The 129,305-nt window shown below is 37.0% G+C and overlaps 1 protein-coding gene across 5 annotated transcripts; it reads right to left on the minus strand.

Moving 5' to 3' along the window:
• Positions 1 to 383: 383 nt before the first annotated feature.
• Positions 384 to 103,036, minus strand: PTBP3 (polypyrimidine tract binding protein 3). 5 transcript variants are annotated; one of them, XM_081237171.1, is made up of 15 exons: positions 102,838 to 102,922; positions 99,878 to 99,911; positions 68,528 to 68,603; positions 52,660 to 52,829; positions 50,128 to 50,274; positions 42,135 to 42,299; positions 30,767 to 30,877; positions 29,103 to 29,271; positions 14,387 to 14,464; positions 11,823 to 11,968; positions 11,567 to 11,600; positions 10,337 to 10,429; positions 9,122 to 9,338; positions 5,995 to 6,072; positions 384 to 5,843 (listed from the first exon to the last, which is right to left on the minus strand). In XM_081237171.1, the coding sequence occupies exons 1-15, from the start codon at positions 102,843 to 102,845 to the stop codon at positions 5,711 to 5,713; spliced, it is 1,659 nt and encodes a 552-aa protein (XP_081093297.1). In that variant the 5' UTR covers positions 102,846 to 102,922; the 3' UTR covers positions 384 to 5,710. The 5 variants fall into 5 exon arrangements, with proteins under 5 accessions (XP_081093297.1, XP_081093296.1, XP_081093300.1 ...); XM_081237170.1 differs by having other exon boundaries at positions 68,519 to 68,603; XM_081237174.1 differs by lacking the exon at positions 99,878 to 99,911 and having other exon boundaries at positions 68,519 to 68,603; positions 102,838 to 103,036.
• Between the last annotated feature and the right edge of the window lie 26,269 nt (positions 103,037 to 129,305).

A 129,305-nucleotide genomic window follows, 5' to 3' on the forward strand; every position in this document is an offset into this window, starting at 1 on the left:
ATATATATTGTGTGTGTGTGTGTGTGTGTGTGAGAAAGAGAGAGAGAGAGAGAGAGAGAGAGATGCATAGAAAGAGAGTGAAAGACATCACTCATGCAAATGTGCCAACGTGTACTTGTACAAAGGGGGCGTGCCACTGAAGAAGCTATTTGTAGGACGGTTAGAAAAGCATTGTTTCTCAAAATGAGAACTGTCCCTTAAGTAAAAGAGAGGTGATTAGTAGACTTAAGGTTTTTCAGTTTTTAAAGTGGTATGAATATGTGCTTACTATGCTCTCACTATAACAAGTTTAGATGGATGGCTATGACAAAGAAAATATGACATCATTAGAATTACAGGTAAGACAAGGGGAAACCCAAAGTACAGACAAGAACACAGAAATATTTTTAAGAGAGTACAGATGTCATGACATTTATTAAAAGGCATGCTACAATGCTATACTTGTTAGGAAAGAGATTAGAGATATCAAGTAATAGTCAGCAAATATACAAACTGAACAAAAATGGAATATACTGTAGTGTACAGAAGCTTGAATTAAACATGCACTACGCACTCAGAAAATATGTTTTTTAATATTTTATCTTCTCTTCGCATTTATAACATAATTCACTTCAATAATCACAGAATCCTTTTCTTCCAATGCCACAAACTGTGTTACAAATGAAAGCTGGTACTGCTGCTTATCAAAATATACAAGACAACTGATGTTTTATATAAAACCACTTTATATGTTAACTTGTTCCCAAAAACCGTTTTTTTTTTCTTTTTCGGCCTGGTTTTAAAAAAAATGTTGTTACAAATATTTACAGCATTTTCTTCTGTTAGATGAACATTCTTATAAACTGAAAAAGGGAATTTTATGAACAGACCACATAAAACACGAGACAATGTCAGAGGCTCCTAGCTGTGCTATTTTTTTTTTTTTTCTTAAATACAGTACTGAAAATGCCCATGAAACCCATGTTGTCCTAATCCATTCTGTTCACATTTAAACTCCCATTTTCTCTAAGTAGTCTATTCGCTGATAGGAAATAGAAAGTAAAGGCCGCTTTGCACTGGATCTTCTTTCAGAAAGGAGCTTGGGAAAAGAAATGCTTAACAGAAAGGAGTCAAAACCAGAACAGTCAGTCTTTGGTCAGAGCAATGAGGTGACATTTTGATGCAAAACTTTGCTTGGTCAGCAATCTTTATAATTAGTACTTTTTGGATGTGGGATGAATTTTTTAAAGATCTGGGTAACAATGGTAAGGGGAAAAAAAGGCTAGAGTATGATTTTTTTTAATGACATCAAAAATAGCTATTTGAATATTTGTTATTACAACTACTACATAGATTCAAGAACTAAAAATAATGTAACAACAACAACAAAAATCTGTTTACAGTGCTGATTTAAGCTTGCTACGAGCAGCTTTCAATCATGACTATTATCACCAAGGTCACTGGCCCAGAAAAATATCCCTGTTCTCTGGAACATATGCCTCAGGTTACAGAAACTAAGATGACTACCACAAAGATTAAGAGCAGCTCTGTTCTTGGACCTGCACAACGCTATATAATGAATATTATGTGATGAAGGCAAAAAGTGTAACTAAGACTTCATTTTACAGTTACAACTGTTTGCTTGAACGGATGGTGTGTGGGACAACATTCTTTTAAAACTATAGTATATATTTCCTGAAAACCAGAATACTGATACTACCTTAGTCTCAAATAGGAAGAAAAGATCAATTAAGACTACTGAAGAAGGCACATAACCTTTGGTCCTGTTTTGTTTTTCTCCCTCTATAAAACCCCTAAAACTAATATTTTAGTAATTTTCTATTTTTTAAATCATTCACAACTAGCTGTTAAAATTTGCTCTGAAAAAAGACTGCAAATAGTCTTGTAGACAATAACACAGCTCTTAAAAGACAGCTGAGTTATATTTTCTTTAAAGAAAAAGTTCTGTGCAATCTAAATTGTATTTCTTTTAGCACAATAGTAGAATATTTTAAGTCTGGCAGTTTTATTCTTGTTAACAACAGATCAAAACAAAGGAAAAGTTAAGAAAAATGCTTTTACGCAGAGTCATGCTGTCTTTTTGGTTTTAAAAATAGCAGTACACACTAGGTTTTCTAAGAGATAGGCTGATAGTTTGGCAAACAGGGCTTTTAAGTGACTCACTGGGGGGAAAACACATACTTCTGAGCTTGTCATCTTTTGTCCAAAAATACTTAGTGGAAACAGAAGAGGAATTACATGTTAATATAAATGTATAACCTTTGCTGCCTAATGACACGGAAGCTTTCAAAAGTTTATATAAAATTGATCAGAGACATTCATGAGAATTACTTTTTTTTTTGCGGTATGCGGGCCTCTCACTGCTGTGGCCTCCCCCGCCGCAGAGCACAGGCTCCGGATGCGCAGGCCCAGCGGCCACGGCTCACGGGCCCAGCCGCTCCGCGGCATGTGGGATCTTCCCAGACCGGGGCACGAACCCGTGTCCCTTGCAGCGGCAGGTGGACCCCCAACCACTGCGCCACCAGGGAAGCCCCCATGAGAATTACTTTTAATCAACTGAAGCAGAACCTATAATCACCATCTTAGGTGGAGCCAAAAAAGGGCACTGCTTACGTAAGGAATAGGCAGGCAAAAATTGTGTCTCTAAAAACTGTGAGATTTGCAACTTTCAACAAAATCAGAAACATTACTACAAATTAACATTACAATATTTAGCCTTAAATAACGAATTTATGGCATTCTGCAGGAGCTATTGGGTAATTCTGATACTCTCCTGTAAGATATCAAATTATTAAGGTTATTTTTCTATTTGTATCTCACAGGAAACACAATTTACTGCTATGCAAGTTATTTAAATCTCAAAGTAGAACTTTTTGGGATAAATTGCTGTTAAACGTGTACTGCTATTTTTTAATCAAGTCCTGAATATACATACTTTGTGTCAAAGTCAGACACCTCCAAAAATAAGACAATACTCCTTAAAATTAAGTAAATAAACTTAAAAATAGGATACTATGACAGCTCAACAGCAAAAACAAACATTGCTCAGAAGATATCAACTAAATGCATGCCAAAACAAAAAAACCAAAGATCTAGTTTTTCCACTGACCTGATATTTTAAAATCTTTTTACAGAAACTATAGCAACACAAATACTGTAGACCTCTATAATTCAAAGAGCAAATAGCCCAATATGGACAACATCCATGTGCTACAGCTAATTTTAGACACAAATTGATGGTTGCAAACACACTATTTTAAACAAGAATATCTCACCTTTTCCAAATCTTAATTTGATTAATGTTCTTTGTCAATAAATTAAGATGTATGTAATGTGCATATGTATGTACAACACTAGAAAAGTGTACGTATGTATATACACTTATCTATACACACACACACATACGCGCATGCAAATCCCTGAAAAGGATTCAAATGTTCTCTCAAATATAAAGGCCATTCCCTATTTCAAAATTACATTCAATACCATTGTGATCTCCCTTCTGCTACACTTCTGCTACACTTCCACTGACTGTTATAGGAATCATGAATTAAACTACACAATAATTCCCAACTAAAAAAAAACCAATTTAACATTCCACTGAAAATTATAATAGTGCCTGTATGGAAGGAAAAAAATGAAGCAATTTGGGGAGATTTCTTAAAGAAATTGTTTTTCTCCCCTTCCCTCTTACTCAGTGTTTTGGTAAAAATATATTTCATAAGTGAAAAAATAAAAATTAGATAAATGATTATACCTATCAGCCAATATTAAAACTGATCCATTTGCAAGATCTCAATATAGTGTCCTCCTTTGTATTCTACCAACTAATTGTTGCTCAGCGTTGAGTGAATTCTGCTTTTTAACAATTACCTTTTGTAGTCTCCAATTTTTTATAAAATTTCCTCCTGTGTTCAAATTAATGGCTGGAATATAGCAAAGAAATTGAGATATTCTTTTAAAAGGTGAGATGAGCCACTCTGAGAATCTGAGAAGTGTAAAAGGGGTGGACAAAAATGACCCTTTTAACAAATTCTGCTTTAAAAAACTCCGATCAAGCACTGAAGGAATAATTAACAAAAGCAAAGTATCTAACTAAAAAGAAACAATTTTACATTATACAATCATTGAAGCAACATTAAAATGTACTCTCACATTCAACTAAAAAGAGGGACAGAGTATGAGAAAGAATCTACCTTCTCATACTCCATATATGTGGGCACTCAGTAATGAAGTTACATTAACAAAGAAAAGCAAGTTCTCACGAGTATATGACAAAAACCAAGTAATCCTGAGACAAATTCTAATGGGTGATAAAGATCAGACAAGATCCAGAACTGAGACTGCATGTTATAGCCCCAAATTGGTATGCTATAACTGGCAATGACCACTATTGGTCACAATATGAAGAGGCCTACAGGTGTGCATTGAGTTATTCCCAAAACCGTTTAACCCTTCCTCACCCCATCTCTATACCAAAGCACCAAAAAATTTGAATAGAAACTACTAGTTATTGAAAATCACTTAAAATTGCAATGAAAAAAACCTTAAAATCCTTACCAAAACAGGGAAAGAAAAAAACAAATGCTCACCAAGCCCACGGTATAGCTTTCAAGATACTTAGATAAAAGTCTAACCTATTATATCATAAGCACATAATAAGGCACATAATAGGAAATTAAGTAAATACACAGTAATTCTGAATAAGTATTAGAGATTATAGTGGTACAAAAAACCCTTGAGATTGATTTTTTTCTAAAAGAAGACTTTACCAAAAATAACTTTTAAAAAATCTGTCAAACCATATGATAGACCTGAATATTTTCCTTAAGACTGTAAACTTTTTTCTGAAAACAACTATAAAAAAGTAGTTTATAAGTAGGATTATTTTTCTTTTTAAATTTTCCAAGATCATATTATATTATTCGGCAAGTGTCATTTTGAAATTTAAAACATGACTTTTCCTAATAAAATTATTAATTATTCTGACATCTTAATAGATCCTGGTTGGATTCCACTTAATTTCCCTGGAGACAGTTGAGACACTTCATTCTCCAAATAGTCTTAAAAAGTTAAAGATATGCAAAGGAGTGTCTTATAGTGGAAAAAAAAATTGAAAGAAAACACGCAGATTTATAAATTTGCTTCCAATACAACCCAATTTGTTTATGTATAGTAAGTATCAGTGTATGCCAAATAACTGATGTAACTTACAAGGGAACAGTTTTCTAGAGGAGTCAAACTTCTGAATCATACAGTTAAAAACTTGGTTGTAGGTAATTTAAATTACTTATGTCAAGTAATTTTAAAAGTCTATATGTTTAAATTTTTCAAAGTACAAAGGAGTTTAGAAATGTTGTATAAGGCTGATCTGGACCCAAACACAAAGAAAGACCGTCCTCTTGAAATCCAATTTAATATAGGGAATTAAATTATTGAAAAAAAATTTTTTCCTGATTCTTTTTTCCTGAAGATTATTTTCATTTTAGAAACTATGGTACACAGGAAAAACACGCCTCTGAGGACGTATTGGCAGAGGGTTTAAGGAAAAAGAGAACATCCCATGATTTTTTGAATATACTTGAATATCAAAACTCAGGAAGAGTTATTTTTGTGAAAGAGGCAGAATTGGTCTTGAGCTGCTTCAGTCTATGTCTGAAGGTTTTACTGAAATTATGGTCCAGTTTTAGGAGAAAAATTCACAGAAAAGTTAGATTGTAGATTTTGAGAAAGAAACTCTGAGGTGGTGATTTTCTCCAAGGTCATGGTTATGAAGTTCAATGAGAGCCTGGATTGCTTCTTCCACAGAACCCAACTGAATGAGTGCCATTTTGCGATCTTTCCTGAAAATGGTAGAAGAAATAGAAAAAGCAAATAGAATTAATTTTGCCTACAAACCTCTTCCCCAGACCTAGAAGACTTCATTAAACTACCTTAAACATTTGCAGATCATATTAAATAATGTTAATGTATTTCTTAAAAGCATGGACTTACTGAAAGAATTTAAAAGCCTTCACTGAACATCCGGCTTCTGTGAAAAGGTTCTTCAGATCATCTACTGTAACAGAGGGGCTGTGAAAACATTACAGAGAGAGTCAACTATTTTATCCCTAATTTTTAAGTGATGCAAAGATTAACTCCTGAAATCATCAAGTCTCCAGAATTTTCACATTTCAAAGAGCATAAAGCCACGCAATGAAGATATGATTTGCAAGTGCCCTGAAAGATGTTCAAGGTTGATGATGCATACATGTTCTCAAACGATGGAATTTTGTCTCAAATCTTTTGCACAGGACATGGGCAGTATATAAAGAACAAGAAAATCTTTCTATATTTATTCTTTCAATGGGATTATTACCCACAATTAACTCTAGGACTTCCAAAGATACTTCCCTAGCTCTGACTTGTCTTCTATGGTCCAGCGTTTTCCACTACTAGGCCAGTAGATTTTCAATTACTTTCAGGGTAACTATGAACATGTGTATGTGGTAACCAGGTTCTAAGATAGCCCCCAACTACTCCTGCCTCCTAGTATTCACACTTTTGGTACTCCCCTCCCACATCTAATAAGGATGTCCTCTGTAACGCTCAGGGTATTGTAGATATGACACATGTGACTTCTGAGGCTGAGAGACACTGCGATTTCCACCTTGCCATCTCTTGAATCACTAGCTTTGGAAGAAACCAGCTGCTATTTCACGTGGACAATCAGCAGCCCTATGGAGAGCTCCTTGTGGCAAGGAACTGAGGCCTCCTGTCAACAACTAAGTATATGGTGAGCCACTTTGGAAGTGGATTCTCTAGCCCCAGTTAAGCCTTCAGATGCAACCTTATGAGAGATTCAGCCAAAACCACCCAGCTAAGCCACTTCTGGATTCCTGACTTACAGTAACAGTTTGAGATAATGAACATCTACTATTGTGTTAAGCTGTTAAGTTTGGGGTGATCTATTACGCAGCAGTAGATAACTAATACAGTGGTCTATCACATGAGAGTCAACTGACTAAAAGTAGACTCTTCCTCATCTCACAACTCCCAGCAAGGAGGGTGTTATAGAACAATAATTGGCTCTGCAAGGAGACAGATATAAGTTCACATTCTATTTTTCATTCACCTGGTATGTCACTCTTGAGTAAGTTACTTAATCTGAGCCTCTCACTTTCATTGTTAAAATGAAACTAATGACCTTTACTCCAAATGTTATGATGGATAAATTGCTAGAGACAGAATGTAGAATAGTGGTTACCAGGGACTGGGGGTAGAGAGAAACAGGGAGATATTGTTTAATGGGTACAGAGCTTCAGTTTGAGATGATGACAAGGATCTGCAGATGGATATAATTGATGGTTGCACACTATGAATGTACTTAATGTGAATGTACACTCAAAAACGGTTAAAATGGTAAAACAACTTAGGTTATATATTTAACCACAATTTTAAAAGAAGGTTATTATGGAGATTAAATGAGGTAACACACGTAAAACACCAGCACATGCCCAGACTAGGCAGATGGTTAAAAAAAGTATTAACGTCCTTTCTCTCTTCTACCTACATGTCCAATGCAGGTTGCAACTTGAGACCAGCTCCTGGATAAATGTATTTAAGAGGGAGCCTGCTTTAGTATTTAAATATGTTGCCTCTCTCCCTAACTCTGTAGTGATGAGGTGCTAAATTTCTAGATTTTTTTCTCAAGTGACTCTTCCAGTTGCCTGGCTGGCATGAGGTTTGAGCCATTGCCCAATTCGGATTCAAGGTTTCTCCATATAGCCTAACTGGAGACTAGCTAGGAGCCTGGGCATTCAACAGCATTTTGAATAATTATTTTCTCTTCCTATTCAAATCCCATTCTCATTCTCAGAAATATTCCAGCACTGTAACCTTCTCCATTCCCTCAGTCTTTAACTTTTCATATACGTGCTCACACACAACTATACCCCACAGCTTTTACCCTTCCTTCCCAAAGCTTATCCCTCTTCATGTATTAGATTAAGTTATATAAAATTGCCAACTTGGGACTTCCCTGGTGGCGCAGTGGTTAAGAATCCGCCTGCCAATGCAGGGGATACAGGTTCGAGCCCTGGTCTGGGAAGATCCCACATGCCACAGAGCAACTAAGCCCATGAACCACAACTACTGGGCCCGCACTCCGCAACAAACAGAAGCCACTGCAATGAGAAGCCCGCACACTGCAACAAAGAGTAGCCCCCCCTGCTCGCCACAACTAGAGAAAGCCCGTGCACAGCAATGAAGACCCAACACAGCCCCCTTTGTACGTCAAGGATTTCAAGAATTAAAACTGGGGTTGCCAGGTGCTTTCTATAAAGGGCCATGTAGTAAATTTCTTAGGCTCTGATGGCCATACAGCCTCTGTTGTAACTATTCAGCTTTGCTGTTATAGCTCAAAAGCAGCTATAGCTAATACATAAATGAATAAATGTGGTTGTGTTCCATAAAACTTTATTTATGGAAGGTGAAATTTTAATTTTATGTAATTTTCTCTAATCACAAAAGTTTTTTGTTTTTCCATAACCACTTGAAAATGTAAAAACCAATCTTAGCTCATGGGCCTTACAAAAACAGATGGATTTGGACCATAGGCTATAGTTTGTCGATCTCTAAGTTAGATGATGACTAAAGAACAAGTCTGCTACAACACTGGTTAAATACAGAGTGGTTACAAGAAAATTTTTAGCTTTTAGATATACATGTGGCTTTGCAGCTTACAGGTAAAAAATAGAGAATTCAGTTTTACCAAGTTCTTAGATACATAAATTATTTGATTTTGCTATGCTGGTCACTAAAGGGTCTTTACTTATACAAAAGGATGAACAAGTATACACCAGTGGAATAGTTCTGCACAGATTTTTGCCATTCTATAACTGGAAGGTAACAGTTGCTAATTCTCTGTTTGGAAAGAAAAATTTAAAACATTGCTATCTTTCACTTTCATAGTGTACGGTTAGATATAAACTTCTTAAGACATGATGGCAAATAAATCATCTTATGAGAAATTAGTGAATAGGACAACTGCTACATTAGAATAATTTCAGTTTTTACCCCCCAAACCATATACTGTAGATTATTAATCATCTAAATGAATAGTAACTAATCAGATACATACGGGATGTTGGAAAGATGCAGAGTAGCCGATGGTGGGAAAATATTCTGGAAGTTTTTAGAGCCAGGCTTTTTAAAGCGATGCAAAGGACTATTGCTAAAATCCTTAGTCAGACCTTGGTCTTCTTGTCCCTCTCGAGGAAGCTGAACTGCTTGATGTTTGGACAGTGTAGCACGAAGCACTTTCCCATAAAGTCTCTGACCACTCAGATGGTTCATTGCTGGTACATAAGAAGAAAATAAGGAAAGTCTGGGTACTAAGATAGAGTCTCTGTAAAACTGTCTATCATAATTCTTTTTACTTGTCATTTAAAAAATTATACTGTCAGTTTGAGGGCTTAAATGGTTTTAAATTTAAAAACTCTCATATACGAAAATGTATTAAATGACTCTTTTTCTGTAATGAAAGAAAAGCAATACAACAAAAAGTAACTATTTTCCTAGCAGAGTTCTAGAAGTTCCAGAATGCCTGAAACATACCACATATTCAGGAAATGATTATTGAATAAATTAGTTTAATCTCAAGTAAATTTTTTTTAAACATCTTTACTGGAGTATAACTGCTTTACAACGGTGTGTTAGTTTCTGCTGTATAACAAAGTGAATCAGCTATACATATACATATATCCCCATGTCTCCTCCCTCTTGCGTCTCGCTCCCACCATCCCTATCCCACCCCTCTAGGTGGTCACAAAGCACCAAGCTGATCTCCCTGTGCTATGTGGCTGCTTCCCACTAGCTATCTATTTTTAATCCCAAGTAAAGCTTTTTTTAATAAAAAATCTGAGTAGTAATATTTCAACAGCCACTATAATAATAAACGGTGAGATTGTAGAATGACACTTTCTTGCACCATCATTATGAAGTATTCCCAAACTGTTATGCCATGCAACAGTTCTAGAAAACTTAATTTGAAAGGAAAATAAATAAACAAGCAAACAAACAAATAAAATGAAAGAAAACAAGTCATGTTTATTAGTTTAAAGCTAATGGAAAAACCCTAGAGTCAAAGCTCTAAACATCAACAATATATTCAAATAGATAAAATGAACTTCAAAGAATAATAAATATTTTAAAATCTTAAAATATAAGCAGATCCAAATAATAATGGAGATATTAACATAAGGAGGTACTCTTCCTACTAGCCATAAGTTTATTTTATAGGAAAATTCACATACAAAAGGGGCAGGTTATCATTATTATTATTAATCATTAGTACCTAGCTGAGCTTGATTTGCATCTGCCATCTGAACCAATGCATTTTCTTTCTTATTAAACATTATCTTCACTCGATGTACATCACCATATACTCCTAATTGAAAAGACAAAACAATTTTTTAATGCTGATTGTGTAATGTTCAATTAATGCAACAATGAAACACTTCCATTCAAATCGCCTATCTTTTTTTTTTTTTTGGCCGTGCCCACACAGCTTGCGGGATTCTCAGTTCCCAGACCAGGGACTGAACTCGGGACCTGGCAGTGAAAGCACTGAGTCCTAACCACTGGACTGCCAGAGGATTCCCTCGCATATCTTTATGAGGTATCTTTTTCATTTATGACAACCATTAAGATCAAGTACTAAAATAAAGTGAATTTAGAATCAGTTCTTGGGATACTGAACCAAAATGAAAAAGGTTTTTGAAAATAATGAAGCATATTAAATCATACTTCTCACTAAATGTTAATAGATTTTTATTTTTAAAAGTGTCATAAGAAAAATCTTTAAAATATCAAATATCACTTTATTGCTCTTATATTTGTTTGTACATATTATACTAAAGAGTATAGTAAAAGATGGATGAAATTTATGAATAATTAATCATATATAGATTAGGAGTACATGCTAAATATTTTTTTAACTGAGAGAGGCACACTATTGGAAAGTTAGGGGGTTATTTTTATAATCAACATCTCATTATGCCTCTCTCCTGTTTAAAACTAGTCAATGGATTCCCACTGTCTTAAGTTAAAAACGAAGCTCTTTAATATAGCTTACAAAGCTCTTAATGACCTTGCCCCTATCCATCTGCCCAGCTTCAACATGTTTCTCCCTTACACTCTCCATTGAGCTTCCTTCATTTCTATGTTCCACGAGTTCTGTCTCTCACTGCTACTATCTGTGAAAGGACATTTGCCCTCCCTTTCTGCCTGGCTAATGTGTCCTCACTTTTCACAAGTCAGCTTAACTATCATTTCTACTGGTACCTCATCTTTGATTCCCTCAGCTAGGTTAGGTCTCCCAGCTGTATGTTCCTATTACAATCTCTATTTCCCTTTTTATAAAACTTTGTTGTAACTGTAATCACTTACTAAGTCTTCCTTGCTATTCTATCCTCAGTATCAAACACACTAGTAGGCACACAGCAGTAATAAATATTACTGAATGATGCAATATGCTCAATTCACATCATAGATAATATAAAAAACAACAACAAAAATTACTTACCAAATAGGATAAAAAGTCCATGTGGTGTAATAAGCTGTTTGAAAAGGATAACACAAAATATCAGTGTCTAAGTAAAAATTTTAAGTAAGTTTACTTGTTCAAAGCACTGACTTTTTACATGCTGCTTCTATATATACTAGTGATGAATTTTAATAAAAATTCTTAAAATAAACATTTTCATTGAATTTAACTCTAGGTCAGAAGCTACAATACGTCCTCCTGAAAGACTTTTTACATATAATACTTTTCAACTCACATCAGGATTAAGATTGGTGACAAGTAGAACAGAATTTCCCGGTATACCACCAGCCCCAGGAATGGCCATCCTTCCAGTGACAGCAGAGGAGGTGATTGCGAGAGGACCAAGAGCTCCGGGACCTAGTCCAGCTGGGACTGACAGACCTTTTCAAAACATCAAAAGCATTTCATATTCTAGTTATCTGGAGAATTATAACACTTAATACAACTTAAGTAAATAAATGAAGACAAAAGCAAAAATAGAGAAGAAAATGTTTCAAAGCTACCATAAGGATAACAAAGGTCAGTTTTCTGCCCTCCAGAGTCTGTCTGGAAGTAGAGCTCTTTATTCGTTGATACTATCATACTTAGTACTTTATTATTTATACAGTGCTTTGCATAGCAACCAAATTCACTGGTCTTAAAAGCCATTAGGTTTTTCAAAGGGTCTATAACTACAAGTACTCCTTCTATTTCTTGAAACAAATATATTCCAGCACATTTCTCTAAAGTATATGTTATTTTCATATTGACTTCTACCATAAAACCAGATACATATTTTTGTAAAAAGTCCTTCGGCAGAAGTCACATATATGCGTGCTAGGTAGTAATGCATGTTTTAAAACTGGAGTGTGGTAATGGCTGCACAACTCTGTAAATTCATTAAAAATCACTGAGTTGTATATCTAAAACAGGTGAATTGTATACATACATTCTGCATGGGGAAAAAACATTTTGTAACCTTGTAAAATGTTATTACCATCAAGAACAAATTTATAGAATTCAAGATTCTTTTGCAGCAAGAATTTTCAGAGCTCACTACTCCCCCAGATATTTCAGAACTACTGAAAGTTCTACAATACTGGAATATTGACACTATATACTATACCTAAAACACTACACTTCCTCAGAAGGTCCCACTATTTGTATTCTCAGCTTAAAAATTATCTAAGATAAAATCTCTAGTTGATATAAACCAGTTCTTTATTGATTCTTTAAGCTCCAAATTCCTTATAATAGACAGAGTCTGACCAGTTTATCACAAATCATGTAATTACATTGCTATATAGTTTACAATCATACTATTCTGCTTGACAATCTAGGGAAAGTTATTACTACCATCATCTTGCTGAATTTTAAAACTGTGCAGATCACCTTCTTAGGGTGGATGCTTTTCCATGAAATCTATACTCAATAGTCTTTTGCATGACCTCTTCCCATGCTCCTGCAACTTTTGAATAACTTCCTTAAGTCTATTATATACCGCCAACACTACACCTTAGCTACACTGTAGGGTATATACATGTGTGTATGTGTATATGTACATCCTCCTGCTACACCTTAGAAGTCTTATCAACTCAGGAGCCCTCTTTACACATTTTTTCTCTTTCTTAACATCTACTACAGTGTTTTATACATACAGTGTGTAGAAAGAAATAACTAAAATGAGGGAAACCATGTATCACTACCTCCAAATGTATAAAAATTAAACGTTTGGGAGCTTCAAACACATAAAAACAACGTATAATGCCTTCATTTTAATGGGATAGGTAGAATTACTCACTTAATTAAAACATACGTTAGGATGTCTTAAAACCACCAAAAACCTAAAACTTAAATGAACCTCAACCTTTTAAATCACTCTTTTCTTTTTAGTGAACTTCATCCTCTCCAGTGAAGAGAGTAGTTAAAATTCCCAGAATTAGAAAGGTAGGATACAAAGATTATTGCCAGAAAGCAACTATGTTACAATTTAAAAGTTATATTCATAAATCAGCTGGAAGCTGTAAAAAGGTACTGTGTAGACTAGGCTTAACACTAAGCCACTCTTCTTTCTAATCACCAACCTCAAGTGTATTCTTTAAGCACCAGCAATAAAACCATAAAGTATTTTTTTCTTCTCCTTAAGTTATGATCAAATTCATTTTGTTTACTATTTGGAAAAGAGTCAGAGAGTCATTATCAAAGTATTAACCGATTGCTATCTCTTAATTATTTCTATTACTTAAAGAAAAAAAATTTTTTTTTTCTGAAATAAAAACAGCATGCATATCCTCTACGGTAATCTTCTAAACCCATTAATCAAAAAGACAAAAAAAGAGGATTTACAAATAAGTTTAACAGTAAATGTTTATTAATTCAAATGTTTGCTGACTGCATACTATGTATTAAATGCCATCAAAGGCATTTAAGGACACAAAGATAAATAACACACAAGTCTATTTAACATGTAATTGATAAGCTTATAAGCAAGCAGTTCATATATTTTGTATAATAACCAAAGAGGCAAATCAGAGATTATTAATATAGTCAACCTATAGTTATCTGTGCCAATGGCAAGTATAAATGATGCAGAATATACAAGGGAATTTTGGAGTTGAGAATGGAACCAGAGAGAATTATTTATAAACACAAGGAAGCTGTGCGTCATATATTGTACATGAGCCACTTCCGTGATTGAAACACCTAATGCTTTTATTATAAATCCTTCAAATATGGTAATATTTTTCATTTTGATAAGTTCCTGGAAAATACAGACCATCATTAAGAAATCAATTCAAATTCAACTTTAGAGTTAGTCACCTGTAGCTTGAGGAAATCCAATGGCTGGGGCAAATCCAGCAGCCCCTGCATATGGTGAGGAAATTATTCCTGGTGCACCTAACGGGGAAGAGAAGCTAAAATAAATATACTACCTTCTATAAATATGGTTATAGCAATATAAAATGGCTATATGAAGGTGTATTACTGATAAAGAGATTCTGTTACAGAGTAAAGATTTGTTCAACAGGTGATCCTTAATGGTAAGTAAAGAGCCTCTGCCACTTTCAGAGGCTAATCCCTTTCAACTGGGTTCAAGGTTCAAGAGTACAGCTAAAATATTATTTAATTTTGAGTTATTAGTTTGCTACTTAGTTTTAGTTTATTTAGTTTTGTTATTTAAGTTGATATTCTTGTCCTTATTTAGAGCATTGTTTCTATGCAAAAATCATCAAATACTTATTAAATTGTACTGTACCTGGGGGGTACTGTGCTGACAAAAAGAAATATGAAATAAAAATCCTTGCCTTTGAGAGGCTTTACAAACTAAAAGTATGAATTACAGGAGATTCACAGGCTGAGGATCTAGGGGTTTAAATACAAATATACTGCAAGTGGTCTAAGAAGAAGGGACTGCAAAGGATCACTGTGATTGTCTGAAGGTCTCTCAGGAGGTAAAACTTGAGCTGGACATTCAGTAAGTGAAAAGCAGTGCTTAGTGTGCACTGGATGCTAAACAGAGGCTGGTATTCCCTCTCCTTTTAGAAGCCTGGTGACTGTGAACCATCAATAAAAACAAGAGTTAGTTCCAATGGAGGAGTCAGTACTAGTAGGAAAACCATTTGGTTTGGGACAAGTTAAGGTTGAGGTGACAGTAAGACACTCAAATGGGAATGCCGCAAGTGGCAACGAGGGGGCAAACTCAGAATTTCTAACTATTACAAGACACAGATTTGTAAATCATCTATATAGAAATAAATGTGAAAGCCACATGAATGAAAGCTCCGCTAAAAAGGGCACAAGGCAAGAAATGAAGAAAGCTAAAAATAGAACCTGGGAGTATTAGTACACTTAAGTGGTAGAGGAAGGAAGAGGAACATTCTAAGGAAAAGAGAAAAAGAGAACCTTAGAAAGCAAAACAAAACAGTGAATTATAATGAATTATAATCCCTCAGGATCTAGAGACATAGAGTTTTAGGGGAGGGCGCCTTCCATAAAAGTCAAAGAGAGTGAGAAATGTAAAAGGTAAACAATAGTTTTAGAGCAACAGTGAGAAGCTAGACTGTAAGAGTCCAAGGGAAGGTTTTGATGTTTTTTACCCTAATGATAGGCTGATATGCATATTTATAAGAAGAAGTATGTAGGCTACATTTTCCAGAGCAGTTAAAAGATCATATAAGTTTATTCTCTTCATTAAAGATAATTATTTAACAGAATTTATTAAATATGTAGCTGTGATTAAAATAATTCAAGAAAATATAGTCATTGAGAGACTTCAGGGACAGAGCTAGCAGAGAGAACCAACAATAAATGAAGACACAGAAAATGAGAATAACTGACAGTGTGATGAAAGAAGAAGGGAAACATATATTTATTGAAAGCACATTAGGAGGCAAGCATTCTTCTAGTGCTGAGGAAGCAATGAATAAAGCAGACAAGGATCTCTGCCCTTGCTAAACGTACATTCAAGTAGGCTCAAGATCATAGGTAAAATGAAAACAGAAACAGACTCACAGACTTAGAGAATGAACTTATGGTTACCAGTGGGGAAGGGTGGGGGGGAGGGATAATTAGTGAATTTGGGATTGACATGTACACATTGGTATATTTAAAATGGATAACCAACATGGACCTATTGTATAGCACAGGGAACTCTGCTCAGTATTATGTAACAATCTAAATGGGAAAAGAGGGACTTCCCTAGTGGCACAGTGGTGGTGGTTAAGAATCCGCCTGCCAATGCAGGGGTCACAGGTTTGAGCCCTGGCCCAGGAAGATGCCACATGCTGCTGAGCAACTAAGCCCGAGCACCACAACTACTGAAGCCTGCGCGCCTAGAGGCTGTGCTCCGCAACAAGAGAAGCCACAGCAATGAGAAGCCCATGCACGGCAGCAAAGAGTAGCCCTGCTCTCCGCAACTAGAGGAAGCCCGTACTCGGCAACAAAGACCCAACGCAGCTAAAAATAAATAAATAAAATAAAATAAAATAAATGGGAAAAGAATTTGAAAAAGAATAGATATATGTATATGTATAACTGAATCACTTTGCTGTACACCGGAAACTAACAAAACATTGTTAATCAACTATACTCCAATATAAAGTAAAAAGTTAAAAAAGAAGATGATAGGTAAAATGATTCTTTCATAACAGAAATAACTACATTTAAGGCATAAAGGAAGACTTATCAAAGAGGCTTCAGTACAGGTATGAGTTATTGCGAAAGTTTACACTAGAAAATTAAACATAGGAAGAGATATGGTAGGGATTCCCTGGTGGTGCAGTGGTTAAGAATCCACCCGCCAATGCAGGGGACACGGGTTCGAGCCCTGGTCCAGGAAGATCTCACATGCTGCGGAGCAACTAAGCCCATGTGCCACGACTACTGAGCCTGCGCTCTAGAGCCTCCAAACCACAACTACTGAAGCCCAAGCACCCAGAGCTCGTGCTCCACAACAAGAGAAGCCACCGCAATGAGAAGCCCATGGACTGCAACGAAGAGTAGCCTCTGCTCACCGCAACTAGAGAAAGCCCGCGCGCAGCAACGAAGACCCAGTACAGCCATAAATAAATAAATAAAATTAAAAAAAAATATATATATATATATAAAGAAGAGATACTGTAGATTGTATTACTGTTGCCAAGTATTCACTTGACCCTTCCATGTAACGCTGGTCAGTCATGTGACTTGCAGTGTCTCCTGTGGGAGGAGCATACATTTCTATGCAACACCCACTGCACTCAATCATGTGATAGGAACACACGGACAGACAGGACATAAACTGCCTCTATGCAGAAGCTTTAAGAGGCATTATGGGTTTACACCAGCTCTCTTATTTTTTTACTCTCTGCCACAAGAATGCCGTGTCTTAAATGTAGTGACACCTTCAGCCTGGGCCCTCCATCAAAAGGACATGTGAAGGATGTTTGCAAAAGCTGATTCGTAGCTGTTTAAGTGTCAGTCATGTGACAGGAATAAATGTTAATTGCTGTAAACCACTGAGATTTGTGGGAAGGGCAAGGGACGTACTTTTAAAACAAAACAGGGGCTTCCCTGGTGGCGCAGTGGTTGAGAGTCCGCCTGCCGATGCAGGGGACACGGGTTCGTGCCCCGGTCTGGGAGGATCCCGCGTGCCGCGGAGCGGCTGGGCCCGTGAGCCATGGCCGCTGAGCCTGCGCGTCCAGAGCCTGTGCTCCGCAACGGGAGAGGCCACAGCGGTGAGAGGCCCGCGTACCGCAAAAAAAACAAAACAAAACAAAAAAACAAAGACAGTAATACAAATGGCTATGGGGTGGGGGGTATGAGGCAGAAGACTTGTAGTAGGTTTTAGAGAAATGAGGAAAATTCTTGAGATAACACTCACTGAACATTAAATAGCAATAAATGAAAGAATTGGCAAACAATTACCAGGGTCAAATTTTAAATAATTGTTTCCAAGTAAAATATGATTAACAAGAACGTTTGTTAATACTCGACAAAAGAATCATTTGTAAAGTTTCTGTAAATCTACATTCCCCAAATAAGCAGAAACAGAAACATTTTAGCAAAGTAACCAGTTAGGCAATGGTTTACACAAACTTTTAAGAAAAAGGTTTAAGATTTGCATAACTAAGAATACATATTTTACATTTGGAAAAGGTACTACCACAACAGCAATTAAGGTAATACAAATGAAGAGACAACATTTTTACCTACGAAATCAGTTTATCAGTGTTATTTATAATAGCAAAGCCCTAAAGAAACAAGCTTAATGTCTAAATTGGAGAATTATTATATAAATTATGATGAGTCACTAGACAAAATACAGAGCCATTTAAAATATTACAAAGAGTAATATATATATTTTTTTTACATATACTATGTAAAAAAAGCACAATTATTTTGTTTTTCAAAAATGCTGGTACAGTAGCAGACTAAACTTTTGGAGTAACTCAAAAAGAAAAAAAGAAAGTAGAAAAAGAAATATCTAATCGCAGAAGAATAACTGCAAAGATTTCAGACATTGGAATTATCAGATTTGATTTGATTTGATTTGAAATAGTATGTTTGAAGAAATAAAAGCCATGCTGAAAAATATCTATAGGGAAATACTTAAAAAAAAAACAAACCAAGTATCAATAAAATTTCTAGAAATAAAAAGCACAATTATTGAAATCTAAAATTATCAAATTTAACAACAGATTAGACAAAGGTGAAGAGACCATTAGTAAAATGAAAGTCCCTAAGGAATTATTTAGGATGCAGCTCAGAGAGATAAAGAAACAGAAAATATGAAAGAAAGTTTGAGATAATCAGAGTAAGAGAGTATAACAGGTCTAATCAAAATTCCAGAAAGTAAGAAAAGAAAGTGTGAAGGAGAAATATATGAGAAGATCATTTCTAGAACGAGTAAAAGACAACAATCCACCAAATCAAGAAGCTTTTTGAGCTCCAGGTAGAAAAAAATAAATCCTTAAACAGACACATCATACTGAAACTATAGGCATCAAAGATGAAAAAAAAAAAATCTAAAGAATAGCCAGAGAGAAAACAGCAGTAATTAGGTTGACAGCTGACCTTCCAAGAGCAACAATGAAAACCAGACTATTGTGTACTGATTTCTCTAATACACTGGAAAAAAAAAAAACCAAAAACCTGTCAACCTAGAACTCTATATATCTTTTAAAACTGACAACAAAATAAAGACATTTCTGGGGAAATGAACACTTCAAACATGTTAACACAGACCTTCTCCTTAAGTGAATAATAAAGGATATCCTTCCGGCAGAAGGTAAGCAATCCCAGATGGCATATCTGAGTTGCAAGAAGAAATGAAAGGCCTTAAGAGAGTTATATATGGCTTAATCTAAATGAATATTGATTGTATAAAATAATACTAACAAATTGAAATGTTAAAATCTAAAAAGTTTTAAACATAATAATATCTTGAGTTAGGAGGAGGTAAGAGAAGGTAAAAGGAGTTGAAGTGTCCTAAAGTTCTTGTATTATATAAGAAAAGATTACAGGTATCGATTAACTCTATATTTTGGTAAAATAAGTATGAAAGTTAAAAATCCTAGATGAAAATACAAAACAGTGTTAAACTTCGAAAACAGTAGTGGGAAAAACCAAAGCGTAAATAAACATTAATTCAACAAATATTTTTTGTGTCAGGCACAAATATCAGCAAACTAAGTAGAGAAGAATAAAAACTACCTTGGTGAAGCTTATTTCGACTGATGAAAACAGAATAAAACAATAAACACAGTAATTAAGTTAACTGCATACATAAGAAGGTGATAAATACTACTAAAAATATAGAACAGAAGAATCAGGAGTACTGAGGGAAGGTTGGTCAGGGTAGGTCATAGAAGGCAGCAGGAGCAAAATCTGAGGCTATCTGGGAGAAAAGCCCTCCAGGAAGAGGGAATAACTAGTGGAACAATCTGGAGGTGGGAACATACCTAACATGTTTTAGAGGGATGCCAGTTTGGTGGGCAAAAGGAGCAAGGGGAGAACATCAAAGGAGATATGTCGAAAGAGTAAAATTGGAGTGGATGGTATAGGGCTTGCAATCCAATGTAAGGATGTGGGCATTTAATACTCTGAAAAAAATGGGAGCCTTTGGAGGGTTGTCAGCATTAGACTGAAATGATATGACTTATTTCTCTTTTCTAATTTACATTCAATAAAATGTACAAGTACAAAAGGCAACTGATCTTTCTGTCACTAAAGATTAGTTTGCATTTTATAGAATTATATATAAACAGAATCATATACCAGGTGTTCTTTTTTATATGGTTTCTTTCATTCATAATAATGTTTGTTTTTTGTTTTTTGTTTTTGCGGTACGCGGGCCTCTCACTGCTGTGACCTCTCCTGTTGCGGAGCACAGGCTCCGGACGCGCAGGCTCAGTGGCCATGACTCACGGGCCTAGCCGCTCTGCGGCATATGAGATCTTCCCGGACTGGGGCACGAACCTATGTCCCCTGCATCGGCAGGCGGACTCTCAACCACTGGGCCACCAGGGAAGCCCCATAATAACGTTTTGTCTGGCTTCTTTCATTCAACATAATCCTGTTGTCCTTAACGATTTACTCCTTTTTATTGCTGAATAGTATTTCATAACATCGATAAACTACATTTTGTTTATCCATTCACCTGTAATAGAATATTTCCAGATTTTGGTCATTACAAATAGAATTGCTATGAACGTTTGCATACAGGTATTTGTGTGGACATTAACTTTTTCACTTCTCTTGGGTAAATGACTAGGTTATATTGTAGGTGCACATTTAACTTAAGTAACTGGCAAACTCTTTACCGAAGAGTTTCCTAAATTTTACATTGCCATCAACACAGTATGCTAGTAAAAGATGTTCCACATCCTTGGTACAGGAAACTTTAACTCTAGCTATTCTAATGGGTATGTAATAATATCTTACAGTAATTTAATTTCCATTTCCCTGATGACTAGAGATGTTGAGCACCTTTTCATGTGTTTACTGCCATTCATATACCATCTTTGTAAAATATCTTGTCAAATCTTTTGGCCATTTTTTAAGTTTGTTTTCTTATTACTGAGCTATAAGAGTTCTTTATATAACTTGATATAACGAATTTGTCTTATATATATGTGTTGCAAATATTTTCTTCAAGTCTATAGCTTACCTTTTGGTTTTCTTGATGGTACCTTTCAATCAGTGAAACTTGTAAATGTTGATGTACATACAATATATAAATTATTTCCTTTTATGGTTCGTGCTTTTTGCATTTTACCTAAGAAACTTTTGCATATCCCAAGGTTACAAAGATTTTCTAAGTTTTTTTTTTAATATAAGATTTATTTATTTGTTTTGTTTTGGCCATGCCACACAGCATGGCATGTGGGATCTTAGTTCCCTAAACAGGGATCGAACCCATGCCCCCTGCAGTGGAAGCTGGGAGTTTTAACCAGTGGACCACCAGGGAAGTCCCCTCTCCTATGTTTTATTCCAGGAGTTTTATAGGTTTAAGTTTTACATATAGGCCTAAGATGCATTTCAAGTCAATGTGTCAGTATGGTGTGAGATACGGATCAATGTTTATTTTCTTTCCAATATGGATATCCACCTGTCCAAAAACTACTTGTTGAAAGATTTTCCTTTCCCTTCTGAATTTTTACACTGGCAATTTTGCTCAAAATCAACTCACTACATACATGTGGGTTGATTTCTAGACTCTATATGCTGCTCCATTAATTTATCTAACCTTTCAACACTATCAAACTGGTTTGACTACTGCAGCTTTATATTAAGCCTTGCATTTATTTCCTTTCACTATTTTAGATACTTTTCCATTTCTATGCAAATTTTAGAAGTTCAGTGCATCTTATTAAAGTAAGAGGAAAAATTAATTAGAGTAGTTAGAGAAAGAAATAAGAGTTTATCAAAGTTGCTGAATATGAAATCAAGAAACAACAACACTGCATTTGTATATTAGCAACAGTTTAAAAACCAAATAACAGTGATGGCTAAAACTTACAGGGCACCATTCTAAGCTCTTTACGTATATTAGCACATTTAATATTCATCACAACTCTTACCTGTTAAGTACTATTATTATGTTAATTTCACATATAAAGAGACAAAAGTACAGAGCAGTTAAGCAATTTGCCCAAAGTTACATGGATCATAAAGATTGGTCTAGAATTAGAATCTAAAAAGTATGGCTCTTAGGAATAATTCTAACAAAACATATGCAAACCTTTATGGGGAAAAGTCACCAAACTTTACTCAAAGACACTAAAGAATATGAATGGAGATATGTACAATATTCAAAGACTGGAAGACTATTGTAAAGCTGTCAATTATCTTCTAAGTGATTTATAAAGTCAATATAATCCAATCAAAACCCTAATAGTGCTTTTTTTCCCCTTTGAGGACTTGAAAAGCTGATCCTAAAATTCCTAAGTGTAAATGGTCAAGAATTGCCAAGATACTCTTGAAGAATAAGTAGACTTAACTCTATCAGATTGAGACTTGTGGTAATGACAAAAAGAAAGACAAATAAATAGACCAATGGAACAATGCTCAGAAAACTACTCATGCATATATTAACCTCAAGTTAATGGTATGTGTTAATTCTGAACTTTTTGTGTATTATAGGATCGAGCAAATAAGTAAATATGTTGAGGCTAATGGAAACTAGATTTCTCATTCTTGAAGAAGGGAATCACCAATATGAAAAAAAGGGTGCTGGATTGGAATTGGAGTTAACAGTTAAAACTTGCGGTTTTTTAAAACACAAACACACACATGCACACACACAGAGAAATATACTTATGAAGTACACATATACATATATCCTAGTCATGTCCATTTAAAGTTCCTAGAAGCAGTGACACCCTATTAGCAATAAGCACATATATACCTTGATACTGATTTCCAAATACTATCTCCTACTAAAAGGAACCAGGGCTCATTGGAGTAATGGCTGACTGCAGTGTTAAGGCAGGGAAAGTAAAGAAGATCTGAAATATCTTCTGCCAGAAAGTAAGGAAGTGTTCAAACAATGATGAAGATATGTCAAAAGGCCACTGAAGCTAGTATGAAAGGACTCCCACTGGCCAAATCTGGGAGAGTTTGAACATAAAATGAAAAATGATACTATGAAATTATTACCCATAGAATAAAATAAGAACCTACAAGTTCATATTAACATGAAAAAATAAATACAATGAATAGTAAATAAGCCACAGAGAGCTAATGCACTGTATAATGAATACAGACAACAATATTATACTAAAACTGTGTAATGTGATAAATATCACTATATCTGAATCATACTACAATATATAAATACATCAAAGTAGCACATTATAAACCTTAAATTCACACGAATTTATGTAATAAAAATGAATGAATGAATGAATGGAGTGTTGGTAAGAAAAAAGTTCTTTATAATAAAATCCCAGCTAATAAATGAGAAGGAATGACAGAATTAGCAAATCACCAATACAGCAACAACTACCAAAGTAACAACTAATTAAAGCAATGGATGTTAAAACTAAAGGGTGAAAAGTCATAAGAAACAGGCTATTTTTATAGTCTCAACGTATCCTCCTTATAAGGATATGTTGCTAATTACAAAGAGAAAAACAGTAACTTCACAGGGAAGAAACTTGGCAGAAACCACCTTAAGTGATCAAGGTTAATATCACCAGGAATAGGATAAACTGGCATTATGTGTCTCCTGATGTAATGAAATGAGAAAGACACAACATTATTTCAGCCAAAAAACCAGACATGCATGTTGGGAGAAATGCTATTATATACCCAACCCTGAACTCTTCTAAAATTTTAAAGGTCATAAAAGACAAAGAATGAGGAAATGTTACAAATTAAAGGACTCCCAAGAGACATGACAAATAAATTAACCTGATACTGAGAAAAATTTTCGTATGAAGAACATTATTTTCACAACTGGCAAAAATTTTAAAAGGTCTATGGATTAGATAATAGTATTGTGTGAATGTTAATTTCCTGATTTTGATAACGGTATTTAGGTAAGAATGTCCTTGTTCCTAAAAAATATACAGTGAGTATTTAAAAGGGACACCATGCTTGCAACTTATTCTCCAATGACTCAGAGGAGAAAAAAAAACAACAGCACCACACACACACATATAAACAGAGAGATGATAAAGTAAATGTGGCATGATGTTAATAACTGGGGAATCTGAAGGATATAAGGGAATGCTTTGAACTATTCTTGCAACTTAAAGTATTTCAATAAAAAGTTACTAAAATACTATAAACTTTAAAATATAAGTATTTATCTTTATAATGTCAAAGTAATACAGGATTTCTTAAACATGACACAAAAACACAAATATAAAGGAAATGGCAAATAAATTTGACTACATAAAAATACCATGGAGAGAATGAACCAATAAGCCAAAACTGAGAGAAATTATTTGCAACACATAATACCAACAAAGGACTAGTGTCTAGGATATATAAAGAATTCCCACAAATAAACAAAAAAAGACAAGAAACCAAACACAAAAACAGGCAAAAGAATTAACAGAAAATTCATAGAGGAGAATGGCCAATAAATAAAGTAAGTTCAACCTCATTGGTAATCAAGAAAATTTCACAGCAGCACTGTTCATAATAGCCTCAAACTAAAGCAACCCAAATGTCTATCAACAGTAGAATAGATAAACAAACTGTAGTATATTCATACAATGGGAATCTATACACTTGACAGTATTAACAATGAATAAGTGATAGCCACATATGTGAACATGGATGAATCACAAAAGAAAACAAACAGTATGATTCCATTTAGATAAAGTTCTAAATATAGGAGAAAAGAATTTTTTAAATTAGCACTCAGGGCTGCATAATGAGTAGTAAAAAAAACCCAAACCAAACCACAGGGGAAAAGCAGAAAAGCAAAAGCATGACTATCATCAAAAATTTGAGACTATAGTTATCTTGGAGCAGGGAGAGTGGGAACACAATAAATGAGAGGGGTACAAATAGTGCTTCTTCAGTATGTGTAAACATTTTATTTCTTAATCTGGGTAGTAATCACATGGGTATTTAAAACTGTATTCACATGTTTTACAAGCTTTTCTATAGGTATAATATATTTCTCTAAAAAGAGGGACAGAATGCTCACAACTTAGCCCTAAGACCTTTAAACGGTAATCTTTTTTTTTTTTTTTTTTTTTTTTTTTTTTTTTTGCGGTACGCGGGCCTCTCACTGCTGTGGCCTCTCCCGTTGCGGAGCACAGGCTCCGGACACACAGGCTCCGCGGCCATGGCTCGCGGGCCCAGCCGCTCCGCGGCATGTGGGATCTTCCGGGATCGGGGCACGAACCCGTGTCCCCTGCATCGGCAGGCGGACTCTCAACCACTGCGCCACCAGGGAAGCCCCTAAACGGTAATCTTTGAAAGAAAAGAACAGCCAGTGAAGTAAGGAAAAAGTCATGGAAGTGTGGTGTTTCTGAAGCCAGGAGAAAAAAAAAGAGGGAATAGTGAACTGTTCAAATATTTGTGAGAGCCAGAGTAAACTTTCACACAACACATAAAAAAGTACTGTTCTCTGTTTGATGAATTATTTATCTTAGAATGTAGACACTACTCTGCAACGACAAAGGATTTATTAATACAATAAAAAAAGGATGGTAACATTCTGATTATTTTATATTCAGAAACCAAAATTTTTAATTGTATTTTAAAAATGTCCTCCTTCCACAATGCAGAACATTAATTATACCAACAGTATGTATTCAATTACTGAAATATGTGCAGTTCTGCATTTGATAGCCAAGTTTTGGCAAACTTGAGTGATAGCCCCAATTTCTATCATTTGTTATTAAAATGGTAATTACAAAGACCTTTGGCTCTCCCAAATTGTACATATTAGTAGGGGCTGATAACAAATACAGTCGTCCCTCAGTATCCACAAAGGATTGGTTCCAGCACACTCCCCAACCCACCACCCTGTAGACACCAAAATCCAAGGATGCTCAAGTCCCTTATATAAAATTGTATGGTATTTGCATATAATCTCTGCACATACTCCTGCATACTGTGAATCATCTCTAGATTGCTTATAATAACTACTGTGTTGTAAATGCTATGTAAATAGGTGTAAATACACTGTAATGCTATGTAAAATAGTTGCTGGTACAAGGCAAATTCAAGTTTTGCTTTTTGGAACATTATGGAATTTTTTTCCCCCAAATATTTTTGATCTGCAGTTGGTTGAATCCACAGATTCCAAACCTGTAGATATAGAAGCACAACTGTATAAAACACAAAAATTTGGTCAGACTAAAACAGAAACTTTAACAATTTAGGAACATGAACTGAACAATCCACTTGACATTTTCAGTTATAAATAACAAAAGGCTTTTACACTAAATTTACCATCTGTTTTCTAGAAAATTTTGGACAACAATTTGGCTAAGGATTCTTTTTTCTCACCTATAAAATGAAGATAAACTAAGTATCACTTAAAGTCTCAACTAATATTTTATGGTGTCATCTGGGAAAGAAAAATCAATCACAAAGGGTAATAAAATTAAAATACTTTATCTAAATAATAAACCACACTTCGAGAGCTGCAAAACCAAAAAGTATATTAACCTAATGATATACCCAAGTAGGCTCTCCACTACTTTTCCCTTTACATAAAGGTTTATTTTTAAAGTTTAAATTATTGAGAACTAATTTTAAATGAAAGAAGGAAGCTCTCCAAAGCAACATTTGCATGAGTAATGCAGAAGACTTATTTTATTAGTGCAAAAATGCAACTTCACACAAACTTAGGGTTAAGATGAAAAGTTCTGATGTTTAAAAAACAAAAACAGGGCTTCCCTGGTGGCGCAGTGGTTGAGAGTCCGCCTGCCGATGCAGGGGAAACGGGTTCGTGCCCCGGTCTGGGAGTATCCCACATGCCGCGGAGCGGCTGGGCCTGTGAGCCATGGCCGCTGGGCCTGTGTGTCCGGAGACTGTGCTCCGCAACGGGAGAGGCCACAACAGTGAGAGGCCCACATACCACAAAAACAAAAACAAAAACAAAAACAAAACAAAAACAAAAACAAAAAATTGTAAATCCTCTTCTTTGAATAAAGGAAAAACATACTACTCATTTAGGTCCTTGTTTTAAAGTATCACTACTTAAAAAAGGAAAAGTATTTCTCTCAAGACCACTTACACCAGTATTTTGCTGGTTATATTGGGCTGGCCAAAAGGTTTGCTCGGTTTTTTCTGTAAGATGCCTTTAGTAGCACTTAGTTGTCTTTAACTTCACTTGAAACAGTTTTGTTAGATTGTATTGTGACAGCTATCAGATCAGCATGCATTAAAAAAAAAAACTTATCAAAATTGGTGAATTTCTGTGTAGCCATTTTAATATTGAAGATGGAAGAAAAAAAGCAACATTTTCAGCATATTATACTTTATTATTTCAAGAAAGGTAAAAAGGCAACTGAAACACACAAAAAGATTTGTGCAGTGTATGGAGAAGGTCCTGTGACTGATCAAACATGTCAAAAGTGGTTTGCAAAGTTTCGTGCTGGAGATTTCTTGCTGGATGATGCTCCACAGTTGGGTAGACCAGTTGAGTTGACAGCGATCAAAGTGAGACATTAATTGAGAACAATCAACGTTATACCATGTGGGAGATAGCTGACATACTCAAAATATCCGAATCAAGCACTGAAAATCATTTGCACCAGCTTGGTTATGTTCATCGCTTTGATGTTAGGGTTCCACATAAGCGAAAAAAACCTTCTTGACCATATTTCCGCATGTGATTCTCTACTTAAACGTAATGAAAATGTTTTGTTTTCAAAACAAATTGTGACAGACGATGAAAAGTGGATATTGTACAATAATGTGAAACAGAAGAGACTGTGGGGCAAGCGAAATGAACCACCACCAACCACACCAAAGGCTAGTCTTCATCCAAAAAAGGGGATGTTGTGTATATGGTGGGATTGGAAGGGAGTCCTCTATTTTAATTAGCTCCTTCCGGAAAACCAAACGATTAATTCCAACAAGTACTGCTCCCAATTAGACCAACTGAAAGCAGCATTCGACAAAAAGAGTCCAGAATTAGTCAACAGAAAATGCGTAATCTTCCATCAGGATAACATAAGACCACATGTTTCTTTGATGACCAGACAAAAACTGTTACAGCTTGGCTGGGAAGTTCTGATTCACCTGCTGTATTCACCAGACATTACAACTTCGGATTTTCATTTATTTCAGTCTTTACAAAATTCTCTTAATGGAAAAAATTTCCATTTCCCGGAAGACTGTAAAAGGCACCTGGAACAGTTCTTTGCTCAAAAAGATAAAAAGTTTTGAGAAGATGGAATTATGAAGTTGCCTGAAAAATGGCAGAAGGTAGTGGAACGAAAGGGTGAATATGTTGTTCAATACAGTTCTTAGTGGGGCTTCCCTGGTGGCGCAGTGGTTGCGAGTCCACCTGCCGATGCAGGGGACATGGGTTCGTGCCCCGGTCTGGGAAGATCCCACATGCCGCGGAGCGGCTGGGCCTGTGAACCATGGCCGCTGGGCCTGCGTGTCCAGAGCCTGTGCTCCGCAACGGGAGAGGCCGCAACGGGAGAGGCCACAACAGTGAGAGGCCCACGTACCGCAAAAAAAGTTCTTGGTGAAAATGAAAAATGTGTCTTTTATTTGTACTTAGAAACCAAAGGAACTTTTTGGCCAACCTTATAAATCAACTTATTTAAACCAGTGGTAATATATGACTATTAATTTCAAGCAAATGGTTGTATGGTTTATAAAGAACGAGTAATATTAATGTTAGAAAATAAATTCAATTTCAGGTATCTACTTGTTTTTGCCAACTAATAGAATCTACTAATATCAAGATTCAATTAACGAACACGTTTTGGTTCCATGATTCTCGCTTTTCTTTAGAAATCCTGAGAGAATCCAAGAAGAAACCACCTGACATATATGGATTAATAAATGAAACTTTTAACTTCAGAAAGCTTGTTCTGTGACCCAAAATAGAACTACTCACCAAAAGCCATAGGGGGTTCAAGGGATGGCTGGCCATCACCAGTAGGAAGGTCTAAGCGAGTGAAGTCTCTGCTTTTGTCATTATTATATTTCACATTAAGGCTGGTAAGCTTGGAGAAGTCAATACGCAGAGTGCAGCATGCATTATAGATATTCTGGCCATCCAGAGCCTAAAGCATGTAAGAAAGGGACTGATGTTTTGCAAGGTAATAACAATAATAAATCAAGTAGCCTCTACTTTGACAGAGTGGCAGTCAGGCATAAAGCAAAGAGGACTAAACTAAAAGCCAAAGACCTGTGTTTACTTTTACCTCTGTCACTGTGTGAGCCTAAGAGAGAAAATGAAAATCTCTATTTCTCAGTTTTTTCATCTGTAAAGTAAGGATAATAATCCCTATCTTGTCTATGATAAGAGCAAATGGAAGAGGAGAAATGTATAAGCTTAGAAAACTATTATACATTATTGTACATTGTACTAATTATTATTATGATTATTTTTTAAATGTTTAAAGATATTTAAATTTTACATTTCATCTTAATTCATTTTAGTGTAATTTATATAGGCTAAGATGAAATAAAGCCTTTGTAAATGGTACCTGTCAGAACCACAATATGTGAAATATTATCTACCACTTACTGTTTTTCTTGTAAGTTTAATTTCTTTGAGTAATAAACTTGAGGGAAGTTTTGAGTCAGATCAGATACAAGACCAAAAATCAGCAATCCCTCCTTTGAAAATAATAAAGACTTACCAAAGGGATATTTATTGCTACTTATGACTTCCACAAACACTTCAATTTATAAAAATAAATACCAGAAACCAAAACATAAAAATATCAATAAAACAAAAAACATACAAATATACAAAAACCACTGACTTATCATAATAGTTATTGACCAGTATGCCATCATAAAGGTACAAAATAATATATGCGGGTAGAGGGTACAGCAAATATAAATGTTATTCCTAATCAAGAGCTAGATACCTTGTGATACACAAAAGTACTATAAACCTTAGTCCCTATCTTTGGAAAAAAATTAGAAATAATTCAGATACCAATACAAGATAGAATTAGAGTTAGGGATAGATCTCAATAGGAGATGGGTCAAACGTAACCAAACTGAATGTGAAGTTTTACATCTTGTCAAAAGTCAAGCACTCATGTACTAACAAGAAGACAATATGAATTGAATGCAGCATATTTCCTAAGATTTAATGTCTTTAGCAATTCAGAACTCAATGAAATTCAACAGTGAATATGGTTGCAAAAATATTGAAATCAATCAATCTTTGGCTCACTTAATATAAGAAAATGAGGCACTAGGGTAAAGATAATCCTACTTTATTAGTCAGATTATATCAGAAGTACTGTGCTCAACTCTAGACTTTAAATATGACAAACAGAAATGAGTCCCAGAAATCTGAGAAATGACAGGTGATTTGAAACCATTTCATATGAAGAAAGAAGTAATTTTTAGACTATAAGAAGAGCATATATGGAACAGTATTTTAAAAATGGTAAATTTCAGTATGTATATTTTATTACACTTTTCAAAAAAAAACCACATGGTAAACTACAGCAAAGGAGAAGACATGATGGCTTTCTTTGGTATCACTGAAGTGACTGATTAACAATTGAAAAATGAAAAAAAGATCATAATTACCATTTTGGCATAATGTGCATTCAATGGGTCAGCATACTGAAGCAAGGCTTGAAACTGATTATTCTTTGTAAAGGTGATAATCTTTAAGACTGTGCCAAATTTAGAAAATATCTGGAAAAAAGTTCACATTAGGTTAAATTTAAGGAAAAAATTTGCTAACATATCTTTATAAATACAACTTGATTCATGAATCCCAGGTTTTTTTTTGTTTTTGCTTTTTTGCGGTACGCGGGCCTCTCACTGTTGTGGCCTCTCCCGTTGCGGAGCACAGGCTCCGGACGCGCAGGTTCAGCGGCCATGGCTCACGGGCTCAGCCACTCCACGGCATGTGGGATCTTCCCGGACTGGGGCACGAACCCGTGTCCCCTGCATCGGCAGGTGGACTCTCAACCACTGCGCCACCAGGGAAGCCCCTGAATCCCAGTTTTAAATGAAAATAATTTCCTTTATTAAAACTATTGGTACCAGAATTACTTCAATCAAGCCTAAGATGTTCATGTTTCAATACTCATGCATGGCTTAAAACAGTGCCTGACAAATAACAGGCACTAAATATTTAACCTATTTTATAGCATGTCATAAATGGCACAATACTGAATCAGGAGGCTACAAGAGGAATTAATTAATGCTATGAGATGTTGGTGTTACAAAGCATATACCTGTATATACATACAGATCAATTATTTCAGCCTGAGAATCAGCATCTACTTCTTGAAATTTTTATAGACAGGAAAACTACAAAATATTCAACAAAATGAACAACAAAATGTTCAATGCTCTATGAATTCATCAAATACTCATAGACCACTGTTCTAAGCTCTAGAAAGTTAGCAGTGAACAAAACAGTAACAAGAGTCTCAATACGGGCTCATCAATTTTAAACAATAGTACCATACTAATGTTAATAATAGAGGGAAACTGTGTTTGTCTGTGGCGGTAAGGAGGTATATATATTCTGCTCAAGATTTTTGTGAACTAAAAATGCTCTAAAGAATTCTAGTAAAAAACAAAATGTGAAACAGGAAAAAAACCCTCAAAAAGGCAGAAAGAGAAGGGGGAAGAAACAACAAACAAGTAGGAAACAGTTACCAACCTAGTAGATTTAAGTCCAACTATATAAAAAATCACTTTAAATGTGAATGTTCTAAATATGCTAATTAAAATACATACTTGTCAGAGTGGGCTTTTTAAAAAGCACAAACAAAACCTACCTCCAGGTTATTCATGAGAAACCCACTTTAAATATAAAGACTTAAGCTAAAGGGAGAGAAAGATACACCATGCTAACACTAATTTTTAAGAAAAGCTGGTACAGCTATATTAAATCTAGACAAAGCTGACTTTTGAAGAAAAATTATCAGAGATAAAGAGGGAGGGTATATAATAATAATAGGGGTCATTTATCCAAGAAGACATAACAACCCTTAATATGTATGTGCTTAATGAAAAAGAATCAAAATACTTGAGAAAAAAAGCTGCTGGACTATAAAAACACTATTGTAGCTGGAGACTTTAACACCACTCTGTCACTAATTGACAGATCCAGAAGTCAGAAAATCAGTAAGGATATAGCTGAACTAAATAGCATCATCAATCAACTGGATCTAGTTGACATTTATAGAACAGTGCACCCAATAACAGAATACACATTCTGAATTTTGCATGAAACACTGACCAAGATAGACACATTCTGAGCCATAAAACACACTTTAACAAATTTAAAATAATAGAAATCATACAGTGTATATTCTCAAACAATTATAGATTTAAACTAAAAATCAATAACAGAAAAAAAATACCTGGAAAATCCTCAAAGAAAGAAAAAAAAAGAAAGAAACGAGTCTCTGCCCTCATAAGGAAAGACAGACGATAAACAAATAAGCCAATAAATACCAATGTCTGGTCATAAAAAAGTGTTTTGTTTTAAAAATAAAAGGGAAAGGGATGAGAGTGAACTGGAATGCAAGTTGGGAAGGTGCAAGGGTGCTCAAGGAAGGCGTCTCTAAAGAGTCTTTAGAGAAGCGGAATAAACAGAGTTGGGGGAAAGTTTCCTGACAGACCGCTGGTTACCAATGCTCTTACAACACTTGTTATACTTCCCCACCACAAGTTCAGGGCCAGGGTTACTACAATGCATTTTGCTTTCCTTTGACATTCCATTTTAAATCTGGATTTTAATGAGCCAGAAACTCGCCCTTCTGCTTCTAAGGATAAAAACATAAGTATTCCCTATGCTGGTAAGAATTTGTTGTTATCAAATACTATGTATGTGTCTCCTTAATAGGCAAATGGTTCTGCTTTTTAATTATCAGAAAGAATGATCAAGAATAACTATCCTAGGGATTTCCCTGGTGGTCCAGTGGTAAAGAATCCGCCTGCCAATGCAGGGGACATGGGTTTGAGCCCTGGTCTGGGAAGATCCCACATGCTGAGGAGCAACTAAGCCCGTGCGCCACAACTACTGAGCTTACACTCTAGAGCCCATGAGCCACAACTACTGAGCCCGTGAGCCACAACTACTGAGCCCGTGAGCCACAACTACTGAAGCCTGTGCACCTAGAGCTCATGCTCCGCAACAAGAGAAGCCGGTGTACCACAACAAAGAGTAGCCCCTGCTCGCCGCAAATAGAGAACGCCCATGCGCAGCAACAAAGACCCAAAGCAGCCAAAAATAAATAAATGTATTAAAAAAAAAAGAATCTGCCTTCCAATGCAGGGGACATGGGTTTGATCCCTGGTTGGGGAACTAAGATCCCAAATGCTGTGGGGCAACTAAGCCTGCGCGCCGCAACTACTGAGCTTGTCTGCCGCAACTACTGAGCTCGCGTGTCTCAACTAGAGAGCCCGCATGCCACGAACTACAGAGCCCTTGCGCTCTGGAACCCCTGCACCACAACCACAGAGCTCACACGTGCTGGAGCCTGTGCACCACAACTAGAGAAGAGAAAACCCACATGCCACAACTAGAGAGAAGCCTGCGTGCCGCAACGAAGATCCCGCACGCCGCAACGAAAGATCCCGCATGCCTCAATGAAGATCCCACATGCCGCAGCTAAGACCCAATGCAGCCAAAAATAAATAAGTAAATAATAAATAAATCTTAAAAAAAAAGAATAACTATCCTAGAGCATGGGCAACAAAAGAAAAAATAGATAAATTCAACTACATCAAAATGGACACTTATGTTCATCAAAAGACTATCAACAGACTTGAAAAGACAACCCACAAAATGGGAGACAATATTTGCAAATCATTTATCTGATAAGGGGTTAATATACAGAAATATAAAAAAAACTCCTACAACTCAACAACAACAAAAACCCAATTTTAAAAACAGGCAAAGGATTTGAATAGATCTTTCTCCAAAGAAGATAATCAATAGCAACAAGCACTTGAAAAGATGCTCAATGGGAACTCCCTGGCGGTCCAGTGGTTAGGACTGCCAAGGGCCCAGGTTCGACCTCTGGTCAGGGAACTAAGATCCTGCAAGCCACGTGGTGTGGCCAAAAAAAAAAAAAAAGAAAGAAAAGATGCTCAACATCACTAATCATCAAAATGCAAATAAAAACTACAACAAAATACCACTTCATGCCCCAATTAGGACAGGTGCAATTAAAAAATCCAAAACAAACAAACAAACAGAAAAGATTAAGTATTGGGGAAGAAGTGGAGGAAGTGGAACCCTTGTACACTGTTGGTGGAAATGTAAAATGGTGCAGTGGCTATGGAAAACTGTATGGGGATTCTTCAAAAAAAATTAAGAATAAAATTACCATATGATCCAACAATTCCATTTCTTGGTATATACTCAAAAGAATTGAAAGCAGAGACTCAAAGAGATATTTGAACACCTATGTTCATAGCAGCATTATTTGCAATAGCCAAAAGATGGAAGCAACTCAAGTATCCATCCACAGATCAATGAATAAACAAAATGTGGTATATCCGTACAATGAAATATTATTCAGCCTTAAAAACAAAGGAAATTCTGACACATGCTACAACATGGATGAACCCTGAAGACACTGTGTTAAGGGAAATAAGCCAGTCTCAAAACAACAAATGAGGGCTTCCCTGGTGGCGCAGTGGTTGAGAGTCCGCCTGCCGATGCAGGTGACGCGGGTTCGAGCCACGGTCCGGGAGGATCCCACATGCCGCAGAGCGGCTGGGCCCGTGAGCCATGGCCGCTGCGCGTCCGGAGCCTGTGCTCCGCAGCGGGAGAGGCCACAACAGTGAGAGGCCCGCGTACTGCAAAAAAAAAAAAAAAACCCAACAAATGACGCGTGATTCCACTTATATGAGGAACCTAGAGTAGGCAAATTCACAGACAGGAGGAAGAATGGTGGTTGCCACGGGCTGAGAAAAGGGAGGAATGGGGTAGGGAGTTACTGTTTAATAGGTACAGGAGTTTCAATGGGAAGATGAAAACATTTCTAGAGATACATGCTATTTGGTGATGGTTGCAAAAAAATATAAATGTACCTAATGCCACTGAACTGTACAATTTTAAAAAGTTAAAATGATAAAATTTATGTGTATTTTACCACCCTCCAAGATAAAATAACTATCCTAAAGTCCAAATACTCATTGTTGGCAAGATATGCTTTAACATATTATTAGCTTAGAGTTAAACATTTCTTATAAGAGATAAGAAGATCAACAAGATTTGTAGAATCAATTTGTCTTGGAAGGGATCACCAGAAAATGCCATTCCTTAAAAGTCAGATAGTCTGAAGGCTCTTTATTGAAATTTAAAACTTTTAATAAAATGTAGTTAATTTCATTATGGTCATATTTCAGGGTTTAGAACTTTGAGACCTTAACCCCTCATTATAACTGTATTTTGAAAAACACTAGGAAATTTTTTGTTTTGTTCTTTTGATGAAAACTTTGGTCTTGTAACAGGTTATTTCCTCAGTACACCCTCATGTCCTAGATAATATTCTTAAAGTTTATAGAAGAATACCAAATTTACTTTCTTCTCAGCTGTCAAAGATTTTATGTTGTACCTTTCTTTAAGATATAGGTATAAGCATTCTTGGGAAAAGGTATTATGTTTTCTTAATTTCCATCCTTGGTGATACTATGGTGTTACATGCATGCACACACATCAATCCATATATTGTAAGTGCATCAATTGAGGTTTTTTTTCACCTGATAAAGGAGTAGTAACAGACGTTAAAAATGTGTATGTAAAAAAAATGTGTATGTATATATATAAAAGGAGATATAGTAACTGCCTAACCTCCCTCCTTCACACTGCAGACACAAGTAATGCTCTAAAGTACAAGTCAGATTACACTGTTCCCTGCTTAAAATTCCTCACTATCTCCCCATTATCTACATGGTAAAATCCAAGCTCTTTGGTATAACATACACAATCTCTTCCTGGTGTACCTCTCCAACCTCATTTCCTGACACTTTTTATACCACACTATTTACATCAACAGTAGGGAATTGTCTATAGTAGTTCTCCAGATACACTAAGTGGTTTCAGACTTCCATGCCTATACATGTGGCTTTTCCCTTTTCCTGTAACTCTTTACCTAATACCTAGTAAATTTTCATTTATCTTTTTCAAAACTCAGCTCAGGGAATAATGCCACCAGAAAATCCTTAGCCTCACCCAAATCTCAATAGAGTTCATTCTCTAGTACCAAATATTAATATCCCCTCTTGGCCTCATACAAATATTTATCTAGCTGTTTTATTTACATTGGTCTATACACTTGTTTATATATGTCTCCTTTAGACTGAAAGCTCCTTGAAGGTATATACCTTGTCTTAATCATTTCTCTATCATTGAGTACAATTCCTGGCATATAAGAGGCACAGAGTAAATGCTTATTATTAATTGATAACAAATTATACTCTGAGACCTGACTGAAGAATTATGGCAATATACAATTTTTAAAATGATAAACATTTTTGATGTAAAATATCTTGTTAATGAAGTAACAAGAGCATATAATTTGCTCTAAAATTTGGGATTTTATACTGTATTATGCTATAGAACCTAGTTAATTTCCACTTAACCTTCAGATTTTGTTAATGGTTCCATTCCTTTCCCTCATTTAACTTGAACAACAACCTGAAGCATATCCTCCCTGACAGATGTGTTTGGCTGTGTAATTTTCATCTGAATGTGCCAAGAGAATATGAATTAACTCAACTGGCTAACCATGGATAGCTCTCTAGAGCCCCGTGGATTGTATTTACTGAAAGAGTAGCTGCAAAGATCAATCTGATACTTTTTTTTTTTTTTTAATTTATTTTTGGCTGCATTGGGTCTTCGTTGCTGTGCGCGGGCTTTCTCTAGTTGCGGTGAGCCGGGGCTACTCTTTGTTGTGGTGCACAGGCTTCTCATTGTGGTGGCTTCTCTTGTTGCAGAGCATGGGCTCTAGGCACGTGGGCTTTAGTAGTTGTGGCACGCGGGCTCAGTAGTTGTGGCTCACGGGCTCTAGAGCACAGGCTCAGTAGTTGTGGCGCATGGGCTTAGTTGCTCCACAGCCTGTGGGATCTTCCTGGCTCAGGGCCCGAACCCATGTCCCTTGCACTGGCAGGTGGATTCTTAACGACTGCGCCATCAGGGAAGTCCCCAATCTGATACTTTTGAATAAAGTAAGTGAGCACCAACATTGGGGAATTCAGGAATGCCTGAAGTGTGGTTTTTAACAACTTTTTTATAATTATCAAAATACTCAGTTTTAAATAGATTTGGTCTCAAAAGATCAATGTTTAGGAAAGTTTAATATATATTTTTATAGATTACAAGGTCTTCGACTATTTCCTAATATATTTACTTTGCTGTCATAAACATAAGAAACACATACTCAACTCTTGACATTTCTTGTGCATTTTAATCTTTTCAGACTTTAAAATGGGACTAATAAAATACTAAAGATCAAATTCTGATAAAATTAACCTTCAGGGTGATGTTTATAAAGAGGGCTTGCCAGAAACTGTTCACCAGTATTCACTTGTAAAAAGCATTATTAGAACTTTTTAAAATGGCAAGCACATTGGCCACAATTTGTTTATAATAGTTTTTGTAGCCAACAAAACAGCAAGATTTAAGAACTAGAATTTTGTATCACTAGTGTTGATTCTTTTATTTGATACCATAATAATTGGTTTTTGCAAACTATTTATCTTTATTTTGCAATTCAAAAAGATAAGTCCTTTATCCTGAAGAGATTCATCTTTTGGACATTCATAAAATAACCCCACATATAACAGTACTTGGAAGTAATGGATTCCACAAAAATACTGTTTTCACCTACTCCTTCAGTACACAAAGAAATTTTTTAGAATGCAGGGTTGAGTTTATGTAATGGAACAGTTGATGAATGCCTTCTTTATCTACAAATACTCTCTAAGTGATGCCATCCAATCCAATGGCCGTAATTACCACTCATATGCAAATGATTACCAATTCTCCAGCGTGAATTCTTATGCCCAATCCAGACTTATTTCCCAACTGTCTCTTCAACATCTCCCACTTGACTGTCTAACAGGTATCTCAAATTTAACATGTCCAAAACACACTCTTGATTCTTCCCCTTCCTCCCACCCAGTCCTAAATCTTTTTCGCCCTCAGTCTTTACTATCTTAGCATAAGATAGCTCTATTTTACCAGAGGCTCACATCCACAATCTCGGACGCGCAGGCTCAGCGGCCATGGCTCATGGGCCCAGCTGCTCTGCGGCATGTGGGATCCTCCCAGACCGGGGCACGAACCCGTGTCCCCTGCATCGGCAGGCGGACTCTCAACCACTGCGCCACCAGGGAAGCCCTGGAAGGCATTCTTGATTACTCTCTTTCTCTCCATAACCCACATCTACTAAACCCATCAGCAAATCATTCCAAATATATATGTAATCACCATGTGCAGTGCTCACGTCCCCACCTGGGTCACCACCATCTCTCATCTGGACTATGATAAGAGCCTCCACTTAAGCCTACAGTGTATTCTTAACATAGCAACAAGAACATTAAACCTATCATCTCCCTCCTCTACTCAAAATCCTCCATGGCTTCCTATTTTACTCAGTGTAAAGATTATAAAGGCTCTGCATCATCTAGTCTTAACACCTTCTCTGAGCCTATCATTTATGGCTTTCCTATTTTTTACACTCCAATGATATAGTCTTTTTTTCTGATATTTGAACACATTAAGCACACTTCCATTTTAGGGACTTTGCACTTGCTGTTCTTTCTGACTGGATCATTGTTCTACCATATATACACATAACTTACACCCTCACATCCTTCAAGCTTCTGTTCAAATGTCAACATACTGTAAACACTTCCCCTAACCTACCTCATCTGAAATAGCACCACTCCCATCTCAGTCATTATTAATCCCCTCACCATGAGCTAAAGGAAAAACACTAGCTTCCATAGATGTTAGAGAGCAGTTTAGCTAATGTCAACTCTACTTACTAATTAATTATAACATGTGCAACCAATGCCACACTTCCATGTATTTTTCCAATCACAATATTTATCACATTTTATGCTATTACTTATGAAATTACATCTTACCCACAAGACCAAGAATCAGTTTCTTACAATGTAATTTACTGGCATCTGATAAGTACAGCTAACATTTCTTGAGCACTTACTATGTAACAGGCACTGTTCTAAGTGCTTTAAATGCATTAACCCATGTGATCCACACAATGAAGGTATAAAATAGATACCATCTTCATCCCCATTATATAAATAAGAAAAAGACATAGAGGGAGTAAGTTACTTGTCCAAGGTTATAGAGGTAGTAAGTGGTAGAGCTAGGATTCAAACCAGCTCCAGATACTGTATCCTTAGTCATTATGCTATACTACATTTTAGTTGGCTAATGGAATAGAGCGTCAGGGGGAGAGGGCTTAATTAATGTAATTAGAGAAAGACTCTCTGAGGAGGTGAATTTGAGCTGCAAATGGAATGATGTAGATTCAGCTAAGTGGCTATCTCGGTAAAGAGTATTCCAGGCCTAAGAAATAGAAGACAGAAATGGACAAGGACAGGAGTAAGAGGGGGGGAGAGGGAGAGGGTCAAAGGGCCAGAAAAGCTAAGGTGCTAAATAAGCAGAAGAGTTAGGAATTGAGATTAAAGAGATGGGGAGAAGTCTGCGAATGGGGACTTAAGTGCCTCGCTAAGAAGTTTTGGTGTTTTCCTACAGCAATGTGAAGGAGGATTAAACAGGAGAGTGCCATAACTAAAGGGCTGAGAGTCCTATCCCAATGGTTACTATTGAAGACTCTTTCAATTACCTCTCTTCACCTGAAGGACCCATGATCTTTTGGGAGAGAAACAAGGTTTGTTACTGGTCTGAGGGAAATGATAAGTGGAATGACAAGACAGGCCCACACAACCTTGACTAAATTCACTGCTGACTGATGGCAACAGGTGCTATAACTTCTTTTGTAAAGCAGTAGAAGTTAGCAGTAGCTACAGTGCCACAGTAGCAAAAGCAAACAAAAAATGCTGATGGATCACAGAGGGTTCAATGCCACTTTGTGGGATAAACAGTAGAAAAGAAAATCCACCAGAACAAAGAAACCAATCACTTAAGTAACTGCTGAACACTTTTAGGAAACCAACGGTGGCTACGGATACCACTGCTAAAACCCTCCATAGGACATGCTTCACAAATGCACATATTTAGAAAATGGTACTCAGGAAACTATCACAGGGAATAAAGTAGGCATAATAAATGGTATATTTTGATATTTACATGCATAGCACATGAACCATATTAGGAAATATATCTGAGTTCTATCACCAATTGGTACAATGACTGTGGGGAAAGTAACAACTTCTAAGGTTCCCAGTACCCTTATTTGTAAAATGTGAGAATAGGATAGGATACATTTCAATTCTTAAATACACATGCACACACACACCCCTATGACTCTTCATTCAGTAGTACAAATCCAAAGGTTTGGAAAACAGTTAAATGAGTCTAGACTGGCCTGAGATCACATTGTTTAATATATAATGAGGGGGCTTCCCTGGTGGCGCAGTGGTTGAGAGTCCGCCTGCCGATGCAGGGGACACGGGTTCGTGCCCCGGTCTGGGAAGAGCCCACGTGCCGCGGAGTGGCTGGGCCCATGAGCCATGGCCGCTGAGCCTGCGCCTCTGGAGCCAGTGCTCCGCAACGGGAGAGGCCACAACAGCGAGAGGCCTGCGTTCCGCAAAAAAAAAAAATAATAATAATAATAATAATAATAATGAGACATAAATATGAAAATAGGGACTTCCCTGCTGGCACCGTGGTTAAGAATCCACCTGCCAATGCAGGGGACACAGGTTCAATCCCTGGTCCAGGAATATCCCACAAGCCGCAATGAGCAACTAAGCCCGTGTGCCACAACTACTGAGCCTGTGCTCTAAAGCCCACAAGCCACAACTACTGAAGCCTGCGTGCCACAACTACTAAAGCCCGTGTGCCTAGAGCCCGTGCTCCACAACAAGAAGCCACCGCAATGAGAAGCCCACGCACCACAACGAAGAGTAGCCCCCCCACTCGCCGCAATTAGAGAAAGCCCGCAAGCAGCAACGAAGACCCAACGCAGCCATAAATAAATAAATAAATAAATAAATAAGCATATAATATGTTTTAGTGTTTTAAAATAATTTTTATACTTAGGTTGTCAAGTATAATGAAATGGAATACTGGAGGTGACATTAGGGGACTTGAGTTCTAACTGGTTCTTAAATTACTCTTTACAATATTCAACTCATCAAGTATCTGAGCCTCAGTTTTATTCAATACAAAATTATGTAACTAGGTAGGTGGTCGATCTTCCAGTTCTTAAATTCTATATCTTCACAGTAGGCCATGATGTGATACACTGCCTCTTATCAAGACAGTTTAGACATAGTAATGGGTAGTCTATGAAAGCTATGTTGAGAATCAGTCAGTATTTAACATGATACTTTCTTATTTAAGTGACTCATATTTTCCTTTCAGAGTTTTTAAAATAAAAATACTCAAGTGTAGGGAGGAGTCAATAGAAACAGATTAGTTGTTTTCTATATTGATGTTACTTTCTGAGGAACAACTACTACCGGTGCTTTTTATAGGAGTCTGTGCTTTGTTCATTTTCATGCTTAGGTATAAAAAAACAGAATTCTTACATACCTTTTTAAATCAAGTATTTAAGTTAGAAAATGGAGGCTTTCAAGAAACTATCTCTAATTGATACTATTTCTTGCATGAAACAGGATGCTGAAGATTTTTTTTAATTATTTAAACAAATACATTAACCAAAATCAACAACCTGAAAAACTGAAGACATAAAACATCCAAAGTTACAGAGGTCATATTTGACTCTGCTTTCATAAGAGTGTTCCTCCTTACCTGATGAAGAACTTCCAGGGTAACAGGATAAAACAGGTTTTCAATAATTATTCGGAGCACAGGGCTCTGCCCAGGCAGGACTGTGCCTTCATTAGCAGGAACTCCAGGAAGGGCCAGACTTCCTGACTGGACAGTACTGACAGCCTGCAGTGCAGCTTGGGCTCTCTATTTAACAATACAAAATGAGAACTTGTGGTTACACAGAAGCATTATATAATCCTTAAAATTAGCTGATGTAAAGTAATATGAAGTAATATAGTTAAATAAAAATATACATATCTACTTTCTCTGGATGCATATATCCTAAAATTGTAATCAGTCAAGAATCAGAAGTCTTGCCTTCTTATCACAATGACACAATATTTAAGAAAGTTCTTAAATTTACTTGAAGAAATGAAAACAAAACCATGGCCAAAAAAGAAGAAAATTTGGATATTACTTTTATTTCCTAATTTTTAAATGACAATAGGAAAAAAGACAGTGTGAAAGTAACATTAAAGGCCACTTTAAAAAAATCACTGAAGTCCCCCTCTTCTTTTTTCCTCCCTGGACAACTGAGTTCTAAAGCCTTTGGGTGGCATATGATAGGTGTTAAATACGGAGGAAGAGAGGAGCTGTGGTGGTTCAGCATGGGGCAAGGACAGCATCCCTGTACAAAGGCATCCTGGCATGGAGCATCAGAGCCTGAGCAACGCAAGGAGTGCATCCATGTGATAGGTCCGCCTGGTAAGGGAAACCGGAGCCCAAACAAGGTAAGGAAGGTATCTGTGAGTGGGTGGCTCACTGCTGGCTGTCAGAACCTAGGGAGCATGAGATGGGTAAGAAAGGCATCCAGAGGAGAGTAGCCTAGCCAGGACTGTCAGAACCCAGGGAGAGTTAAGAAGGGGTCCACACGTAGTAAAAATAATCTAAGCAGGGTGAAGAGGAGGTCGGTCCATGGGGACCTGAATGGACTAAGGAAGTAATTCAATGGAGGGGCAGCCTGGCATGAGATGTTAGAATCCAAGCAGGGGCAGGCAGAAAAGTTTCTTAATATCATGCTCCACTAAAAGGAAGCAGGTGCTCTAAAAAATGCCTAACTCTAAAGCTGGAGCAAGGAAAGCACAAGATGAGTGTGTAACTTTTCTGGTTTTGTGGGGGTTTTGCTGTTGCTGTTTTGTACCAGAATGCAAAGAAGTTTTCAAAGAATGATGGGAACGAGCCAAAAGGACAAAGAAGACAGCTGGAAGGGGCTCCCACTGGCCAAATATAGGACAATTTGAGAACCAAAATAATGACTGTAACAAATAAAAACCCATCAAATGAAATGGGAAACATTAAGTCCATAGGCTGATATAGATTGACAGTTGATAAGGAACAGTATATTTACACTGCCTTAAAGTACCTTCCCCCAAACACTCTTCTTTCCCCCTTCGTAAGTCACAACTTTACAGTGGAGAAGCCAGGCAAACACCAGCCAAATCAAGTGATCAAAGAGCACACCATCAGTAATGCAACAAACTGAAGTTATGTGCTCCCTGATATGATGCAATGAGAAAAAAAGAGCATTACTTCTGTGACATTCCTGTCAAAGCTACATACACTGAATCTAATCACAAGGAAACATAAGACAAACTCAAATTGAGGGATGGCCTAAAAGATAAGTAGCCCATAATTTTCAAAAGCGTCAAGGTTACGAAAGTCAAAAAAACCCTGTAAACTGTTTCACATAAAAGGATACTAGAAGATGTGATTTCTAAATGGAACATGTGATTATGAATAATGCTTATTTTGCTGGAACAAACATTATTGGGACAACTGGAAAAACTTGAACGGGGACTGAGGATTGGAGGGAAGTAATGCACCAAATGTTAATTTCCAGATTTTGACCACTGTATTCTGGTTGTGTAGAATACTCTTCTTTGAAGGAAATGCACACTAAAAGTTTGGCCAATGAACACAGACCAGATTAACAATTTATTCCCAAATGCCTCAAGGAATCAACAGTTCTTTGTATTATATCTGTAACTCTTTTTAAATTTTGTGACTGTCTCAAAATTTAAAACAATTATTTAAAATATAAAGTAGGTAAAAGAGGAGAAAATCGAAGAGAAAAAAAGCACGGTTAATGGTTATTGAAATTAAATGCAAGTTTTCATCAGTCTTTTGTTCCGTACTTATAATTTCCTAAGAATGGTGATAATTAGTAAAATGTTTGTGCCACAAAATGAAAAAATCCTACCACTTTAATGCAGATTCTTTCATTTTTACATATTGTACTCACTTGCAATTTTAAAGAACACAGTAATTTGTCACAGTACTTTGTTTTTCATATGAACATTTGTTTTGTTTTCATGACTTTCATTTTTAATTTACTATTTATTATACCACCTTTCTAATGTGAGATTAGTAGCTTTCCAACATTTTGCTATGAAAAATAACATTAAAATAAGTATCTTTCTGGAAAAGTGGCAGTCTTTTACTTCTGTACACTTAAGAGTTGAACAACTTCCACTTTTATATACATTTTTTTTAACCTTTTAACAGCATTTTTATTTCATATACAGACTTTTATGTATCAAGCAAAACACAAACTACCAATGCTGTTTCCAAATCATATTTGAGAACAATATATGAATTATTTGAATATTTTATATCATTAGCTTTCAAAACTATGTTCTTGTAAAGCCAAGTGTGTGGAATACTGAGCATCCTAATTCTGCTTCAAACATGGCAGTTTATTTATTTTATAGTGGGCTCCCCAGTACGATTTTATTTGGAAAAAAGGGTTGTACTGCTTTCAAATTTGAAAACTGGCTCACATTTCCACTTTGAGCCTTTAAATAGGCAGTGATGATGTTGGGAGGTCATTCAAAAAAGACTCAGAATTAACACAGGGATTAGAGTCAGCAGAAAAGAACATTAAAGTAGTTATTAAAACTGTATTGCACGCACACACACACACAGAAAAAAAAAAGGTTAAGTAGAGACATGGAAGACCAACAGTGCTGTCCAACAGAATTTCCTGTGATAATGGAAATGTTCAACATCTACAGTATGCAATATGACAGTACTAACCACAAGTGGCTAGTGAGCACTCCAAATGTACCTAGTCCAACTGAGGAACTGAATTTTTTATTTTTAAATTTATTTAAATTTAGCCACATTTAGCTAGCAGCTACCATACTGGACATCACAACTTCATAATATCTAGGAAAAATCATCATAGTGAGGCTGTCAGTGGAATAATGGTGCCTTTTCTTCTATCAGGATGATTAAATCTTATCAAAACTAAGCCTGCATAACTGAAAGTAAACTTAACCTCACTAACTTTTTCTTGGCTGCGCTGCGCAGCTTGTGGGATCTTAGTTCGCCGACCAGGGAGGGATCAAACCTAGGCCCTCTGCAGTGAAAGTGCAGAGTCCTAACCACTGGACCGTCAGGGAATTCCCAACCTCACTGACTTTTACTTCATTACCCATCAATCATTCTATCAATCCTTTTTATTAAACAATTCTATATATATGCTTACTGCTGTTATATTACTGTTATTGTTGCTACTGTTGTTGTTTCTCTTCCTTCACTCTTTCCTCTTTGGCACAGAAGATACCACAGTGGAGAAACATGAGAAGCCATGGTGTATATCGTCCTTATCATTCTAGAGTTGTCAATATACTCTGCATTAGTACTTCACAGAGTACAAAAGTCTCTGCATAGCAGGCATGCAAAAAAATTTTTTTGACAATAAAAGTCTGAGAAAAAGATTTATTTAATAAGTAACTCTATAGTTTCAACTTTTAATTAGGCAAAAATATTTAAGTAAAAAAAAATGAAAGTGGAGGCATACTTTCCACTGAGGACAACAGAAAAGTGAGGGGGAAAAAAAGAAATGTCTTCTTAACATGAAGAGGTATTTCAGGTACACAGAAGACATATTTTCTGTGTATCTGATACTAAACATTTTGAGGCAGCAGAATTCTTATTATGGGATAGTTTTAAATGTTTCAGCAACAAACCCTCCGGAATGGTTACATTAACTAGTAGTAAAGGAAACAGCAGTAGTATGATGGAAAAATCAACAAATATTTTATTGAGGTGGGGGAGGTATATATACTTCATGTAAAATTTAAACATGCCTGGATAATGTGAAGAAGACATTTCTAAAATTAAGATGGAAATGAATATACAACACAAGTCACAGATCTTAAGTGTTCAGTTGGATGATTTTTTGGGAAATTTTTTAAGGGGAAGTCCTTCCATGGTCATCTCTTTGCAAATTTATAAACTTCTACCCACAAGGTCAAGAAAAACTGTCTATACAAAAATGAATCCTATTAATACAACCACTCCTCAAATGCTGTACCTCAAAATAGGATCTAAATTTTTTACCTATAATTTTAGCTTAAACCAAGGGACAAAGATACTTGATATTCACCTCACCCTCTGCCAAGTATGTCCATAAGCTGGAAAAGAAGTTATGTGCGTGTTTTGGGATATCTTGCTATTCAAAGAGAAGAGAATGAAACAGTAATTTATCAGTTTCTGAGGGCTGTAGAAACACATCTGGTACATTTTATATATGCAAACAGGACCTTCAATTTTGAGTTCAGCTTTGGTGTAGGACGCTGAATAAAAGAAAAATATTATTTTATCAAACACCAATGCAAAAAATGGACAAAAGTAACAAAATGGAAAGGGTACTGGGAAGAAATCAAGGCTATCTAAGAATAAACTAGGTCATTTGGGCTGGCTTTGGTTGCCAAGCAACTGGGATTTCTCACTGTTTCCCTTTGGAATAATCCAGTCTTTAAGAGTTTTATTAAATTGTTTACATCGTCTTCAGGACTTTAACATATTTAGGAATAACACTAATGAGAAAACTGCATGACTTACATGAAGGAGAATTAAAAATTCTTCTGAAAGATAGGAAATAAAATATAACTTCCTCCTCAAAAGGATCAGTTAGCAATATAGACATGTTAATTATCTACAAATAAATCTATAAAATCAACCCAATTCTAACTGTGTTTTTTGGGGTTAGGAGTTATCAAAATAATGCTAATATACCCTGAGAAATAAACAAAACATATTATCCATTTAATTTCAAAAAAGAGAAGGTAAAGAATAGGGCCTTGCCCTACAACATATTAAGCCTTAGGGACACTGAATTAGGAATGGAACAGAACAGAATCCAAAAGGTAGTCCATATTAGACATGGACTGCATACCATGTGAGCCACACACACATGAGGGTAGATGGGGGTCATGCAAGCAGAATGTGTAGTCGTGTCTAACAAGTGTATATATGCGGGTTGTAAGTACGCATAGTCTGTGTATGGAAAACTAGACCATGACAAAAGACAAGTTTCACAAGAGTGGATATATATATATATATATATATATATATTTAAAGATTTTTTTTAAAGATTTTTTTTGATGTGGATCATTTTTTAAAGAGTCTTCATTGAATTTGTTACAATAGTGCTTCTGTTTTATGTTTTTTGGCACGAGGCATGTGGGATCTTAGCTCCCCGACCAGGGATCGAACCCACACCCCTTGCCTTAGAAGGCAAAGTCTTAACCACTGGCCTGCCAGGGAAGTCCCATGAGTGGATAATATTGATAAATGGGTTATTCAACTACAACAAAAGAGAAACTGGTCACTGGGAGTAAGAGAAAGACCAAAGCCTCACTCTCCACCCACAAAATATTCTTAACAAAACAAAGATTTAAACTCTACAAATAAAAACCAAAACATGAAAGTATAAGAAAACATAGGTAAAAAAAATGTTTTTAACCTTGCTATCCTGGGTTTTTATGAGTATGGTACCCATGTCAGAGACCATAATACAACTTCAGAGATTTGACTATTATATAAAAATATTTTTAAAATTGCATTAGCAGACAAACTTTGAGACAGAAAGTGTATAGAATGGTGGCTGCCAGGGTGGGGGTAGGGGAAATGAGGAGTAAGTGTATAACAGGTATGGAGTTTCAGTTTGGGAAGATGAAAAAGTTCTGGAGATGGATGGTGGTGATGGGTTACACAATGAAAATGTACTTAATGCCACTCAACCATACACTTAAAAATGGTTAAAGTGGTAAATTTTACGTTATATATATTTTACCACAATTGAAAAAATTGGGGAAAAACTGCATTAACAGAAATCACTATAAATACTTCACAAGTTATTAAATAAAAGAGAGTAAACAGTAAGATACAATTTGTTAACTAACATATTAACACAGATGGACAGGAAAACTACTTACTCATATATTATCAGTGGCACCCTAAATCAGCAAATAAGCTTTAGAGAAAGCAATCATGCAACATATATTGAAACATAAAACACGCATAGGCTTAGTCCCAGCAATTTTGTTGCCAGAAACATAAATAAGATAATGCTGCATGTGTGCCAAGATATGTAAGAATGCTGCTATAGTACTATTTGTAAGAGCATAACATGGCAAACAATCTCAATCTAACAACAAGAAACTGGATAGCACAGGACAGGGAGATCAGCTTGGTGCTTTGTGACCACCTAGAGGGGTGGGATAGAGAGGGTGGGAGGGAGATGCAAGAGAGAGGGGATATGGGGATATGTGTATACATATATCTGATTCACTTTGTTATACAGCAGAAACTAACACAACATTGTAAAGCAATTATACTTCAATAAAGATGTTAAATTAAAAAAAGAAAAGAAACGGGATAAATTATGGCTGCCCTTTTGAAGAGAGTATTATGCAGTCATTTAAAAATTATGAAGTAAAAATAAATAAATAAAAGTATGAAGTAATTCTATATTTGTTGTCATAAAACAACATCCCTGACATATTGTAGAGAAAAAATAATTAGTTTTTAGTAGTTTTCAAACTATTAGGATTCCATTGGTATAAAGTTATATACATAGACAATAACCTGAATAGAGAAGGGGTACACAGTAAAATGTTAGTTATATATCTGGGTAACTGGATTGTTTTGTTTATTTTTTATTTTTCTGGATTGTTTGAATGTTTTACCATGAGCATGTATCCAATTTACAAGGCAATTTTTCATTAAAAAAAAATTATACTATTTAAAAATATCTAACATTTCATTTACTCTTAAGTTTAGACAGTTTATTACAGGCCATTAATATCTCTTAGATAAGTTAAGGATTGTGTGCAAGAAATGTCACTGTTTTTAAAAATGTAGAAAACTATAAATTCAGCAGCTTGCATTATAATGACTTTCAACACAGAGTCAAAGAGCTGAAGGAGTTCTTTTGCCTACAGCAAGAGTATCACGGCCAAACTGCTCTCAACGTAATTAAAAAAACCTCTTTCTTAAAATGTACTTGCTTTGTGGATAAATTTTTCCTACCCTGAAGTTACTTCAAATTACTATTTTAGCTACTTAAAAATCAACCTGGAGAGACACAGAAGTTTGAACATGAATTATATCAAAATAAAAACTGGAAAATGAGGTAAGAAATGTTCATATTCTATATTCCACATTCATCTTGGAGAGTCAAAATTCATTTAATGAACATATCTATACAAATTCTTATTAACATCTTAAGTTCAGTTAGTTAACATCACAATAGAAGTATCACTCAACTTCTCAATGCCTTTGTTACATATTCTGTAAAAAGAAGGGATTGACTTCTAAACAGACAAATGTTACACGTTCTGTAAAAAGAAAAGGATTGACTTCTATAGTTTCTTTCAGATCTGAGATTTTTAAGAGAGACATAACAACGTATGTTTTTTTCCACTCATGAAAACAGTTTCAAGGGAAAACTAAATATCTGCCATTACTAACACCATATCTTCAAACTTACTTCCAAATGGCAGTGCTTTCTTATTCTTAAGTCTTTGGGTAAGAACTTACATAAACAATCTTTACCAGTAGAGCATTCTAAGATGAAGAAAAACACATGATTTTTTTCCTCTGAAAAACAGAAAATTAAATTTAAGTTATTATATCACGTGTTCTTATAACTATTTTTAGAAATGCCTTTAATACTTACAGCTTGATTAGGTAGATTGTCAGTCTTAAGTTCTCTGTGATTGGAATACTGAATAAAAACAGGCTGGCTTCGAAGGTGAGGAGTAACAGGAGTGTAATAATTCACCATAGTAACAGCAGCTTCCTCAGAAGCCATTTCTAAGAAAGCCTGCAGTAAACACAAGAAAGTAAAGTGAAAGCTCATGTTTTTGAAAGGCAGCTAAGAACTACTTTGTCATTCCAGCTTGCTCTAAACTCACGTATTCTCAAGAGAAATCATATTGCCCCCAAGGGGATGAAAAGACTTGTTTCAAAGTGTATCACTGACAGTAACTGAAAACATATTTGAAAAAAGTTGGGTTCAATAAACGATTTGGGATTGGGAAATTGCCAGTTGATTAAATGATTTTAAGTGGTTTTTGATTTTCTTCTTATTTCTGTTTCTTCTAAAATCTAGAAATAATTAAAAAGGCAAAAATAAACCTGTGCATCACTACTATAAATAGATGCTTTCAGTTTCTTCCTAAAAAATTCTCAAACAGAGATGAGGCATAATGATTTGCTCTTCTCTACCTTTTTATGAAACAGCCATTTATGAATACAATTAGAGCATTCAGGTGCAAAGGCTCAATTGTACAAATTAGGGAAATGGGAGAACTTCTTACATTAAGTCAATATTGCTTTGGGTCATTCAAGTGACCTTTTTTGGATATTGGTAATCACTGTACTAATATTAGCTGTTTGAAGACTAACACAAGAAGAACTGAGATAGAAGAAGCTCCTTGGTATTTATGTCTTATTCTGTATAAAGCTTCTCCTAGCTGTCAGGACTCCCATTAACTTATGACAGGAATAGGATACTTACAGACCTTTAAGGTGGCAGGTTTTATCACCCTATCTTAATGGTTAAGAAGATAAAATATAGACATCTACTAAGCGTTCTGAGCTCTCAGAACTACCTATAAGAACATCTCAAATTTAAAATGCAGGAAGAACCCCTGATCCAAATCACTATCTTCGATGAATAAAACAGACTTCGAGTCATTTATACTATCTAAAAGGTACAGATGTCCACAACACACTTCAAAGTTGCTATCCAATTGTATCAATAATACACTTTTTCTAATATTTCTAAGAGAAGTGGATAAAAATGATCAAGGTAACAAAAATAGCTATGGCAATATTTCCTATCTGGTTTTTAATCATCTTTTCAACAAAGAATTTGTAAACTGTATTCTAATAATATTCATTATATGGGGAGAGTCTCTTCCTGCAAACTCCTTTCTAAATGTTTCTAAACTCCTGCAATGTCTAACATCAGTCACACAAAGGAAAAGCTGAACAATGTCTTTGGAATATGATTCTTATCACAGGAATTTTTTCCTAAATGTATATACAACCTAAAAATTCATATGTAAAAATAAATTTTTCCACATGGAGTCCAGTAAAAGAATTATGTTTTCCCAAAGCATCCAAAGGGATCAATTTTCATTATGTAGGGTGGAGAGAAAACCGAAAGTCACTACCCACAGAAACGCTGGTGAAAATAACCCCTACTCTGTCCTCAACACTCCACCTACAAGAACCATGGGAAAGATTATGCTCACAAGTACTACTAGTGACTCACATCAGAATCTCCTGCTGAAGTAATTACTAACAAGATATTTTCTAAACAGGATTTATGATCAAAAGACAAGCAATTAACATAACAGTCAATTAGCACTACAGATAAATATAAACCTAGAACCAACTGCAGAAACAAAGGAAAGTGTGACACTGCCTGCTGCCTCTCAGAGCTATTTGACATAAAACATAGGATACACTACACGAAACACGATAATGTACATAACACATGGCAGTTAGGCATTTCACAGCCATTAGACATGGTCATGTTGGCTCTTTCAAACCGTGCCAACCATACTATTCTCAATAGTGGCATCTGTGATAAAAAGATCCAAGTGCATGCACTATCTCCAAAAGATGCAAGAAAAATGTGTAAGCACAACAAGGGCTGAATACTAAGACATATTATTTAACTTCTCCAGTTCTTAATAACCTCATCTGCATTAAACAGGGATGTTAAATAGTTTACTAAAGATAGAGGAGTCTGAATCAGACATCATTATCCAATCTCTGATGGTAATCAATCCAATCTCTTCTGATAATCACAGGATATTTTCATAAACCATTTTGTAATTAAGAATATAAAATGTTTGTTAACAAGTCAATGAATAAGATATAATCCTGTTTCCTATATTAACATTTTTGTTTGTTGCTTCCTGTCATTAAAAAGTTCTGTTTTAAAAACTATTTAAATAGAATGAAATTTAGGGGAAAAAAAAAGTTCAAGAAAATAAAAATCTTTTTTTTTTTTTTTAGGCCACACCTTGCGTCTTGTGGGATCTTAGTTCCCCCATCAGGGATTGAACCTGCACCCCTGGCAGTGAAACTACAGAGTCCTAACCAGTGGACTGCCAGGTAATCCCCCTAAAAATCATTTTATCACTAACACCCAGAGACAATAACTGTGGGTCAATCTTTAAAACTTACATACCTGGCTTTTTCCTTTCAACATCAAAAGATTAGTTACTTTGCCAAATGGTAGACCTAATGATATGACCTCTGCTTCGGTGACATCACTTGGAATTTTGCGAAGATGGAGAACACGGGAAGGCGAACAGGGAGGTCTATCTCCTTTAAATTTCTTGTTGTCATTCCCATTAGCTAAAAAATATAAGATTTTTAAAAAAATTACTGAAACTGATTTGGGTTGACATATTACATTAACCATATCATCACATTTGACATTTGATATTCCAAGAGTTTCAGGTTTTGAAATTCAGGAACTACAGGGCTGATGGGAGAAAAGTAGAAGACAGTGGAAAACAAAACCATCCACCTTTCAATGAATGGGTTGATTTTTCACTGCAGGTATTATATTTTTTAAAAATTGAACTCTTAATTTTTTTTTTTTTTTTTTTGCGGTACGCGGGCCTCTCACTGTCGTGGCCTCTCCCGTTGCGGAGCACAGGCTCCGGACGCGCAGGCTCAGCGGCCATGGCTCACGGGCCCAGCCGCTCCGCGGCATGTGGGGTCTTCCTGGACCGGGGCACAAACCCATGTCCCCTGCATCGGCAGGTGGACTCTCAACCACTGCGCCACCAGGGAAGCCCGAACTCTAATTTTTAACGTCAAGGAAAAGTGCTGGGTAAATGAATTACGTATTTAGAGGTATCAAAACCTCTAAATAGTCAACTATTTGTTGTGAATAGAGAACAATATTTATAATATCTTTAATGTATTTTTAAAGGTATTTTTCTAATTTGTCCTATTACTAATTAAACAAATAAGAGTAACAACTTTTAGGAAAGACAGTAATAAAAATTTTATATTTATCACACCCTACGAGGATTTGGATTTGAGACGCATGTTTATGAAAATAAGTTTATTTCTTAGGCATCATATAATTTTTACCACTCTATTTTTAAAGTACTTTTAGAACCTAAATTGTGGTTTCTTAGGATAATCTTATTCCTTATGATATAACAGGCAGTTCTTAACATAAGCATCATCATCTTTCTGGAAATGCAAATTTTTAGCCCCACCTCAGACCTACTGAATCAGAAACATCCCAGCAACTGTGTTTTAACAAGCTCTCCAGATGATTCTGAAGCAACCTAAAGTTTGAGAACCACTGCTGTAAAATTAAGAAATCTATTATGCCAGTTTACAGCCAAATTTTATTTAAAGCCTATGTTTTAACAGTGACAATAACTAGAACTGACAAGCCTGTAACGAGTACTCAAATTTATGTACATAAGATTCAGAAATGTTTTTCTCCCAGAAATAGCACCAAGTAAGACTGAATGCAAATTATCTGAAAGCCAAAAGTTTCATTACAGTGTTTTTTTTAATACTAAAATACTTAGCAGTATTAGGAGGAAAATATAATCTTTCCAAACACCTAAGATGATCATTTTTCTAAACACTAATGAAACTTTACAATCAGGTGTCTGTGATCCTAAATAAACAAATTTCATGAGGATCATGTAAAAATTATATGGCAGTATTTTGTATCCATAGCTGTGGCACAGAACTCAACTTGCTTACAGGTATATAGGTTGACTTAATACCAAAACCAGCACTTGCTCCCAAATTCTCTATGTTCATGAATGCAGGCAACATCCTACCTGGACCCAAATACCATCAATTCCTAGAGGTCCCTACAGGTCTGTGCCTGTATATAACAAATGCCTAGGACAGAGTGTGGAAAATAATCAGCAAATATTTGTTGGAAATTAATCTGGGAGGCAAGAGGTTCCTTCTCCTTTCTCATCATGAAATATTGATTTTTCCCTCCAAAATGACTAATTCCATTTTCATCTCCACTCTCAACATCACCTCACCTATGATCTTGGCCCCTTCTACTCTCCCTTCCTCTAGTTTCACCCCTCCCCCACTTCCACTCAGATCCAACATCATATCAACCTAAACAGATGTATCATGTCATTATCCTGCTCTAAAAACCCTGACAGGATGCCAGCTACCTAAAATGTCCATTAGATTCTAGTTTTCACGCTGTTTTCATTTACACTGTTTCACTGGAGTTGACAAAAAATACTAAGTTAAATATTATTAATTTTAACAGATGAAGAGACAGAGGTTCAGAGATTAAATAATTTTTGTACACAGCTAGCAAGTGATAAAAGCATTATTCAAACTTAAGTTTAAAGGTAATTTTCTTAACCACAAAAATCTCAAAGTGTCTTACCATTTGTAGCAAGAAGTAAGCAACCTGACAGTGACAATAAATTTTCAGAGTATGCTCAGGGTTATGAGGATTATAATGATAATACTGTCACTAGATTAAATGCCAAATATCACCTCCTGGACAGGAGTGAAAGCCAAGCATGAAGTGCTTTTCTGCACCCTCCCCCCCTGTAAGCCTAGATGGCTAGGCAACAATACCACCACCTTGTGCGTTCTTAACCAGCACAAAGTGTTAAAGACTAGAAAAACATACTAAAGGCCAAAGGCTTTTGTAAGTTTACCCAGAATATTCCAAAATGAATGAATGAACATTAAGAAGGTTGTTTCTTTAACTGAGGTGTTCAGAATCTCTGTAAAACTATGTGTGAGAAAAAATAAATACCTACACAAGCTATTTGAGTTTGCACTGAACTATCAAATAAAGACCTATGGTGACAAATTTTTATCAAGAATTATGCAAATATATCACCATTTTAGGTTGTTAATTGTTCTGCATTATAAAAGTGCCCGCGCTACGTTCAGAGCATGGGCTATGAAATCAGACATCTTGTTCTGACATAACTAAGCCTGAGATTCTTCTCCGATAAAATGAGTATAATAACAGTATATGGAAAATGTAGTATGAGTATTTAGAAAATTAAATATGATAACATTTAAATGCTAGGTGTAATGCCTAGTACAAAGTGATCAATAATCTATGTCTTGATTTTCTTAGGAGGGCTTATTTTACCTGGAAAGTATGTTCTTTCTACTTTTTTGGTGCTAAAATAATGATTGTGGACAACATTGGATTTTTTTCTCTTGATGTTCTTACTTTGCAAAATTGACATTGCTTAAAATTAATTGAAAATTTTATTATTCTGTGTAATCTAAAAGCCTAAGAACTACTCATCTAGATGACCCAAAAAGGCTATATCTAAAGACTTGATAAATGTAACAATCTAAAAATGAAAAATGCATATAAGCAATTATATGGAATTATAATTTAATAAAAGAGGAAACAAGAAAATTGCAATGCACTGAATACATAACTTTGACAAATTATTCCCTGTACAAAAGGATATACCACAGACTTTCCCAAAATTGTATTATGAAAATAAGCATTCAAAATACTTAGCCTGCATAAATCTTGTATTTTTTGAATATAATGAAAAGTCCTGAATGCCTACTACATAGTAATTATGTTCCAAAGAGATAAGTGGAAGAGGCTTTTTAAAAATTCATATATTCCCATCTCAAAACTGAAGGGATCTACCAAGAAAACTATCCCAGAAATATGGATCTTTTTAAAAATTCAACTTTATTAGGGTATTCTTTAGGTATAGTAAAATCCACCTGCATTTTAAATGCAGAGTATGACAACCTTTGACAAATAACCCATATGGCCACAAAAAAACCACTGAACCTGGACTTTTTTTTTTTTTTTGGAAGGACTTTTTAATTATCAATTTGATTTTTAAAACAAGTACAGGGCTATTTAGGTTTTCTATTTCTTTTGCACCTGTGTTTTTCAAGGAATTGGTCCACTTCATCTAAACAGTCAAACTTATTGGCTTAAAATTGTTCACAATTTTCACTTGATATCTATCTTAGCCTGCTCAGGACACCATAACAAAAAACGACAGACAGAGTGGCTTAAACAATACAAATTTACTTTTTCACAGTTCTGGAGACTAGACGTTCAAAATCAAGGGTCAGCATGGTCACTTTCTAGTGAGGATTCTTCCTGCCTTATAGACAGCCACCTTTTCACATGGTCCTCACATGGCAGGGGTGGAGGGAAAAAGCAAGCTCTTTGGCATCTCTTCATATAAAGACATTAATCCCAGTGAGGGCCCCACTCCAAAGATCCCATCTCCAAATAGCATCACATTGGGGGTTAGGGCTTAAACATATGAATTTTGGGGGTACACAAATATTCAGTCCATAACAATATCTTTTTAATGTCTACAGGATAGTTCTTGATATTGGTAATTTCTGTCTTTTTTTAATAAACCTACCTAGAGGTTTATTAATTTTATTGATCCATTAAAAAACAGCTATTGGTTTCATTAATCCTCATTTTCTATGTCACTAACTTTTGTTTTCATATTTAATATTTTCTATTTACTTGGGGTTTAATTTGCTCTTCTTATGCTACGCTTAGAAGCTTAGATCATTCATTTTAGACTTTTTTCTAATAAAATATTTAAAGCTGTAAATTTCCTTCTAAGAACAGCTCTAGCTGAACCCTACAAACTTTAGTAAGTTGTGTTTTCATATTAATTCACTTCAAAATATCTTCTAATTTCCCCTGTGACTTCTTATGTGATCTATGGATTAAGCGTTACTTTCTTTTTCCAAGCAACTGGAGATTTTTTTCTCACATACTTGAGGATCATTTCTTAAAACTGCTAATACAATTCTAATGCATAATTTTAATGCATTCATATTTACTGAGACTTAAGGACCCAGCATATAGTTTACCTTGCTGACCATTTCATGTGAACTTGAAAAGAATATGTATGATGATGGTGTGCGGGAGACTGTTCCGTATCTCAATGAGGTCAAGCTGGTTGATAGTGTTGAAAACTTCTATATTAGGTGATCTACAAACTTCCTCTAAAGGGTCACATAAATATTTTAGACTTTGTGGGCCATACAGGCTCTGAACCAACTATTTATCTCTGCAGTTGTAAAATGAATGCAGCCATAGCTGACATCTAGCAGAAAAATCCGAACGAACTTTTTGGCCAAGCCAATAAATAAGTATGACTGTGTTCAAATAAAGTTTTATATATAGACAGCAAAATTTAATTTCATATAAGTTTCATGTATCAGAAAATTTTCATGTATCAGAAAATATTCTTTGTGTTTTTCATCATTTAAAATGTAAAAATCAGGACTTCCCTGGTGGTCCAGTGGCTAAGACTCCGCACTCCCAATGTAGGGGGCCTGGGTTTGATCCCTGGTCAGGGAACTGGATCCCACATGCTGCAACTAAGAGTTCGCGTGCTGCAACTAAAGGTCCCGCGTTCTGCAACGAAGATACTGCATGCCGCAAAAAAGACCAGGCAGAGCGAAATACATACATACATACATAAATACATAAATAAATGTTTTTTGTTTTTTTTAATGTAAAAATCAATCCTAGCTAATGGGCAATACAAAAATGGGCAATGGAATGGATGTAGTCCACTGGGCAGAGTTTGCTAATGCCTGCTCTGGATCCTTATTGATTTTTATCTACTACACTATCAATTACTTAGAGAGGAGTGTTGAAATCTGCAGCTGTAATTGTGGATTTGTCTATTTCTCTGTTTAGTTCTATTAGTTTTACTTTATGTATTCTGAAGCTCTGTAATTAGGTGAATATATATATTTAGGATACATATATTTATCAAGAAATATAAATAAATGGAATACAAAGTAATAAATGACAAATAAAATGGAATATAAAAAATAATCTAAAGAAAGCCAGGAAACAAAGGAAAAACAGAACAAAATATATGGGACAAAAAGGAAATAAATAGCAAGATGAAAGACTTAGGGGGGTGCGGATTCGATCCCTGGCTGGGGAACTAAGACCCTGCATATCGCATGGCCAAAAAAAAAAAAAAAAAAAAGACTTAAACCCAACTACATAAATAATTATATTAAGTGAAACTGACATAAAGCTTCCAATTGAGGGACTTCCCTGGTGGCGCAGTGGTTGAGAGTCTGCCTGCTGATGCAGGGGACACGGGTTCGTGCCCCGGTCTGGGAAGATCCCACATGCCGCGGAGCGGCTGGGCCCGTGAGCCATGGTCGCTGAGCCTGCGCATCCGGAGCCTGTGCTCAGCAACGGGAGAGACCACAACAGTGAGAGGTCCGCGTACAGCAAAAAAAAAAATAAATAGTAGTTCCCTATTCCTCCCTTCTTCCAGCCCCTAGCAACCACCATTCTATTCTCTGTCTCTAAGATTCTGACTACCCTAAGTATTCTTTCTTATTTCCTTTTGTGCATATCATATAGATATTTTCTTTGTGGTTACCATGGGGATTACATTTAACATCCTAAAGTTATAACACTTTAATTTGAATTTAGACCAGCTTAACTTCAATAACATACAAAAACTCTGCTCCTTTACAGCTGTCCCCACCCCTTTCTGTTATTATCACAAAATTACATCTTTATACAATGTGTGCCCAGAAACACAAACTAACAATTCTTTTAATGCATTAGTCTAAATTATTTAGAAAACAAAATGTGGAGTTACAAACCAAGTCACTTGGTAGCTTTTAGATTAATAATTTTTAAAAAATGTATTAGCCCCTTAAAGCTGCAGAAAACAAAAAGTAGATAACAAACCATTGTTAGAGTAATATTGGCTTTTATAAGGGCCTTCACTGAGATCTTTATTTCTTCATATGGCTTTGAGCTACTGTCTGGTGTCCTTTCATTTCACCCTAAAGGACTCCTTTGAAAATTTCTTGCAGGGCAGATCTAGTGGTAATAAAATCCTTCAGTTTTTGCTCATCTGGGAATTTCTCTCTCACTTTTTTTTTTTTTTCAGTACGCGGGCTTCTCACTGTTGTGGCCTCTCCCGTTGCGGAGCACAGGCTCCGGACGCGCAGGCTCAGTGGCCATGGTTCACACGTCCAGCCGTTCCGCGGCATGTGGGATCCTCGCGGACCGGGACACGAACCTGTGTCCCCTGCATCGGCAGGCGGACTCTCAACCACTGCGCCACCAGGGAAGCCCTCTCTCTCACTTTTGAAAGAAAAATTTACCAAACATAGGATACTTGGTTGACAGTTTTATTCTTTTAGCACTTTGAATATACTGGCCCACTGACTTCTGTCCAAAGTTCCTGAAGAGAAATCTGGTCATATTCTTATTGAGGATCCCTTGTATGTGATAAGTTGATTCTCTCTTGATACTTTCAGGATTCTCTCTTTGTCTCTGACTTTTGAAAGTTTGATTATAAAGGTGTCTCAGTGTGGGTCTCATTGAATTCATCTTACTTGGAGTTCATTAAGCTTCTTGGATGTTTATATTCATGTTTTTCATCAAATTTGGGAATATGGTAACTCTGGAAATCAGATTCTTCCACTTTCTAGGGGTTTTCTCATTTGTGTTATTGTTTTTATTGTTTTTGATTGTCTTAGACTGTGTTTACGCCAAGGATTAGCTTGAGGTGTAAATTTAAGTTCTTCTCAGGTGTCTTCTGAGCCTTTTCCTGGGCATGCACTATCACTTTCTAATTTTCCCTGTAGATGCAGCTGTTTTTTAATGTCCTAGTCTTCAATATTTGGCTCCCAAAAGGGGAAAAAAGGGGAAAATGAAGGGGAGGAGGGTGTGGAAAGCACTAGCCCTTTATATGCTCTGGAAGTCACATATATTGGGAGTGGGGCGTGCTGGCTTGCAACAATAGGGGGAGATGCAAGAACAATGGCTGCCTACCTCTTTGTCTGTACCTGAATGATGAGAAGAAGCAATCAGCAATCAGAGCACAGACCCCTTGAAGTTGAAGGACAAGGTCCTTTTTGCCTACCCTGGCTCCTATTTGTAAGCTGCTCTGGAACCACACAGTTGCCTGCCATGTGACTGAGGTGAGGGATGGGTAGCTGCTACTGCGCTAAGAGCTAAAATTGACCAAAATTAACCACAATTTACCTTCCAAGTCTTCCCCTGGAACTTGCAAGCCTTCAAAAGACTCCAGAGTTCCCAATTAGTTATAGACAGATTCTGCCACTGCAATTGTTGTCTAGGTAGAAAGACAGACTCCTGGTGCTTCTTACTCTACCATCTTCCCAGAATCCCTCAATTATCTTTTAAATTATCCCAAAAAATGAGAAAGAAAAAGTCACATATCCACATATTTACCACTTTGTGTAGACCCAAGTTTCCACCTGGTATCATTTTCCTCAAGTCTGAGGAATTTCCTTTTCCATTTCATAAAATGTAAGTCTGTTACTAACAAATGCTCTCAGCTCTTGTGTGCCTCAAAGAAGGCTTTATTTTAACTTTATTTTTGAAAAATATTTTAACTGGATATAGAATTTGTTTCATTGTATTTATCTTCAGTACTTTAAAGATGTTGCTCCACTGTCTTCTGGTTTGCACAGTTTCAGGCAAGCACTCTCTCATTACTCTTATCTTTGTTTCTCTGAATAAATGTGACTTTTTTCCTCTGGCTACTTTTAAGATTTGTTCTGCATTCCTGGTTTTCAGCAATTTGATTATGAGGAGATTTGGTGTGGTTTTCACTGTGTTTATCCTGCGTGTGGTTCACCGAACTTCTTGGATATGTGGCTTTACAGTTTCCACCATATCTGGAGTATTTTCAGTCATTATTTCTTCAGATATATTTGTTTCCCCACCCCCAACTTTTTTTCTGGAACTTCAATTATATATATGTTTAGATCACTTAATTTTGTTCTACAGGTTATTAAGCCTCTGTTCATTTCTTTTTCAGTCTTTTTTTTTTTTTGGTCTGTGTGCTTTAGTTTCTATTGCTGTCTTTAAATTCACTGATCATTTCTTTTACAGAATATTAGTGCTGCTACAGCCATACCATGTTTTTGTTTGTTTGTTTGTTTGTTTTTTTGCGGTACGCGGGCCCCTCACTGCTGTGGCCTCTCCCGTTGCAGAGCACAGGCTCTGGACGCGCAGGCTCAGCGGCCATGGCTCATGGGTCCAGCCGCTCCGCGGCATGTGGGATCCTCCCGGATCAGGGCACGAACCCGTGTCCCCTGCATCGGCAGGCGGACTCTCAACCACTACGCCCCCAGGGAAGCCCGCCATGTTTTTTTTTAGATATTATAATTTTATCTCTAGAATTTCTATTTGATTTTTAGCTTTCATTTTCTCTCTGTTATGTTGATATTTTCCTTTAAATCCTTTCACATACTTTAATAACTGTTCCAAAGTACAAATCTGCTAACTTCATCATCTGTTATTTTCTAGGTGTGTTTCTGTTGACTGATTTTTCTCCTACCTATGGGTTGCGATTTTTGATTGAATGCCCAACATTGTGAGCACTGGAATTGTTTTATTCTTTTAAAGTGCCAGACTCCTTTCTGGAAAAAAGTTAAGTTACTTTAAGATCAGGCAATTATTTTGAAGCTTGTTTTTAAGTCTTGTTAGGGTGGGTTTAGAATAGCCTTTATGCTAGAGCTGATATACCATCCCTACTGGTAAGGCACGTGTGGCTTAATATCTACCAGTAGATTCAAGGGCAGGTTTCTGGAGCACTTTTCTCACAGATGGAAGCTAGAACTCCTACAGGCAGCAAGACGAAAGAGGAAAAAAACATGCAGAGATGCCCCAGAAGTAACACTTCCATTTATATCTCATTAGACAGCACTTAATCACATGACCACATCTAGCTATAAGGAAGACTGGAAAAGCAGTCATTTAATCTGGGTGGCAATGTGCCCAGATAAAAATTAGAGCTCTGTTGCTAAAGAAAATAGAAAGTATTGGGGTACCCAACAAACAGTCTCTGCCATAATTCCTAAGATTAAATTTAGGAGGAAAAGCATATGATTTACGTAGAGAAGTATAAAACATTCTCATAATTATCAAAGGACATAAAATAAGACCTAAAACCATGGACTCACATGCCATATTCCCAGATGGAAAAATAATTACACAAAAAGATCAGCATTTCAGAATCCCTAAGATTTTGTGGGGAAAGAATGGGGAATGAGGGGCTGTTCTAGAACTACACAAAATAATTTAAAGTTCACATGTCCATTATACGCTAAGAGACATTCTTAAGGAATATTAATATCTAAGCAGAACGACCAGTTTGCCTGGGACAGTCACAATTTGGCATCATTGTTCTAGCAACCTGTACAGTTTAACATCTTCTCTTTTGAAAAAAAATTATTAACAGTTGCATTGAAATAAGCTAGAATAGGCTTAGTAGATCCAATTGATATTTTTAACTTCCAGTTTTTGCCATGGTCTCATCTAGTAGTTTATAAACCACATGTACAGTGATTAAATCTGAATGTTAACCAATGTTAACCAGTGAGACAGAATCTCTTCATGACTTTTTCACAGACAACACAGAGTCTTTGATTTAAAAAGGAAAAGAAGGGAGGGAGGGAGGAAGGAAGAAAAAAGGAAAGAAATGCAGTGGCAGTGGGGACTTCCCTGGTGGCGCAGTGGTTAAGAATCCACCTGCCAATGCAGGGGACATGGGTTTGAGCCCTGGTCTGGCAAGATCCCACATGCCGCAGAGCAGCTAAGCCCATGAGCCACAGCTACTGAGCCTGAACTCTAGAGCCCGCGTGCCACAACTACTGAGCCCGCGTGCCGCAACTACTGAAGCCCACACGCCCTAAAGCCCGTGCGCAGCAACTACTGAGCCCGCGTGCTGCAATTACTGAAGCCCGTGCACGTAGAGCCTGTGCTCTGCAACAAGAGAAGCCACTGCAATGAGAAGCCCGTGCACCTCAATGAAGAGTAGCTTCCGCTTGCTGCAGCTAGAGAAAACCCGCATGTAGCAACGAAGACCCAACACAACCAAAGGAAAAAAAAAAGAAAACAATTTGAAAAGAAAATTTTTTTAAATTTAAAAAAAATTTTTTAAAAAGAGAAGAAATGCACTGGGACACAAGTAGCTAAGGATAGCTCCTAACTCCTTCCATCAGTATTCAACCTGTTACCTATGCTATTCATTTGGCTGCCAGGCTGCCAGTCTGTGGAAAATGTGGGAATTACAGGCCAGTAACACATGAAATACAATTCCGTTTATAATCATTCCATTTTATATCTTATAGTAAATCCATAAATCTGTAATTCTGAATTAATTTAACTTGCAAAGTTTCTTCTCCATGTGTAAACAATAAAGTGTCGGATGTTAATATGTTGACACCACTAACAGAACTTTGCAAACAGCTAAATTATATCAGTTTTATCATCATCTGCTAACATTAGAAAATCAGTTATTACCCAATAGTGGTATAATATTAAATACTTTCAATGGAATCAAAGGCAAGTTTTTGGGAAGTCATTCTATCAAAAGTGAAATGTGTGACACTAATGAGAATTCAGTTTAAAAAACTCAGCTAAAAATAAAACTTCTTTGGGGTAATAATACAAATATAAATTTTGGTGCAGCAAGATGTCACGGCAAAAACAGTGTTCTGACAGTCCCATAAAGTAGACATGTATCTGCAATCGATTTGGTGCACACATAACTTGTTACCAAACAAGCAATATTCTACAGATAGAAAAATTATAGTCGTCAAATTTTACAAATATTTTAAAATCCAAATTTAGATTAACTGAACTACAAAAATTTTGTGTTGAAGACTGTACTGAATACAAAAAAGATCTTTCAACACAATACATGGCTTTCTTTTAGCTATCCATTATCAATGTGATTTTTAAAATTATTTGTGCCCTTGAAGAACTACTTAAGTAACTTACAAAGGGATTTAACTTGTTTATAAATGAGCCCTAAAAACTTTCTGACACGATTTGTTCAAAATCAATTAGAAATATTTATTCAAAGAAGTCAAGGAATGGAGTACCAAAATCTTTAGTTTTTGAAGCTTTGAGAGAATTGCAAATACTGAATCAAATATTACAGAAGTATTTTTAATGTATAGGTGACCTAAATAAAGAAAAGTTTTTAGGTATCAACAGGCAAACCCTTCAGCAGGCCATCCCCTCATAAAAGGCAAACTAAAATTAGAAAATTTCCATGTATCACAGGTATTTAACAAGGAAGTCTATCTCTGTTCATGGATTTGAATGTAAATGTCTGGATTTTTAATTTTCTCTTCCCTTCTGGTAGGAATCCCCAAAGCAATAAATTAACATATACATCAGGACATGTTAGGGGCTGGTGATATCCTAGCAAGTCTAGCGGAGCAAACACAAAACTTCCCTGAAGATTCTCACAGAAGAAAAACATAATTCAGCCAAAGATTACCTCACAACCAAAAATTATGAATCAAGGAAAAATAATATACCATAAGCAAATACTAGCAGATACAAAACCCAGTAATATTAGCACCCCCAAGAACTCCATAATTGTAAAATCTGAGACTATAAAAATTTTATTTTAAATAATTAAAAAATTAGGGGAAAAAAGCAATAGAAACCATAAGTAAAGAAAACGATACTGTTTTTCTAAATAACAAAACTAGATCATCTTTAAAAATGAATCAAATAAAACAGAGAAAAATGAAAAATATATGCCTTGAAATCAATTACTCAATAGAAGGATTAAACAGCATATTAGACAAAGCTGAACAAATAATGAGTGAATCAGAAAAACATTTCAAGGAAATTATCCAAAATACAGGACCTTAATGAGAAAAAGGTGACAATAAATGTAAGAGGTTAAAACAATTGCAGGACTAAATGAGGTGGTCCTATACATGCCTAACTGGAGTTCCAAAAGGAAACAATTCTTTGGAAAGTAGGGTCACTCCTAGACAGAATAAATGAAAGGAAGTCTGCAGCAATGGTTTTCAACCCTGGCTGCACCTTACATGTATCACCTAAGAAACTTTAGAAACAAATTAAAAACAGTGCCTAGGTCCCCCTTCCCCCTCGTAATTTTGGAATTGGTGTGGAGTAGGTCAAGATATCTGTATTTTCTTCAAAGCTTCCCAAGCTATTTTAGTGAAGATCCAGGGTTGAGAACTAGTGATCTACACCTAGACACAGCTAGAGAAACCACAGAACAAAATTAAAGAGAAAAATGTTAAAACAACTACAGAGAACTAATACTATCTACAAAATAATAACCTGAACTGACAAAAGACTTCTCAACAGATGCCAAAAGAATAATAAAACAATACCTTCAAAGTACTGAGAGAAAATAACTGTCAACCGGGAATTCTAAATAGCTAACTACCATTCAATAGTTATATGAAAATAGACATTTTTAGTCAGTCTAAGAGGTTACCATTTATAGAGTTTTGCTGAAATAGCTACTAAAGACGACGTGCTTTAAGAAGAAAAACACTGAGCCTAGAATAGAATGGGATACAAGAAGAAATTGAAAACATAAAAGCAAAACACAGCAGACTACTGATGCCAGCTAAACTCACAGCTCCTACTTCTTTTCCTAAGTAATAAATCAACCAGGATGTCAGTCCTTCTGGTCATCCATCCCAGTAGTTTGTAAACATGACCGAACAAACTGACCTCAGTTTTAAAAATAAGAACAAGGGCTTCCCAGGTGGCACAGTGGTTAAGAATCCTCCTGACAATGCAGGGGACACGGGTTTGAGCCCTGATCCAAGAAGATCCCACACACTGTGGAGCAACTAAGCCTGTGCGCCACAACTACTGAGCCTGCGCTCTGGAGCCCGTGAGCCACAACTACTGAGCCTGAGTACCACAACTGCTGAAGCCCACTTGCCTAGAGCCCGTACTCTGCAGCAGGAGAGGCCACCGCAATGAGAAGCCCGTGCACCGCAACTAAGAGCAGCCCCCGCTCACTGCAACAAGAGAAACCCACGCGCAGCAACGAAGACCCAATGCACCCAAAAATAAATTTAATAAATAAATAAATTTATATAAAAAAGAACAAACACATGGGTCCCACCCTAGACGTACTGTTAACTCTAGGAGTAAGGGCCGAAATTTTCTTAAAAGCCTACCAGATCAAGAGGATAATCAGGTTTAGGAACTTCAGATTTCTAGCATTTCCTTCATTCAGCAGTTCTCTTAAAGTGTGGTCCCTCATATGGCAGCATCATCATTACCTGCGAACTTGTGGAAATGCAAATTCTCAGGACCCACTCCAGATCTACTGAATTAGAAATTCTGAGGATGGACTCTGCAACTGTGCTTTAACAAGCCCTCCAGGTGATTCTGATGCCAGGTCAATTTTGAGAAAGCCGCTTTAATCTCCTGCTCTAAGTACCCTGGTTCACACTTCCACATGAACCAACCCCCTGCTGCTGTCCTGCCTACAAAATCCTTCCATTTAGTCTTCTAGAGCAATGTACCATGGCTGACCAATTCCCAAACATTCTTAATCTCTTCACTGGATTTTCTTTACATCTTTTGTCTTAAATGAACCTGGCTCACTTCTCTTATAGGGTCTTCACATAAAGGCTGTTCACTCTCCCAAACATCATGTAACTCAGGGTCTGGAAAGTGAGGTCTACTCATTCCCTAACTCCCTATAACACCAAAACATCTGGATAAAAATCTCACCTTTTCTGAGACTCTCCACTCTCATGGCTTCAGTTGTTAAGTGTATATGATATTGACTTCCAAATTTCTCTTATGATGTTGAGACCAGAACCCACTACCTATCTCACACTTCCATCTGGATGTCCCCAGAGGAACCTCAAATCAATATAAAAATCTGGGGACTTCCCTAGTGGTCCAGTGGTTAAGACTCTGTGCTTCCAATGCAGGGGGTGTGGGTTTGATCCCTGGTCGGGGAACTAAGATCCCACATGCCGTGTGGCCAAAAAAAACACAAAAGACAAAAAAAACTGAACCTGCCATATTGTCCAACCCTGTTCTTCCTGTACTTTCTAATATAAATGAAGGCACCACAATTCAGCTATCCAGTTATCTAAGTCTAAACCCATAAATCATCAATGGAATTCCTTATTCAAACATTCGATTAATCACCAATTACCATCAATTATTTCACCTTCTGTTAAGTTCTCTAATTTTCTCCATCACAACTACTACTGCTATAGTACAAATTCTCCTCCCTTACTAGGATTTCCTATACAGCAATAGCCTCCTAACTGCTCACTCTCTGTCAAGTATTACACTCCTCCAATTCATTTTACAGTCCTTAAATTTCAAGAACATTTATTTTTAAAGTCATGTGAACTTATAGTTTTAATACTTCTACTCTAAATCCATCATCATTCAACACAAGTTTTTTTTTTTTTTTTTTTTGTGGTACGCGGGCTTCTCACTGTTGTGGCCTCTCCCGTTGCGGGGCACAGGCTCCGGACGCGCAGGCTCAGCGGCCATGGCTCACGGGCCCAGGTGCTCCGCGGCATGTGGGATCTTCACGGACCGGGGCACGAACCCGTGTCTCCTGCATCGGCAGGCAGACTCTCAACCACTGCGCCACCAGGGAAGCCCCCTCAACACAAGTTTTTTTTTTTTTTTTTTGTGGTACGCGGGCTTCTCACTGCTGTGGCCTCTCCCGTTGCGGAGCACAGGCTCCGGATGCGCAGGCTCAGCGGCCATGGCGCACGGACCCAGCCGCTCCGCGGCATGTGGGATCTTCCCAAACCGGGGCACGAACCCGTGTCCCCTGCATCGGCAGGCGGACTCTCAACCACTGCGCCACCAGGGAAGCCCCAACACAAGTTTTTAAATCTAGCTTTTACTCAATAGTTCTAGATCACCAACTTACTGATAATTTTATCACAACTATATGATAATTTTACTTACCGTGATATATTTTATCACAACTATGTAACAAAGAATATCAGTCAAAAAAGTAATTATCTAATTAAATCCAAATTAATGCTTAAAATTTAAGTGCTGTAACTAGTAATTTGATCTACATGAACTTCATTGCCACAAATTTTAGATTTTGTTATAAATAATAGCACTCCATGTTTATAAGATGAGCAAAATAAGAACATTGTGAAAAAAATATTTTTGAAACCCAGAGAAAGAAAACATCTCAGATTTTGAAAAAATGAAAACTCACCATACACACCTGCAGAACGAGTGGAATTGTTCATGGTAAAAGGTCCGTTAACGCTGTCGGAAGAAAGAAGCTCATCAGAACCCCGCTGAAAAGCAAGAGCAATATTCTGTTAATAAAACAAGTCTTGGATAATGGTCCATATTTACTACTAAAAATATTAAAAGCTAATATTACTTAATCTGAATATCAAGGCACTTAAGGGGAAGTCCTCAAGAATCATAAAATCTGGGCTTCCCTGGTGGTGCAGTTGTTGAGAGTCCGCCTGCCGATGCAGGGGACACGGGTTCGTGCCCCAGACCGGGAAGATCCCACATGCTGCGGAGCGGCTGGGCCCGTGAGCCATGGCCACTAAGCCTGCGCGTCTGGAGACTGTGCTCCGCAACGGGAGAGTCCACAGCAGTGAGAGGCCCGCATACAGCCAAAAAAAAAAAAAAAGAATCATAAAATCTAAAGGTTGGAAGTGAACTTAATAGTAAACAAAAATTATTGAACATCCACATGATTGTTAGTTATAAAAAAGAGAACTGCCATCACATAATTGGGGGCATAATCCCACAACCCTTTTGAATGAAGCTCAATTCTCTGAGACGTTACATCTGAAGTGTCAAAACCATATTTAGGGGTTGAATCCTGACATTGTTTTTGTTGTATATCTTTAAGTATATTTAGTATATTTTAAATACATTTTGGTATATTAAGTATGTTGTTTTGTAGTATATATATATATTTTTATAAAGGACTGATGGCTTTTTATTTTTTATTTTTTTTGGCTGCTTTGGGCCTTCGCTGCTGCGCCTGGGCTTCCTCTAGTTGCGGTGTGGGGACTACTCTTCACTGCAGTGCACAGGCTTCTCACTGTGGTGGCTTCTCTTGTTGTGGTGCACGGGCTCCAGGCGCAGGCTTCAGTAGTTGTGGCTCATGGGCTCTAGAGGACAGGCTCAGTGGTTGTGATGCACGGGCTTAGCTGCTCTGCGGCATGTGGGATCTTCCCAGACTAGGGCTCGAACCCATGTCCCCTGCATTGGCAGGCGGATTCTTAACCACTGAATCACCAGGGAAGTCCTGTAGTATATTTTTAAGTATTTGTGTGCAAATAATTGTGTAGCACTCCCTGACTTTTTCATAGATGTGTATTTTTAAAAGTTGAACACAAAGATGCAATTTATTTCTATATTGGTCAAATCCTTTAAATAAGAGATTTTTTCATTCATTAATCCTTAAAATGATCTTCAATGTGTACTATTTCTTTCTTTCTTTTTTTTTTTTTTGTGGTACGCGGGCTTCTCACTGCTGTGGCCTTTCCCGTTGCAGAGCACAGGCTCCGGACGCACAGGCTCAGCGGCCATGGCTCACGGGCCCAGCCGCTCCACGGCATGTGGGATCTTCCCACACCGGGGCACGAACCTGTGTGCCCTGCATCGGCAGGCGGATTCTCAACCACTGCGCCACCAGGGAAGCCCTATTTCTTAAACAACTACTGTTTAAGTAATTTACACTTTTTTTCAGGTAAGAGTTTTGACCAATTCCAGAATTGAACTGTCAAAGCTGAAAGACAAGTCAGTCTAGCCTTTTCATTGTAAAACCATAAGGTCTTTTACCAAGACTAAAATGTTTATATCTAGGAAGTACAATAAACACCGTGTATAAATTTAAAAACAACCTATTTCAACTGGTAGTTTGTTCAGCCCTCGGTCAATTTTTTTTTTGGCGGTGCCACGCGGCTTGTAACATCTTAGTTCCCCAACCAGGGATCAAACCCCGGGCCCCTGCAGTGGAAGCATGGAGTCCTAACCACTGGACCACCAGAGAATTCCCAAGCTCCATCAACTTTTAAGAACAAATATTTCAGTCTACTAGATGATAAAACCTAATCCCCAAACTACCCTACAAAAGTTATAACATCAACAGTGCTCCGACAGATATAATGTTTAGGGGTAAGGACCACTTCTGCAGGGAACAACCTCAGCCTTTGCTGAAGAAAAGCAAACCACCAATGCGTTTGCATAATATAAATACAATTATTTAAACAATTCCTGTATTAAACATCCAGAAATTATTCCCTTTGGTCTTTCACCCGTAAGTTTATAGAGACAGTTTGGAATAAGAGAAAGGAACTAAGTGAGCACGTGAGATGAAATAAAATTGAAAATCTCAAATTCCAGGAAGACTTGGATTATGACCTCACTAAAAGCAAAGGTCTTCCTGAGAGTATGTGAAATACAGGTAATATGTGAAGATATTGGCAGACAAAGACAGACTTTGTATAGCTGCCTGCCAGTGGATATAGAAAGGTGAATTTTTGAAGTTTTAAATGTAGTAAAAATTTAAACATGCCCAACATGTTTTTATATATGAGGAATTTGATAAACTATGTGTTACTAATAGATACATTTTCGACACATGAGTGTAGTGTCAATATCAAATATCAATTTTCTACATGTAAATTGAATTAATTTGGTCTTAGAAACCACTTAGAAGGACTTCCCTGGTAGCACAGTGGTTAAGAATCCGCCTGCCAATGCAGGGGACATGGGTTCGATCCCTGGTCCGGGAAGATCCCACATGCCGTGGTGCAACTAAGCCTGTGCGCCACAACTACCGAAGCCCGTGTGCCTAGAGCCCATGCTCTGCAACAAGAGAAGCCACTGCACCACTACGAAGAGTAGCCCCCACTCACCACAACTAGAGAAAGCCTGCACGCAGCAACAAAGACCCAACGCAGCAAGGAAGGAAGAAGGAAGAAGGAAGGAAGAAAGGAAGGAAGGAAGGACGGATGAACTTTGAAATCACTTGAGCTCTTTTCTAGACTTGCAGGAGTATGTTAAAATGTCAACTAAATATTAATTCTAGGTGGACTGCAGATTGAAACGTAAAAGACAAAACAATAAAGACTCTAGGAGATAACAGAAAAAAGCACCTTCATAATCTTGTGGTAGGGAAAGATTTCTTAAACAAGAAACAATTATTTAAAATAACTGATAAACTACACAAAAATGAAGTTATAATTTTTATTTACAATATATACAAATATTGAATCATTATGTTGTAGATCTGAAACATAATGTTACTTATCAATTATATCTCAATTAAAAAAAAGAATTTTATTAACAAAAGACACCATTAGGAAATTAAAAAGGCAAGTCATAGAGTGGGAGAAAATACTGCTGTATATATAACCAACAAAGACTGTATACCCAGAACTTACTAAGAAAAAGAAGAAAGGCTGGCGGGGGCGGGGGTACCCCACTAGGAATTGATATGAAAAAAATCAAGGTAACAGAAAATGATAAGAGAGTTGAACAGGCACCTCATAAGTAAAGTGGTATACTTTATTACTGTTCCAAAGTATTCGTGTCCTTCTTTTCCTGTGAAAGAATCATTCATCCCCATCTATGGCCATGTGACTTGCAATGCGTCTGAGTGGAGGATACCTCCCTGACCCACTGACCTTGAGCACAGTTTTGTGCTATGCTTTGGCCTATGGAGTATGTATGGACATGACCTACATGACCTAAATCCAAGCAGAACTTTTGACAGAATTAGTTTCTGCCATTTTTCTTCCTTTTCCCCTCTGAAACAAGAGGAGCATATCCCAAATAGAAGCTGCTCTTTCAGCCTGATTCCCAGAATAAAAACATAACTGTATAGTCCCATAATAGCCACCAACTTTGTAAGTACACAAGAAATGTTTTTCTAAACCATATCTAAATGACTAATACCACACCCAATAAACGTATGAAAAGATGCTTAACCTCAATGGTCATCAGGGAATGCAAGTTGAAACCTCAATGAAATACAAACATATTAAAAGGGCTGGCAATATCAAGTTTTGATAAGAATGTGAAGTGAGAGAACTGTTACATGTTGCTAGTGGGAGTGTAAATTGGTACAATTGATTCAATATACTAAAGTTGAATATATAAATATCCTAGGATCTCTTTTATTCTATTCCTATGCATACACTCAAGAGATTGCCTGCTATGTGCACCTATACATATGAGAATGTTCTCAGCAGCATTATTTCTAGTAACCAAACTGGAAACAATCAAATGTCATCAACTATAGAATGAACAAATCTTTGTAAATTCATTCAATGATTTACAGTAAGGAGAATGAACTACTGCTCTACACAATAACATACAAAAATCTCACACTAAGAAACCCATCACAAAATAATACATACTACATTGTTGCATTTACATAGAGTTCAAAAAGTAGTCAAAACTAAATTATATATCTAAACTATGTATCTACTTGCAAAAGATGAAAATTGGACCCCTTTCTCACACCATATGCCAAAATTAACTCAAGAAGGGTGTATACGTAAATGTAAAACTATAACTATAAAACTCTTAAAAGGAAACATAAAAGTAAATCTTTGTGGCTTTGGGTTAGGAAATGGTTCCTTGGTAACAAAAGCACAAGTGACAACAGAAAAAAAATAGATTAATAAAAATAAATTAGACTTCATAAAAAATAAAAACTTTTGTACTTCAAAGGACACCATCAAGAAAATGAAAAGACAAGCCAGAAAATGGGAGAAAATATTTGCAAATCTATTATCTGACGAGGGACTGGTACCCAGAACGTAATCTCTTATAACTCAATAATAAAAAGACAAAATAATGCAATTTAGAAATCGGCAAAGGATCTGAACAGACATTTCTCCAAGAAAATATACATACAATAATCACATGAAAAGATGCACAACATCATGAGTCACTAAGGAAATGCAAATCAAAACCACAGAGATCACTTCAAATAAAAATTAAGACCATGACATCACCACATACTTATCAGAACAGTTAAAAAATAGTGACAATGCCAAATGCAGGTGAGGGATGTGGAAGAAACTGGATGTCTCATACACTGTTGAAACGAATGTAAAATGGTACAGCCACTCTGAAAAGTTTGGTGGTTTCTTAAAAAACTAAACATAAAGAGCAATCTCAAAAAGATCACATGCTCAACACAAAAACTCACATGTTCTATGATTTCATTTATATAACTCTCTCAAAATGACAAAATTATAAAGATGGAAAACCGACTAGTAGTTGCCAGGGGACAGAGAAGCTTGAGAGAGATAGTCAGTATGATTATAAAAGTACCATGAGGGAGATCTTTGCAGTGATGGATTAGTTCTGTGGTGAGAATTACATGAACCTACACATGCAATAAAATGAAACAAAACTATACACAGGCATTGTATCAATGTCAATGCCCTTGTTTTTTGTTGTTGCTTTCTTTAAATAATTTATTTTATTTATTATTATTTTTTAACATCTTTATTGGAGTATAATTGCTTTACAATGGTGTGTTAGTTTCTGCTCTATAACAAAGTGAATCAGCTATACATATATATATACATCCCCATCTCTTCCCTCTTTCGTCTCCCTCCCACCCTCCCTATCCCACCGTGTTGTTGTTGTTTTGGTTTTTTTTCCCCAGAAAGAGCATCTTTACTAAACAACAGGAAACAAAACGTGCCAGGAACCTGACCAAACACACAAAGCAGCAGGTGAGACTCCTCATAGGAAAGAATGACTCCCAATGGAACATAAATAGATCCCCTCGAAGTAAATATATTTCGCATGAGTGTGTACATCCATATGTAATATATAGAAAGAAATTTGGTTTCTACCACGAGAAGTTACTCAGCAATAATAAATCAACATCTCACCTGAGGCCGGGAAGTGAGGGCGCTGCAGCCACGTTATAAACCGAGGCGCACCTCATGCCCGCACACACCTCCCCTCTGTGCATAAAAAAGTGAGCCAGGGAAGGCAGGTGGCCGTGTGGCTGCGGAGCCCATCCTGCAGAGCCCACGAGCCGGCTGCAGCAGGGAGGCAAATGCCAGGCCGCGCCTGCCTGGAAGGCCGTGTCGGCTCTGGGGTGAACGGCAGCGCTCAGGACCCCAGCAAAAGCACGACAGCGTGCCTGGTTTCCAACTGCGAGCCTGCCTCTGGGGTCCACCCAAGGCCCTCCAGATCTGTGTAGTTTGGCCAGTGGGGCTTCTCCTCGGATCGAATGGCTTTTGCAAGGCGAGTAGAGTTTCTAGACCCACCAGGGCTCAGCCCACATATACACGTGCACACGCCCACACACACGTGCTTCAATGGAAGTCAGCAAGTTGCAAACAAGTATTCTATAGGGGCGTGCTCAAATAGTGCCTGCTTCCGAGTCAGTTTTGTCAACTGCATTCTGAGTTGTCCCCATGCCAAAGTGGATTTGTTCAAAAGATACGAGTTGCTGGAGGCTACAGAGACACAAGATGTGTTACACACTGGGGGGTGCAACTCTCTCAGGGCTTGGCACAGTGTTCAGTAACAAAACAAACAGAAGAAATGCACGGGAACCCAATGCCCTTATTTTGATAGTGTAAGTATGTAAGAGGTAACGATTAGGGGAAACTGTGAAAGGTACACAAGACCTCTCTGTAGTACCTTTACAGCTTGCTGTGAATCTCTGATTTTTTCAAAATAAAAAGTTAAGAACAAAACAAAACACAACTATGAAGAGATAACATCATTCTGAGCCAGAGGCTCCCTACTGACTTGAAAGACTTGTTGCCAGCCTAGAATAGTCATTACCATCATCACTGTGTTCAACCCTCAAGAGTGGATAAGAAAAGACTGGTCAAGCTGTCAATTACCACAGCTCATTCTCAGAGCTCATCCTTCACACTCTCCTTCTATACAATGGTGGTCCAGAAGGTGTCCCTTCAAAAACAAGCAACATTCAAAGAACAACCACAGGAGTTCCTTATGGGAATCTATACATAAGGAAAAGGAAGGAATCAGAAGATAACATACAACAGAAAAATGACACAACTTTATGTTATGAGTAAATGGTTCTTTGTAAAATGAAAAAAGTTTTTAGGAAAATATTATAGCCTCTCCTAAACAAAATACAAAGGGATACAACAGCCCAAGGGAGAGACAAATGAGAATTCTACCAGAGTTAAAAGACAGATCTGTGAAAAACAAGAATAAAGCAGTGTCACAAAAGTCAGATGTTTCAAAGAGAGGATAAGAGAACCAAAAGTGCAAAACATCTTTCCACCCTCCAAAGAAGTTACCTGCTGAGAGGAACCAATTCTTACTCTGTAATTTCATTATCAAAAAGCTAGAAAGAACAAATTTTCAGGAAAGCACTTTCTTGGAGTTACACGAGATTACTTAAAAGGCATCTAGAGAAGGTGTTAAACTGTTAACACAGGTCTGCCCCAGACAAGGCTTGCCAGCTAAGAATCCAAAAAAGTTGTGGTCTTCTTAATGCACACATGCCATTTCAGTTTCAATATGAGGAGAGAAATGAGTTACTCATGGTTCTTTCTGTTTCTATCTCATTCAATAAACTCTGTTACCTAATTTCCTAACAAATAAATCTCCAATCAACTATTAAAGTGAAATTATTCCTTGTTGCTTATTGAATCAAGTCTAAATGTATTGTGATGGTGATTAAAAGCTCCTTCTAATCTGGACCTCCTACTCACAATAACACTCCTGTCTTCTAATTTTCCCCAAATACATCATCTTTATTTCTGCTACTTTTTATGCTATTCTCCTGCCTCAAACACTATCTCTTCACAACGTATCCAGTCCTACCTATTGGTCAGAGATAATTAATACCACATCTGGAAAATTTTTCATCCCCAAAGTGAAGAGATTGACCTGAATTTTGATTGTCTTTCAACATTAAAATGTGCAAGATCCTAGGTTTTAGTACACTTCACGTAATATATTCTTCCTATGTATATAACTATCAATATCACACATTTTGTCAAATAGGTACAGTTTTTTCCCAGCTACTTTGAGGTCTATTATTGTGTCTTATACTTTATTATATTCCCCCATGCCTTATAGCATAGTGTCAGGTACAATATAATGGTTTTCTGCCTTGGCTATAGACTAAAATCACATATCCAAGTTTAAAATAAATACTATATACCAGGTCCTATCCCAGAGATTCTTAACCAGTAGCTCTAGGCTGAGGTTTGAGCACCTGTATTTCCAAAGCGCTAACGTGTAGCCAACTGAGAACTACTATAAACAGATACTGTAATGAACACAGAAGCATAATAGTATAGCAGTTTAAAATGTAGTCTTCTGGAGCAGACCAGATCTAGGTTTGAAAATGCTACACAAACTTACCTTTATATGATACTACATATTAGTTAACCTCTCTAAGGCTCAGGTTGTTCACCTGCAAAATGAGGGTCATAATGGTACCCATACTCATAGGTTGCTCCGAGGATTAATATTTCTAATATACACAGCTCTCATTAAACAGTGGCAAATAAATACTAATGATTCATTACTCAATCCTCTTCAAAAGCTATATATGCCAATAGTTATATGTATGCAATGTAATTAGTACTGAACAGCAATCTCCTAAATGTGAAAGATATTCTTTCAATAAAGGAAACTTTCTAAAGTTTTAGAAAGAAACAAACTTTTTGATACTAACAAAAAGGAAATTTCCGTCAGATGAATTGATAAAAGACTGGATTTTAATAAAATCAAAATGTACAGGATTGCAAAGGAGATTTAATAAAGTCCCATTTATGATTAACCTTTGAGAGTGAGAAAGAATAAAGCATGTGGGCATTAGAACTTTTCCTGCAGAACACTGATGATATTTGTTTATAGAGAAAAAGGAGGTCAAATTTTTCTCTATAACCATCCTCATTTAAGCATCTTTGCATACTTATCCAATTATCTCAGGAAAAGATCTGTAGATGTTAATTAGCTAGATCATTTTTCATTTTGATAGTTCTGTTTTATCTTTTTTTTTTTGCGGTACGCGGGCGTCTCACTGTTGTGGCCTCTCCCGTTGCGGAGCACAGGCTCCGGACGCGCAGGTCCAGAGGCCATGGTTCACGGGCCTAGCCGCTCTGCGGCATGTGGGATCTTCCCGGACAGGGGCACGAACCCGTGTCCCCTGCATCGGCAGGCGGACTCTCAACCACTGCGCCACCAGGGAAGCCCCCTGTTTTATCTTACTATGCACTGTACAAAGTTATAATATGAATCTATGTTCCTCTCTGTAATCCTTTTAACTGATAAGCTTTTGTCACCTTGTTACAGTCTCTATCATAATTATTTTTAATGGATTCTTAAAATTCTATAATTGCATACTAACTATTCCCCTATTACTAAATATTAGCATCACTTGTAATTTATTGATACCATAAGTTATGCTGTATTTATTTAGAATATAGCATTTTCCATATTTTATATTCTATCCATAGAATAAATATTAAGAAGTAAAAGAAACAATTTTTTTCTTTTTGAGTGAAGGTAAAAAATGGTAAAACTGCAAGAAATTTCAAATTTCTGCTTAACAGTATATATAGTAACTTCAAGTTCCTACTACACTACAAGTGACTACTAAGAAGCATTTTTACTTCTATAGAGGTCTTTCAAATATTGTTAGAGTTGGCACATGACTCTAACTCTGGACATTTTAATACTACTCAGAGATTGGCTCACAGTCTGTAAAGAATTTAACCCTGTTCAAAGAGAGGTCTGGCTTTTGCCCCCTCCTTCTGGGAGGTAATCTCTAAACCCCTGTAAGGTCATGCCTGAGAAAGTGTCTTTTTTTTTTTAACTCGAGGGGCTTTGGGTCACCAGACAGTCTTAGAGTCAGGACATGCCTGGAGGGGCTGGAGGAGACTTAACTAAGATCAGCCTCAAGAGCAATCAAGTATGCTTACATAAAGGAGCCCCTCAATAAAAATGTAATCACCAAAGCACGGTAAGCATCCCGGTTTGACTCCATGAGTACTGTCACACACTGATGCTGGGAAAGTAATGTGTCCTGACACCACAGGGAGAAGACAAAGGAAGCTCTGTGTTTGATACTTCCCCAGACTTCTGCCCTATGTGTTCCTTCCCTTGGCTAATTCAAATCTCTATCCTGTCCCTGTAATAACCAGTAATGAAGAGTACAAAAGCTTTCAGTGAGTTCTGTAAGTTCTTCTAGCAAATTATGGGACCAGAGGGTGGTTTTGGAAACCCCCAGGACTTACAATTTCTGTCAGAATTGAGGGGAGTCTTTTGTGGACTGTGTTCCCTAACTTCACAGTTGGCCTAATTCCTCTCATGGAAAAATGATGAATCAGTAGAGCACATATAATAAAACTATTCATTTAACAGATTTTTCTAAACCTTTATTCTTCACCTCTAAATCACCATTTGGATTTCTAACTGTAAAAGAAAAATTTAGTCTAAAAATGTGATCAAATAGTCAAACATAGAAAAACTGGAAAAACTAACTTAAATTTATATGGCATACTAAGTAAATTTATGCAACATCTTAATTGTCACATTCAATGTTTCTACACAAAATATAAACTATTATAATAAGGAGATGGTTAACATTACAGAGTCTTCAAAATAAAATCATTCAAGTTTGATAATTCTACTAGATCTTTCAATAGTAACAGGAAGAGCTTTCAAAAAGAATATGTGTAAAATAATGCATGAATAAAGCAAACCCTATAGTATCCAGTGAAGTGCTGGAATGCCTATTTTTATTTTTATTGTCTTATTACTCAATAAGAAAAATTAAAATATTTGATCCAAAAGTTTCATATCTGGAAACTGTTTCATGTCAGAGATGGGATTTACCACTTAACATACAGAATAAACAACACATATTTCAAATAATTATGATACTTTAAAAAACTGGTAACTTTTTGACCCTAATAATTTCAGGATATGATAAACAAAAGACAGAGAAAAAAGAGCTTACGTTTGAAAATGCAGTCATAAAAAAAAAATTCTGATAATCAAAATTTACTGGCTAAGCTTTTTCCCCCAAGGATTCATTTTCAGATTACAGAAAATAAAGGTTTTTAAATATCATAAAGCTCAAATCCCAAGAGTCATATTACTTTGTAAGCTTTGTAAAAAGTGAGAAAAACACAATCAGTTCTGTTACTTTAAAGATTCCTTCTTTAAAAAAAAAACTTTTCTTTCCTAGACATAAATTCTTTCTCCTGAAAACACATCACTGCCTATAATTACAGACTACTTGCTTAATAGTTATATCCCAAGTGTCTGAAAAGTAATTTTCCATGATAGTCAAGGAAAAGCAATGCAGACCTAGGTAAAAATGAGTATCAGTCTAGTAAAGGAGGAAAACTTTTGCCTTCTTCCCTTTTAGGTTCTTTGGCTGGTCTAATAATTAAGCTGACATGAGACAGAATAACAGGAGAAAAACAAAATTTAATTTCATATATACAGGAGCTCATAAAGATATGAGACTCCAAGAAGTGACAAAAGCATGTAGTTTTTATACCTTTTAGACAAAGAAACAATTATTTGGGAAGATTTGACAAAACAAAGAGTCTGGGGCTTGGGGTAGCAAATTAATAAAGAAGTAACAAAGTTTGTTTAGTCACCGTTCTCTGCCTTGAATTTCCTATCTCTGGTGATAAGGATGCCCTCTACTCTCCTAGTAAAAGGAGGATACTTTCACATGAGGGATTTATTTCCTGTTTTCAGGGGGAACAAGGAGGGTCAGTGTCACTCTCAAAAGGTCTGATGGCTATGATAAGAGATTATAGTTTGAGATAGATGGAAGATAAGAAGAATGAAGACAAAAAAAATGATGGAAAGCTTATTTGGATGAGTGACTATAGATGATCAACATAAGGAAATTGTTAAAAAGTGAAAGAAAAAAGACTCTGTACCACAGGTAAACAAATTAACATTAAACAAAAAGGCTTTAACAAATCAAATCATGAAGACATCATGGGGTGGGGGTGGGGCATGAACAATACTGGATCAACCGTCTCCTTAGAAACACACAGTAAATTTACATAAGTGCAACAGTTGTTCTGGGGACTTGTTAGCTCTCTGGCTAAGTCAATACACCAGTCAGCTTCACTGCCTCAAGTATCAATTACTGAAGCTCTCTCCTGCTAAAGAATAATTAAATACACTGGGCCAACAAAGCAAAAGAGTACTGTCATTAAGCAGCACAAATAAAGTGTTTTATTATCAAATTTGATGGGAAGTGGTTTTATTTAGCATTAAAGTGAGATTATTAATATAATAAAAAGCAATCCACACAACTGAGAAACAGCCAGTAAAATAACATGTAAGGAAGATTCTGAAAATAAACCATTAACTCATGGTTAAACTTCAGACCATACCTAAAACTCAAGAATAAGACATCATTTGTTTTAGTCTATAAAGATATTATGACCATAAAAAAGGAGCTATCAAAAAAAACTTCACAATTTTCCAGATCTTTTTTTTAAAAATAGAAGAATCTTAAATACTGAAATTAATATTCAAGTCCTACCTTAAAGCTAAGGTAGCCCCCTCTGTAAAATTTCTAGCAAAAGGTCCAGTGACCCTTTGTAAACATTTCACAGAGCAGAAAACTCATGTTGATCCTGCTGTTACTATGTTTTTCCATAAACAGAAAAACATATTATTATGTACAGTCTCACCATCCTATATACACTTGCTGATGACTCACCTTTATATCCCCCTCTACAGGACCTAATAATGAAATGGAATCTGTGTTCAAAACATTTTTGCTTAAAAAAGAGTAATAATGGGACTTCCCTGGTGGCACAGTGGTAAAGAATCCGCCTGCCAATGCAGGGGACACGGGTTCAATCCCTGGTCCGGGAAGATCCCACACGCCGCGGAGCAACCAAGCCCATGCGCCACAACTACTGAGCCTGCGCTCTAGAGCCCACAAGCCATAGCTACTGAGCCCACGTGCCACAACTACTGAAGCCCGCACACCTAGAGCCCGTGCTCAGAAACAAGAGAAGCCACCGCAATGAGAAGCTCACGCACCGCAACGAAGAGTAGCCCCTGCTCGCCGCAACTAGAGAAAGCCCACACACAGCAATGAAGACCCAACGCAGCCATAAATAAATAAATAAATAAAAGAGTGATAATTATAAAGACAAGGGAATAAACTGAATATTCAGTAAGGGTTTCAGAGTAATTGTGAGGCAGTACGTGATAACTCCACTTTTTTTTTTTTTTTTTGCGGTATGCGGGCCTCTCACTGTTGTGGCCTCTCCCGTGGCGGAGCACAGGCTCCAGACGTGCAGGCTCAGCGGCCATGGCTCAGGGGCCCAGCCGCTCTGCGGCATGTGGGATCTTCCTGGACCAGGGCACGAACCCGTGTCCCCTGCATTGGCAGGCGGATCAGGCACTGCGCCACCAGGGAAGCCCCCAAGTTTTTTTTTTTTTTAACATTTAGGTTTTTGTTAACATTCACCTATTCACAGCTCTTATTGCTCTAAACACACCCAAACCCCAAAGCCTCACATATGACTTGGAGATCATATTCCCACAAACTCTGTGGCCCCATCAACACTCTCATCTACTAAATGAGTGTGATTATCTCTAAACATATTTCTTAAAGAACAGTTACCCTAAAAAAAGAATAGTTACCAAATTGTTTGTGACATTTTCCTTTCCAAAGCTGCCACTGTTGAGATTTTAAGACCATGAGAATAAACAAGGTGGTAAAGATGGAGTAAATTCTTCAAATATACAGCTGTGACAATGTTCACAATCCCATTTATGACACAGTTTCAATAAATTGGTTTTTACTGTCTTCATTTTATATGGACTTCATAGCAGTAAATAGTAACACTTTTTTTAATGACTAGCAAAATTATTCCTCCAAAAGCCTTCTAATTCATGACATCCAATCAAAATGCCATTCATCTGAATATTTATTTAGTTCCTACTATATAGGCATAGATCATACATATTGACTTCAATATGTAAAAGTGTTTTAGCGATAATATTCATTCACTCAACAGATCCAACAAATAATTACTGAGCACCAAACTATATGCCAGGGTCTTTAAGCACTTGGGAAAATCCCAGTGAACAGACAAAAATTCCTGCCCTTATCATGTGGAGTTTACAATCTTGCAGATGGAAACACGTAACAATCAGATTAAGAAAATTGTGTAGTATGTTTTAAAGTCATAATGCTTTTTAAAAAGCAGGATAAGGAGCAACGAGGGGTAAAGAGGAGAAATGAGATTTTTAAATAGAGTGGTCAAGGAAAGATTTAAGAGCAAGTGACATTTAAGTGTAGTCTTAAGGAGGTAAGGAGTAAGCTATATAGGTATCTGAGGGAAGAATGTTGTAGGTCAAGGAAACTGAGATAAAATGCCTTGCATGTTCTAGAAAACAGTGAGGAGGCCAACTGTGACTGAAAGAGTGTGAGCAAGGAGAGAAGAAAACTAAAGAGACAAGGAGGGTATGTCATAGCATTTGGTGCTTTGAAAGCCATTCTAAAAAATGTTACTGAGTGAAACGAGGGACAAAGAGTTGTGAACAGAGGAGTGACATGATCTGATTTACTTTTTAAAAATTTATTTTATTTATTTATTTTTGGCTGGGTTGGGTCTTCATTGCTGCGCGCAGGTTTTCTCAAGTTGTAGAGAGCAGGGGCTACTCTTCGTTGCGGTGCGCAGGCTTCTCATTGCTGTGGCTTCTCTTGTTGCAGAGCCACAGGCCTTAGGCGTGCAGGCTTCAGTAGTTGCAGCATGCGGGCTCAGTAGTTGTGGCTCAAGGGCTCTAGAGCACAGGCTCAGTAGTTGTGGCGCACGGGCTTAGTTGCTCCGCGGCATATGGGATCTTCCCCGACCAGGGCTCGAACCCGGGCCCCCTGCATTTGGCAGGCAGATTCTTAACCACTGTGCCACCAGAGAAGCCCTGATTTACTTTTTAACCAATCACTCTGGCTGCGGTGTTGAGAATAGTTTGCAATGAAGCAGAGGAAGATGCAGAGACTCCAGTAGGAAGCTATGGTGATAATCCAGATGAGGGGCAAAGGGAGTGTTACTGGGGAGAGTGGTTGAATTATGAATACACTTAGAAAGATTTGCTAATAATTAGACATGGAGTGAGAGAAAAAGAAGTCAAAGGTGTCCTGGATATCCCAAATAGGCCTAAATATAAAATATTCTGTCCTATAGTCAGTGAACAGATACTTTAAAGATTTTACTATACGTATTCTCCAATTCTCACAACTCTGTAAAGTAGGTATTATTATCCCTCAAAGAATCAGAGGTTATATTATTCGACATAGGTCAGAGAGGGTAGGTGGTACAATTAAAATCTAGGCCTGGTTTATTTTTCACCTGACATACCTGTTGCTCTCCAGTCTAATAAACAAATTTCCTCTCAATATCTTATGCCAATCCTTTGATTCATTTATTCCACATCTAGACATTATTTTATGTTAGAACTGTACGTGAAGATATGTACATGTAATCATCCTTTACAAGAACAAAATAAACAAATACAAAGATAGCTAATACTGACTGCTTAATATGTGCCAGTACTGTTCTATGTGCTTTATCAAACATATTTCGTGTAATCTAAGAAGGCTTCAAGTGTAAGACCCCATAATTTTATCTAATATCCAGAAAGAAAAAGTGCTGTCAACCAAATTGTAGTACATTATCAACACTAAGATGCACCCTGATGTCAGAAATGTTAATATGAGAAAAAAAGGGGTGGGGGGCTTAGAATCAGTGAACTATCAAATCGTCATAAAATGCTAAGCATTGAGCAATATTATGGTGATCAGTGTTGGTTCAAAATATTACATCTCATACCTCATTCATTAAAAATACTAATTCTATCCTTTTCCTTTCCACATTTTAAGTTCTAAACCTCTTTCAACTCTCTATTTTCCCCTCAAGGTTGTAACTAATGGAATATTAGTGCTTAACTTTGAAACCACAGGCACTATTAAACTGCTTGTGAAAAAAATCTCTGTAAGGCAAGGATAAAACATCCTCTTCCAATACAGCTGCAGAAAAAGACACAATTCTGGTCATAAAACTGCTTATAAATAAATGTTATTTCTAACAAAGGTGTCCTGTGATCACCTGAATTCTGGAAAGTATATAGCTATGTCCCATAAAAATTACAAGGTCTGGGTTTTGGCTAGTTGTCATACTTAATAACTTACTGCCCTAGAGTAATATTATATTGACACCATTTTCTGAAATACATATAAACTTACAAATTTTTAAATTAAGCCTATCACTGAAACTTCCCTCTTCTCACACATTCATAAACAAATCCTAACAATTTTTTAGATTCTCATAACAAAGAGTTAGAAAGCCTATTAACATTTTGTGAATGAGAAAAATAAGGCGTAAATGAGTTAAGTAGGTTATATAAATTACACTACAAATAAAGAGTTGGGGTCAGTATTCAAACCCAGGCAGGCCGATTTCAGAGTCCATGCTTTTAACTGCTATACTAAACTACTAAAATATTAAACCACGGGCTTCCCTGGTGGTGCAGTGGTTGAGAGTCTGCCTGCCGATGCAGGGGACATGGGTTCGTGCCCCAGTCCGGGAAGATCCCACATGCCGCGGAGCGGCTGGGCCCGTGAGCCATGGCCACTGAGCCTGCGTGTCCGGAGCCTGTGCTCTGCAGCGGCAGAGGCCACAATGGTGGGAGGCCCACGTACCACAAAAAAAAAAAAAAAAAAAAAAAAAAAAAAAATATATATATATATATATATATATATATATTAAACCACCACTATGTTCATATTGAGATTAGTTACATGAGTTACAACAGATCCATGCAATGAAATAGTAGACAGTTACTAAAATGATAAAGGACCAGACTTATCAACCTGATACAAACTCACAAGATATTGTTCATTTTTTAAGCCATATAAATTAGTTATAATGTGTATTGTTTCCATTTTTGTAAAGCGAATTACTAATAAATATGCACATATACTGTGAACATATGAAAAGGTCTAAAAGCAAACTCACCTAAATTTTAGCAGGAATTATTATTTCTAGCTTTTACTAGCTTTTACCTTCTCCTTTACTTGTCACGTTTAAACATTAATTAATCAAAGGGAATGGGCTATTTTTATTTTGAAAAAAAAAAAAGAACTTAAAAAATTTTGCCAACATTTGTTTTAAGCTCCATACCTGGGTCTTTCAATTAAATATATTTCATGGGAATTTTTGGTCAATTCTACGGGACATATTTATCATTGCAAAAATGTTTAAAATTTTTTTTAATTTAAAATTCTTTCTTGCACCATTTACCGATCTGAAGGCACCTCTGAATTTTATAATAGCCACACTGTATGAACGAACATAGGCTAGTTTTCATGTTACTTTAGTTGAGAAAGAGCAGAGTGAATGGCTATGAGTCTCAATGGATGGAATTCCAACGCATCACAAAAACAGGGTTGTGGGACTTCCCTGGTGGCGCAGTGGTTAAGAATCCACCTTCCAATGCATGGGACACGGGTTCGAGCCCTGGTCTGAGAAGATCCCACATGCTGCAAAGCAACTAAGCCTGTGCGCCACAACTACTGAGCCTGCGCTCTAGAGCCCACGAACCACACCTACCGAGCCTGCATGCCGCAGCTACTGAAGCCCACGCGCCTAGAGCCCGTGCTCCACAATGAGAAGCCACTGCAATGAGAAGCCCGGGCACTGCAATGAAGAGTAGCCCCCTCTCACCGCAACTAGAGAAAGCCCGTGCGCAGCAACAAAGACCCAACCCAGCCTAAAATTAATTAATTAATTAATTAAAAACAAAACAAAACAGGGTTGTACTCCAATCTCCCCTTCACCTTAGTGAAACTACAAGTATATTTCACTCCTTTAGCAGACTGTAAGCTATGCTTCCATCTCTAACACAATGGTATACTATTTTTATCCCAGAACAAACCAACGTCCAAAAATAATGGAGCTTATTAACCAAATACTATCTGGAATATTAGTTTTCCTAAAACCAATAGACACCAAGGGGTAAAAAACAGAGCATGGGCTTTGGAAACAAACCTTTGTTTGAATCCAGCCCGTCACTAGGGTATTAGGTTTTACCTAGGGTATCATGTTACAGTAACACCACAGGTTTTTTTCTTCTGTAAAATTAGTCTAATATTATAATAGATATGCAAAGTTTCCTTTTAAAATGACTTCTTATATACTGATACCCAGCAGGGTAGGGATAAAATGCATTTTTTTAATCTGGGAGAGGGAGGCAAAAGCAGTACTGGTGAACAGAATGTTGATGTTCTGCCTACTTATCCTATCAATAATAAAGAGAGATCTTGAAATCTATGACTAGTTATAGATGTGGCTATTTCTTCTTTCACCTAAAACTGCTATACAACTCCTCAGGACTCACAGGAGTCCTCTCTTGAATGAAGATTTCCTATGTCTTAGAGAAAAAAAGTGCAGAACAGTGCACAGAAATATGCTGTCTTTTATATTAGAAGAGGAAGAAAAATATGTACAGTTGCCTATATTTGCATTAAAAAGGTACTAGAAGGGTAAAGAAAAAACTAATAAAATTGTTATCTTTGGGGAAAAGACAAGAAGGGGGACAACAATGTGAATGAGAGATCTCCCTATACACACAGTTGAATTTATTTTTTGGTGAATTACTTTTGTTCTTTTAACTTTTATTCATGAATTTAATTTTTACTTTTATCAAATACGTGTACTATAACAATTTTTACAAAATAGTCTATATGATAAAAGCAAATCTCTCCACCCAAACAGAATCTTTAAACAGTTCTTATTCTAATGGTTGCCACCACAACATTAGATAATATGCTTATACCACTACTTTTAAGTTATCAACTTTAAAAATAAACTGGCTGACCTCTAATACGAAAACTTAGTTTATCTCTTATAATTCCTTTTTCTGTTCTCTCAATGTTTGAAATATATGCTCTTAATTTTAATTCTTGTGTAAGTATCTTTGAACTTTAAATACTACACTTGTATCTTTACTGCTTGTTTTGTCAATTTGACATTACCTCTTGATTCTCCATTTTGAAAGAAGGCTTTTGGGGCTAGTAATCTGTTCCCTCCCTCCCTCCCTGTGCCAACTTCATTTTTACTTTTTTATTGGTATGCTTGTTACATTCTGCCCTCCAACAATAGCATTCTGGGCTTTGTCCATTCCTGTCCTGTCCAAAGGTTGACTCAAAGTTGAAAATCAATAAACAGCATTTACACTTTTATAACTATATAAATATTGTTCAAGGAAACATAATCCTGGAACACTTCACCTTTTACTCTATGAATCTAATGTCACAACCTTAGAACCACTTGAAAAAGACTATTCTTAGAATCAAGATCAAATGGATTCTTTATCATACTCTACCATTTCTTAACATTATGCTACATTCTAATTTGGTTCATAATCAGACATTTTTATTTATTTATTCATTCATTCATTTTTGCTTTCCGTGACATTTTTAAACTGTCTTTGTTCTCCTCACACTATTATCCTTTACTATATCATCATATTTTCCCCAAACTCTTCATGGCACCACTCATTCTATGTAGTCCTCATTTTTCTTCCTAAGATCTCCCTCCTAAAATCCCCTTTTCTCCTGCTTCAATCTAGAATGACTGCTTTCTAGGACTTCTGAACAGTTATTAACTAAAGTCTTCTTTTCACTTTTCATCTGGGTTGACTCAACTTTTTCCTGAACTGTCTTCCTTGTCCTTAGTTCTCATTATTATTTTGCTGGAGTACAACCTTAACAACTACCTAAATGATGGTAAACACCAAGGTAAACCTTCTGGCTCCATGCATGTCTGAAAATTCTATCCTCATAATTAATCATTTGACAGCGAAGAATTCTGGGTTAAAAATTATTTTTTCCTAAGAAAATTAGGAAAAGATTCACCATTTTCATCTAGCATATAGTAGGGCTGGTAAGATGCCAGTCTGACATTCATTTCTTTGAAGTTGACTTGTTTTCTGCCCCCACCTCCCCGGAAGCTTTTTGAATCATCTCTTCATCGGTGGAACTCTAAAATTTCACAATAACATATCTAGGTGATAGTCCTTTGTACTCACCATACTAGGTAATAAATAGGTGGGTCTGAAGCCTGAAACTAGAATGAGTTGGTCTGAAGCCTGAAGCTACCACTGTCCTTCGTACTTCCTGTACTAAGTAATAAATAGGTTGGTCTGAAGCCTGAAGCTAACATGAATTGTTAACTCCCATCTCCAAAATCAACCATGGAGAAGCTGTAGAAGCTGAAGGGATATGTGGATTTCAGGAACCAAAATAATGTGAGAAAAATCTTGATGAAATGTAAGGAAAAAAGATAAATCAACTGTTGAATTGAAATTTTAATACATTTCTCTTAGCAAATAATAGACCAAACATAAAAAATATGACCAGAAAAAAAAATACAATTAATAACTTGAACTAATAGATACACTGAATGCAGAACCAGACATTCAGCTAAGAATAAACATTTATAAAAACAGACATTGGGGCTTCCCTGGTGGCGCAGTGGTTGGGAGTCCGCCTGCCGGTGCAGGGGACACGGGTTCGTGCCCTGGTCCGGGGTGATCCCACATGCCGCGGGGCAGCTCGGCCCGTGGGCCATGGCCGCTGGGCCTGCGCATCTGGAGCCTGTGCTCCGCAGCGGGAGAGGCTGCGGCAGTGAGAGGCCCGCCTATCACAAAAAAAAAAAAACAAAAAAAACCAGACATTGTATCAGGTTGGCAAACTTTATATGTAAACGGCCAAAGAGTAAGGGATTTTAAACTTTGTGGGCCATACAGTCTCTGTCATAACTCACAAAAGCAGTCAGAGACAATGTGAAAATGAATGAGCATGGCTGTGTTCCAATAAAACTTTAATTATAGACACTGAGATTTGAATCTCATCTATTTTTCACCTGTTACAAAGTATTAATCGTTGGATTTCTGTCAAGCATTTAGAAGTATAAAGACCATTTTAGATTGCAGGATGTATAAAAACAGATGGCAGTGAGCCCTATTTAGCCCTTGGGCATAGTTTGCCAACTCTCATATTAGTTCATAAAAGTCTCAATATGTTCCAAAGGAATATACTGAACATACTATGTTCTCTGCAATAAAATTAGAAACAAAATTAAAAAGAGTGGCTAATGTTTGGGAACTAAACTTTTAAAGCCACTAAATAATTCTGGAGTTAAAAAGGAAACTTTTTCAAAAAGATACATGCACCCCAATGTTCCTAGCAACACTATTTACAAGAGCCAAGACATGAAAGCAACCTAAATGTCCATCAACAGATGAATGGATAAAAAAGTTGTGATATATATACATAGGAATATTACTCAACCATAAAAAAGAATAAAATAATGCCATTTGCAGTAACATGGATGGACCTAGGGATTATCATACTAAAATGAAGTCAGAAAAAGACAAATATCATATGATATCACTTATATGTGGAATCTAAAAAATGATATAAATGAACTTATTTAAGAAACAGAAACAGACTCACAGACATAGAAAACAAACTTATGGTTACCAAAGGGGAGAGAGGAGGGAGGGATAAATTAGGAATTTGGGATTGGCAGATACAAATTACTATATATAAAACAGATAAACAAAAGGCCCTACTGTAGAGCACAGGGAACTATATTCAGTATCTGTAATAAACTATAATGGAAAAGAATCTGAAAAAGAGAATATATATACATATATATAAAAAACATATATATGTAACTGAATCACTTTGCTGTATACCAGAAACTAACAAAACACTGTAACTCAACTATACTTCAAAAATAAATAAATAAAGGAAAATTTTAAAGAACTATAAGGAAAATATAAAAATACTTAGATATAATAAGAATGAAAACACAAATCCAAAACTTGTGGGATCCAGCTTTAGTACTTTAAGATAAATTTATAGTTGTAAATACATTTATTAGAAAACAGAAGATTTTAAAATATGTGAGTTAATTATTAACTCAAAAGAGAAAAAAAATAGAGCAAAAGAGCAAATCCAAATCCTAAAATTACTGTGAGAGGAATAAAAAACTTGAATTGACCATAAGAATTAAAGACAGTGAAGTAATAGACAAAGACATCCCTATCCCCTACTACCAACCCCAGTCCAGATGACTTTGCAGGTGAGATCAACTAAACTTTGAAGAAAAAAGTTGTTCCACAAAACAGCAAAAGAATGAAAAGTTAATCCGTTCATTTTTAGCAGCTAGTGAATGAAATCTTGATTACAAAAATAAAATTAGAAAATCACCTCTTTGCAACTATCATTATAATAACGAATTAAGGCAAGAACCATCACATAGATGCTAAAACTAGCATGTTAAAATTTGAGAATTAAAATAATATTAGCATAGCCTTAAAGTACCACTCCACAAAATACTTACTAGTTGCAAAGAGAAAAACAGTAAATTTACAGCAGAAAACCTGGCAAATACAACTTTAACCAAGTGATCAAAGTTAACATTACAAGTTATAGGACAAATCAACATCCTCTGCCTTCTGATAAAATACACTGAGAATATAACATGACTTCTGTGGTATTCCTGCAAAAATACATAACCTAAATCTATTTATAAGAAACAGATAAACTCAAAGTAAGGGATATCCTACACAATAACATGCCTATATTCTTTTAAAATGTCAGTATCATGAATCAAAAAGACTGAGGGAACATTTTAGATTAACTTCCAGATTTTGATAATTATGCTACAGTAATGTAAAATGTCTTTATTTTTAGGCAATACACTCTAAAGTATTTAGGGGTGAAAAAATAAAGTAAAATAAAGTATCAATGAAGTTTCAAGGAAATCTCCATGACAAACTATTAATTACAAAGGGAAAATTAGTAACTTAATATAGTGGAGAAGCTGGGCTGACAATCATGCTAACCAAATAATGATTCAGAAAGTGAAAAAAAGAATATAGAGAGATATATGTATATCTACAGAAAGTAACATACACATATGTATAAAGAAAAAGAGAGAAACACTATAAATGAATAATAAAACAAATGGGGCAAATGTGAATTACCTGGGTAATGGTTATATAAGTTTTTACACTATTCTACAACCTTTCTGTAACTTTGTATTAAAGTTTTAAAAAACTAAGATATCAATGAAATTCACCACATTAGTATACTATGAAAAAAGAAAACCTTTAAAAGGGAATAATCTGGGCCTCCCTGGTGGCGCAGTGGTTGAGAGTCCGCCTGCCGATGCAGGGGATACGGGTTCGTGCCCCGGTCTGGGAGGATCCCATATGCCGCGGAGCGGCTGGGCCTGTGAGCCATGGCCGCTGGGCCTGCGCGTCCGGAGCCTGTGCTCCGCAACGGGAGAGGCCACAGCAGTGAGAGGCCCACATACCGCAAAAAGAAAAAAAAAAAAAAAAAAAAAAAGGGAATAATCAAAGTATGTATAAATTATGGTAAGCTATTAGAGAGAATGTGGTAATATAAAAACGTCATATGCACAGTGATTTACAACCAAAAAAGTATTTGCATTTACATGATCTTACTTGGACATTAATAAGCTATTTTACTATTCATTTTTCAGTATTTATTCACTACTTTGAGTTAGGTAGTTGTATTAGTTATGAATGGATGCATAACAAATTACCCCCAAATCTAGCAACTTATAAAAACAAGTATTTTTAAACTCAATTTCTGAGAGTCAGGAACCTGGGCATGGCTTAGTTAGGTCCTCTGGCCCAGAGTCTCACAGACTGCAATCATCTCAAGGCTCAGTAGAGGAAATGGAGGTCCCACTTCCAAGCTCACTCAAGTGGTTGCTGGCAGGATTCATTCTGTAAATGGGCCTCTCCATAAGGTAGCTCACTTTTATCAGAGTAAACAAAGAGAAAGCAAGAGAAGCCAGTCCTTTGAAATCTAATCCTTCAAGTAGATTTAAGCCTACCATCTTGCTATTTGTTATCTCTTTGGCTCATCCATCCTTTAACCTATCTTAAACACAGACAGATTAAAAGAAAAGGAAAAGGAGCAGGAAAAAGATATACCCCACAAATACTAATCATAAGAAAATTGGAATGACTAGAATGACTACATTACTATCACACAAAGTAGATTTCAGGACAGGAATTATTACTAGATAAAGATATATATTACAAATGATTTTTTAAAGGTTAATTCATCAAGAAAATATAACATTCCTAAATGTGAATGCATGTAATAACTGAGCTTTAAAATATATAAAGCAAAAACTGACAGAACTACAAAAAGAAATAAAAAAACCACAACTACAGATGGAAATTCCAATATTCTTCTCCTCTTTCAGTAATTAACAGAATAGAAAGAAAATCAGGAAAGTTAGAGAAAACTTGAAACTTCAACCAGTTTATTCTATTGACATTTATAAGGCAGTACACCAACAAAAGTAAACTATACATTTTTTTTCAAGTGTACATAGAACATTCATAAAGACAGACTATAGGGCCTCCCTGGTGGCGCAGTGGTTGAGAGTCCGCCTGCCAATGCAGGGGATGCGGGTTCGGGCCCCGGTCCGGGGGGATCCCGCATGCCGCGGAGCGGCTGGGCCCGTGAGCCATGGCCGCTGAGCCTGCACGTCCGGAGCCTGTGCTCCACAGCGGGAGAGGCCACAGCAGTGAGAGGCCCGCGTACCGCAAAAAAAAAAAAAAAAAAAAAAGACAGACTATAGCTTGACATTAAAACAAATCTCAGAAAATGTAAAGGCTGAAATGGTATACAGCATGTCCTCTAATCAAAGTAGCATTTAAAAAAATAGAAAGGGACTTCCCTGGTGGCACAGTGGTTAAGAATCTGCCTGCCAATGCAGGCGACATGGGTTTGAGCCCCAATCCAGGAAGATCTCACATGCTGCGGAGCAACTAAGCCCGCGCGCCACAACTACTGAGCCCGCGTGCCACAACTACTGAAGCCCGCACACCTAGAGCCCGTGCTCCGCAACGAGAAGCCACTGCAATGAGAAGCCTGCGCACCAGGACGAAGAGTAGCCCCCACTAACTGCAACTAGCATAGCAACGAAGACCCAACGCAGCCATAAATAAATTAATTAATTAAATAAATTTCAAAAAAATAAATAAAAATAAAAATAATTAAAAATAGAAAGAAATCCCAAGATTTGGCTTTGAAAACCCCCAAATATTTAGAAATTAAATCACGCTTATAAATAATCTTAGGTAGAGCTTCCCTGGTGGCACAGTGGTTGAGAAACTGCCTGCCGATGCAGGGGACACGGGTTCGAGCCCTGGTCTGGGAAGATCCCACATGCCACGGAGCAACTAGGCCCGTGAGCCACAACTACTGAGCCTGTATGTCTGGAGCCTGTGCTCTGCAACAAGAGGCCACAATAGTGAGAGGCCTGCGCACTGCAATGAAGAGTGGTCCCCGCTTACCACAATTGGAGAAAGCCCTGGCACAGAAACGAAGACCCAACACAGCCAAAAATAAATAAACAAACCAATGAACCGACAAAAAATAAATAAAATAAAATAAAATAAAATCTTAAAAAAATAATCATAGGTAAAAAGAGAAATCACACTAAGAGTAGAAAATACTTTGAACTGACTGAAAATTAAAACCCAGCACACCAAATTTTGTGTGCTGCAATGAAAGAAAAAAATCTGAACAGCACAATATCTATTTTTTAAAACTGAATTCATAATTAAAAACCTTCCTGCAAAGAAAATGCACCCACAAATAGCTACACTGATGAATTCTATCAAACATTTAAGGAAAAAACACTACCAATCTTATACAAACTCTCATCAACAGACTGGACGTGGCTGAAGAAAGAATTATGAGCCTGAAGACATTTCAACAGGAACTTCCCAAACAGAAATGCAAAGAGAAAAAAGAATTGGAAAAAAAAAAGAAAGAGAAAAAGAGAGAGTGAAGCAGAAAAAAACATTTCAAAGTAATGAATGACCAAGAGCTTTCCATAATCAATGATAGAGACCAAACCACAAACCCAGCATCTCAGAGAACACCAAGTAGGATAATACCAAAAAATATGCACTTCAGCAGATCATTCAAACTGCAGAAAACCAAAAACAAAGAGAAAATCTTGAGAAAAAAACAACTCCTTACCTACAGAGGACTAAGGATGAGAATTACAGAGGTTTCTTTCTCATCAGAAACCATGGAAGCAGGAAGAAAGTAGAGTGGAATATCTAAAGAGTTAATGGAGAAAAAAAATCCCCACCAACCTAGAATTCTATATGAAAAGCATCCTTCAAAAGTAAAGGAGAAATAAAGACTTCTTCAGACAAAAACCAAGGAAATGTATTTATCAGTAGACCTGCCCTACGAAAAATGTTAAAAGAAGGTCTTTGGGGAGAAGAAAAATTATGTAGATCAGAACTCAGATCTACATAAGGAAAGGAAGACTGTTGGAGAAGGAATAAATGAAGGTATTTTATACTTCTTATTCTTAATTGATCTAAAAAGTCTGTTTATTTAAAGTAATAACAGTAACAATGTATTGTGTGATTACTGCATATGGTTAAGTAAAATGAAGGATAAGTGTCCTAAGGGACAGGAAGGAGAAATTGGAAATGCTCTGTTTAAGGTACCTGCACTATACATGAAGCAGCATAGCATTATTTGAAGGTGGACTTAAAATGAGCTGTAAATGTATACTGCAACCATTAAAAAAAGTTTTTAAAGAGGTATAAGATGCTAAAAGAGGAAATAAATGGAATCATATAAAATGCTCAATTAAAACCAGAGAAGGCAAAAAAAAAAAAAAAAAAAAAACGAGAGGGAGAAAATAAAAACAAAGAACAAGCCAATGAACACAAACAGTTATGAACAAGGCACTTATTAATTTAACTAAATTAATCATCCCTTGAAATGTGAATGGTAATGGCCTACATATACCAATTAAAAGACAGATTGCTCAGAGGGGATTTAAAAAAAAAAACAACAAAAAACCTAACGATATGTTGTCTACAAGAAACCCACTTTTAAAGAATAGGCAGGGCTTCCCTGGTGGTGCAGTGGTTGAGAGCCCACCTGCCGATGCAGGGGACATGGGTTCGTGCCCCGGTCCGGGAAGATCCCACATGCCGCGGAGCGGCTGGGCCCGTGAGCCATGGCCTTTGAGCCTGCGTGTCCAGAGCCTGTGCTCCGCAACGGGAGAGGCCACAACAGCGCGAGGCCCACATACCGCAAAAAAAAAAAAAAAAAAAAAGAATAGGCAAAAAAGTTAACATTCATAAAAGAAGGTAAGTGAATGGCTAATAAGCACATGAAACGGTACACACCACCACCAGTCATCAGGTCAATAGAAATTAAAACTATAATGAGATGCTACTAGGCATTCTAGTTATACTCACTAGAATTCCTAACAGTAAAGTGTTGGCAAGGACGTGGGGCAACCTGAACTCGAATACAAAGCGGCTCCAAGTGTAAAGTGGTACATTTAAAAAAATAACCGGGCCTCCCTGGTGGCGCAGTGGTTGAAGAGTCCGCCTGCCGATGCAGGGGATACGGGTTCGTGCCCCGGTCTGGGAGGATCCCATATGCCGCGGAGCGGCTGGGCCCGTGAGCCATGGCCGCTGGGCCTGCGCATCCGGAGCCTGTGCTCCGCAACGGGAGAGGCCACAACAGTGAGAGGCCCGCATACCGCAAAAAGAAAAAAAAAAAAAAAAAAAAAAAAAAATAACCAAGTTAAACATACACATATCCAATTTTCCTCCTAAGCATAGTGTACAATGAAACACACATTTACCCAGAGACATACACAAATGTTTACAGTCGCTTTATTCATAATAGCTCAAATCTGAAAAGAACCCAAATGCCCACCAACATGAGAATGGATTTTTAAATACTGTGATATAGTCACACAATGGAATACTCTCGTTAATAAATAAGAAAGAACTACTGATACATAGAACATAGATAAATCTAAAAATCCATTTTGCTGAGTAAAAGCCAGGCATCAAAGAGCTTATGCTATATATATGGAGTATTAATATTTATTTCATTTATATGAAAATCAAACACACACAAAATTAATCTGTGGCAACAGAAATCAAAAGAGTTGCCTAGATTGGGTCTAGAAAAGGGCAACAGGAAACGGGGATACATTTGTCAAAATTTATTGCACTGTACCCTTAAGACCTGTGCATTTCACTCTATGTAAGTTACTGCTCAGTTAAAAAAAAAAAAAAGATTTCTGGCAAAGGCCTTTTCTGTAGTTCAAACACAGCAAGCAGTAGGTGCATTTTTCCTGCAAAGGGTCAGAAAGTAAATATTTTAGAATTTATGGTCATATGGCCCCTGTTATAACCCTTCTGTCATTGTATCGTTAAAGTATCCAGACAATATGGAAACAAATGAGCATGGCTGTGTTTCACTAAAACTATTTACAAAAACAGGTGGCAAGCTGGATTTGGTCCACAGGCTGTAGTCTGCTAACTCCTGGTGGAGCAATAGAAAATCAATCTTCAAAATTAATTTAAATACACTGTAGTGTTTTTTCCTGTATAGCGACAGGCATGATAATTATTAGAAGCCAGTTATAGTCCTTCCTAAATTTGTAGGTTTTTCTATACTCATCTAATCATTTAAAATAGAAAGATAAACTAGAAAATCCCTAAAATATATTTAATATGGAAGATCATCATTTTAAAAAATCATTTAATGGTATAACTGATTCACTTTGTTATAAAGCAGAAACTAGCACACCATTGTAAAGCAATTATACTCCAATAAAGATGTAAAAAAAATCATTTAATGGCCACTATAGTATGCTGAAAAATTATCCAGGAATGTGAGAAATATGAGTTTAAGATACACTAGCTAGTAATAATTAAAGTATGAACTAGAAATTTAAAATACACTTAGTTACACACACAAAAAGCTATGTTACCCACAATGCTGATGCTTTGATTTATCTGGTATAATAAAGTTCTTGAAACATGCCCAGCATCAATCATCATCACCTGGTTCATTCTTTATTTAAAAGAATTGAAAATTAAGAACAGCAATTACTTCTTGCTGTTTTTAAAAGCATTTCAGAATACAAAATAACATATGGAAATAAAAGAAATATTTTATGAGAAGTACCAAAAGCTAAAAGCTAATTTTTTGCCTAATTTAGGCAAGGCTCAAAAACCCTGCAAAGAACCTGCAGGTTCAAACCCTGCAAAGATACCCTGCAAAGAACATCCAGGGTATACAACTAGGTCTAAATAAATCTCAAATACAGCACAGCCCTAAGCTGCCTAAAAATGTTTATCCATCTTCAAGAAAATTCTAATCTAAAAAAAGAATTTAATTCTCTCTCACCATGGTATATATGTATTAGAAGAAACACTAGCAAAATCAGAAGGCTTGGGCTCCAGTATAAGTTTGCCACCTAATTGACTGTGTGAGAATTTGGCATCCATTCATTAAGCAAGCATTTCTGAGAGCCTACGTGCCAGACACTGGAAACACAGTAGTGAAGGAAATATCAAAAATTCCTGCCCTCATGACACATTCTAGTGAGTCACTTAATCTCTAAAAAACAATTTAGTTTTCTTTCACTAAGGTAATGGACTTCATATTTAAGAGTATTTTCAATTCTCTAAAATAAAATCCATATTACTTTCTGCATCGGGAAAGCAATTAATGGAGCATAACCTGAAATCCACTCTTCCACTGGCTAAAACTATTTCTTGTGTCATTATATTCAGACAGCAAATAAAAGAAAATAAGGGACATTCTTGAAGAACTTATTTAAATTTGCTAATTTTGGTTTATACAATCTAGAGGAAATATGAGCCTTATTGGCCTATTACTTGGTAACTAAACTTCCTTGGATGGGATCCAAGAAAGAAGCAGAACAATCTTATGAGAATTTTCTTCATATAATGAGTAATTTTACAGACATTTCCAGTATTGCCAAGTGAATCAACTAATCAGCTTATCCTTTCTTTAGAGTAAAGAAAGTGTTTTGTTTCCAAAGTGCTTGCTGCAACACAGGTAGTCAGAGATCCTAATTGCGTATTCAAATCTAGTTCCTGAGCCTTACATTTAAATTTTTCTCTTATCTATCATCAAGATATATTTTTTCCCCAAAATAAAAGAGGCATGACAGTCCTTCAAGCATAACTCCTCAACTCCCAAATGTAAGTTTTTAAAATGTTTCATGTATTCATTTTTCCCAGATAAACTCTAGAATCACAAATTACATTTCTGGTAAGACCAAAACAACTCTCACTTTAAATATCCCTTCCCTCACAGGCCCCTACGGAGAAACCAAAAGGGATCCAAGACATAAGCCTGCGGTTTCTAATCTATGAGTATCATTCCCAAATGAGAAATTGACATAAGTATCTACCAAAAAAAAAAAAGTATATCCCACCAAGAGGCTTCTCCATTTATTTTCAACTCATAAAATATGTTCGAAGTTTGCCAAAGCAAGCTAACTCCATCCAACTTCAAAAGACAGTATAAGCAGTAGTCCCCAATTATGCTAATCTTGAACATCCTATTGTTAGTCTAAAACTCTATCTTTACGTTTATATTTTAAGATGTTTTAGGAATATGAGTACCACCATCAGATCCAATAAAACCAAATGCAGAAGTGTTGAAATTGTTAGCTAGAGATGATGGACAGAAAGCAGCAAAACAACTTTACATAAAATACATATAATATACACATGAATTATTTCCATTTTCTACAGTAATATGAACTGTAAGTGGTCTCTAGAACTAGATTCTCAACTCAGCTGCACCAAATACCAAATTGCTAAAAGAAATCTTAAAACTTCCATTTATATTTTAAAAGCCTCATATTGATGAACTCGATTTGTATTTTAGAATCCAATAAATAAGACTTTGATAAAACTGAAATGACTTATAACTTAGAAGAATCATTACTGTAAAATATTAATTATCCAGCTCTCCCGCTGTTCACCTTTTAGACAGTACCCTCCCCTCATTGCTGGCAGCGAGGTACAATGAAAAAAAAGGTCAGGTTTGAACCAGAAAGACATGGGTTTGAACTCTGGTGCACCACACCTTGAACACAAACTTTCTGAACCTATTTTTTCATCTCTAAAATGGGAATATTAACACCTACCTTGAAGAACTGTTTCAATTATTAGTGAAATATATGTAAAGCATCTTGCATATAATAGGAATTGAAGAAACTTTAGCTGCTATTATTATTTTATTACTCATAAATGCATCCAAGACAAGATAAAAGAAAGGACATGGCAGGAAAATAAACCAGAGCCTAGGTTACATGTAACTGCTAAAACAACAAAAGCAAATAAATACCCTGATAGTTCAAGCGAAATTTGGGGCTCAACTTTTTGTTCACATTTTATATAAACAAGATAATATTGTAACCACTCTTTATAAACACATAAAATCCAAAATTAGCTACAGGTCTACTTATGTTGGAGCTAAATAAAAATGAAATTATCATCATACAATAAAACAGATAATTTTATGAACAGGTGAGATGATTTCACCATTGGAAAAAAAATGCCAAAACTAAGATTTAAAAATGCTTATGAAAGGATATTAAAAGATTCCTACCTTTAAACCGACTGCTATAAGATCTGTAACAACACTGTATGGAAAAAGTAAAAAGAGAAAATGGAAAACAAAGTTAGAGAACAAGTTTTAAAAAGACAGAGATAATAAGATAAAGAAAAAAAGAAAAAGCATTATAATAACAAATAATAAAAATAAGAATGTGATGAGTTGTGAAATGTTAATACAAAGAAAAGTGACGGGACAGTCTAGCAACAGCAGAGTGTAAAAGCAAAGCTTTAATAGCAATGTAAGAAACAAATAATAAATCAAATTCTCTTTTGGTATTTAGAAAAATGTAGTTGTGCTTCAATAAAATGAGTACATGTTTATCTATTTACCTCTATTTAACAAATCCAAACCAAAACTTTAAATCACCAAAGTTCACTCTTTTAAATCACTGGTATGAACTATCGTATTTAAAGTTTTAAATGAAACAAAACCAGTGAGTGGATTTTACAGAAATAGACGGTAACTTGCAAATTTGCATCTACCACCCAAAGGGCTCACCAAAATATAGCTAAGACAGTCTCTGAGAATTAAAAACACAAACATCAAACTTCAGACATCAAAATTTTCAAAGATTTGTTTTAAAAAAAATTCTACCACATCAAAACTGTGTTTAAGTATCAGGAGGAAATGAACACGAACACACACACACACACACACACACAACAGTTGGGATTTGAGGTGGAACTAGAAAGATATGTTGACTGGTGGTTTGTTTTTTTAACTATCCAAAATAATGAAAAAGGACTTTTTTCAGGCTATGGAGAATATAGAAATTTAAGTAGCCTCCTAAAAGCATAAACTCACTGTGTTCAAAACCATATCCCGTAACACCAAGATGTAAAAGACCCACATAGTTCTGCCAAGCAAAAATCCATCTCTTCCAACCCCCCAAAAAACTGTCTTCAATTAAGTTTGTCTCCATATCTCCTAAAAGAAAGCTATAATAAAATTCTATATATTGTTAATAACCTGCCATCATTACTTAATAAAAGTAAACAAGTTTATGTTTGTTTAATGATGCAAATTTAATTGTTTTAAACAATAACCATGTAGAGTTAAAATTTTTTCTTTTGAAACTTAGATTTTGTTTGAAATTTAAATGTGATAACTGACATTTGTGCATAAAAAATTAGATTGTATAATATGTACTACGGTATTGGTCCCGATGCAAAGAGTAAATCATGCTGCTACTTGAACTCCCAAATGAACTTACCTTCCAGTATGTCTTACTGCCCCACATATTTAAACCAATAAACTCATTCTTAGCTTTCAAACCACATTTAGGGTGAAGAGAAAGTTAACTTCTTAAACACTATCTGAAAGAGTAAGTCTGCACTTCACAGTTGCCCAAGAGTTTAACAGCCAAGATGCATAAGCCAAGAGTCCTCTTTCTTATCACTATAAATTTTCCAATACAAAAAGCTAGTCTGCTTCCATATCTCAAGTCAAACCACTAGTCAAGACAATTCACTACACACAGTGAAATACTACTTCCACAGCCTTTCTCAACTGAAATATTGGCATAATTATACAAATAATTAAGATAGCAAAATTCTACACACATATAAAGTGTAATTTAAAAAGGTGGTGTGAAATGAGTTTTCAACGATGCTCTCAGAGAAGCTTCAATTAAACAATAAAAATAGGTTCAATTAAATTTTAAAAATACTTTGGAGAACATCACCACCACAAATGAAATCTAAAATTGCACTTTGTCTAACGTCTGTAACAGTGTGCAATGTACATTCAAATGGGTTAATCCCATTTATTATCATATAGACTTATTATAAAACTAGGATAAACGAAATCTAATGAAGGCAAAAATTGTTCGAAGATTCCATCGTCTTTACACAGCACAATTACAATCAACTATATGGTAACATGTACGAGGCTTTACTGTTCAAGCAAGTTCAATATACTCCACAACCAAAAGGTCTACAGAAATCTTGTCATCAAAATCAAGTAAAAGGCCAAACAAAATCTCAAGTGCATAATGAAAATAAACAAGTGGATTTGTAGGCTCTAATAGAGATTTTTTTTTTTTTTGGATCTTGATGCACATAGGCTACGACCTTCAACTAATTCACCAAGATCCTAATCTAGTTGTTTTCTTAATCATTCAAATATCTGTCTGGTCCCACCCCATAATCCTGGGTCCTCAGAGAAATATTTATATCGGTGATCCTAAATCTTTATTTTGGCCACAGACCTCATTCACTTTTAAAGCGTTTCAAAGCTCCCCGAAAATCACACTTATGCAATATTTTGCATACATCGCAGGGAATTCACAAGTTTCTTAGGGGCGGGGGGTTGGTAGGGGCACGCGTCCCTGGTCACCGAGTCCAGACGCCCGGTGTACGGTAATCGTTAACAGAGCTCCCAGCACAAGCCCGGAGACCGCGTGGGACCCCGGCTCCGGGACCAGGTCGCCGTCCAGACGTGTACCTGCGCGTGCCCTCGCCGTCCGCCACTCCGCGGCCACTCGCCTCCCCGCCAGAGGAAGCTCCAGCGCCCGCCCCACCTCCCCGGTAAACAGCAACTCTCCGAGCGGGAGAACGCCCGCCCCGAGCGCCGCCTCCGCCTCCCCCAGCGCCGCGCACCATTTTCTGAGAGGAAGTGTCTGGAGGCCGGGCCGGGCTCCCCGGACGCTCGGGCAGAGGGCGGACCTCGGCACCCGCGGGCTGCACCGGGCTTTCCTCCGCTTCCTTGGGCGAAGGGTGTGAAGAGGCGGACATTACGGGGGCGCCGCGAGGGGGAAGGAGAGGCTGCGGCGGACCGCCCCTCCGGGACTCGGGACTCTCCGAGGAGGCGCCCGGAAGCCCCGCCGTCGGGCTCGGCCCGGGCCGCTCCTTGGGCCGCCGGCGCCGTACCCGGCTCCGCCGCTCCGGCGCGTCCGGCCGAGAGCCGAGAAGAAGCGGGCAAGCGCAGCCCGGTGGCCGCCGAGCACTTACCCATCCATGGCCCACACGGAGGAGCGCACAGTGCGGAGACTGACGGGCCCACCGCGAACGGAGGGAGGAGGCAGCGGCAGCAGGGCGGCTCCGGGTACCGGCAAGCTGCGCTTCTCTGGAGCTCCGGCCGGTCGAAGGTGGAAAGAGAGTGGAAAGCAGGGGCGGAGACCAGGGACGCTCCCGCCACCGCCGTGCCCCCGCCTTCCCCACCCCCCCCCCGAGCGCGTCCCCGCCTCGCCTCACCCCGCCCCTTAGCGTCGACGCCCTCCCTGCGCCCCGCCCACAGCCGCCCTCCGGCTCGGCTCCAGGGCGCCCTCTTCCTGCGGCCGCCCTGAGGCTCCGCCTCCGGGTGCTCCGCCCCGGCGCGCGCGCCCCGCCCCCACCTCCCTCCTGCGCTCACGGGAGCGCGCGCCTTGTGCTTCCCGCTTCGCCGCCCCGCCCGCGCTCCCGCGGGCTCCGCCGGCCTTCCGGCTTCTGCGCCCGGGGCGGCCTAGCTTGGACACCTCCCTCTACCGGCGGGAAAAGCGTTGGGGACCCGACTCCGGAGAGTAGGTAGGAGTGTCCTGCGAGGGCCCCAGAACCGCCGCGGAATTGCCCCGGGTGGGCAAGGCTGGTGGCTCGGCCCGGAGCAGGGAGGCCCGGCGCGGGCTGTGGTCTTCGGAGCCCCAGGCCGTGCAGCCCCAGGAAGCGCCAGTCACCCGCCCGGTGACCCTCGATAGGTGTGGTTGGGATGAAGATGAAAGGATGAAAGAGGGGAAAGAGACTGCCCCGAACTTGAGAATATTTACGTTTTTATACAGTTATAGTCTCTGAGGGCTTTTCGACCTCGACTGTGTAGGATCGAATTTGTGGGAAACATTCATCGCACAATATGGAATGGCCACTGTATTGCTAGCATTTTATAAAAGTTTCCACATTCTCCCTGTAAAACAACAACAAAAACCTATGAGGGAGTGATTATTCTCGTTTTTCAGATGAAAATTTAGACATGAATAGAATGATTTGCCTACAGTTTCACACCCGCTAAAGCCCTTTCCTCATAGTCTGAGCAAAATTAGAAGCATATAACTAGTGGCAACTCGCTTTTTTTCCCTTTTATATTCTGTTTGGTTCCGAAATGGAATGCTTTTTCAATTCAGAGATCGCCAAAACGGGAGCCACTAAACGCTGTCCTCCACCAAATTCTTAACCTCCTGAGTAGAAAGAGGGGGCCGCTCCCTCTCATCCTCATTTGAAAAGCCAGTAACAAGAAGCTCAATCATCTATCCTTGCTACTATCCCTCTTTTTAAAAGTGGGTGCTACCTAAAAGATTTAAACTGTCGATTCATCCATCATTAACTTAGTATTTATTACTTACTCTGTGCCAAGCACTGCAGGGCTATCCAAGAAAATCAGGTCCCAGCCTTTGCGGTTGCATGGATTCCTCCCTTAGTTTATTTATTATTTATTTATTGACAAAACAGTTTTCAAACAGCTCAGGTATCTTATTCAGAGAGATCATTTTTAAAATACTGTATCTAACCTAAATCCCACTTTCCAAAAGGTCAAATATATTTTGTTTTGTATGTTAAATCTAAATACTAATTGCAGTTGTAAACATTGCCAACTTACATTGCTAGATGGATATTAAAAATATCAGCAAGATAAATAGCTGATGCGGTCTTGCCATTGTTGTTTTAGGGATATATTCTGTTGATGAAATTTCCTTAATTTTTTTTTTTTTAGCTACACAAGTAATAATATGCATACATGCTCATTTGGGAAATTCAAACAATATTAAAAAGTTATAATTATTTTTCTTCACAAGCCACCCATTGCCCACGATAACCAGTGTAACAACTGTGTGTGCATCCTTCCAAGACCCTCACTGGTTTTTGCTTTTCTCACGTAAAAATCCTGGAGATTTTTTTTTCATGGCAGTACTTTTCATTTACTTAATTCTTTTTAAGACTGCATAGTATTTCATAATTTCATGTGCCATAATTTTATTTAACCTTTTCCAAAATAGTGGAAATTTACAGTTTCTAATTACTCAAAATAATTAACAGTATTGCAGAGAACATCATGTATGTATGAACATCTTTGCACACATATAATTATATCTGAGGAATAGATTGCTAGAAGCAGAATTGCAGAACAAAGGGCATAAGCATTTTCAGATTTCATAAATATTGCCAAAATGATTCCCAAAAAGCTGAACCAATTTACTCTTTATTTTTTTTTAAAAGTTCTATTTCTCTTAGCCAATGCCTTAAGATAACTAATAAATTTCAATATTAAAAAATAAAGTCTATCTCAAACTCACTGTCCATGTTACTAACAATAACTCTGAAAAGTCTCCAGTGTAAAGTATACCTGACTAAGATGAATAGAACTGTATGGCATTTCCTAAACACTTAACAACCAGTTTTACAACAGAAGCCTAGATAATCAGAAAACTACTCCGGACAGAAAACAAGGTGAAACCTTGCCCTTTCCCCTGCCTCTTGGTCATAAGTTTAAAAGACTTGTGATGGATTCAGTTCCACAGGTTTGTGAGTTTCTCTGATTCAAAAACAGTAGATAGTATGGAATTTAGTTATGCTACGACACTTTTAGAACCCTAGCTATCCCCATAATCCATATGGCATTGGAAAACCGTGGCCTTCTGTAATGTCAGCAGAAGTTTCTGAGTTTCTGGAATGATCAGATGTCACCCACATGACCTGGCTTTGCATGAGAGCTTTATGTTCTGTATACTGGCTTCTTGATGGTAAAGAGGATAACACATTCTTTATTTGCTAATTGCTAATTGCTCTATACTTTTGAAAAGTAAGACAGTTACAATAATTTAGTTTATAAATTTTCTAGCATTTAACCTTCCTGTGTTTTTATTCTAATATATATATATATTTTTTAATTCTAAGAAATTCCCCTGAAACACCTTCATCTGATAAGAGACACCCCTGCCCCCTCCATTATTATGTTTGGACAAAATGTAACCTTTGAACATTTCCCTTAAGGCATTGCAATATGCAGTGGTAGTTAACATTTAACCAGCATTATTACCCTATTCATGTTTATAGGTAAGACTTCTTAAGACAGAAAAATAATACAGAGATGCCAATGTAAGTCAGAAATAAAACCAGCCATTTGATGAATCTGGGAGGTGGACATTTTAATATCATTTTATCCCCTGATAAATATAAAACCATAATTGTTAACATATATATGCTAAGACTCAAACATATGAAATTATACTGAGTGAAAAAAGCTAAACTCAAAAGGCTACAAACCATATGATTGCATTTATATGACAGTCTCAAAATGACAAAATGACAAAGATGGAAAACAGATTAGTGGTTGCCAGGTGTTAGGAAATGGGGGGCGGGGGGGTTGGATATGGAGCGAGAAGATGAGTGTGACTATAAGGGAGTAGCAAGGGGTATGTTTGTGGTGATGGAGCAGGACTATAGCTTGATTGTGGGGTGGGTTATACAAATCTACACATGATAAAATTGCACAGACCTTTAGACACAAGTGCTTATAAAACTAGCAAAATCTGAGTAAGATTTGTGGATTGTACCAGTGTCAATTTCCTGGTTTTGTTACAGTTATTAAGACGTTACCATTGGGGGAAACTGGGTGAAGAGTACATGGGACCTCTTTGTACTTCTTTTAAAACTTATTGTGAATCTATAATTATTTCAAAATAAAACAATAAAAAAAGAAATATTGCAAAGTGTTCCCTTAATACATGTTATTTGTTCAGTAGTTAAGCAATAACTTAAAAGGCTTAAGAAAAATGTGTAGGTGTATAATTCATATTTTTCGGGCTCTATCAACTTAGTAGGCAGACTAGGTTATAATAGCTGACACACACTGAGTCTTCTCAGTCTGTTGTATGATGAGCCTTCCTTCAGAGTCCTTCCCAACTGTTTGAGGAGTAGAGATGAAAGTGTTTCCTGCATACTCACTGACCTCTCTGCCACCATGAGTTATGTCCGTTTTCCTCAGCCTGTTCCTGGCCCTGATGTAATCATTTCCATGTAAAGCTGCTAGCATGACCAGTGCTTGGTTCAGGGCACTCCACCATTTGCACTGAAGATGCTGTCTCTCGTCACTGTCCTATAGTAGCAGTTGCCAGCCCAGTTGCTCAGCTGAGGCATGGACATTGAGCAGTGGATTTTCAAGAGTAATTTTTCTTTTTGCCATACTGTATCACTGAGGTCCCAGCGTCTCTCAGTTCTTAATAAAACAGCCCTTTCCATTTTCATTCTCAGAAAATCCTTTAAGATTTAGGCATGAGTCTGGGACAAGGCCGGAGAACAATCTGAGTAATAATCACTACCCTCTTTTGAGAATCATCATTCCCCTTAAGCACTGACCTTTTGTCCTTAAGACTGGTACACTCTACTCTCTACCCTGAGGGTGTGTTCTCACCTAGGAGTTTCCTAGGCCCTGCTTGGAAGTAGATCTCTTAGAAATAGAGGACAACATACCTCTTCAGAGATGCTTAAGTATATTTGATCCTGCCTGATTTCAAACTGAGGACCCTCCCGCCCATGCTCACAAAAAGAGAGGAAATTCTATTCACTACAACAAAGAACTAGAAAGGGGCACTGTTTGAGTTAGGTTAAGGAACACCTCTGAAATGAATAGTACTGTATGGTAAAAGAGTGGTCTAGAGCCAGACTAGCTAGTTTAGAATCTTAAATCTTTGTGAAGTCTGTGCAGCATTGCATTGCCCTGGCCAAGCTCATAGTGGAGCAGAACGTCCCATCCCAGCTATTGCCACCCCTGGGAGGAGAGGCTTTCCCAGTATCAACAGTTTAAAGATTCTCAATGATGAATTCTTGTGGCTACCAACCTGTTCGGCTGACGCATGGACACTGAGCAGGTGAACATTGCCTTTAATGACAATTCCTGAGGATTCTGACACCTACCTACATTATGTGGCCAGATCAGGCCATTTTGGCACCAAGGGCTTGGCATCACACTTGTGTCAGGTGAGGAGGATGCCAAGATCCTCAGTGATGGGCAGGATCACTTTGAGGTCAATATTAATGAACTCTGATGAGATAGACATCTCCTCCTACATTGGATAGACCCTTTAGAGGACACACAGGTTGGGGGTGAAGTAGACACTGCTGCCACCTACCCCTGAGAATACCCTGTCCCCATCCCAAGGCTTTCCTCTTTTGCATCACCACCACTCCTAAACCCCCATTTCCTGATTTGTCAGAATTTTTTTAAACAAAACTTTAAAAACAAAAAAAGTTTATAAACCAGCACTTACTAAAAGTGTGAACTGGGACAAATTACCCAACTTCTCTGTGCTTCAGCTTCCTGAAGAGGGGATAATAATAGTACTTTTCTAATATCTTTTAGGGAAGGTTTAAACAGATCAATTCATGGAAAACACTTAAAACAGTGTTTAGCACGTGGTAAGTGCTCAGTAAGTTTATACTTATTAATAATTATTATTTCATATTACTATTATGTGCTTACAAAGCATCAGAATTCCTTGAGAACATAATTCAAGAATCATTTGTTTGGTGAGGACTGTGAAAAGGTGCTGGTTTATAAATTGTTAACTAGTCCCTAACAAGGTAAGAATGGAATATGAGAATAAGAGTCTAGAAACTTTCAGAGCAAATTGACAGAGAAATATTTTTCTTGAATCTAATAATAAAATTGGATTAATATTCTGTATTTGTTTTTTATTTCAATTTTTAGTTATTTTTATTGTATTTTTACAAAAGGATTAACCCACAGAGGATTGGAAAATTTTTTTCAATGGTTCTTTACCACAATTTTAGATTTTAAGTTCAATTTTTTTTTTTTTGGCCGTGCCACGTGGCTTGCAGGAGCTTAGTTCCCCAACCAGGGATCAAACCCAGTCCCATGGCAGTGAAAACGCTGAGTCCTAACCATTGGACCCGCAGGGAATTCCCTTATGTTCAGTTGGTTTTTTTTTTAGTCTAGTTTTTTGTTTGTTTAATTTTTATCTCTTGGCCATGTGGCATGTGGGACCTTAGTTCCCCGACCAGGGATTGAGCCCGCATCCCCTGCATTGGAAGCACACAGTCTTAACCACTGGACTGCCAGGGAAGTGGCTTTTATGTTCAATTTTTAACTTTTTAATTTTATAAGTAATATATGAATATATTCTCTTTTTGAGTTTTTTAATCTTTTATTGTGGAAAATTTTAAACATAAAAATAAACGGAATTGTTTAATGATCCCCAACTACCAATCACTGATAATTTTAAAATTATCAGTGTAGAGCAGTAGTTCTCAAACTTTAACATGCATCAGAATCAGCTGGAGGGCTTGTTAAACAAATTGATTGTTTCTGCTTCAGAGGTGGGGCCCAGTAATTTGCATTTCTAGCTGGTGCTGTTGCCACTGATAGTATGGGAACCAAACTTTAAGTGTCCTTGATGTAAAGGGCTAAGATTCTTCTGTAGCCACTACTTGACCAAAAGCTGTTTATTTTGCAACCCCTAACCCTACTACCCCTTAGCTTCAAGCATGTGTTTCTTGGTAAACCCAAGGCAGACTATATTTCTAATAACTTTTTTTTCTCCTAACCTGAACCCACAGAATGTACTTCTCCACAGTTACTCTCAGGCATCTACTTCTGAGAACTGATAACAGAGTTTTTGCCTTGTCCCCTCTTCACATTGTTGCTTCATCGTCCATTTTTCTCATGAGCAACTTAAGTGTCTATGAAGTTTTCTTTCTTCTCACTTGTTTTCTAATAGTCTTACTCTAGGACTTTCTACATCAATATTCTGACATTCTTTTTTCATCTATAACATCACCCACTCTCCACCATTCCACTCAATTATTTTCTTTTAGGTAAAATTTACATACATTGAAATCTACAATTTTTTTTTTTTAAAGGATGCATCCATGTAACCTTGTAATTTACACCTCTGGACTGCTTTTAAAGAAAAGATACTTAAGTAGTTGACCTAAAATAATTTTCTAACTATTGATTGAAATAGTTGCATTGACTAAAATAGCATTGACTTAGTTTTATTATAATGGCAGTTAAATATTTAGAAACATTAGACTAGATTCTTACCCAACAGTAAACAAAATAGATTTAAAAATTAAATGTAAAAATTCCAGAGGCTATAGAAATCCAAGTTAACAGTTATTAATTTCAGGAGACAAAATCGTTTGACTATTAAAAAAAAAACCCTTGTTCACAATGTGAATATAGTGCTGACTCCTGCAGTAAAGGTTCTTTGGCCAATGATATGGGAGATGCTCAAAATATTTAGTAACTGGCGCTAATTGGGTATCAACCATTCGAAATTAATGTCCTTAAACTACTAGTAGGGCCAAACCTTTGTAAATTAGCTGGATACCAGCATGGATATAACTTCACGACAGTGGGCAATGTGGCAAAGACTCAGTTGTATCAGTAACTTTCTATGTACCTTCATTTCTTAGCATGCCATGGTATTTGCCCTCTATCTGAATCAAATGCATCATCTACATATCAAGCCTCTCTGCTCTTTTCTCATTAGCCCAAGACAATTAAAGTGGCTCTAATGGGTAGGAAAGCAAATAGAAATACAAACATTGGCACTAAATTCATATGGTAGTACTTTGTTGTGAAAGTTATCCACCTGATCTGGAGTATCATTATATGATGTTTTAGATGTTATAAACACAAATGTGACAAATTGAAACATAGTTGCAGAAAACCCTCAGACCTCCATGAGTGTATTCACAGACCTATTTAAGAAGCATTTGCCTGAAACAGTTCTCAAACTTGAGTCATTCCAATACCAGTTCCATAATTCTTACTCTATCCATGTACCATCTTCACTCTTGTTTACTTAACATTTTTCTTTAAATCACTTCACTTTTTTACCTCAGTATTTTTATTTTAAAATTATTTTCTTTTATATCACTATCATAAATGGAAAAACCACGATCACTTGCCATAAGAGCTATCATAAATAAAAACAAATACAGTGAAAACAGAAAATGTTATTAAATTCTACCTAGATACTATTATCTACTGAAGGTTCTAGAACAGAGGACTATCTCTCCTTTTAATAAAAAGGGAGAGGGACTTCCCTGGCACTCCAGCGGTTAAGACTCTGTGCTTCCACTGCAGGGGTGTGGATCCCTGGCTGGGGAACTAAGATCCCACATGCAGCAAGGCCTGGCCAAAAAAATATTAAACATTAAAAAATAAAATAAAAAGGGAGATTACCAACAAAGTATTGATGTAAGAAGTATACTAGCACCAAAGCAACTATACTCCGATAGAAATTGATTTAAAAAAAAAGTATACTAGCACCAAGAGGAAACTTTTCTTCTGTCTCTGTAACCGAGCAGGACACTACGGGGCCTTCCAGGACAGACCCCACCCGCATATCCTCTGCTTTAGCTGCTCTCTGAAGTACCCAGATAATAGTGTTTGGGTAGTTCCCTGGTGACCGAGTGGTTAGGATTCAGGGCTTTCACTGCAGTGGCCGCGGTTCAATCCCTGGTTGGGGAACTGAGATCCCGCAAGCCGAGCGGCCAAAAAAAAAAAAAAAATAGTATCTGATGCACATTTCCTGAGTTATTTTACAGATGCTAAAACCAACATCAAATGGAAGAAATTAACTACTTGATGATCATGAGCATAGACCCCAGACCTACTGGCACCTAAGGATTAATAATGTTGGCCCCTGTGACACTGCCCTGTTACCTCACCATCAACCAATCAGAGAATGTGCACGAGCTGATCACAGACCCTGCGACCACCCCCAGCCCTCATCTTGCCTTTAAAAATGCCTTGCTGAAACCCATCGGGGAGGTCAGGTGTTTTGAGCACTAGCTGTCCTAAATTCCTTGCTTGGCGCCTTGCAATAAACGCTTCACTTTCCTTCACCACAACCTAGTGTCGGTAGATTGGCTTTACTGCATGTGGGCCAGCAGACCCAAGTTTGGCTCAGTGACATTTCCAGCTTTCTGAGAATTTCATCAGGTAGATATTCAATTTAACACATCAAGCAGATGTTGAATTTTGGCATTTGAAATTATCTTGGTAATGGGGTATATGATTGTGAGATGATGGTGTAGCTTTTCTCCTTATTTCATTTAATGCAGCAAATTATTGTCATAAATTTCTTCATGTCAAGCCATTCTTGCATTCACAGAATAAGCCCTACTGTGTCAAGGTACATTTAAAAAAATACATTGGTACATTTGTTTTGCTAATATTTTTTATTACGGCTTTAATATCTCTATTAATAAATGGGATCACTTTAGAGTTTTTTGTGGTCTCTCTGTACAGTTTTGGTATCAGAATTCTGGCAACTTCCTCTGGTAAATTAGAAGACCTAGTTTTAGTTCTAGTAATGATTATCATTAAATTTTAAATAATATACTTAAATCATCAACTTCAGAAGCAAAAATGTATTCAATTCAATGTACTCCACTCTGAGAAATGAAAGAAAATAGCCCTCCACTAACTCTCTCCCTTCTTTATAGTCAGTTTTGCCAGGGGATTATTATTTTCACATTATGTAAATTTTCTATGGAGTCATAATCATTACATTACATTTTATAAATAATCACACTTATTTAGACATAACTGACAGTGTTGTGTTTTTTAAATTCATCTTCCAGTTAGTAGAATAAATTTTCAAGATTTTTTTTAGACGGGATCTTGGGTTATCTGTTTCCTGAGTCCTTACAAATTTTATTACTTATCTAAGGTAAAACTTAAGTGGATGAAGAACTATTGAGTCACTCCCCAGAAAACTCTATAGCTATAGCCCTTCTCTCCTTCAGCATCATTAAACTATGGTGAAAAAGACTGAAGCCAGTCTTTTTCCTTCTGTATAAGCTATTTCTTTGGGCAGATACTTGGAAAAGTTTTTCTTCATCTTTGAAATTTAGATAATTATTTAGGATATGTCTTATTTTGAATCATTATTAATTTTTCTAGAAACAGTCTTATGGGCAATTCTCAGACCCCATCTAAATCAAACCATCTGCAGAAGTTGACAATTCCCTCCTCCTTGATACACTTTCTTCACTTGGTTCTCAGGACACTGCATTTTTGTTATGTTTTTGTACTTCTATGGCCACTCCCATCTTCTTTCCTGGTTCTGAACTCATGGCATTCAGATACTTTCAAGACTCAGTCTTTGACCTTCTCTTACTATACTTACTCTCTTGATACAGTTTCAGGGTTTTAAATATCATCTATAGCCTGATGATTACCAAATTTTTTTCTCTAGCCTCGAGCTCTTCCTTGAACATCAGATTGGTAGTTCCTAGTTGGGACCAGTCAGGTTCCCATCTCAGAGCCCTTTGTACCGTCTGTTCCCTCTTCCTGGAATGCTTTTCCCCCCACATGTTTTGCTCCTTCCTATCCTTCCTCACATGTCACTTTCCCACTAAGACCTTTCCTGACCACTCTATTTGGAATGGGAAATCATGCATACTCACCCTACTATCGCTCCTCCTTCCTGCTTTATTTTTCTCCTTACTCTAACATATATAACTTACTCATTTTATTTATCGTTCATCTCCCTTCGCTAAAATGTAAAATCAGTTAAAGCAGTGATATTCGTGTGTGTTTGTTTGCAGATGTATTCTTTTTTTTTTTTTTTTTTTTTTTTTTTTTTTTTGCTGTACGCGGGCCTCTCACTGCTGTGGCCTCTCCCGTTGCGGAGCACAGGCTCCGGACACACAGGCTCCACGGCCATGGCTCGCGGGCCCAGCCGCTGCGCGGCATGTGGGATCTTCCGGGATAGGGGCACGAACCCGTGTCCCCTGCATCGGCAGGCGGACTCTCAACCACTGCGCCACCAGGGAAGCCCTGCAGATGTATTCTTAGCAACTAGAACAATGCCTAGCACATAGTAGCCAGTATTTTATTAAATGAATACATGATACAGGTTGTACCTTGCAGAGACAATCTTTCTTTTGATTTGGAAATTATTTACTGTATTCAATTTGTGTTATACTTGTTCTATTTACTTCCTTCGCATTACTAACTAGTTATTTATTGGTCTCTGATTGATCGTTTCCTTATTTTTATTTAATGTCATATGTTTTTTTCCCTTAATATTTTGTATGATTTTCTCAAGCCTATTCTTTCCAACTATAACTCAGATTTCTATAGCATTAATTTGATTCCTTACTATTTTTAATGTGCTTTAAAATTATATAATTTAATTTTTCCCCTTATTCTTTCACTAGCTCTGCCAGCTTTTTTCTTTTTTCTTCTCATTATTGTCTTACATACATACATTTTTTTTTTTGGTCATGCCATGCGGCATGTGGGGATCTTTAGTTCCTCGAACAGGATTGAACCCATCCCCCTACAGTGGAAGCATGGAGTCTTAACCACTGGACTGCCAGGGAAGTCCCATATTTACATTTGTTTAATTGAAGTATAGTTGATTTACAATGTTGTGTTAGTTTCTAGTGTACAGCAAAGTGATTCAGATACACACACATATGTATTCTATACATATATATAAAATATATATATATATTCTTTTCCATTATAGGTTATTACAAGGTACTGAATATAGTTCCCTGTGCTATACAGTAGGCCTTTGTGTTCACCTGTTTTATATATAGTAGTATGTATCTGTTAATCCCAAACTTCTAATTTATCCCTTCTCCTTTCCTCTTTGGTAACCATAGGTTTGTTTTCTGTGTCTGTGAGTTTGTTTCTGATTCATAAAAAACTTCATTTGTATCATTTTTTTTTAGATTCCACATATAAGTGATATCATATGATATTTGTCTTTCTCTTTCTGATTTACTTCACTTAGTATGATAATCTCTAGGTCCATGCATGTTGCTGCAAATGGCATTATTTCATTTTTTTATGGCTGAGTAATATTCCATTGTGTATATATACTGCATCTTCTTTATCCATTTATCTGTTGATGGACATTTAGGTTGCTTCCATGTCTTGGCATTGGGTGTGTGTATCTTTTTGAATTAGAGTTTTCTCTGGATATATGCCCAGGAGTGGGATTGCTGGATCATACGGTAGTTCTATTCTTAATTTTTTGAGGAAACTCCATACTGTTTTCCATAATGGCTGCACCAGTTTACATTCCCACCAACAGTGTAGGAGGGTTCCCTTTTCTCCACACCCTCTCCAGCATTTATTATTTGTAGACTTTTTAATGATGGCCATTCTGACCGGTGTGAGGTGGTACCTCATTGTAGTTTTGATTTGCATTTCTCTAGTAAATAGCAAAGTTGAGCATCTTTTCATGTGCCTGTTGACCATCTGTATGTCTTCTTTTTTTTTTAAACAATTCACTTTTTAAAAAAATTATTTATTTTATTTATTTTTGGCTGCATTGCGTCTTCGTTGCTGGGCACAGGCTTTCTCTAATTGCGGTGAGCGGGGGCCACTCCTCGCCGCGGTGAGCGGGTCTCTCATTGCGGTGGCCTCCCCCGCTGCGGAGCACAGGCCCCAGGCACGCAGGCCTCAGCAGTTGTGGCTCACGGGCTCCAGAGCGCAGGCTCAGCAGTTGTGGCGCACGGGCCCAGCTGCTCCACGGCACGTGGGATCCTCCTAGACCAGGGCCCAAACCTGTGTCCCCTGCATTGGCAGGCGGATTCTCAACCACTGCGCCACCAGGGAAGCCCCATCTGTATGTCTTCTTTAGAGAAATGTCAGTTTAGGTCTTCTGCTCATTTTTTAATTGGGTTGTTGTTTTTTTGTTATTGAGCTGTATGAGCTGTTTGTATATTTTGGAAATTAATCCCTTGCCAGTCACATGGTTTTCAAATACTTTCTTCCATTCTATGTGTTGTCTTTTTGTTTTGTTTATGGTTTCCTCTGCTGTGCAAAAGCTTATAAGTTTGATTTGTTTATTTTTGCTTTTATTTCTTTTTTCTTGGGAGACAGCCCCCAAAAAACATTGCTACAATTTATGTCAGAGAATGTTTTGCCTACATCTTACCTATATTTTAAAATCTCATGTTTCATGGAGTCCTTGTTTAATTACCTAAATAGGGCAAAGAAGTATTTTGCCCAAAGGTTTCCTCTTATCCATGTTTGTTCTTCTTTAAAAGTACAATTCATATGTTTTCACATATTATATTCTTCTACTTCATTTGTGATTGTTGTTTTTGGCATGGGTTTCTGCTAGAATTGTTTTTCCTTGTCTGTGTAGGGCAGGGAAGGGTGCCTTATTTTTGAGTGATGGTAGTTCTATTCTGATCTTAAATTTACTAAAGAATACTGTGAGTCATTGAGAGATCATAAATCTCTCCACTTACCTGTGAATTACTGAATTTTTTTTTTTTTTTTGCTTTTGATTCAGCTAGAGGGCTAGATATCAGTGGTTTATATTCTCGTTTCACCTTTCAACTACTTGGTGGGTATAGTGGAGGGGGAGTGACTATGTCAGGGTTCAGATCAGTAGACTACTGGCAAGTAAGGTATGCCTTCTCTCAACACCTTTTCACAAAATACTTTGAATATTCTGCTAAGTACCCACATTTGGTTGGGCACTTTTCCCTCCACTCTTATTAAGATAAGGAGGTCCTCCTCACAGAGGGCTGGTTCTATCCTATAACATGCAATATAGCACAATTAAATATAGATGTGTGTGTAGGCATGGGTAGGTATATATACTTATATTTCCAAGCTTTACCTGCTGAGAAGGCCGAACAATGACACGTCATTAACTTATGCCCACATTTTAGTTTCTAAATACTGTTCCCCAGTAAAAGGAACCAGGACTCCTCAGAGAAGTCATTGTTTCCAGGGCTGCAGAAGCAAAAATACTAAATGAGCCTAGGGTATCTTGAGGCGCTAAAAAGTAAAGAAGTACTTATAAAATGATAGGGACATGCCAAAAGGGCACAGGAGTCTACTGAAAGATCTCCCGGTGACCAAAAGAGAAATAGTTTGAGCAAGAAAATAAGTAACAATAATACTGTATAACCCATAAAGTAAAATAACCATGAGCCAATACTGATACAAATAAATAGTTGAAGAAACAAATAAGTGAAGGAAAAGGGATAGCTCTTCCTTACAGATGAATTCTAATTAACACTCATAGACAGAATATGGGAAATAGAAAACCATCGTTAGAATAATTGCTGCAGACAAGATCCACCAATGGATGCTAAAATTAGTGAGCAAAATTTTAAGAATAGAATGGCATAGTCTCAAAGTATCTCCCCTGAGATATTTATTAGTTATAAAGAGAAAAATAGTAATTTTGCAGTAAAGAAACTCAGCAGATACCATCTTAGCTAAGCAATCAAGGTTAAAATTAACAGTAATATGACATGTTGACATGAACTCCTGATAGACTGCACTGACAAGGTTACATTGCTCCTATGGTATTTTGGCCAAAAATACATAACTCAATCTAATCCCAAGAAAACACTAGACAAACTTGAAATTCAACAAAATATTTTTTGTTTGTTGCACTCTTCAAGATTATCAGTATCATGAAAGACAAAGACTGATGAAATGTTACAGGTTGGAGGTTACTAATGAGACACTGACAACTAAATGCAATGTGAGATCCTGCAACAGAAAAGGGACATTAGTGGATAAATGGATAAAATACAAACGATATTTATTTGCTGTTGTGTAACAAATTACCATGTGCAAATTTAGAAGCTTAAAAGAATACACATTTGTTATCTCAAAGTTCTGTAGATCAGAAGCCCACATGGGCTTGACTGGGTCTCTCCTTAGTCTCACAATGCCCAAGTTAAGGAATTGGCCAGCTGAGGCTTTTATCTGGACTGTCTGGGAAGAGTCAGCTTCCAAGCTCTTTCATGTTGTTGTAAGAATCCAGTTCCTAGGGCTTCCCTGGTGGCGCAGTGGTTGAGAGTCCGCCTGCCAATGCAGGGGACGCGGGTTCGTGCCCCAGTCCGGGAAAATCCCACATGCCGCGGAGCAGCTGGGCCCGTGAGCCATGGCCGCTGAGCCTGCGCGTCCGGAGCCTGTGCTCCGCAACAGGAGAGGCCACAACAGTGAGAGGCCCATGTACCGCAAAAACAAAAACAAAAAAACAACAAAAAAAACCCAGTTCCTCATGAATGTAGATCCAAGATCCCTGTTTCCTTGCTGGCTGTCAGCCAGGGATTCTTGAGGCTACCTGTGTTCCTTCTTAGGTGGCCCCCTCCATTTTCAAAGCAGCACTGGTGAGGCTAGTCCTTCTCATATTTTGAATCTCTCTGACTTCTCCTTCTGCCTTCCTCTTCTGCCATCAGCCAGAGAAAGCTTCTGCTTTTAAGGGCTGTTATCTGAGTCAGGTGATCTCCGTTTTCTAAAGTCAGCTAATGTGGAACTTTAATTACATCTGCAAAATCCCTTCCAAGCAGTACCCACAATTAGTGTTTACAAAACCAGGGAATTGGGAATATTGTTGGAGGGAAAAACCTTTAGAATTCTGCCTACCACACAAATAAAGTCTGTAGTTTATTTAATAGTATTGAGTGATTTAATTTCTTAGTTCTGATCATTGTATTCTGGTTATACAGAAGATTAACATTAGAGGAAGCTGGACAGAGGGTGTTCAGGAATGCTCTGTAGAAATTTTACAATTTTTCTGAATGTCTAAATTTTTTTCAAAATAATTTAATACATAAATTATTAAGCATAATAATAAAAGCACCACCAAGGAGAACTTGATTTCAAAGGCAAAATTGAAGGTCCTTTTATGTCCTTTTCTAATCCCATTTCTAATCTCTCCCACCCCAGTGTGAAGAGTGGTAATCCTATACCCTTGCTTTCATTATAGTTTTAAGACATTTGTGCAAATTCCTAAACCATAAGACTTTATATAAATCGTTGAATATTTTAATATTCTTCTGCCATTTGCTTTTTCACTCAATATTATGATTCTGTGATCAATTCCATGTAGTTCATTAATTTTCAGTGCTGTGCAGTATTTCTCTATGAGAATATGCCACAATTTATCCATTCTCTTGATTGATATTTGAGTGGTTTCTAGTTTCTCCTTGTTGCCGTTGTGTTATTATAAATATCTTTTTTCTGAATATTCTTGTACCCATCTCCTGAGGCACTTACAGAGATTTCTCTAGGTCCTACAGGCTAGGTTATATGTTCAGGAGTGGAACTGCAGAGTCATGGAATTTGCTAATCTTCATCTTTACTTTGTTTCCAATGTGATTTTATTCATTTTCACTACCACTATTATCAAGTGTTTGAGAGCTCCAATTGCTCATACTCTCAATTGGTATCGTACAATTTTAATATTTAGCCAGTGAGTTTAAAAATGCCTTGTGTGCCCTAAATTTTCATTTTCTAATTATTAATACAATTGAATATCATGTCATATTTTACTGGCCAATCATGAATCTTCTTCAGTATAATATCTGTAATGTATTTTACCTATTTTTTTCCATTTGACTATTGTTTACTTATTGGTTTTTAGGTGTCCCTGGTAATAACTATAGTAGATATCTTCTTCCAGAATGTGGCTTCTCTTTTCATTTTCTTTATAGTGTCTTCTGCTGAACAAAATCTCTTAATTTTAACAAAATAAAATGTATCAATCTTTTTTTATTTATGTTTTGGGCCTTTGCTTAAATTTCTATTCAGTATTATACCATAGTTCCTGTACAGTAAGACAAGAAACAGAAGTAAAATATGTGAATATTGGAAAGGAGAAAGCAAATTCCCATTATTTGCAATTAATATAATATAGAAAAACCCAAAAGTATGTCACAATTGTTAAAATTAATGAGTTTAGTAAGAAGTCTAGGTATGAGTACATGAAAATCAGTTTCATTTTACATACCAGCAACAACAATTAGAAAATATCACTTAGAGGGAATTCCCTGGAGATCCAGTGGTTAGGATTCCACACTTCCACTGCAGGGGGCACGTGTTCGATCCCTGGCTGGGGAACTAAGATCCTGCAAGCCAAGTGGCATGGCCAAAAAAAAAAAAAAGAAAGAAAGAAAGAAAAAAAAGAAAATATCACTTAGAAATGGTAATCCCATTGCCACAGAACTATACACTTAAAAATAGTTAAAATGGTAAAATTTGTGTTCTGTACATTTTATCACTCACACACACAAAGGATGCCATTAAATTTTGTATAAAAACAAAAATAAAAGATACTGAGGAATAGATCTAACCAATGTCTGTAATACCTTATGGAAAGAAAAATGAAACTGTATTAGGAAAGACCCAGCCTAAAGAAGTGACGTACCATGTATGGAGTAGAAGACACTAAATTGTAAAGATATAGTTTCTCAAAGTGATCTATGGATTCAAAGCAATCCCAAGCAATATTCCCAGGAATTTGATGAAATGATTTCTAGAATAAGACAATCTTGAAGAATAACAATGTGAGAGGATTTGCCTCACCAAGTCTTAAAATTTATAAAGTCAAATAATCAAGAAAAATGTAGTATTGCCATAGGGATAGACAAATTATTTAATGGAACAGATGTGGGCATATATGAAAACTTGATGTAGGACACAGAAGGCATTTAGATCAATAGGGAAAAGAGTGGAAGTTTATCTCTACCTCATTACAAATATATCAATAGATATCAACCTCATACCCACATACAATGAGCAGCTCCAGGTGACTCAAAAAGGAAAGGCAAAATTTTTAAGCTTTTAGAATAACATTTAGGAGACTATCTTTATGACTTCAGGATAGAAAATGAGTTCTTAAACATAATTTCAATTTAAAGACATCCACACTTTAGTAATTCCACTCCTATATGTACATAACCGAGAGAAACTTGAAATGTTTGCACTAGGAGACATATGAAAGAATATGCATAGCACCACTGTTCTATATAATAGATATGATATGCAACTAACCCAAATGTCCATCAACAAGAGAGATGGGCAAATAAATTGTGGCATAGTCACACAATGGAATAGTATACAGCAGTGAAAATGAATAAACTACAATAGGCAATGATATGGATAAATCAAAACAAAATACTGAATGAAAAAGCAAGTCAGGGGCTTCCCTGGCAGTCCAGTGATTAAGACTCTGCATTCTGGGGGTGCAGGTTCAATACCTGGTTGGGAAACTAAGATTCCACATATTGCGCAGCGTGGCCAAAAAACAACAAAAAAAGTGAATCTGAGAAAACTATATATACTAAGATACCATTTCTATAAAGTTAAAGAGGAAGCACAACCAAGCAAAGCTAACCAATATATTGTGTACACACACACACACACACACACAATTTTATAAAAGATGACAAGGGAAAGATAAACACAAAACTCAATGGTTACTTCTCGGGAGGAGGCAGGGAGACGGAATCCAGAGAAGCACATGACTCATCATTTTCAGTCCTTTAGCTGGGTGATGGTTTCACAGATGTTTATTATTATCTCATAATTTACATATATATCATACATATTTTGAATGTATCTTATACACATACACACACACACACAAAATCTAGCCTGTTTCTGTCAGCATTGATATAGGTCCCCAAACCTCATCAATTACGGCAGCATTTTTCAACCTCAGCACATTTTGGTTGGGATATTCTCGGGAGGATGGGATGTACTGTTCTGTGTATTATAGCATGTTTAGTGGCATCCCTGGACTCTATTCACTAGATGTCAATAACATCTCCCACACAAATGTGACAACTAAGAATATTTCCAGACATTCACAAATATTCCCTGGGATGCAAGTTCCATTAAGAACCATTGCCTTAGGGATATCCGTATTTTCTTCCAATTAATCCTATCACTTAAAATGATGGGTTTTTAAAAATTTATGTAGCATTATTATAAGGTTTAAAAATTTTAAATAAGCTTTATTTTTTTGGATTTTTGAATTTTATTTTATTTATTTTTTTACAGCAGTTTCTTATTTAAGCTTTATTGTTTAGAGCAGTTTTAGATTTACAGAAAAATTGTGAAGATAGTACAGAGACTTCTTATATGCCCTACACCCAGTTTCTATGGTTAACATCTTACATTAGTAGGATACATTTGTTACAATTAATGAACCAATATTAATACATTGTTATTAACTATCATCCATACTTTATTAAGATATCATTAGTTTTTACCTAATGTTGTTTTTCTGTTCCAGGATCCCATCCAAGATACCATATTACATTTAGTCATCATATCCCCTTAGGATCCTCTTAGCTGTGACAGTTTCTCAGACTTTCCTTGTTTTTGATGACCTTGACAGTTTTGAGGGGTACTGGTTAGGTATTTTGTAGAATGTCCTTCAGTTGCAATTTGTCTTGCATTTTTCTCACAATTAGACTAGAGTTATAGGTTTTGGGGAGGTTTACAGAGAAAAAATACCATTTCATCACATCATATCAAGGATACATATTGTCAACATGGCTTATCACAGTTGATGTTGACTTTGATCACCTGACTGAGTTGGTGTTTATCAGCCTTCTTCACCGTAAAGTTATTTTTTCCCCCTTTTCATACTGTACTCTTTGGAAATAAGTCACTATGTACAGCCCACACTCAAGGAATGGAGAGTTATTCGGTACCTCCTTGAGGAGGCTGTATTTACAGAGATTATTTGACATTCTTCTGTACAGGAATTCTGTCACTTCTCCTCATTTTTAATTCAATCATATAATTATATCACTATCAACTCATGGATATTTATTTTATACTTCGATTATAATCCAGTACCACTTTATTTTGTTGCTCCAAGTGTTTCAGTTTTAGCCATTGAGAGATCTTTCAGTTGACTTCTGTACTCCTTTGACATACCTCCATCAATGTGGGGTGTTTTGTTTTGGGTTTGTTTGTTGGTCTGTTTTGAGTACTCCCTTACTTTCTGACACTACAAGATGCTCCAGGATCATCTTGTATATTTTCTGCCCAGTCCTAAAATGAGTCATTTCTCCAAGGAACCCTGGTTCCTTTTATTGGAGTGTAGGGTTAGAAACCAAGATCTGAGTATGAGACGTGCTCATTTCTACTGGAAATAAGATTTAAAAGAAAAAAAATCTTTTTTTAGTTTGAGTGTTTTGGAGAGACCCATCCTGTTGTAGGATTTTTATCTTATAATCAGTGTTTATTTACTCTGCTCAGTTTACTTTGGTCAACGATTGCACACCTGTCTTGCAGGTCATTGTTAACCCTTCAGCAGCCCCTAACTTCCAACTTTCAGTTATGGGTCAGGAAACTGAGTCCTGGAAAACCAAAATGTGTGTCATATTGTCTCTTCTTCAGTTCTACCTTCTTTACCATCTTGGAATAGACCTCCCAAGGGTGGTGTTCTTAATTTTTCCCTGGTCCACCCAAGTCACCAGTCCTTATTTCTTCAAATTTCAGATTACTGCTGGACTTATAGGACAATCTCATTTACTTTCTAAAAAATGGCACTGAGTTATTACTTAGAAGAAATGCTTGTCAAATCTCACTGCTTTCCTTAATTTGGATGCAAATTGGAAGGTATTCTTCATATTTGTTGGTAGGGTTGTGTCAGTTTCCTAGTTTCATTATACTTGAAATTTCTTCTCTGGTTTAGGTTCATTTTTGTTCACTTCCCTGGAAGTTTTGTAACAATTAATTGACTTTGATTAAATATTTCCACTCTTCTCAAGCAGCCTTGAATACTGTCTTTCACCAGCCCTTATCATAATTCTCCCTTAACTTACCTATTCCTAACCAGTTAACTAATGTGTGATTCACCCCAGTGTTTTCAAAGAAGCGGAGGTGGAGGAACAGCTGTGAGTAGGATAGGAGAAGAAAAAGGACAAGTCCTTTTTTCCCCCCTTTCCAAGAACCTGTTACCTATAACTCTTGTGCCCTGAACTGAAGTTAGCTTCCTATAATAAGAGTTGATGTGCCTTTCCTTGGTATTCCATTTGTCTACAGATATATGAAGTTGATACATATTATAGATGCCTATAATATTATAAATGTTCTTATATGGGACAAAATAGTCCCTTCTTAGGAATCTGAGACCATATCTTCAATAGGATATATAAATTTTATTTGCGACTAGAACAAGGCCTTTGCCCTGGCCATTAAGTGAAACCTTCCCCTAAAATTTTTTTTTCTTTTTCCCCTAAAATTTTTGATATAACTGTTTAACAAGGAGTCAGATGGAATGGTTAGAGTATATCTATTTTATTTTTACTTATTTGCCCTTTGTGGAAATAGTCTTGTGCAAAAATCTGATCATAGTTTACAAGGTCAGTGGAAAGGCTCCTGCAATGCCAGATGACTGGATAGAACTACTGCCCTCCCTCCCCAGTATGGTTCTAAAAGATGTTTACTTCATATGATCCTGCAGGGCACCAGGCAAATATTCAACCTTGAACAGGCAAACAAGCAAAAGGTCAGTAGCAGAAAAGCAAAACAAAAGAACAATCTGGAGGACTTCTCTATGAGAATATGTTGCTCATGTAACTAGAAAAGCAAATCTCCTTCCCACCCCCCTTAGAGGTGGAGGATTACTTGTATCAGAGGATAATGTCTTCATATAGCCTGTCTTCTACTGGAGCAGTAGGAGTATGAGACCTTAACCAAGAATTTAATTTAGTAGAGGGTAGTAGGAGGATGACACCTACAAGAATTTAATTTGGCATAGAGGAAAGACATGGGGTAATTCCAAAGTTTGGTATTTGTGTAGCAAAGTAGTGGCCATTAAGAGATAGATGGCTCAATTATGGGACTGATTCTTAAGCTAACTTCAAATGCCTTTTTTTTTTTTAAATGCCTGGTAGGCACAGTTTGAAAGCTAGAAGATTAAAAAATAACTGGTATTGTTCTGCAATATAAAATCATAAGATGCTATCTTTATAGTGAGCAGGGTTGAAGCTATGTTGATAACAGAAGAATCAAATGTTTCTCTTTCTCAGCTTGGAAAGAGTACGTGTACTCACAGTAGAGTACTGTGTCTCTGAATTAATGCCTGAGTTTGGGAGATGTGGGTGTGTTTGACTTAATAGTCACTTACTGGACCCCAGGAAGAATTAAGGGGAAGTATCTCCAAGGGAATTGGACTTGGAACACCTACACCCACCGTGGACTCTCTTGCTAAAGTCATATTCTAAATAGAATGGGTAATTTATGCTTGGGAAAATGCTGGCTTAGGAAAAGAGGATGGATCTTAATATATGAGACCAACTCCTGTGAGCAGGGCATGGGATTTCCTGACAGGGGGTAGAGATGTTAAAGACAATTTTAAAGAAGGAAATTTGAACAAAACTGATACTCTCAGGGAGAAAAGCAGATATGAAGATGAGGAGCAAGGCTAGCGATTTGGCTGTGTTGAAGAGGGAACCCCTTGCAGTGGTTTATAGTCTTTTGAAACTTTTGCCTTGAGACAAAGTATCATTTAAGAGTTAGGTCCAGGTGCATGTAACAGAAAACCAAAAATAACAGTGCCTTAAACTAGATAAGAATTTATTTATCATGCAAAAGAAGCCTAGGAGTAATGGTTTCAGGGCTGTTATGGCACTCCGTGTTCATCAAAGATCCAGTCTCCTTTTTGTTTTATTTATGTGAGTGTATGGCTTTCAGTCTTAAGGTCACAAAATGTCTGGAAGCCCTTTAAAGAAGTTTTCCCAGAAGTCCTCCCCAAGATCTTTCGCTTACCTCATTAGCCATAATTTGGTCACATGGACACCCCTAGTTGCAGGGCAGGCTTGAGAGATGCACTGCTTTTGCTGGGCATACTGCCACCTCTAATAATAGAGGTATACCATTAATAAGAAGTGGAGAATGTGTAATGGGTAAGCAGATACTCTCTGACATAGCAGTTGTTATATAAAGTTATTAGATAGATAGATAGATAGTAATTCCCTCATATAAACCTCAACTCTTTGGCAAAGATTTGTGTGGGGGTGGTGTAGTAAACAAACCAGTGGGCTTCCCTGGTGGCACAGTGGTTAAGAATCCACCTGCCAATGCAGGGGACACGGGTTCAAGCCCTGGTCCGCGAAGATCCCACATGCTGTGGAGCAACTAAGCCCATGCGCCACAACTACTGAGCCTGCGCTCTAGAGCCCGCAAGCCACAACTACTGAGACCATGTGCCACAACTACGGAAGCCCACGCACCTAGAGCCTGTGTTCTGCAACAGAAGCCACCACAATGAGAAGCCCATGCACCGCAACGAAGAGTAGCCCCCGCTCACCGCAACTAGAGAAAGCCCACACACAGCAACAAAGACCCAACACAGCCAAAAATAAATAAATTTTTTTAAAAAGGAAAAAAACCCAAAAAACAAGCCAACAGAGCAAAAAAGTAGAATATGGCGTGGTCCACACACCCACTCCACTACTTGCACTCATGAGAGGGAGCAGTTTGTCTGCTGAGGGAACTGTTGCCTGGAATTCTACAAGATGGCCAAGCTGCAAAGTGAGGAAAACCCACAGTGTGCCTTTGAGCAGGGGGAGAATTAGAAAGCTAGGTGGGAGACTCAGGAGGGTTCTGAGACAACTGCTCCCCAACCCCAAACTTTCTTTCATGTATGTTATAGGAGAAAGTTCACCCTTGAAGGAGCTATGGAAAGGGGAAGGCTAGTTCTGCTCGTGGTTGCAAGACAGATGCAGCTGTTCCAAGCATCACATCCAGAAATAACATTAGAAGAAAAGAGGCAATCTATTCTGTGGTCTCTTTAAGAAAGAAAAAACTTTAAGAAAACCTTTCCCAGCAGACCTCACATTTGCCAGAACTAGAAAACACCAGCTGCTAAACAAGGCATTGACTGGTGAACAATGATGTACACACAAAGGCTTTTATTGCAATATTGTTTATAATATAGACAATATTGAAACACCTTAAATGTCCATCACAAATGGTAAAATTAATATGGAGTATATTCATGTAAAAGAAAACTGTGCACCTAAGATAGGCTGGGAACTGGGATGTGGGACCCTTTACTAGACAAATGTCTCCTCCAGCAACAGAATACAAAGAAACTATAAGGGACTAAAAATAACTGCATGCATGGCAGTGGGGTGATTATGAACAATGTTACAAAAAGGCCACAAACCGACTGCCACTTGTGAAGTGCCTGGAGCAGAAGCAGGGTACTGCGCATGATCCCTGCACACAGCACCACCACGGGGGTGGGCAGACCATCTAAGCTGCCCCTCCTGCCCGATTCACCATCTGCCCCTACCCTCACTCTATTTAAGGAACCAGCCCGCCCTCCTTGGAGAGTGAGCAAGGGCACCTGTTTCTTGTTTTCACTCCCAGTAAAACCTTGCCTGAATTTCTCCTCTGGCCTCTTATCAATTTCTATTGATTAAAGAGTCCAAGGATGCAGGTTGGTAACACACCTATTAAAAAAAAAAGTTAAGGTGAACTTTTGGGTATAAACTTGGAAAGATGTTTATGATACATTAAGTAAAACCAAAAGTTTCCAAAACAATAGAATATATATAATTTCCCCTATGCTTTTTAAAAATCAATCAAAATCTATATAAAAATTTCAAAGTCTTAAAGGATACATGCCGAACTGTTAACAGTGATTATCTCTGAAGGGTGATATTAGAAACTTTCACTTTCTTTAAATGTTGGAATAATGTATTATCAGAAAAATATAGACATTAAAATACAGCAATGAAGTTAATATCCAACATTTACTAATTAAATGACTGGCAACAATTCACTGAGCAATAAAAGGTGCAGTTAGCGGTCCTGTTGGGAAGATTTGGTGCCTTGTCAGAAGCAACTGCTATACCCTCAAAACCCCAAGGATTTCCCTTGGGGTGAAAGGAATGGAAAGTTTCAACAGATCCCTGACTCTTCCAATGTGCTTGAAAGCATCTGCTGTTAGTCACATTGGATTGCTGGCCTTTGACCAGCAGTTAGTTAATTTTCTATTTGACTGAAGAAGCCTAGAATACCTTAAAAAGCAAGTTGAAAAATCACAATGGCAAATTACAACACACTAAAGCAGTGTTTTCCAAATGGTAGGTTATGATCCAAGAATGAGGCATTGAAATAACTTTGTAGGTTATGATCAACTTAAAAAAAAACAAACAAAAAAAACGGGGTACTACATAATAGGTTCAAATAAAATAGAAAATCGTGTACAGGGTCTGGATGAGAAATTTATGTATGTGAGCTGTGGTCAAAAAATTTGAATTCTACACTGCATTCTACACTTTAAGAAAATACACCCTTATGCAAGGTAAGGGTTAGAAGAGTCCTAATTTTTTTTTTAAATAAATTTATTTATTTATTTTTGGCTGTGTTGGGTCTTCGTTTCTGTGCAAGGGCTTTCTCTAGTTGTGGCAAGCGGGGGCCACTCTTCATCGCGGTGCGCAGGCCTCTCACTGTCGCGGCCTCTCTTGTTATGGAGCACAGGCTCCAGACACGCAGGCTCAGTAGTTGTGGCTCATGGGCCCAGTTGCTCTGTGGCATGTGGGATCTTCCCAGACCAGGGCTCGAACCTGTGTCCCCTGCATTGGCAGGCAGATTCTCAACCACTGCGCCACCAGGGAAGCCCCAAGAGTCCTAATTTGACAGTGATTAAACTGTTTTTAGTGTCATATCCTTTGACATTTCAATTCAAGTTGGCATTTTCAGTCTCCTATGTATTTGAAAACCACTTTTTAAAATTGGAGAATTAAACTTGATAGGCTTTTTTTTGGCTGTGCCGCGCAGCTTGTGGGATCTTAGTTCCCCAACCAGGGATCAAACCCCCACCCTCAGCACTGAGAGTGCAGAGTCCTAACCACTGGACCACCAGGGAAGTCCCAAACTTGATAGACTGTATTTATTTATTTATTATTTATTTATTTGGCTGTGCCAGGTCTTAGTTGTGGCATGCCGGATCTTTGTTGTGGCATGTGGGATCTTTCGTTGCGGTGCTTGGGCTCAGTAGTTGTGGCACAAGGGCTTAGTTGCCCCACAGCATGTGGGATCTCAGTTCCCTGACCAGGGATCGAAACTGGAAGGCAGATTCTTAACCACTGGACCACCAGGGAAGTCCCTTGACAGACTTTAGAAGTCACAAAAAGTGAAGATAAATTTGACTATTTTATGACAATTTGTTCTAATAATAAAAAATATTACTTTCTTTAAGGAACTTAAAATTTATGCCTCCTCTTATTTCCCCTTTATGAGGGTCCTATAAGGAACCTCATGCTATTTTTGGCTTAATCCAAGTCAGATTATAACGTCATAATATTGTTAATAAATTAACATTTTGCAGTATTGTGTAACTGTGAATTTTAAAATACCAGTGCCACCTAGTGGTTACTCTCAAGAAGTTTCCTCTCTCTTGGTTATACACTCAAGAGTGGAATTGCTCTTTTGTAGGTAGATACCCAGTAGCTGGTAACCATACTTTAACCTTTGGGGGAACTGCAAAACTGTTTTCCAAAGTGACTGTGCCATTTTACATTCCCACCAGCAATGTATGAGGGTTCCAATTTCTCTACATCTTGGCCAACACTTAGTATTTTCCATCTTTTCTATTATAGCTATCCTAGTGGATGTAACGTGGAATCTCACTGGTTTTGATTTGTATTTCCCTAATAAC

The sequence above is a fragment of the Mesoplodon bidens genome (assembly GCF_964165515.1).
Source record: "Mesoplodon bidens genome assembly, chromosome: 6".
Classification (NCBI taxonomy): Eukaryota; Metazoa; Chordata; class Mammalia; order Artiodactyla; family Ziphiidae; genus Mesoplodon; species Mesoplodon bidens.

What these genes read in the sequence shown, in the direction of transcription:
- PTBP3 (XM_081237170.1), bottom strand. An exon ending in ATGCACATTATGCCAAAATG is followed by an intron (nt 29,272 to 30,766) that starts GTAATTATGATC and finishes TACATGCTTTAG; the next exon opens with GCTCTGGATGGCCAGAATAT. An exon ending in AAGGCTTTTAAATTCTTTCA is followed by an intron (nt 5,844 to 5,994) that starts GTAAGTCCATGC and finishes TACCATTTTCAG; the next exon opens with GAAAGATCGCAAAATGGCAC.